Source organism: Leptosomus discolor, chromosome 1 (assembly GCF_034619465.1).
Source record: "Leptosomus discolor isolate bLepDis1 chromosome 1, bLepDis1.hap2, whole genome shotgun sequence".
NCBI classification, from domain to species: domain Eukaryota; kingdom Metazoa; phylum Chordata; class Aves; order Leptosomiformes; family Leptosomidae; genus Leptosomus; species Leptosomus discolor.
In genome coordinates this window covers 140,166,139-140,289,176 of record NC_141391.1, presented here as the reverse complement: position 1 = coordinate 140,289,176, position 123,038 = coordinate 140,166,139, and the positions used below count along the sequence as shown (strand labels likewise).

Genomic DNA, 123,038 nt, shown 5'->3' with positions numbered 1-123,038 from the left:
TGAGTTATTCTCATCTTTGTGAAAATAATTCATGGTTCTCAAGATAGGTATTATTGGGAGGATTTGGACATGTTTGAAGGAAGCATTCCTTGAAAGGGGACTGTTCAAATAGGTCTGTTTGTGTTCCTTGAAAGGGGACTCTTTTCAAACAGGTCTGTTTGCTCAGCTGAAATAGTGGCCCTGTGGAATCAGGCTGATACAACTAATTACTGTTTGAACCAGGTAGTAACACCAGGAGTTTGGAAAATCCTTCTAGATGGAGAGGAGGAAGAAAATCAAGTAAGGATAATATAAAAAAGGGGTGAAGAAGTGTCTTGGGACAGGATAACTCATTGCAAAAAGATATGTCCCAATTTTAGTATATTGATACAACCGGAACCAATTGCAGTATAAATAGGTGGAAAAGCAGTGTGGCTGAATACAGGAACTGAAGAAGGCTGCTCAGAAAAGTTGGAAGATAAAGCTGAGAGGGGATCACACTTGCACTGTTAATGACGAGCTGGACCACAAAGAAGTAAGAAGAGATGGTATTCAAGAGATTCTAATGTGATAGCATTTGGAGATCAATTTATTTGCCAGGCTGGGATTCACACATGGCTGGATGTCTTTGTCAATTTAATACAGTAATACTACAATCTCAGGAGTGCAGGTACTTGTCTTAGAATAGAAAGACTATCAAATGGGGTGGGAGGATGAAACAACAGGCTATCTGTAGTAGTTTTCATTTAACTAAAGTTGGTTTTGAACTGTGGTATCTCAGGCTCTGACTTTTTTTTTTACTATAGTTTCAGTTACCCAACAGAAAAATGAATAAAGAAAGTGTTGAAAAGTTCATAAAGTTGTCTTAATTTGTCCCACTTGTGTGAGTAGGTGTTTACAGATTTTACCACAGTGGTACAGTTTAACTAAAGTATGCTGGACCTAGTCAGATGACATCTGAGCTTCCTTAAGGAAGGACTGTATGATTAAAGCCTTTTAGTATTTACCTGCTCGCTTGCTTGAAAACATTTTATATGAAGTTACAAAATGGATCGATTTCCCAGTTACACTGTGAATAAGCCTTTAGATAGAAATTCAAATGAGAAGATTGACAATTCAGTAATTGCATAGGATCAGGCATCACTGAATTCCCTGGAAAACTATCAGCATCATCAATCATATTTGCAGGAGCAACCGTGCTACAGTCTACCTGGTGTTTCAGAATACAAAAACTGAAATTTATTTTAGACAGTAAAAAAGAAGCATTAACTGATTGTAGGTGCTGTTTGAAAATGTTTGCTAGTTTCCGTTACTTGAGGTAATCTTTGTGATATTTGTAGGTATTTCTAATAAACGCGCAGTGAAAAAGACAGTAGCTTCTGTGTGAGGATATGGACAGCTAATTGGAATGAGTACAAATCATAACTGTTGGAAGTAGAGGGCTAGCAACTATCTCTTTATAAAAAAATATATTTTCCATTTAAAAAAGCAAAAAACTTTTTAAAAAACTGAGTACTGTGTAAGACCTTCCAAACATGAATCAGTTCCTATTACTGTCCTTACAATTAGCCTAACTAACTAGATGCACGTAGTACAAAATTGTCCACATGGCAAATGGTCTTCACGGAGTGTCACTGAAGTAATTTGGGTAAGATGTACATGCTAGGATCTGATTTCAGGGAGGAAAATGATGATCAATACCAATCATGTTTAAACTGGTGTTTTAATTTCTTAAAATTTTCCTTGTATCACATTTTCTGCACTACTGATACTTACCTTGGATTAATAATCTGGGAAAAGGTATGTATTTAAAGTTTAATAAAGTTACAGTGGTTGAACTGAATCCAGTATTCTACTTTTTCTTGGAATTTTTTACACTCGTATTTTTAATTTCTTACAGTGTGTGTGCACAGAAGCTTCTCCCTTATTCCTAGAAGGACTATTGAAGAGTAAATAATTTCATATTAGAGGCATTTTCATATTAAGCTAGACTTCTTTGAATATTGTATATTAAGTTATAGATGAACTTTTATTTTCTTCTCTAAAGAGAGGCTAGCATGAGATTGATCTTTTTATAGAGACAATAAAAAAAAAAGTTCTGATACTATTAAACTCATGTGAATGGCAGCAAAATGGATGTCAATGGCAGTGAAATTTGCCTAGCTAATACTCCCAAGGCTAGTGACTATTCCCCACCTGGTCTCATTGTTTGCTCATCTGCTTTAATCTAATGTTGCTTTATACTTCCTGAGTTACATCTGGGACATACTTTTAACAATATCTACTTGCTTTTAATTTTCAAAGTTCATACTTATATGTCATCACATACTAAACATCACCAGTATTATTTACATACTGATAAGACAAGTATTAACTTCCACGAGCAGGTCATTGCCTATACCTCATAATATAATTTCACTCATAAAATTGTATTTGCTTTTAGTTTTGCTGTAAGCAAGATTCACGTAGCAAAAAAGAAGATTGGATCTACAGATGAACATAAACAGGCAGGTGAAAGAGTGAAGAGTGAAAGTGGTATTGATTGAATTTAGATGCATCTTAGAAAAATGCAAGTCCATGATGCTCTTGAGTGGAATAATGGTGATTACTTTCAGGGAAAGAAAACACAATTACTGTGGCTGTTGTAGAAGCCATCAGTGTGTGTTAAGTGACATTGCTCCCTGCTGTGGGGAATTCCTCCATCCTACATCTGGAGCAAAGGTCTGACCCGAGGAAATTCTTAGTTACTGTAAAAGATTCTCATGGCAATCAGTGCTTTTAGATATGTTTGTAGTTCTTTAATGTTTAAATTGGATTGGTATAAAGATTTTTGTGTTTCATTGGAGCATGAACTAGCTAATTATATATGTAAATGAGATTTTTCAATGTATCTCGCTATTTGTGAGATCGTGCGAAGTGCACAGTTAAGTCTTTGAAATGATAGTAATTGGTGTGAGCAAATGAGTTTGAAATTCTGTGCGTGGTTACCTTTCTTCTCTTCCTTTCCGTAAAGAGGGACTAAGAAATATGACCAAATAAGTATCCAACTAAGTCATTGTCTGTCTTTGATGGAGGAATGTTCATTTCCAGCAAACTGGCTCAGGGACTTCCAGAGCTATGGGTGGTTGTTATTACAATCATTAACTGTGATAGAAAAGTCTTAATGCTTTTTGAACCCACATACATTGCAACAATACATCCTCGATGCTGAGACTCCATAGCTTTTTTTTTTTTGAACCTGACATCTTCAAAGTTAGTTCTGTTAATCACTTTATGAAAATATTTTTAAAAGGTGAACAGCTGTTCCCTGTATTCTTTACAGTTTTTTAGACCTCTGTCACATCACCATTTCATCTTCCCTTTGTCTAGGCTGAAGAATCCTTTGCTGGTTCAGTTACTCCTCATTAAAAAGCTGTCATGTAGATTTCTTGGTCCTTGTTACAGATTTCTGTACTTTAAAAAATTTTACTATATAACCTCTTTGAGATGAGGGGGTCAGAAGATTGTGTAATAATGGTATTTTCTGTTTTATTCCATATTTTCCGTAGTGTGTATATATATATATGTATATTTCCATATAATCCAAACATTTGTTTTGTTTTCTTGGCCGTTGTTGAGCACCAAAATGCATTTTCATAGAACTCTATACTGTAACTCGGAGATCTTTTTCCTTGATGGTATCAGCTAGTTCAGGGCCACCGAAATACAGAGAAAATTAGGGTTGTGGGGGTTTTTTGTATCAAGCTTCACCTACCACTTTGTCTCCCCATCGCTCAGTATCGCTGTTCTTGTGCGGCTCTTCTCGCCATCTTTTTTACTACAGAGGTAGGTTAATATGATCAGTAAAATAAATAATGACAGTATTTACCTCCTTTTTCAGTACATTGAATAGCTTTTTATCTAGGACAGGGGCTTGTGGGACTTCGTTAGTTATTACCCTTCAAAGCAGATAATTCATTCTTGGCAATCTGTTACTGTCCCCTTTTGTTGCGCTGTTATGTCTGTAATTAATGTAACGGCTTGAGACATCTACCAATATGCTCCACATAATAAAGCATTCTGGTCTGGAAACATCCCTACTCTCCTTCTCTGTGAACGCACTGTAAGTCTTTTAAATCTGTTTGCAATGACCTTGTTTCTTCTGCCTGCTGCTCTTACAAATTTCATCTCCTACAGGCTTCTTTTTGAGATTACCTGCTACTAAGATACTCAGAAATGAATACAAATTTTATACCTTTACTTTAGAGATCCTTTACATTTGGGGGCGGGGGGGCTGTGTTATCAAGTTTTACACTTAACTTGCCAGAGTTTCGGGTTTTTTCCCCACTGCTTCTGACAGCAACCATTGGAGGTAAGACAGCATCCTGGAGAAAGTTTACTTCGTTGCCCAATGGTGCTTGGGGAAGTTTGTTCTCTATTAGGTCTTGATAATGTTTAATTTTGAGTACTTTTTTTTTAGTAGTTATTTACTTAACCAGGATTTTTTGTAATCTCTAGCGAACTAATTTAAAAGATCATGTTAAAATATTTCCACTGTTTTTATTTTACTATGTAGGTGAGGGAGACAAAATAAATGAAACAAACAAACAAAAACCCTCTTATCCTCATGGCAGTGGGCAGTTTGTTTTCTTCCAAGAATGTATGAATTTTACAATTTTATCAGTTAGTGTAAATTGTAAAGTCTAAAAGTGTAAAGAAAAGTCTGCTGGTTTATTTGCTATTTTACAAGAAGAGATGGCCGAGTTACTAAGTGGTGATAATCTAGTGCCATCTCTGTCTCCAACTTAGAAAACTCAGAAAAGCCTAGTAAGAGTCCTGCAGATATTAGTGAGCTGTGGATCAGAAGTGAATAGGCAAGGTTCAGCTCTGTTTTGTTCAAAAATCAGAAGTTACTGCAACTAAACATCACAGTAGCTAATGAAAGACAGCTTTGAAGTAAAATGTAATACTTCTATGTCTTGGTTTGAAAGGCAGGTGTCTGTGGAGGAAGGCAGGAGCCTCCCTTGAAATGGAAAGTGCAACCCCCTTCCCTCCAAATTATTATAATTTTGAAATTAACGGGCGTTCAGGCAAAGATATGGGGAATAGGAATAACAGTTCTTTACTAATATATATATATATATATAAATATATATATATAACACAAGGCAGGGAAAAACAAACAACCCACTGGTTTACACTGACAGAGTCAGGAATACAACCTGACACCCTGCTAGGGTGGCAGTAGCAGTCCGATAAGATGCTGGCTGCAGTCCTCCTGAAGTGATGGGTGTAGTTCTCTTAAAGCAGCGATCTTGTAAAAGGGTCTGGTCTTCCTCCGAAGGTCCAGTGGTAGGTAGGTAGCTCTTGTCCTCTGGAACTCCAGTGGGGGGAAAAGCTCTGGGAATCCAGTGGAAGAAGGCTGCTAGGGTGTTCGAGCTCTCAGTTTTTATTTGTCATGGACTGCTTGGCTCCTTCCCCCCCGGGCGGAGCATCTCACAATGGGATGGGGAGTCGTGAGGCAGTTCCTTGATGGGCCATTAACAGGAGATAGCCCAGGAGCGAGTTATCGATGGGTCAGGCGATAAGGCATTGTTGTGCCCAGTAACAGGAGATAGTCCAGAGGGGGGGAGGCAGGGAGCACCGGCCCACCTGGTCTCAACAGCTCCTGAAGATGGTAATAGAATATTTTTTTTCCTTTAGGCACATTTTACACTGTAACCCAGGACATTCTATTAAAGCTGGGTTGTTTGCACAGTACAAGAAAGATGTTTAAAGTGTGTCTCCAACTCAATCAAAACATGCTGAGAAACAAAGCAAATTTTCAGTTAAAAAAACCCACAACAGAACATCACAAATCCAAAAGGAGTAAACAGACCTTAGAAAAGAATTTTGTAGTGTTATTTTGGCTCAAGTTTAACCCTTCACTAAATTTTTTCATCTGTTGACTTGAGTAAAATTGATCTCTGAACTGAAATAATGAGAATTAAGCCTATTACTAAATTTTGTATTTGGTTGGGTAGATGACATCCTATTTATATCATCACAGATTGTTAAATTCTGTTCAAATAGAAGAAGTGTCTACTGGAAGTGTGTAAATCTTCATGTGTAAAGTTAGTATATGAATACAGTTTTAAAGGAGTCCACTTAGGAAATTGCTGCTGTTATTCTGGGAAGTTGCGTAAGCAAGTAGTGGAGACTCAAGTTCATAATATTAAAGAGACTTCTGCTCTTGTAAACATAGCCGTTTCAAATACTGAAATTTTATTATAGAATGAGAAAAAGTAATAATTCTCTTTCTATTCTGTTTTGTATTTCTGTGAAGATCTTTGTATTCCTCTTTTCAAATGCATTCTTCTGAGAACACTTTCTCAGAACCAGTTTTTAGTTGCTTGTGTTAAACTGAAGATAGTGTTTTGTATCGAATTCAATTCGGAGGAATTAACCTCAAAACTTAACATACCTGTCTACCTTGCCACATAATCACAAATTTGATTTGCGAATCAGCAAGGCAAAATATTCGTAGACAAAGGGGCGTATAGATTTTAAGTTTGGAAAAAAATAGTTTCTGAATGAGGGAAAAAAATCTATTTCTGAACAGATAAACTACATTTTACTAAGATTTCCTGGCTTTATTTGCAGCTATTAGTGAAATGTTACTAGTATTTTCTTCTTATATAGTGTTACTTTAGTAATATTTTTGCAATGCTAATAAACAAATAAAAGCACTTAATGAAGGAAACCAGGTCAGTTCAGTTTTCCTACTCTAATTGTACTGTTCTTTATTTGCTTCTCATACACCTCCACATTTATTTCCTGTGGATACTGTCTCTGTTCCCAGCCCCTGTAATACAACAAAACTGTACTTAAAATTCTTGAAGCAAGGAAATACTCTGTATGAATTAGAGAGGAACTTAACGTTAAGTCTGTTCCAGTAAACTGTATGTGGGATTTCTGTCATACTATGTTGAAATTATTAATGGAGTGAAATGCTTTTCAGATGACAGCACACAGAACCAGGAAAAATTGAATATCTAGCAGACATTTTACTCAATTAAAACTGATGATGTACTGGGAGTATGAGGAGTACTTCAGGTGATTACTTAATCAGGATAGATACTGTGTTTTGGAAGCAGAGTTTTATCTAACTATGAATTTATTTTAGGTTGGTTTGGTTTATTGGTTTTTAGTTAACTTTATTAAATAGATTATTGCTACTGCTCTGTAAGTTTCTGTTGCTACAATTATATATCTGTGCCTATTTTCCGTGAATCTTTGAATAGTTTTTTAGGACTTTAGCACACTTTTTTTGTTGGTTTAAATACTTTTTCAAATAAACTGTCCTTTTCTAGATTTATTACAAGAGTTATTAAATGGGACTGCATTGCACAGCCAGACAACTTACTGATTGTATGTGCTACCTGCATTTTATGCAGTCGGCTTCAGAAAGATAGTGCTTACTGCAGTTAAAAGCCATAGTTCTTCTTGACTAACTACCAGCCAGGAGAATTGATCAAAATATATACAGGAGACTAGTCACGAAAGGTGAGTGCCATATGAATATATATTTGTCCCAGGTCTAGAGAAATATGCACTAGTTGCTTCTCTGATGTGTAGAGAGTAAAGTATTTGCCAGTCAGGAGAGGAGGGCATCACTGTTAGAATTTTTCTTGCTATTGATGCTCTAACTCAGAAATGTTGCACTGCTTAGCAAAATTATAGTGAACTCTGACCCTGAGAACTCCAATTCCTGTGGCTTCTTATTAACAATCCTGATTCTTCACAGAAGAAACCACAAAAATCTTGTCTGTAGAAGAAACCACAGAAAATAAACAGCAGCCACTAGACATCACAGTAGAAATTGCACAATTGCAGTTAACACAGGAAAAAAATACCCATGCTAAGCTCAAAAAACTAATAGCCCCCTTCTTTCTATCCTTAGAAAAGATGTACAAGGGTAAGTAATTGTTTTGTAATAATACGTGATCTAATCTAATTACACTGTTTCGCAATAATACCAAAGAGTGGAAATATTTATGATCCAGATATGTCATAATCACACCAACTTGAAACAAAACAGTGCTCCAATATGTGCTCTGGCTTTCTTAACAGAATATTTGCTATTACAGTGGTGGTGTTTGAAATGTGTTAAAGAGTATTGTAAGTACTAGCTATATTTATGACACAGCATGTAAAGATGAAAATTATATAGCTTTGAGCTTTATTAAATTTTCTATGACCTTTTTCCATCAATACAGTTTAAGAGTTAATTCATACCACTTCCTGAAGGAAGGGAGGATTGGAAAATACTGCATATACAGGAAAAATGGACAAAAAGAAACAGCCAGCTACATAAAGACTTTACCTTTTTTTAAAAAAAAACCCAAAGATTTCATTGGTAATATTGAAATATTAGTTGCTGGTTTAATGCTGTCACTGGCAATTAAGTGATGACATCTTAAAACACAGATGTCATGAAAATTAGTTAAATACTTGAAACCAGTGACACTGCTCTGGAATCAAGATGAGTGAGGAAATTAGTGAAAAGATAGGTGAGAAAATGGTAAAACTGGTGAACAGTTTAACACTGTAGTATACGAGAACTCAGTTAAAAGAAACTGCGCAGACACATGATAACTGGAGTTTGAGTGGTTTACCTGTTTACTGCTCAGCAGTCTCCAGCAAACCATGTAGCTGGAAAATGCTGGCTGCCTTACCACATGCAGAAGGATCCACTGTCATTTCCCAGGTTCATGCTCCTGCTGCAGTAACAGTCTGAAGCAGTGAAAAGTTTGAGTTGTGAATTCTTGTGAGATCCAGGTTTCCGTGTATCTGTAGTTATTCAAGTCCAGCTTAGAGATCAGAGTACCAAGTCTTGACTTGGAATAACTGAAATTGCAGTGAATCAGTTTTTTTTTTAGCCTACCACTGTATGTAGGAGTGTGTAATGTAAGTGTAGATGCATATACACACATAAATGAAAGTGCAATTTTCAAAGCCATCTGTTTAGCTCTTGCTGGCTCTAAAAAAAAAAAAAAAGGCTGGGTTTCCAGAAGGATGGCCAGCAACAGAGTTCATTCCGACAGAGATCATAAGCTTTTTGTTTTTCTTTTTACAAAGAAAATGTTTTCCATTGAAAGTTTAAATGACTGAAGAATGAGAGATTTTGCCAAGGCTAGTCAAGTGCTATACAGCTGGTGTAGAGCTGGGAAATAGCTTATTTCTTCAATGAGCTGCATTAAGGCATGGTCTAAAGGCTCTTAGCTTTCCTATTTTTGAGATCTTTGTAGGATATATAACAGTTCCTACAAAACTGAGAGCATTAGTCTTGTGTGGCTCAAACAAGTGAGCTCTGGCGGTGTATACCTATGTATGTTTAAAAAGTATGTAATATGTGAAAACCTAACCCCTGAGTGGAACCAAAATTTCATCCAGTATCTCTCCCTATTGTTTTTTTTTGTTGTTTTGTTCTGCCCTGCTCCCCAATGAGCTCTACATAAGGCCTTCAGTAGTATATTTTATATAAACTGAAAGAAGATGACATTACTAGAACCTCACTTGTTAGATTGTCCATATCAAATGATGGAAGAAAACGTGAACAGAAGGAAAAGGTTGTAAACTTTTCTTTCTAGACCTACGTTACATTCTAAGATCTGGAAAGAACAGGAAACAGATCTAAACAATCAACAAATGGCAGTACTTTTTTAACAGATTTGAGATAAAAACTAAATGAAAAATCTGTAAAGCTTTCAAAAAGCCACCATGAGCACTAATATTGTTAGTAGGAAAGAGTTTCTGTTACATAATGTGTACTTTAAATTAAAAAGTGTTTCCTTACTGCACATTTTTAGTTAGAAAAATTGTGCACGGACACGAAAGAAATAATGGTATTTAAACTTATCCTGCAATGCTGCAATTTTGCAATAAAGTTCTCAGTCTCCCTCTTATGTCACCTAACTACAAACTGTGTGGTTTGTTCAGACCTACAAGTGTTCTGACTGACTAGCTTCAAAGCCACATTGACACAAGTGTTGAGCTTGTGCTGCATCCTTTCCCTAAATGGGATGATGAGCTTTGTTCTTTCTACCTTCTGCAAGCTCAGTTAGTGAAATTCAAAGAAATTTGTATTTGAAAACTTCACCTGCTTTTGGCTGAAGCTGTGTTGTGGTTTAACTCCAGCTGGCAACTAAGCACTGTGTAGCTACTCGCTCACTCCTCCTACCTCCCACTGGGATGGGGAGGAGAATTGGGAAAAAAAGTAAAACTTGTGGGTTGAGAAAAGAGCAGTTTAATACATAAAATATAATAATAACAATCATAATTAAAAATATAATAATTGTAAGGGAAAGGAAGATAACAAAAAGAGAGAAATAAACCCCGAGAAAGACAAGGGATGCACAGTGCAGTTGCTCATCACCTGCTGACTGATGCCCAAGCCAGCCCTGAGCAGCGATCCACCCCTCCCAGCCAAATCCCCCCAGTTTGCATACGGAGCATGACATCCTGTGGTGTGGAATATCCCTTCGGCTGGTTCAGGTCACTTGTCCTGGCCGTGCTCCCTCCCAGCTTCTTGTGCAGCTCCTCGCTGGCAGAGCATGGGAAACTGAAAAGTCCTGGGCTTAGGATAAGCACTACTTAGCAACAACTAAAACATCAGCGTGTTATCAACAGTATTCTCACGCTAAATCCAAGACACAGCACTGTACAGGCCACTAGAAAGAAAGTTAACTCCATCCCAGATGAAACCAGGACAAACTGGCAAGAGATGCAGTGCATTACTGTGGAGAGAAAGCAGGAATGCAAGATAGGCAATATGGGCACTGTGACTGTGCAAGTCTTATTTCCATAGGAAACAAGCAAGTCATGGTGATCTATGGACATAGCATAAATACCATACTTTCTCTAGCCCAGGTCTGTGAAGACATAAGACACATTAGAAGCATTTTTATGTAATAATAACTACATAGAACACTTACTGATAAGACAGTAAGCAGCATGATAATACGTTAAACCTGGTGAAAGACAATGCATTCTATAAATAAGGACACCTATCAAGCAGAAATTGTAGCCATTGAAGGAAAAGAGCTGAGACAAGTACAGACAGATAGGGAAAGCTTATAGCCAGTTTGACACTGCCCCCAAAACCAAGCGGATTAAGAAGTCATGTAACTCAGTAATATCCAATACCTTATGCCTGGCTCTGATTGTCCTCTGTCAAAAAATTCTTAAGTAGAGAGAGTGGCATTTTGGAGATGAGAAGGAAAAAAAGTTTGAATCTCAGAAAAAAATAGTTTGTGCAGTAGTTTAGAACAGTGGAGACCATGATTGCGTATCCTTGGTCAGCCACACATTTCATGTGTGACCACAAGAGCGTTCTTTAAACTTTCTCCACTTTAATTTCCAGTCTGCAAAATAAGAATAATTCTCCATCAAATAATATAAACAAATACTTAGATTAGATCTACTCCTCCTTTCTATGCTCACTTGAAATTTGAAGAGACTATTTCACAGCACTACTGTCAAATCATAAGATTAAATAATTGCATCATGTTATAAAGACAGGTAAAGCAGAGCTGGCTAGAACAAGATAAATATACTAAAGATTCAAGTTGTATTGAGCAACTGGTAGGCCTGAACATCTCAGCAAGTATACACATACATTGAGCCATTACAGGTCTCACATTAGTTGGACTTCCTAGTTCTGTAGTTCTCTGGGCATCCTCTCAGGTTTGCGGAGACTTACTTAACTGCCTTCTGTGCCATGTGAGAACACCAACTGCCTCTGAAATGCAGCCAGCCTTGAAAGTGGAGCAGTTGCTTTCATACTGAATTGCAATCTAACTCGGACCTCGTTTGGGCTAGCTCCGGTGTCTTCAGTCACTCAAGCTTTCTATAAATAGTACAGCTGAGAGCACAGACAAAGTGAATGGCCATCTTCTTTATTCTCTGATAACATCAGATAGAAGGCAATGAAAAAGGAAGGCAATATGGTTTAAATTGTAGAAAGAAATGTTTGAAAGCAACACATAATGTTAGCAAATAGAATCTTTGAGATGGTTTAATAAAATCTAAAAAAATTATTTTTATGGTTAATGACAATCTGTTGAACTCCTTTGGGCATGGTGTGAAAATTATTGTGTAAACAGTCATGATTCAGGGCTTAAGCCAATTATTAAGACTACCATCTGATAAATCACTAAAGCATGTTAAGAACACATATGGTTTCATTCAAGGTGATGAAACTATTCATGCTTAAAGATGGTATGCACTTAAGTGCTTTACTGATGCAGGAGCTCATAGTTCCATGGTAGAAAGATAATACAACTATGGGCAGGTTCTTTGGAAGGTGTCTATTATGTCTTTCTTTTACTTTCCGCTAAAGCAAATAGTATAAGTTACTGTCAAAGGCAGGATGTTATGATAGATGGACAATGGGTCTGGTCCAATTGGTAGTTCATGTTCTTATATTTTCTTGTAACTAGCAATTTTTCATTGCTAGTTTTGTTTTTCCTTTTTCTGTGATGCAGAGAGGAAAAAAGAATTATGAGTTCTATCTTCTGCATCATCTGTTTGACCTCTCTAAAAATAGAAGAGGTGTATCCACCAGGAAATGTAAATTATTAGAGATGTACATACTAGGAACGGACAATGGAGATTACCTTTTTTAAACATTATATAGCATCCAGGTTGTTTTAAGTAGATGGAAAAATCATTTCATTCTTCAGCAATGATGTCACTAAGCTTGTAGCCCAAATGGTGTTCTCATTCCTGGCAAGTAACATTAAACAAAGAATATATGGTTTTCAAATGCTGCTCAGATTCAGTAAAAAGCATTTATGCAAACAAAAGCTGTTATTGTGTCTAGAAGCTGTTGTTTATCTTTAGAATGGAGCCATGTTAATAGTTTTAATATGCTAAAAAGTGAGGTCCTAAATGCACAGAAAAATCAAATTCTGTTTTACCTTTTCTGGTTTTACCTAAACATTTATATTCTGTTATAAAACAGTGTATAGTACCATTTTTGCATGGGCCTGTCCTTTTGTACTTGGGATGGAAGTCATTCCCCTGAGGATGACAGAGCGCTGGAACAGGTTGCCCAGAGCAGTTGTTGAGTCTCCATCCTTGGAGATAATTCAAAAGCCATCTGGACATGGTTTTGGGCAACCAGCTCTAGGTGGCCTTGCTTTGATTAGGGAATCACCAGATGGTCTCCAGTGGTGCTTTCCATTCGTAACCGTTCTCTGATTCCGTGATTTCATTTCTTGCCTCTAAAAAAAGAAGGGAATATATGTGTTGGTGTTCAGATGAAGAATTCCATTTATAGTAAGTGTTCAGAATGATCTTTGTGAAGATACTCAGTATGTCACAGTGAAAAACTTTTAAAGTTTCCAGTTCAGAAAAGTTAATATGGTTCTCGATTGTCTTCACTGGCCTTTGATTTTTGTCTACCTATTAGTTGTCAGGGGAAGAAGAGACAAATGACTTTACTGTACTCAATGTGTCTCTAGTTGGGACCTGATAAGGACTGAGAAAAAGAACAGGGGGGGACAGCCGTATTCCTCCTAATTGGTGAGTGCAACCAAAGAGACAGTATGATACTGTAGTCCTTTAGTCATATACACTTCTTTCCATTCTGTTTTTCATTTTATCTGGATGGCTCCCCTAACAAGCTGGCACTCCTTAACCGATTTCAATCACATTTAACTGAATAGGAAAGGTCTCAGTGAGAAGTTCCCGTAGCTTGAATATAGGTAACGGAGAAGCTTTCATTAAAGGTCTAGTTGAAGAAAAGCCTGTAGCTATGTACATCACCAGAAAAACTACATGGGAGAAAAAAAAAAATTAATTTCTTCAGCCACAGGAAACACTTTGACTGGAGTTTGTACCTTTTTAAACATCAGCTTGAAGCAATGAGAGGAACAAAAAAATCAGGAACCAAGTATTAGTATTGATATTTTAGTGTGACTTGTCGTGATATTTACCTAGTGTCCAGGAAAAACAAAAAGAAAACAAGAAAGGAAGTGGAAGATTGGAGGAGAAGAGAAAAACATTTAAAAAAAAAAAAAAAGGAGGAAAAAAAAAGTAAAACAGGAAAAAAAAAAAACACAAAGGAAAAAAAAGATTAAATTAATGCTGTCATGAAAGTAACAGCTATCCATTGAGAACAAAAAACTGAAGTAAAATTCTGTGCAAAACCAGAAAGTTTTAATCCCTTCTGGAAAGAGTTTATGGTTCCAAAACTTACTCAGTAGTGTTTTCAAAATTTATTCAGCAGTGTTTTTGTGGACAGAGTTAATCATTCTACCTTCATAATAAATCCATCCATATACACATATGAAGTGTAGGTTTTCAAAGACTCAGAAATTATACATTCTTCGTAGTTGCAGGGAAGCAGAACCAATATTTTTCTATCATTTAAATAGGAAAAACCATTCCAAACTGCATAAATAATACCGATAGGCTGCAACTGAATCAGTCCTATGGGACGGAGAAGGAAAGGTACCTTTGTTTGGGAGACAGGGGAGGTGATTCTTTGTCCTGTGCTGCTGTGAGACACTGCTCTCTCCCAGCTCAGGCAGAATATTCCAGGTTATTTTGGAATATGAAGAGCAAATCTGCTACTCAGTGCTTTCCCACCTTCACAAGAGTGTAGAGACCCTGTCACTTACAATTTGAGGCAACCGTGGAGTTAAAATTGTGAAGGAAAAAAAAAAATTTCCATCTTTAAAAATGACATGGGTTTTTTTAATTAATGACAGAATCCAAGATCCAGTTGCTTACTTTTGGTTATACTAGGCCTATTACATACAAAAAAGTCTATTTGCCGATGTCACATTCCAGTTCATAGACTCACTCCCAGTGCTTAGAAATTAATAAACTTCCTTACAGCATGATACAAAATCTTTTTTATTGTCTGTAATGCAATCTTCCTCATATAAAACCGAAGTTAAGTAATCTGTAGATTTTATCTCGTGATTCTGAGAATCTCTGAGGCAACTGCATGTGATCATTTTGCAGTTTGCTATGCCAGTTACTAATTTATCACTAATATTTTTTGTAAAATTTGTGCAAAATAACAACTAATGACAATAATGGTGTCTCAAATTCGAAGTCTAAGAAACTCTAATTGCTAATTTAGCTTTGCCCAAGGTTGAGAAATTTGTATGTTTTTCTGTCACCTGCTACCTCTCATGGAATAATTCTCTGGCATCTAATTAAGTAGCAACCTGGGATCAGATAAGGTCATTCTTTATCCAAGTACCTGTTGTCACAAGCCTTAATGGAGGTTAATAATATTTTGCACCTTTATGTGTCTATTAAATTTGGCCCAGGTTGTGAAAATAATGTACAAGAGACAGAAGCGTGAATGCACTAGGAAAACAGAAGAGCAATTTAGTTTAGTTTTTAAAAAGTATTTTAGACAATCTAACCTCCCTTTTGCCTCTGTTTCTTTTTTTTTAGCCTTTAGTGTTTGCCCTAGAAGATTTTTTACCTATAAAGATATACCAGATCAACTAGAAATCATGTAGGAGAGTTAAATGTAAAAGGAAATTGCAGTAATGCAGTTGGAGTAACGCAGAGCAAGAATCAGCTGCAGGCAGGAAATTTTAATGTGCTGAGGTAAAAATTGTTTTACAAATTTGCCAGTGTCCTGAATAGACCTTACATTGTCCCCTTACATTAGCTCTGTAAGATGTAACACAACTAAGTGTACCCAGGGATGCAGCAGTTCACGGAAGTATTTGCCATTCATTGGTAAAGCAAGTCATGATCATTTACCTATGGGTTTTCTATTGTGAAGAGAGTACTCTTTAGCTGATGCCGAGGTGCAGTATTGGTACTTCAGGTTACAGTGTTTGGATACAAAAAGGAGAGATTTCTAATGGGATTATTCACTTTCAAGAAGTTTCTTCTTTAAGAAGATTCTTTTTTTGAAAATCCTTGAATCTCACATTATATGGTGCACTGAAGAGACAGGTAAATTGAATTTCAAACTTGCATTGGAGATAAGCCTCTCTTACGAGGGACAGCTAAGTGTTCCTAACAGATCATTTTATCTAGAAGCATAACTATAGGTGCAGAATTGTATTTTAGGCCTTGTGCTCACGGGAGTGGTAAAGGATTTCCTTTCCACCACCCAGTTCTTAAATCAAAGTATAAAAAGGTTATGGGGTACTGAATGTCTGCTTGTTCTACAGCAGATTGAGTGGGGAACAGACATTGTTCTGGCAATTCAAATTATTTGAATGAAGTTGAACAGATGTTGGGGTTTGCTGCTATTTTAGACAAAAAATATGCTGAAGATGTTTTTTTGTTTGAGATGCCCTGCAAACAAATCAAACCTACAACTCATTACAGTCTCAAATGATTACGGTACATTGTAAGCTTTACACAAAAAAACCCAACACACTTTTTCTCTATGCAATAGTTTTTAATTGTAACTATTATTATAACCACTAAAGGCCAAAATATTCTTCACTTAAGCGCACAGCTTCTATTGCCAAAGACCCAGCAATTGCCCCTAAAATATTCTAATTTTCATTTTGTTGCTGTAGCTGCTTCTTTAGTCCACGCTGACAAAGCTTACGGTAAGAATGCTGTAATTGTAACATGCTCCTTGCTGTCTTAAGTAGTTTTCACAGCAGTATTTTCAGAGTGTTTGTGAAGCTTACCATATGGTTTCCACACTTCAGTGCTGTCCAGACTCTGGCTATTACGAATGGATATGAACAACACATCTTCAGAAATTCACGTTCTTTACTCCTTGCCTCTTGCATCGTTTATTTTTGCAAAAGATCTGTAATAAACCTAGTCTTCATTAAAACAAGAGAAACTGAAATCAATTGTTCTATATATGTAAAGCTGCTGCCCCCACCCAGGACACTGCTCTGTGGCTGCTCTGCTAGTGCTGTTTGTCCTTGTACACCTCTTGAATTTACTTTATAGTTAACTGTGTTGAATGACTTACTATTTATAAAAGAAAAAAAGCTGAAAATATGCACTAAGAGGGTGGTAAGTTGTTCAACTATTATGACAAAGATGACAACTGATTTATGTGAACACTGCAATCTTTCTATTAGCCTGTTCTTCATTTGTGTTTTCATATCTCACTGTAGTTTTCTGTCTTAAATATTGATAAGGAATGTTTTGGCACGCATGTGTTTTGTTTGGCCTCTAACAAGAATTCTGTTTCCCATTTTGTCCTACATGGTGGAGTTTTAAATATATTTAGGTGCTATTTCATGTTCAATTCAGAGAGAATGAAATGCCTTAACAAATATCTTTAGAAATGTAGCCATCCTTAATATAAATACTAATTAGAAATGTAGCCACTACATTGGGAGTGCCATGATCCTGGCAATATTTTTTTACTCATCTTTGACTTTGCACTGTAGGGAGTTTTCATGGATGGGCCTAGGAAACTAGTCTTCCTCCAGACAGAAAAAGAAAATATTTCTGTTTAGATTGAGCTTTATAGGGATCATGAGCCAATGTGGTATATAGAGGCTAGAGTGTAGTACAGCTGGCCATGCAACACTGGCTGTGGGTATCACTTAAAAAAAGTAATTTAGTTAATGCAGTTATTTTAAAATCAAATTCCATCATTCCATCACCAAGATTTTCCTGAGTACCTTTAAGTAACCTTTCATCTGGCCAGAAAGGGTTCAAATAGTAACTATATAACTTTTCTTCCCAGACAACTTTAGCTTTCCAGGTTTCTAGGTTTTCACAATTAGATTTTTAGTTCTTTTCCTTCTCATGAAGTAAAGAAAAAGACTTCATGTTTTTGGTAAAACTTGTGATTTTGCCTACAGAATGGTACATTTCAATGAATGTAAAAGCCAAGCAATCCAGTTCACCATTTATGTAAATCAATACAGCTTCATCAGCTGCTGCTTTTGCATGCTGAGAAATCTAATATTTTAGCAGCTTAAAGACTAGAAATAGCATGGCTATGTCCACTGCTAAGGCTACAGTAATATTGACTGAAGATAGTAGAGCCATTTCTCCACCCTGAAAGATGTTAGAATCTTCTGTTTGAGCTAACTCTGCAGGTTTCAGAAGCATGGAATGGCAGATTCTGCTTTGTGAACCTCACTCACTGAGTAACAAGATCTCTTTCATGTGTTCTCAAACCTGAATGGAAGTTTAGAAGGTAGCAATTCAGCTGCACATCTATGCAAAGAAGAGAAGTTAAGAGCAGTAAGACCGTTCTACGTCTTTCTCAACTTTGGGATCTGACAAGAAAAAGTAAAACATGCAACATACCCATTTGCTCCCCTTCCAGACCAGGCAGCCTGAACATAGATGAGGAGGATTAAATGTAGCTTTGGTGAGCTACTTGCTGAGCTCGGCTACTATTAGCACATGGCAGTGCGGATTTACAGCTCCTGGAGCACTAAGGTCAGTTTGATTTCCTTGGAAGTGCCAAGATAGCAAGAAGGAATTTCTGGTTTTCTGAACCATAATTATTTCCCCAGCAATCTAGCAGGACAATAAGGTATTACACCATCCTTTATACTTGGGCCACTGGAACTACGGCAAGGAGGCAGTCCGACTCTCCTTAAGTCACTGTGTGCCTTTCTTTGCCTTATTGCCCCATATTTATAAAAACATTACCTGTTTGTGTTTGGAAATACCGGTTTGTTAATGTTTATAATATGCAGTCATCTGTTCCACGCAGAATTCTGTTATAAATTCATAGTAAAGATTAAAATGAGTGGAAACCTAACTAAATATGATCTCCATAAGAGACTCAATATGGCTTCTATAAAGGAAAATTCTGTCTTAGACCTCTAGGTGATCTTTGAGAAGATCAACACATTTGTGGGCGATGTTGTTCCAGGCAATATAGTCTGTGTAGATATGTAATGCATTTAATGAAGTCCCTCACTGAAAGCTTTTGAGAAAATTAATCAGCCATAGAATAAAAAGGAAGGTCCTTGCATAGCTAAACAGTTGATCAAAATACCGACTAAGGAAGATAAGTGTAAAACATCAGTTTTACAATGGACGGTGGTCATTTGCAAAATTCAGCAGTGGTCTGTGCTAGGATCTACTTTATTCAACATACTCTTTAATAACGTGGAAGCTGAGGTGAACACTGAGGTTAAAAGTTTGCGGAAGATACTAGGTTATTCAGGGTAGAAAGGACAAGAGAAGACTGTGAAGAATAATTTATAAAACTAGTGACTGGGCAATAAAATGGCAGTTGAAATTCAGTGTAGATAGATGTGAAGTGATACATGCTGTGAAATCAACTCGAGTCATATGTAAAATTGAACCAGCTGTTACCACTCAAGAACAAGATTCTGAGGTTATGATCTTTAGTTTCATAAAACATTGATTCACTGCTCAATGACCGTCAAAAAAAAAAAAAAAACCAACAACCCAACAAATAAACTGTTAGGCATTTTCAGGGTTGAAAATAAAACAGAGAACACCATTATGCCGCAACATTATGCCACCATGTACATTTATAGTTCAACCACACTTTGGATACTTGCAAGTTCTGGTCCCTTGATCTCAGAAGGGAGTATATTAGAACTGGAAAATGTTCAGAGAAGGCAAAAAAGGTGATGAAGATGCAGAGTTTCTAAAGAAGGGATGGATTAGCAGGCTAGCCATTTTTAACTCGGAAAAGGGTGATTTAGAGGGCTGATGACAGATCCACAGAATCCTGGCTTTCATGGGGACAGTTGATGCAGATCAGCTGCTCACTGTCTATTTTCATACAACAAATAAGGACCATCAAATGAAGCTGGCTAAGCCAACTTCAAAACAAATATAATATGGTAGTTCTTTATGCAAAGGGTAGTAGACCCATGGAACTGCTCACCAGAAGGCACTGTAGATGCTCAAATTTATATGTATTTTAGGGGAGTGGAGAAGTACTTGGAAAAGAAGTCCGCTGAAGATTACTAAACAGAAAAACTCCATTCAGCTCAGGAAATTGCATGACCTGAATATAATTGCAGAATGAGGGACTATTGAAGGGACAGTCAAGTCTGGTTTTTCTCTGTTGCTCTTCCCTGAGCATCCACTTATGGCTACTGTTAGAAAAAAGATACTAGGCTAAATGGACCCCCGGTTTGAATCGATAGACACATTTCTGTTCTTATATGAGTCTTATTTCCTCTGCTCAGGTCCAGATGCTGAGCACTCATGCTGGGTATATAAGAAGTGCAAATAATATGTTTCTTTTTTCAAAACCAATAAAGACCGAAGTCACCCAGTTAGAGATTGTTGGGCATGTGGTGTTCTGTGTTATTAGGCTATTTAGATATTGGCATGTGGTGATTTGTGTTAGTAGGCTATTTAGATATCTAGAATTTAGAGTTGATATTTTCATAAAAAATTAAGGGTGTCTGGCTTCCAAATCTGACTGAATTGCAGTCAGGTTTAAATAGTTCATTCTATTTGTTGTCCTTGAAAACTGGGGCATAAAATAACGTACAGACAATACTAGAGAGTTATGATTCCAGTTAAAATTATGTTGACTTTTGCACTTTAATTAGGTATTCATCTCTTCTTTTATTCTTTATGACTATTAAGCTGCCATACATACTTTCAATACAGGGTGAGTAGAAACTCATGTTTTTGTTTTAAATTTTCATCCCTGAAGCCTAAAAAGAGAAAAAAACAAAGAGTTCAAAACCAAGCTGATGTTAATCATGATTTTCCAGGACACATGACTGTTTCATAAATGTATTCTGTTGTTCATTCAAGCAGAATAGTGCTCTCTGCATTTGCTGATTCACTGAGGCTCCTGTAACACTCCAGAATGTGTAACCCTTTAGAATGTCTTTTTTTGAAGAATCAACTGGGGTTTTTTTGCTCAGCTAAGACTCAACAAAAATTTCTGTGGTTCCTTAATACATATATTTCTTAAAACCTCAAGCTAAGCAGTTTAAGAACTAGAAGAATATTGCTGTCCAAGATTATATTAATGCTTTCAAATATTTAATCTGAGAATTTATGTATGAATGGACATTCTCAAAGCATATGCGTCAGATTAACATTCAGTGCACCACAGTTACAATGCATAACAATTTCTTTAATGAATTCCAGGGATTTCAGAAGAGTGTATTTTATATTATTAACTTCAGCTTAATTCTATTACAGCAATTATTCCCCTTTTTTGTTCAACTTTATGAGATTTATGCAAGTTTAGGATTTTGAAAATAATCCTAGTGAAGGGATAAACAGTGAAATCACTATAAATTCGCTGTCTATCCAGATGCTACCATGCTGTCCATCATTAACATGCCTGCACACTAGTGCTCTGAATTCCTCCTACACTCCCGCTGACTGATCAGAAAATTAATAATTTTATATATATAGTATATCTAGCAATCTAGTACTAGACTTCTGATAAAATTAGGAATTTTCTTACTACATCAAGGCATTTACTTATATTATTTGTTGCTTGCAGTGTATATTAACCTTCAATAATAATCATCTTCTGTAAGGTTAGCACATCACTTTATTTCTTATGTCAGATTAATGTGCAATAAAACAATATCAGGTGGTAGACAACAGCCTTTTTCTTGGTCTGCACATCTAGTAAATAATGAAGTGCAAAAATTCAAAATTTTTGAGTTGGAATAAAAGTATTTTTGAAGTTTTGAATGAAAAAGGGAAAACTCACTAAGAACCAATGCATTCAAAAGTCAAGTCTAAAAATACATGCAGTGTAGATCATAATTTTTTTACTTTAACTTTTTTGTCTTCCTCTAGCTCTAATAAATAACGGTACTAGCCAGTTTGCTTGATAGCATTTAGAATTTATTTTAGCATATTACTTAAATCTAAGACAGAGGACATCAGTTCTTGTGTATTGGGCCTTCATTTGGGATGATGCGTGACATAGTTTGTCACTTTAAACAGGAGTGATCTTGTTCAAGTAAAAGCATTGTTCAGTGACTTGAAAGTTACACACATGTCTAAATTTCTTGCTGCATAGAAGCTTTGTTTCTTAAAGTAACGTCTGCCACTTTTGACATCACCAAACAATTTGTATTGTGCCAACAGATGATACGTGTTTGGATTCAGGCAAATTGCTCAAAAAGCTCCACTGTATTACGTTTCTTGTATCATTAAAAAATTGCCCTTAGTACATCAGAGGGCCTAGTATAGGCAACTCTGTTTGAAATTAAAATTCTAAAGCAGTTGCAAATGCCTCGTTTAGGAGCAATGAAAATTTTAGTCTACAGCAGAAGTTGCATTGCCTTGTTTTCTTTAGCCCTGTAGGACAGATTTGAGACCTGTGCCTGTGTGGATATCTTTCAATATGAACTGAATGTAGTCTGAAAATTATACTTCTGATCAGCGTAGTAGATTTACTTTTCCTGTTCCTCACTGGGAAGCAAAACTGGCTGTTTGAAAGGAGGCACAGCAGGTACAAACAAAATTATTTGCTTTGAAATTACTTCAGGATGTTAGGAGTTTCTTTCTTTCTCTCTTAGTACTTCTAGAAGAGTGAGAGAATTGTAAAAATGCTATAATGTTGATTTTCATTCTCATAGTAATCTCAGTGTTTGGATTTAATTTCTATAATCAATTTCATGTACAACTCATAGCTAACAGTAACTACTAGTAACGCTTTGAGCACACTATAGACATCATAAAACCAGAAATAGCGTTTGTACCTTTTGCCTCCAACTAACATTTTTCATTCTGATCCCCTGATCATGAAAAAATCAAGTTACATTTCTGCTAGCGCCTCAAGTGGGGACCTGATAGACCCTTACAGACTTGACACAAACAGTCACAGAGCCGAAAAGGAAGACCCCAAATTCCAGTGCAGCAGAGCAAGTACTTCAATGAGTTGCTGCTATCCCTTGGTATACCTGCATTACTAGTTACAAGACATCAGCCTCTGGTTATGCTGGATATGTCTGGCTATCCCTTCAAACAGCTATATTTCATGTGTTCCCAGTGTTTGGTCATGCAGCATGTATATATTTACAATCTGATGGGAGCTGAGTAGCATATGTTGGTATTTGTCTGCTCCAGTTCATGGGGAAAAAAATATTACTGCAATCTGTAGTGATGTTGCCACCTCAGTGTTTTGTGTCATGAGGATCTGCTTTAAGACTTCATGTGAGCTTGTTGCATGCACTGAAAATGCTATGACTGTGCCTGCTTCTGTCCCAGTCTGGTGTAGAGGTGTATGGCTACATAACGCAATATAAGGCAGATATGGCAATTCCTGTCATCTTTTTCTTCCGTCCACAAGCCAAAGTTGTCGCTCCTACCATTGTTCAGGGTGGATACCATTTTGTTTCCTCACTAGATGTTGAAGACGACATTCTGAGCTTGAAAGGGTACATTGGACATTTCCTTCACGATCTTGAAATACACTGTAAGTCAAATTGGTGAAAACTTACTTGTGGCCTTACTTGCCTGTTTTGCACAATGGTTATAAGATGACAGCAGTTTGCTTTTCTCCATTTCACCTACATTGTTAAGCCTCCTGACCTCTTCTATTTGGACAGTTTATAAGAACCCATTAAAGAAACCAGGGATTAAATTAACAGAAAAACTACAAAAATTTTTTAAATCTACAGGAAGATGACTCCATGTCAGAATTCGGGTGCAGGTGCCAGTTGCACTAAATGAAAAATTTACATTTATTTGCTTTTCAGTGAAAAACTCAATTTTTGCAGAAATTCAATTTTAAGTTCCATCTCCCCTTCTCCTGAGCTGAGACTTCCAAAGGGGATACACCTTCCTCAACGTCCAGTGTTTGTCTGTCTCCCACAATACATCACAGTATGTCAGCAAGAGCAAAGACTACTGTACAGGAAAGGGAGTCAGACTCTCCAGTTTTGTACATCAGAATAATTGTAATGAGCTATGGATCCAGCGATAAAAAGTGATTTTTAAAAAGAAAATGGAATCTCACTATTTAAAGCCTTTCTTTTCAGAACCAGCATATCTCAACTGCAGTATTCAAATGCAGATCTTAATATCCACAAGACCATGAAACTGAGTCAAAAGTAATAAATTACATCCTGGAATAATAAATATATGGTTAATTAGTGTATGTATACATACCAACTGCCTGCTGGTTTTCATTTTATTTGAAGGACAGAGTACATCTAAAGTCATCTCCACAACATAAAATGTTTCACATAACTTGGTTTGGATCCCATTTCTTATGAAGTAAGGAGGATTTTGCCATAGATTTCAATGGGCCTAACTCTTGCCCAGATGCTTACATAGTCATTTGAGACAAAGCAAAGAAAATGAAAGAAAAACCCCACTGTTACTCTGTTTTACTCACAATTAACACCACTGTTAATGACTAATATGAGACACAGGACAATGGATAATAAGGCTAACAAAATACTGTAATTTGGAGCATGCCAGAATTTATATGTTCAGTTACATGGTTACATTGTATTGTAAGAAAAAAGCCTTATAAATACTAATTCAACATTTTTAATTGAGCACAAGTGCTAGTATCTCACTCAGTTAAATAATTAATAGATAGTGGACTGTATCAGACAATTTCAACTAGTTGAAATGTATTAAGAATTGTTAGTTGACTTCAGTGATCTTTCAACCAAGCTTACATATAACTGTACAAAATTGTCTTGATTATTTGTAATTAGATGGTTTTAAAGACTAGATTTCAGATTAAGCATGGCCTATTTTAAGCCTGTGGGCATTAAGTATTTCTGTTGATTTGTTTAGTGCAACTGTGATGTAGTTAGCTTGATCCTTCTACCTTTGAAATTAATGGCAAAATTCCCAATTCCAGCAGCAAAACCAAGTCTACATCATAACTAACCACAATTCCCTCTACTCCTCCTTCCCTCTCTAAATATCTTGTTTATTACAGAAAATTAATTTTAAAATGTTCTTTAACTAATGATCTGCTGAAAGACATTTAACTCTTTCAATTTGAATTTGCTTTTTAAATGTCAGAAATTAAGAAACAGGTTGCTTGATATGAGAAAGAAAATACTTTGATTAATTGATTTCTTCTTCAATCTGTGCTTATGCCAAACCTATGGGTAGAAAGGAGGTGTTTACATGGTACATAGTATATTACAAATACTAATAGCATTTAGAAGGATCTGTATTAATGCATTTTTCCTTCTTAAATGTATCCTCTTGTGTTTTGCGTGATACTAGTTAAAGTTTATTATCATACAAACTAAATGAAAGAGCCTGGTGAAATAGGCTGTTGTCAGATCTCACATGATGAATTGTAACTTCAGGCTTCGCTGTTTAAATCTCTCTGCTAACCTGTTCCCAATTAGTGACATCTGGGACCAGATTTTCTTTCATTTGAAGCAGAGGCTTTAAGAAGTTTTGACTCTGGAAAAAAAAAGACATAAAAAAAGGAGACGGGAAATGTAATAACAGAAAGAACTTTAAATCCAAGTCCTATATATGATTTTACAAGCAGTGTCAGAATATTTTTAAGTATTACAGCTAAATGTAGTGCTTTATACCATGATGTGTTAAAGGTCTGATTTTACATGATTGGTATTTTTCCAAGTCTAAGTTTCAAAACTGTGGCTTTCTTAAAAGGCTTTTCTTTTTGTTTGGGTTTTTTTCAATACAGAGATGAACTAGAATATCTTTGAAGAAACACTAATAAACTTCCTATCCCACATATAGAAATACAGAAGTATGTAGGATACTACACCTCCTTTTTTTCTAAGAGTTGGAAATCGTCTTCTATTGTAAGTTGGCATAGATTTGTTGAAAGGAGTGGAGCCATGAGGATTTACACAGTTAAGAATCTTGACATACATATATTTATACTTCCTTTGCATTTTTGGTTATGATATCACTTCTGTTTTTCTTCATGACATGGGTGACTTTTTAGACTATGTATCTGTTCAGTCTTCCCCTGAAATTATGGCTGGAGTGCAGGAGTCCCGAGGCAAAAATATCTAACTTGCTGAAATGTACAAATGGTCTTTTAAACAAGAATTCTTCATTTTGAGAGACACTGAACATTAACCTCCCATGCATTTCAGCTGCAACTGGGGATATGTTGATCCAGAACCCAGGCCAGCATAAAAATGCATGCATATATACATAAATACACAAACAAGCAAAGAAATCCATGTTCAAACTTAGCATTTTTGTGGTGTTTCACAAATAATTATGGGTACTTTTCATAGAGTCATAGAATCATAGAATCATAGAATGGTGTGGGTTGGAAGGGACCTGAAAGATCATTTAGTTCCATCCTCCCTGCCATGGGCAAGGAGTATATGTTAGGGTCAAAAAAGAAGGTGATACTTTAAGTAAAGTTAAGTAATCTTTTGTGTATGTGTCCCAGAAAATATATATCCTGTTCTTGTGATAACTAAGAGTGCTTAAACAATTCATTGTATAAATGTAATTATACATCCTATAATGACAGCTCCAATCCCACATTGCAAAGGAAATGTCAGTCCGCTGTCCTATGTACAATGGAAAACAGCTATTCCTTTTACTTTTATTTGAGCCCTCTGAGAGGAGCACCATGAAAATGCCTCCAAATAAAATACAGCCTGGGTAGTAAATGGGAATGCCAAAGCCAAAAGTACTACAGAGTAAAATGTAAGCCAGACAAATTCACATTGGCTGAGCATTTTCTCATACTCTAAAAAAAAAGTATAAATTTTGAACATTGTCACATGGGACAGACAGACAGAAATCACTATGTGTGCATTCTAGTTCTCAAGTGGTATATGGCCTTTTCAGTCATAATGTGTAACTTAAAACTGCTGCAGGCTGCTGTATATGTTGCTCAACTGTGTCTGTTAATAAGAAAGAGATTGTAAACAAAACCCCTTTGCATTACTCCCAACAGAACAAAGGAACTTTAAAGAGACTTTTTTAAGCACTGTGTCACAAAAGCAGAGAGTAACCATGTAATACAACAGTTCTGTGATAGCAATCATCAAAATGACTGTAAAGAAAAAAAATAATAGGAAAAAACCAAAGAATACCAGGTGTGAAATAATTAAAACAACAGCCTGACATGGAGGAAAAGTACAAATGACTTGTCATTCTTGGGCTGCATTCTTAAAGCTTTATAGACGGTTTTTCATAGATATGACAGAAGCTTTCTCTAGCACCTATAATAGTTAAAACACCCTAAATTTTAGGAGGAGGTATTTTGAGCTTCCCCTATGTCTGAACATAAGTGTCATATAGGACATAAGACTATAGGAAAACATTTAGAAAATACTGTGAATACTCACAATAAGCTTGCAAGAGCCATGCTGAAAGCCATATACGGGCTGATAAAATCTTTCTGATAAGTACTTTTTTGACCTTGCTATCCTGCTAGCATAATAGTGAGGGCCGTATACAGTCACATACACAATTAAGTCCATCCTGCCTGTGCTCTTAAAAGCAGACTTCTCCTTCCAACAAGAAAGATCTCGTATTAATTTTCCACCTCAAAAGCCCTCAATCTGATGAGAAGCTGTTAGCAACTTTGATGGCTTAAAGCTCGAGTATTTTAACTGACATCTAAGGTGAATAGTAAGTATATTGTCACATGGTGATGTGACAGTATATTTGCCTGTAGTCTACTGAAAGTCCCTACTACCGTGTCTTCACTCCTGATTAAACTGAATATGGGATACACTTTCCTGAGAAACAAACACACTCTTGTGTCTGTTCTCCCAGAAAGTAATTTCTCAAGAAATGTTCAATGACAAGCAAGCTAGCTCTTTAAAAAGGAGAACAGTCATTGCTTCCTTCACAGAAGAAATAAACTCAGAATATCAGAGAAATAGACTGTTCCACCTTTTCAAAATCTAAGGTCAGTGGTAGACGTATACAAGCAATGCTGACATTATTATTCATGTCCTTTTCCCCAATATTGAGTTGAATAGAAATCTAGCAGTGAAAACTTTAGGGGCTCCCACATGGATTTTGTTACTAGAAACAGAACAGCAAAACAGGAGAGAACTTACAGACATTTCTAGTAAGGCTGGCTTCTCTAAAAAAGGGAATAGATCTCTGTAACAACAAATGAAGTCAAAAGGACCTCAAATTGTGTGAGCTGTCAGAAAATATAGGAGGCATGAGCAGCATGTACGTGAAAAAGATTCTTTTGACCCATGATGGAGTCTGGCAAATGCTAGCTTTTAAATAGCACTTGAGAAACAGTAGTGAAAGACTATGGTTCCCAACATATACTTTGGAAAATGAAAAGCATGAGTGAGCTTTTCTGTTTAGGACACTTTATATAACCCAGCTCAGTAAAGAATTTAAGGGCATATATAAATTAAGGTGTGTGAGTAATCCCACTGAAGTTAATAAGACTATTAAAAAATGATGAAGTGTTTTGCTATATTGAAATCAGACTGCTTACCATCTCATGGGAACAAGTCTTACAGCACTCCAATAGAAATATTACTTCAGTGGCCATTACTTGCAAAGTTAAAGCTATTCTTAGCTTTGCTGGTTCAGAGCGAATAGTCAAATTTCTTTCACCCAGGAACAAAACAACAGTGCTGTAACATCTATTGCAAAACTTCCCAGTGTTCAAAAGAAAAATGCATCTAAGCATCTAGAAAGAGTTATCACGGTGATGCAGAGATTTATCCAATGACCACTATCATATATCTGCATACAGTATGTTTAGCAAAGCACTTTAAATATGGAAGATCCTCTGTATATCATTACAGAGATTTTTAGGGGGGTTGTTGCACTATGACAACGGTGCTGAATTTTCTGTTACGTGTTGAATGCAGAGGTTCTTGTTACCTGGTGACAGTTCAGGACCTGGCTTTCAATCCTTCTGTAGTAGTCAGGGAACAGGCAGAATTAAGGTACACACAACGCATCATATAAAACATAATGCGACCAAACCAGTCATGATTGTAATGTATAAGTAGTAGAATATGCAGTACAAGCTCGAGTTAAGATTGCTACAAATGCCCTGGCTTCAGTAAATGAAGCAAATAAACAGTGTTGGCTTTTGGTATTGCTGCTGCTACATGGAACAGATCTGAGGAGCAAAGCACATTATAACTAAATGAGTGTAGAAACTTCAGTAGATTACTGAGGTAGATTGCTAAGTGTTTGACGGAAGGTGTGGAAGTGTTATCTGTGTGTCTCCGTACTTTGTGCATATATGTTCCTTAAGTTTAAGTGGGTTTTTTTCTATCCACAAAGTCAACTTTGTATTTTGATGGGAACAAGCAACCTGAAACATACCAAGCGTAGTAATGAATGGTCTGGTGTAAACACATATTTAAATCATCCTTAATTCTGATAGCTTCGGGAGATGCAAAACAATATACTAATATTTCACCAAATTTCCTATATTTTAGTGTATTTATAGTGAAATGCTGGACCTGAGGGGAAAACATTTCATCAGTGTTCATTTAAGAAACACGAGTTTCTTTCTGAAACTGAGAATGACCTTAATTTCTATAAAAGCAAAACTGTCAGTGAAACTATTGGAAGATGTAATTCCACGTAGGCGCTTTCACTCACAAAGTGAGGTTTGGTTTACTCCAGGGAAAAAGTTTGGAGATAATTTATGATGCTAGTTTTGTCTTAAGGATTTGGCAAACTCTCAAGAATAACAGCTTTAATAATTGTACAAGGTCAGTTCAACTTGTAAGCAGTCTGGATCGTGGTCTTAACAGAGGCAGGTCAGTTTCTTAGGCAATCTGGATTTTCCTTGTAGGGAAGAGTTAACAGCACTATTGGCCCCACTGAAGTCAGTGGGAATTTTGCCAATGATTTCCGTAGAGCCAAGATTTCACTCGTCTTTAGCAGAGCTATTAAATACAGTATATTGCATAAACTGAGGAAAAAAGTGAAAGTTACGAATAAAGAAACTTCTTTTTCTGGATTCATGTTAATGATTCTGCAAATGCTTTTCTTACTAGCTATCTGTTTTATGAGAGTTAAGACATGATTTATGTTACTTGCAAATACACCTATTTAATGGGAAATCTAAAATCTTGAAAGAATCCTGTTTTCTGACTTGCAGTGAAGCTATTACTTACATGCACAAGTTAGATCCTTATAATGACTGGCCTGTATGTTTGTGGAACATTTCAGAAGTGAAGTACAAATTATGGAGTAACTATCAAAGCAAATGTATGTATCTGCTATTCAGCTGGAAATTTGGCTGTCTGTACATTTCTAAGTTTAGAGAAAAGAATATGAGAGCCATTCTGAACACTAACCTTATTCTAATATAGACAACTATATAGGATGCTGCTTTTAAACAGGGGAAATAGAAGTTACACTAAAATTGGCCTAAATTACTTCATACCACATTCATGGGAAGTTAATAGCTCAAGTTTGCTAGTTTATAACAGCTAACTCTTATACAGCATGGTTAATTTTATGGAGCTCAAAACATTTCAGAAATCAAATTATTCTTATAGATAAAATGAGGCACAGGCAGGTAAATATCTTGCCAACAGACATCTCATAAGCCAGAGAGAGAGCTGGAAACAGAACCTCTGTTAATGTCTGCTCAAACTTGCTGTTCAGGAGGCCACATTTCTCCCAGGTAATTAATTCCTAAATAGTTACGACTTGCGGGGGGGGGGGGGGGGGGGGGATGTTAATTTTTGAGAGTAGACTAAGCATGGTTTTTTCTGCTTCCCTTTGGCGTAAGTTGCTGATGTCTGTCTGTGTGTCATATCCTCTTTGTTGTACATTGCACTGGGGACTGTTCTTTCCTCTTGTAGAAATATCTCATTGACCCAGTCCCAAACTCGATGGCTAGATCTAAAAACAGCTGTGAGATCACAGTTGAAAGAAATGAAAGTGTGAGGAAAGGGTTTTCTACAATAAAATGGGTAGTACAGGGCTGGTTGGTTTGAATTTTTTCAGATGGAACCTAAACTCTGTTGCTAGCTCTGCTTCCAGAGCTCAGCCAAGAGCTAAGAAAGGAGTGCCAGAGTAGCCCCTGACAGACAGAAAACTCAATTTTTATGCAAAACTTATGTTATACTACAGCTCTTCTCCAAAAACTCTGAGCTAGTCTCCTCATCTCCATGGCCTGTGGCTAATGATGTAGTATATGGAAATGAAAATGTCTGCCCTGAGACCTGGGAGCCACAGAGTACATGCAGTATGGAATAGCTTAACCCATTAGGTTCATTTAATAGAGCTAATCTAGTTGGTTTTTCTTTTGCAGCGGTCCAAAGGTATTCTGATCCACCCACCCTTCCAATTAAGAGCCAGTGTCCACAAACTTTGCATGTCCAAGATGTCAGCCAGTTTCTGTAGAATCATGCCAGAAAATATGGTAAGTTAACAATATTTTTCTTCCAAACACTTTGCTACACTACAATAACTTTAAAAGTAATTTGTATTAAGGTGCCCTCCCATAGCCACCCCTCAGAATTGTGTAAGCATTGTGTAAATGCAAGCCCTACTCCCTGTGTATATTATTAACATGTGTTTGTAGAATCAGGCCACCAAGGATGATCTTGGGTTCCTGGGACAAAGATTTTATAGCCCAAGGCTGTAAAGTCTGAAAGATGTGGCACATGAGTAAATAAAGTTTGGGAAACTCTGTTAAAGAAATTGAGACTGAGGAAAAGAAACGGAGGCTGTCTATGAAGCTGAGGGAAAAGGAATCTCAGTATACATGATTTTGTTGTAGAGCTTTATCAGTGTTCATACTCTTTCCACTGACTGACTGCTTACATTATACTGAATTTAAATCGCAGTACTGGTAAGATAAAAGTTTTCTGGCAGGCCAGGACTGTTCACAGATGGGTAGGATGGCTTCTTTCTTTATTAGGCTTATGCAAAAACATTTGTAAATGATACAGCAAATTCATAAACCGATAATGAAATAGCAGTGAATGAAGGAGATTTTAAGTGATCTTGAGGAAACACAGAAAACTCTGTGCTCCTGATTTTAAGCTATCAGAATCAACAAACTCTGGAATTTTATTTATGCAAACCTGAAACGTCTTATGTCCATTTGTATATTTTCTGTTTCTCAAAGATCATTTGGTCACATACTTGGATATTATTTTTGTTTGACAGGGATGGAGCTCAGATTTATCAGGGATGTCAGGAAGGAAAATGGCCTTTTGCCAGAATAGCCATTTACTTTATTGATGGCTTTTCCCCACCCTTTAGAATGAGTTTTTATTTTTGTTTGAACAGTGAAAATAACCATTGGTACAGATCCTGATTGACAAATTTAAGAGTCACTCTCTGAGAGATTGCAGCTAAAATAATGACTTATCCCTGCTGCTGTTAGATTTGTGCAGGCCCCAAGCAGAGTCTCAGGCAGATGCCATTGTCCCCTCCAACCCATGTGTGCATGACAGGCATTGCTCTCCAGCTGATCCAAATGGAGCTTAGCCTTCCTAGGCCTCGGGTCCTGGAAAACGCCTTGCCTATTCACACATAAGACTAGCTCTGTCTGCAGTGACATGAGAGAGTCTAGAAGGGGGAAGAAAATTTATGGGAAGGGGGAGATCTGAGAGACTGGGAGGATGCATCTCTAGAAGGAAAGGCAGGAAATGCCCCATGAATGTCAGATTGAGTTATTCCCGAATTCTACAAGTAATGCCACAAGGGAAATGACATGGATCATCAAAGCATTCCTTTATGCCCCAATAAACTCCTCCTTGTCTTAGAAGCAGATCCTATACATATTAATAGAAAACCAGCGTGTGTTTTGAGTGTCCAGAATAGCTATATAATTTGCTCTTAATCAGACAAGAAAGAAAAGAAAATGTAGGCAACACTTACAAACTGGATAAAAACTCCAAATGGGAGTTAAATGCTTAGAAGCAATGTTTTTGAAAAGGACTCGAGGTTATGAGTCCCTGTCTGGAATATTTAACTGATCCATGCAAAGAGGAAAAAAATGTTAATCTAGCAGTGAAAGGGTTTCTCTGTACAAGCAATGCTCTATAAAGTAACCCAAGCATCTTCTAACAGTCTTTAGGCATCTGAAACATACAGCCCAGGTAGATATCCTGGTTTGGATACAAGCATCTGTATTGCTATCCATATGGTATAAGCAGCTCGGGCTATTGACATCGGCATAATTATATATATGCATATATGTAATATTACTTATGTATATATGTAATATAATTTATATAAAGAGCAGTCCAAATTTAAGATAGTTATAAATTTCATCCGACATTGTAATTATTCTGCAAGGAGTCCTGAGCCAGCTTCTCTGCCTGACTTCAGCTACAAGATGCCATCATAAGCCAGATGGCGTAAAGGTGGTGGCTAGGTCAGCTTTCTTGACTAGACTTGGAGGCACAGTTTCGTGCATACTAGGGAACAGAAGAGGCTCTCAGTCCTCCCACCTTCCTTTGCTTATCCAGGGCCTAGCATGACTCAGGCTGGTATCCATTTGGTGTGGATAGTCAGTAGTTTGGGATTTGAGAATGAAGATGAACCTGTGGTGTGGGGAACAAACTGGCTAATCTAAGGGGAGGTTTTATTCCAAGCTAATCCCTAAGAAGGATATGGTAAGTGCGTATGAAATGTCCACGAGCTACACTAGCCTAAGGTGCTTTGATGGCCAGTGATGATGCACAAAGCACTGAATACATATTGACAGTAACTTCAACATGAATACAAGCCCAGAGTTCTATTAGAAATTAAACTAGATTGATTTAGACTCAAAATAAGCAACAAATTGCGATAATCTGTAATGTTATTAATGGTTTCAAAAAATAACCAAGGATTATGGTGCATCCGTCTCTGAAAACTCTGACAAGTTTTTTTTGTAAAAGGTGTGTTCTAGTTCCATTGGAAAACCTGTCGATACTGTTCAGAAGGACAGGCAAGATAGTCAGAGCAGGGCCCATAAACCTTAAAAATCCATTTCCAGTATTAAGATGCTAAAAGTGAAAAATTTCCAAAACTTCCAATATTAAAACGATTATGTGACACAGTTGTTGCCACATGTATTTTGAACAGAAGTCTTCCTTATTATTCAGAAAAGATTCAGGTAGTGTTTTCTTCAGGAAAGAAGCCAAATGCCAACTGGGCTTTGCACATACTGGTGTTTGGAGCTAAGCTGTGTGGGTCATTTGTACTCCAGTAGCCATTGATTTGCCTACTGTAGAGTTTGGGGTCTTATTTTTACGGTGGGAGATGATAAGATCCATATGACCTTTTCTTAATCCATGTTCATCTGTAGCAGTCAGTGATCAAGAAGGAAAAGATGCCTTTTTATGCATCTTAGTGTGGCACATTTCCATAACAAGAGCCACTATGCAGCTTCATTTTTTGCCATAAGGCCCAAGGAGTTACTCTTTAGTAACTACTGTTAGATTTCATTTCTAGGTGAATCTGTTTTATTCCTTGCAACATTCTCCCTGAAAACAGGGAAGATATAGCAATTTACTTTGCCTCTCTTTTGCTCAACTTCTGGGACAAATGGGTGGAGGAAAAAAAATGAGGATTTGGGAGTTGGTAAAACAGAGGAGCTGGGAGGCACAACAGCTGGAACTATGGGGCAGCTTTGTTCGCTAGGCAGAGGTTGATGTATTCATACATAGGCGTATTCAGGCCATCTCAAGAATTCCTGTTCCCATGAAATGAAGTAGCTGAATGACAACTGTGAACCTGCTGCCATAGATGGTAATGGATTTGTTAGAGTAATTCTAAATTCTTTGTCAGACTGCTTGCATGTATCTACTCTCCACAAGACCCTTGGAATTGACTTGCGCAATGATTTGTTACGCTGTCATTACTCATTAATCTGAGCTTCTGCAAATGATTTTTATTCTTCTGAAGTAAAAATAAAATCCTCATTAAAGAATTTGTTTGTTTTAAAAGCTACACAAAGGATTACAGGGTCTTTGCAAACAGATGTAAGAAAAAAATGTGGTTATGCAAAATGTTCCCTCTCATAAACCCTTACTTTCCATTGACTTCCAGGAGCTTTGAATTGAGCCCGAAGTGCATGGCTTAGCTCACTACAAAGCCTGGGGTCAGTAATTAGAATCACATGTACTCAAGGCCACTGAATCTGATTGTAGGTGAGAGTGCCAGTTTATACTGGAAATGTGTATTAATACACATTAATCTCCAACCAGGTGGAGGCCATTGACAACAAAGGTTGGTATTGTGACTGGTGCTGTTTAACATCTTTGTCAGTGACATGGACAGTCGGGTTGAATGCACCTTCAGCAAGTTTGCAAACACCAACCTGTGTGGTGCAGTCGACATGCTGGAAGCAAGGGAGACCATCCAGAGGGGCCTTGACAGGTTGGAGAGGTGGGCCTGTGCAAACCTCATGGAGTTCAACAAGGCCAAGGACAAGGTCCTGCACCTGGGTCAGGGCAATCCCAAGCACAGAGACAGGCTGGGCGATGAGCGGATCAAGAGCAGCCCTGCCGAGAAGGACTTGGGGGTGCTGGTGGGTGAAAGACTGAACATGAGCCAGCAACGTGCGCTCACGGCCCAGAAAGCCAACTGTGTCCTGGTCTGCATCAAGAGAAGCGTGGCCAGCAGGTCGAGGGAGGTGATTCTCCCACTCTGCTCTGCTCTGGTGAGACCCCACCTGCAGTGCTGCATCCAGCTCTGGGGCCCCCAGCACAAGACAGACAGGGACCTGCTCGAGTGGGTCCAGAGGAGGACCATGAAGATGCTCAGGGGGCTGGAGCACCTCCCCTGTGAGGACAGGCTGAGAGAGTTGGGGTTGTTCAGCCTGGAGAAGAGAAGGCTCCAGGGAGACCTTATAGCGGCCTTCCAGTACTTCAAGGGGGCCTGCAGGAAAGGTGGGGAGGGACTCTTGATCAGGGAGTGCGGTGATAGGATGAGGGGTAACGGTTTCAAACTGAAAGGGCCAAGATTTAGAAGTAAGGAATAAACTCTTTCCTGTGAGGGTGGTGAGGCACTGGCACAGGTTGCCCAGAGAAGCTGTGCCTGACCCCTCCCTGGCAGTGTTCAAGAACAGGTTGGATGGGGCTTGGAGCAAGCTGGTCTAGTGGAAGGTGTCCTTGCCCATGGCAGGGGGTTGGAACTAGATGATCTTTAAGGTCCCTTCCAACCAAAAACATTTGATGATAGTATTACGCAAAAAACCCCCACCCCAAACCAAAGAAAAACCTGTTATCAGATCTGCAGAAGACCATAGCCATGATGGTTTCTAGAAATATTTCTTAGACTGTTACTTAAATTTGCCTCATTTCTTGTAAACATTTTGTGGTGGCAAACTAAACAGGAATAAGCAACTCTTACTCTGGAGTAAGAATGTCCACACATGGTGTTAATCAGGGTAACTCCATGTGTGGACAGGCTATTATGTGTGACTTTGCACTGTTTTAGTCAAACTGGCGAACTTCTTTCTACCCACCTTTAATCAATTAGGAGAGGTTTTAAAGTAAAGTGAAATAAGCCAATATTGAACTGAATACAGAGTTTCTATGAGAGAGGATTCCACCAGCTCAGTTAAGCTGGTACAAACTTCAGACAAGACCTTTGTGAGTTGCCTCCTGCAGCTGTCTGATACGTGAAAAGCACTGGCTTGGGGATTGTGATGAAACACTGCCAAGGTCCCACTATAACTGAGGTAAGAACCCTGTAAACTGAGTTGGGGCATTTAAAGAAAAGACAGAAGTAGACATGCGTGTGTAGGAAAAGGAAGGAAAAAATATCGCCAAATAAAGTAAGTCAATTGTCCATGCTTCCTCCCTTTTGCAGCTGCCCCTTCCCCATAAAATAGAGGGGGAAAAAAACCCAGCCCCCTAAAAACCAAGAAACATCAGTTGAAAAAAGATGACCTGGGCATTAAGAGTGTGGGTAGGGGTCAGTCCTTTGATGTCTCTTCCTGCAGTAGAGTTAGGAGGCACCATGAGAAGGTTGGTGGAGCCAGGTTCAAAAGGAACAAAAGGAAATGGCCCTTCACAGAGTCGCTGGTAGAGCCATGAAACCTGTTGCCAAAGGATATTTTGGATGATAAAGGTTTACAAGAACTCGTGGGGAGACAGGATAAATGTCTGGAACAGACATTCACTGTGGGCTACTAAGTGCACAGAAACCACATTCCACTGAGGAAATGCTCCAAACTCAAAGCAGCTGGAGGCCAGCAGAGTAGTTGGGAGAATTAGCACGTGTGTTTCCCTGGCTCATCCTCTTCCTCTGGTGACCGCTTATGATCACTGCTGAAGACAGGCTGTTGGGCTAGTTGGACCCTTGGCCATACGGCTATTTTTGTGTTCTTGTGTAAGAAAACAAAAGAGCAAAGTAACCTGGTGCAGAACAAAACATGCACACTTTGAACTCTTATTGCCTTAAAGACTTTTTCCAGATGGACATTTTGAGGAGAGATACTCAAAAGTTGCATTATTGAGTAGTTAAAAGAGGAATAGTCCAATCAGAGTCCATGTGGCACAAATACCAAGTAAACACAAACTGACTTCCAGCTGTTTGAGTAAAACAGAGGGCAAAGTATAGTGGGGTGATGAACTCTCCATTTGTTTCCATGCGCATTTGCCTGCAAATATCTCTCACATTATCTTAAAAGATCTTGGCAACAGCATAGCCAACTGGGTGCTTTCAACTCCAGCTCTTCCTTTGACCACTATCAGTGTTTGTGTTCCTGTTTAAATAAGATAAGGAGGTTTAAAAAAAAAAAAAAAAAAAAAAAGAAAAAAGAGAAAAGAAGGGAGGGGAGAGAGCAGAGCTGCCTGCCTAATTTGGGTTGAAATTCTCATCCTGACTTTTTAAGAAGAGGGGGAGGCAAGGAGGGATTGGTGTTTTTTTTTGCAATGAATTTAATGGAAAGGTTCTAGAATATCTCTCCTTTTTATTGACAAAAGTTGTGTTGGAATAGAATCCACAGAAAGACAAGGAACGGGGGTTGAAAATCCCCCTTCCAGAGGTTAAATCTTTCCTTCTCTGCTAGGTGGTTTCTTTTGTTTTGGTTTGCTTTGCTTTTGTTTGTGGCTTTCTCCTGCTTGGCACCGAGAGAAGTCGCTGCATTTCTCCTTCACAGAATCAGTCACGCCGGCCCTAGGTTCACGCTGAGTATCTGTAAAGTTTTCCGAGCTAAAGGGAGTCACTTTTACAGCGTGTGTGGGGGTGGCGGGGAGAGAGGTAGGGGTATCGGCAGCAACAGGGGCTCTGCCTCCGAGCTGCGGTGGGGGCTCTGTTCTGCTAAGCACTTACGGGCTGTATAATTAACCGGGTAGGCAGTGAATTAAATCTTTGTAAAGCCCACTGAGTGGGGGGTTCCTGCAAGCTCTTTTCCAACCGGTCTCAGGCGGCTGGGATAACATCAGGAACAGCAGCAGCAGCAAGCAAAAAGGGGGGAGCCCACTGGACGCTGCAGGAGAGCCAAGCTCCCGCTCGGTGCGAGTGCTCCCGCCGGCGGGGAGCTGCGGGCGGCCGATGGACAAGCTCCGCGGGGCCCGGCCGCTGCGGCTGCTCTTCCTCCTGGCGCTGGTGCCTTCGCTCCGGGGCCAAGGTAAGTGCGGGGAGCGGCGCCGAGCCGAGCCCAGCCGCGCCGAGCTCTGCGCCCCCCCCTCCGCCGCCGCCGCCGGCGCCCCAGCGCCCGCGGGCCCGGCTCTGCCCCCCGGGACGGGACGCGCGGGGTCCTGGGCGTCCCGGCGGGCTGCGGGTCGCCGGTGCAACCCCGCCCGGCCGGCAGACTGCAGGCGGCGGGGCGCCTCGCCGCCCCCCCGGGCTGGCTGCCCCGGCCCTACCCGCTCCCTCGCTCCGGGGCCGGAGGGCGCGGGCGGCCGCGCTCCGGGCGAGCGGTGTCCCGCGGCTGCGGGCCCACGGGGGATGGGGCAGCGAGGCGGCCGGGCTCCCCCTGGTGCGTGTCCCCCCGCCTTCCCCGTACCCCTGGACGTCCCGGGCAGGCTTTAAAGCGCCGCTGCCACGTTCAAGTAAGCAGAAAGGCGTGGCGTGCACCGGCTCCGCCGCTGCCACCGCCGGCGGCTCCCGCTCGTCCCCGGGGCCGTCGCCACCCGAGCAGGTTAGCCCTGCTCCGGAGGGTCGATACCGGGCTCCGCCGGGATGGACTTTGCCGCTGGGAGTTGGTGAGTCGGGCCGTGGCGGGGCCGGGCTGCGCTGTCCGCCCGGCGGCACCCCCGAGGCTCTTGGCGGCGGGGCCGGCCGGGCCCCCGGGGGGCGGCGGCTCCGGGGCTTTTGCAGCCCGGTGTCCCGGGAATTGGGGCATGGCCGGGCGGTTGGCGCTGCCGCCCGCCGCACCGTGCCCCTGTGCAAGGAAAGGCGCCCTTGGTGGTGGGCGTCGGGGTGAATTGCGCACAGTGAAGGTGGTGCGTCCCGGAACCGGTGGTCAGGAGAAGGGTCGGGTCTGGTCTGCTGGGGACAGAGGTACACCCCGCAAACAATGTGAAATAGGAGCAACAGTTACTTGAAATCCCAGTAGAGCAGGAGGAATAGTGAAGCAAAGGATGCAGGTTTTTTTTTTGAAGATAAAATGCGAAACATCTGCACATGATGTTGTGTGATGGGGTTGCTTTTGAAAGCGGGGATCGGGATCTAGGCCATGGCCCCCCTTCCATACTGTGCACTTTTTTTCTGTTCTCTTAATACTGTACCAAACGGGGATATTCACTTGATTCAATTCAGCATAGCGATCCACTGCAAATGTAACTGATCAGATACGACAAAGAAACTACTTTTCAAATGGTGCTAATGAATTTGTCACAGCTAACAGGTAAGTGACTTTTTCTATTAGAGTAACCCCAAGGGGGCTGTTCAGAGTTGAGGCTTGATTATGCTGTACTCCAGGCAAACATTTAGAAACATATGGTCCTTGGCCTAGGCCTAACAATGGCAGACAAAAGCCAGTGAAGTAAATTATTTGTTACTATTGCAGTATTTTGCCTCTTAGATTTTCATATAGTAGAGTGCTTGTCACAGATATCCTTTAAAGTATTTGCTTTTGATAGAGATGTTAGCCACTCCTTTTAAAGGAGGAGGGACAGAATAAAGACGGTTAGAAAAGCAACATTTAGTGACAGAATTCCAAGATAGCTCCTGCTTTCTTTCAAACAACAGAATACATGAGCAAAACTGTGGCTCTGAGGTATCACAGTGGATGGACATAGTAATTTTAAGCATTCAATGTTACTGTAAACCACCAAAGAATTTCATTTTGAGGTCTCTGTACATTTAACTGTAATTACCGGACTGCTTTTTAGAAGATTGATAAGTAAATGAGATATGTAAATTCAGGTTTTCAGAGGGGTTTTTTAACACAAAGTACAGCCAGATTTGGAAGTAAATGGTATGTCAGATTTTTATTCTCAGCTAAAAATACATATTCTAATTTCATTGAGAATTTCTGCATCCTTAGAACTTTGAAAACAGTATGCTGGATAAAATTAAATGTCTAAAAGCAGATGAGGATCCTTGCTTAGGACACTATCTCTTGAAGAGTAGACTTTGCTCAGGTGAATTACTAGTAATTAATAATTTAATAATTAGTAGTATTTGTAATTGCCGTAAGATGGATTTTTTCCTGTATTATTTCACACAGCCATCTGTGTTTTACAGGCAAATGAAGTAATTATCTTGTAAGATCATGTTGTTTAAGTGCAGACTCTTTGGGGCAGAGCCTGTGTTCTTCTGTGTGACTAGAATAAGGGGGCAAAGACAAGCTCCTAAGTGCTTTAGTGATACAACTGCCAAGTGACTAGGAGAACATATTTCTGAAATACAGCTTCCTCCTAAGCTTGTTACCATCAGTTTTCTTAACTGGTTTTCCTTACTAATGAATCATCAAATCATCAAATCATCAGTGTCTGTTAATTACAGTTCTCATTCTGAAAAAACAAAAGGGACTGCCTTCAGTGGAACTGCCCAGTGCTTGTGAACATAGATACGCATGTCATTTTTTGCAAGTGTAGGGTTCTCAAAAACCTAATTTTTATAATGCAACTTCGTTTTATTGTAAACATTGCAATTTTTTAAAACACTTTTTTTCCTTACATAAACTACCATCTAGTGAAGAAGATGAATTACTGACATCGTTATGTCCAGCCAGTGTCTGAATAGTTCATCCTCTAGCTGTGTCTTTGGCATGTCTTGGTACTACAGGCACAGACAGTTTAACTCACTAGACATCTGGAAACATGTCTGTTCAGGGTGAGCTTATAGTTTGTAATAAAAAAAAATGTTCCACTGACTTTGTGGAATGAGTTTTATTTTAAGATTATGATTTTTACATGTGCTTTTATAGCAGTAAATTTATAAGTAGTATATGGGTAGAGGTAGGACTTATGAAAGGCTAAATCTGTGCTTTCTTGCCTGCTATCATAGGTAAAATCCCCCCCCCTCCAAATCACATAATACAAAAAAATACAGTTCTAAAATGAGTGCTATCTCTAAATCAGTTTTCAGTTGAGTTTCATTTTAATAGTCCATTTTCGGACATGACACTTTATTGCAATCAGGGGAAGAGCAAGATGTTAAACTCTTGTTTTTCATCTGTGTAATTGGAAGCAGACATGTTAGTGAAATCCAAGATGAAAACCCATGAACTAGCTTATCAAGTTACTGCAGTATATTTATACTGTTCTGTCAGATTTCAGCCATTATCTGATAGCAGGTCAATGCATTTTCAAAAGTTATTTATTTATTGCTGCACTTTAGCCCATTCTGCAAGGTTCATATCAACTTTACATGTGTTTTTAATAAATACTTAAGACCAACTTGTTCTACAATACTTCTATTAAAATTTTCTGAAATGAAAGATGGGTCTTAGCCTTCTGGGACTTGACAGAAACAGGGATACCTGGGACCATGAAAGAATTTAAGTTTGTTTTTATGACTTACGGATAGATCTAAAGAAGTAGGTGGCAAAATCAATTCAGTAAACAGAGAATATGGGTTTAGTAGATGTAGTCAAATACTAGTAGATAATAAAAGGGGGTGAGATGGAGGTCAAGAGAGAGCTGAAATCCAAGTAAAACATCAGGGCACGGGCAAAAATTTTGATGGTGGCATAGAGTGGGTTAGTATGAAAGAGATATGTGAACAAAAGCTTTTGTGAAAAAGGTAGCAAAAAGCAATGGCTGACGGTGACAGGGAGTGAGGAAAATCAGTAAAGTTAAGAAAGAAAATAAGCAGGTCATTTTAGCCAGAATAGGTAAAAGTTTTTGTAAAGCACTCAGGAAATGTCAGCCACATGTAGTTATGTGTAGATTCGATGGAAGGAAGTAGGCCAGGTGTTGAGATTTTAGTAGTTAATTCATCACATATAATTAAACTGGGAGAGCAGATAACATTGCTCCAAGGTAAGACATAGAAGTGGAGGCAGAAGATTGAGAAGACTGCAGAGTGAGAAACAATAGAAAAATTGTCCCCTGAGAAGTCCCTGAAGGAGTTGTCAGGAGCAAAAGGGAAAACGGAGGAAGAGGGCACAAGAAGCAAAAAGACAGAATATAAAGGAGAGAACAGGTCAGTACAGATCAGTGAAGAGCCTTAGAAGAATGTAAAGAATTACTGGTCATAATATTTTGTGACCAAAATTTAGTTTAGAAATGCTTAGAATAACGTCAAGTAAATAATGTCAAATAAGTGGAGAAGAAATAGTCAAAGTAATACCTACAGAGATGATGTACTGGATAATTTACAATGGCAGAGAGTGTGCATACAGTAAGGAAAAAAATGTGACACTAACCTGCCTGTTTATCAGACTTGTGAGGATGATTGTCCTGCTGAAATCATCTCTGGCAAGACACTGGGACAGTCCGGTAAAAGTTGTGTTAAAAGTCTTCTCTGATCAACAGGATGCAACAGTTCTAAAGAAGGATCTCCAGTGCTAATGGTGTTCTGAATACACTGGCACATCTTTGGCTAATGTGGTTAATGAAGCTTCTTGTCTTCACTTTTTTAAACAACACTTTTTTCTCCCAACATTAATGAGTACTTCGTCTCTGCTTTGAACTTAGTATAACCTACTTTAGACTTGAAAGTGTTGAGAAATTGCCCTTTGGATTGCAAGTATGTGCTGTTGGATATTAAGAAGAAACTGAATTTCTAGATTCTCAGGAAATCTCATTCAAATTCTTTTCAGTTTGCAGCCAAGTATCATTATCAATTATTAATTGGTTTGAAGGTAAGTATAATAAGTTCAAAAATGAGGAAAATCTCATGTAGGAGAGAGTTTTAGTAATGTTTTATCCAAAAGGACACCTTCCCTAAAACATTACTGTCTAATTATATGCAAAAACATTCTTTATTTTCTCCCTGCTCTGTAAAATCTGCAGTTCCTTCCATAATTGAACCTTGTCCCATTGTGCTGTAAATTTTATCCCATCTGCTTAGTGTTTCCAGACCATTTTTTAAATATGGCAGTAGTAGATATCAGAATCTTTCATCATTGTCCATCTTTTTTATATTCAGCAATCAACATGCCTACAGAGTAGATGTGTTTCACTTAAGCAGTATACAAAAGCATGGTTATTCTTGCTAATTTTCTAGTCAGATGAAAATAGAGAAATGCCAGTGTGAAAATGTTTTTCCTGTAACCATTTTACATGAGAAATTATAGGAATGCTTAAGCATATATATGTTTGATGCTCTGAGACATGCTGCTCTGTCACATTCTTATATCCTTCCTATGTCAGTTGCTTTAATATATACATATACTTGAACTTGATCCAAGGCTCTTTGAGATCTATCTAAAGACTGTAATTTACTGCAGTACATTTTGGATCACAGCCTTTATACAATTGAACAGGACTAACAATAGATTAGTTGTTACACCTTATATAAATCTTTCTAATCACCCATTTTTTTAAGATTGGAAATGAGAAATCAAGAGAAGATAAAAATTTGTTCTGAAATGAGAAAGAAAACGTGCCACTTCATGCTGTCAAAACCCTGTGAAGTAATTTCATTATTTGCATGATTTTTTCATGCAGGGAGGAGTGAAGGACAAAATTTAGCATGTGCTTGTCAGAAAGATCAGTTGCTGTTCCTCTTCCAATTATGAGTCTTTTTTTGGTTGGCCCACCCATGTCATCTTGGTGAGACTCGTTTTTTTTAGGCAACCGGTGTCCACCGGAGCTACAAATGCACCTTCTTTTTTCATGTTCTTGCGAGTATGTAAAGTCAAGAACGGCCATTACTTATATTAAGCTGTTTACATAATGCTGATTCAGTGGACTCCAGCATTAGGTTTCTGTCAATAGCTTCATGTCTTCTAGAACTCTTCAGAACAGCCTTCAGTATTCTCGTCTTAGTATCTCTCAGACTCCACAGAAGTCCAAAACATGACCTATCCAGAAAGATGGAAAAATTCAAGTTAACTTGTTCATGGAAAAGACGTCCACATGAAGTAGCAGTCTTCAGATACGTAGAAGGTTGTTGAAGTGTGTAAGAGCCTGTGTATAAAAGGTAGTAACGAAAGAATGGATTTAAATGGAGTTTTGGAATGAACAGTGAGGTAATGTATTAGTAAAAATTCTCTGTCATTGGTGACATTGAAGCACAAGAGCACATTGCCTAGAGAGGTTGTGGAATCAGCCTCACTTGTTATCGTTTCAAAACAACTAAACAGAAATCTGCCTAGAACTGACCAAATTTTATCAGTTCTGCCAGAGGATAGTGGGTAGGACAAGATAACCTCTTGAGGGCTCCGACATCCCTATCTTTTGTGGTATTATGATATGCATATAGGTTGCCTTATAGTCTTCCTGCAGTAGGTGGGGTCATCTTTTCTAATTTTTTAGTAGCCAGTTGCCTACTTTTTTGAAAGATTTTTTTATTAGACCTGAGACAAAATAAAAACCCTGTGGTAAAGAACTTACTTTCCCCACTAGAGAAAATAAGGCATGTTGCAACATAGCGTTGCCTCCCTTAGGCCTGTCCTTATTACCAAACACAGCAGCTACCTCATCACCAGCTATTGCCATGAACAATTTTAAGAGCTTCTTTTATAAACTGCAAACAGATGCCTCATAAAAGGAGGTTTGGCCATATCTGAAAAATCCCCCTAATTGTGTGATGGCCACTGCTGGTGCTACCAGAGCCACATTCCCAATAAATGAGTGTTCTCCAGACCTAAGAAAATTTCCAGTAAAATGTTGGCTGTTTTAAAACCAACCACAAAACACACTAGCATACCAGGCATTTCCTTTAGGGTGCTGCTGCTTTAGTTAGTGTGCTAACTCGGTTTCTTCAGTGATTTCAGCTATCTTGAAATAATCACACTCAGCTGAGAATTCATCTGAAGGTAAAGGTTCAAACCCTTTAAGCCTGTCTAGAGAGAATATCGTATTTCTTAGCAACACACGAACTGTGACTGATTGTCTGTCAGTCCATAAAGATTCAATATGACCTTCACACTTGGAAGAGAGAAGCACTATTGTCATAGGCCCTCTTTGAGGGCAAACAGTAGTCAAGAGCAGTACTGGAGAGGGACAGCTGGTGATGAACACAGCCTTGCAGGCTGCAACAGGTACCTTGGAGACTGCCTCCTGGCTTGTGCTGCTGTGGGTATTACAAGAGAGGGCGTCCTGGCTTCAGGTGTCATGCATTTATTACAGAGTTCAAGCTGGTGTATTCTTTAAGGGAACCCGTAAGAACAACCTAGTGGAAGGACTAAGTATAGCTTACTGTCCAAAGGTGACTAATGCCGCAGCTCAGCTGTGTCTCTTCATCTTGCGCCATCAGCGTATTGGCATATTTGATGTACGGTCTTGAGGTAAACAAGAACGTCTCTGCAGAAAAAGAAAAGCTCCTGTTCTCTTTACTTCTTACAAAACGGAGGAGGGGCATCTTCATTCGAACTCCAGTCTGAAAAGATCCAGCAAATACATCATCTCAGGTGGAGAATGGTAATGCTTTCCTGCATTGCTGTATTACTCCCAATTCAAAGCATTTTTTCCAGGGAATCATGAGGCCAGATTTTCTGTTGTATGTCTTTCATAGTTTCAGGTCTTCTTCACCCTTTCCTCTACTCTGTGTGCCTAATCCCTAGGCTTACACACAAGATCAAGATGCAAACAAGGCTGTACTTACCATGTTAGTCTATTACCAGTTGGACCTTTGAAGTCAGCTGGCTTCCCTCTTGTCTAAACACATCTTTGGGTCTATTTGGTGCCTTAAGTGGCCAGCCAGAGTGTATTTGCATTGCCAGAAACAGCATTTCCACAGTTTGTTGTAAGGACAGCCAAAAAATCAAAACTACAAATCCCAGCTGCCAGCACTTGACTGCAGTCCCTGCAACAAAGGCAGCTGACTTGCCACCTGATGTTGGCCAGGTGTCAGTGTTTCAAGAACAACTGGTTTGGTATAGCAGATCAGGCCAAGCCCACTTTGTCTGCCGTGAATGTATAGCACGGTGGAGCCTTGACCAAAGGGATATGCAGTTGCTCTGGTTTTGTGTCAGGAGACTACAGATGTAAAGGGAGGCTGGAAGAAAAGAAGGTGATTCTGAATAATACAGATGGCCAGTCTGTCACTTTGAGGATCAAATTCTGTATGTAGGCTTCGGATTTTTTTTTCAGCTGACAGTTAAATGGATGAGCATCACTAGTGAGAGTTTTCTTGATAGGACAAGAAAGGTTTCATCAGAAAGGTACGCTCTGAAAGTTGAAAGTGTTTTTCTTACTGGAAACCTAAACCAATGCGTGTCTGTTGTAATCATGAATTCCAAAAATTCTGGATGACAGACTGTTACTGAAACGTGTTGGACTAGTGCTGAGCTTTCACAGAGTCCATCTGCTGCCTGTATCTGCATATGCTGAGAAATGATAATCATGTTCTGTTTCTCACATTCCATAGTGCTGAGTTTCTTACAGAGTAAATTGAGTGAAGGGCAAGACCTGCACCACGTTTTACAAACTTAATTAATGTGCTTTCAAGATTGAAACCATCTTAATAAGGAGGTGTGACTTTGACCCCTTGACCTGAATGCACTTCGAAATACATACCCGTCTACAGCTGGCTGTGGGAGCTGGGAAGTTGATGAATTTGACGGTCACATCATTTACTGCACTGAAGAACTGGAAAGCTTTACTAGCACTAGCTTGATAGGCCCACCTAGGCTCAGGTGTAGCTTTGGTTTGATATTATCATCAGATTTATAACTGTTCCATGGATCAGCACTGAGTAATGAACAGCTATCCAATCCTGTATTGTAAATAGGCTTTTCCATCATCATCACCTCTACAGAATAGTTGCTATTCTAGATTGATATTTAAAAAGTCTGTCCCTTTTTGATCTAGCTGGAATGCTACTGCCATGGAAATTATCTGATCCTTTTTACTTCTGCTTATTTTTTTGCACAATTCCCAGAAATAATTCAGGGTTTCTCATTCCAGGAATCATGCTTTTGGGTAACATTCTTAAGCTTATCTTTCTTTTGCAGAAAATATTCACTGTAGCAGCTGAGTAAGCAATTATTACATCATAGAAGTCTAAAGTTATACCGATTTTAACCACATTTCTTGCTTTGAACTCCCACACAGTATGGCAATCCTGTTAAGATTAGCAAACTACCTTTTTTTAAAACAACCATATGGTTGTACACATTTTGTCTGTGTAAGCATAGTTCATAGCTAGCACATGAATGCATCATGTGCACAAAATGTTTGGATTTGCGTGACCTTTAATCACTTCTTATCTGATATGTCTTCTTCATAATAGCACTTGTAAAATTAGAGATTTGAGTTTGTCTCTGTGCTTGGGATTGCCCCTACCCAGGTGCAGGACCTTGTCCTTGGCCTTGTTGAACTCCATAAGGTTTGCATGGGGCCACCTCTCCAACCTGTCAAGGTCCCTCTGGATGGCCACCCATCCCTCCAGCATGTCAACCACACCACACAGGTTGGCGTTGTTGGCAGACTTGCTGAGGGTATACTCAATCCTACTGTCCATCTCACGAACAAAAATGTTAAACAGCGCCAGTCCCCATACTGACCCCTGAGGTACAACACTTGTTACTGGTCTCCGCTCGGACATGGAGCCGTTGACCGTGAGTCTTTGAGTGCAGCCATCCAGTCAATTCCTCATCTGCTGGGTGGTCTATCCATCAAATCCATGTCTCTCCAGTTTAGAGACAAGGATGTCATATGGGACAGTTGTCAGATGCTTTGCACAAGTCCAGGTAGATGATATCAGTTGCTCTTGACTTATCCACCATCACTGTAACCCCATCATAGAAGACCTCCAAATTTGTCAGGCAGGATTTGCCCTTCGTGAAGCCATGTTGGCTGTCACCAGCCACCTCCTTATGTTCCATGTGCCCTAGCATAATTTCCAGGAGGATCCACTCCATGATCTTGCCAGGCAGATAGATGAGACTGACTGGCTTGTAGTTCCCCAGGTCTTCCTTTTTTCCCTTTTTGAAAATGAAGGTTATGTTTCCCCTTTTCCATTCAGCAGGAACTTCACTGGACTGCCACAGCTTCTCATATTTGATGGATAGTGGCTTAGCAACTTCATCTGCCAGTTCCCTCAGGACCTGTGGATGCATCACATCAGGTCCCGTGGACTTGTGCACCTTCAGGTTCCTTAGATGTTCTCAAACTGATCTTCTCCTATAGTGGGTGGTTTCTTCATTCTTCCAGCCCCTGCCTTTGCCTTCTGTGACTTGGGCGGTGTGACTGGAGCAAAGACTGTGGCAAAGAAGTTGCTGAGCACCTCAACCTTCTTTATATCCTGGGTAGCATCAGGACAGGCATCCTCACTGTTACACTAACACAACTCAAATTCTTTTGGATGCCCTGCTGCACACATTTTTTATAGGCGCAAAGTAGTGATAACGCTCAGTTTGATTTTATCCAAAATAGACTTTATCAATTAGTCAATTAGCACGCAAAATTGTTATATGTGAGTTAAAAGGAAGTAAACGTGCTACCATCCTAACAGATCTCTTGTTTATCTTCATATTTTTCTGTCTCCTCATACCAAAAAGCTGAACAATTACTTCACAAACTTACAAAATGGACCAGACAGTGTAGTCCTGCATGTTATAACTTTCCTGTAGGGTTTCTTCCTCCAAATAAAAGGGCATATTTCAGCTGAACATAGACAGTATTATCAGCCTTTCCCAGAAGTGTTTTGACTCTGATGCCTGAGATTTCTCTGGCTGATTTGCATGAGACATGCAAACACTTGGCAAGACAGTTGAAGGGGCACCAGGTTCAGACGAGCAGTGCTGTAATTCCTATTTGATCATCTTTGGCACTCCAGCTCTGAGGGTTGCCGTGAGCCCATCAACTGCAGTAAAAGGCACATGGTCACATTCAGCGAAAACAGAACCATCGCTTTCTGTGCAGTAAGTGATATTCTTTGAGATGTTATAATTGAAAGTAGTTTTTACCATCTGGTTCCTACTAGCCCTTCCTTTCAGATGCCCTGCATTACGACCTTCTAGTTATGAGAAACTGAAGAAAGGCCATGGCCCCCCCATGCTGTTGGTCCCCTGAAGTGGGTGTACAGAGGCACAAATGGCCTCAGTATGAACTGCTTGCCCAAAGATGTCCATCTGGGAGCCACATGAATATGCACATGTACAGTTGAATCCACAGGACTGACAAAATACAGTTATGAGACGATTAGTCTGTCCTGTTTCTAAATACTCATTAACAACCCTTAATGCCAAAATAGAATCGATTCCAGTGCAATTGGGAGATGACACCCGAAGTGTGAGACACACACTTTCTGGGATTTTGAAAGAGTAGAGATTTGTCCACAAATGACCAATTTTAAAAGCAAACTGCAAAGCCAAGCTAGAGAAAATGTTTTTCACTATTTTATTGTTATGTTTTAGAAGAATGGCCTTTAGGGTGGAGTCCTTTTTTTACTGCTTGTTTTTGACTTCCCTCTATTCTCAAGAGATTTTTGGCAGGATCTTTGGAGGATGTGAATTGTGATGTCACCAAAACAATGAGCCTCAACCACAATTCTCCCTCAACAAACTATCTGAAATCCTTCTTTGTCTGGATGCACTCCTACAGATGAGCTTGCTTAGCTCGGCCTCATTTGAATTCTTGAGTTATTTGGTTGGAGTAGAGGTGTGTTGCCAGAGCTGGGAGGGAAGAACTGGTGTCCTGAGCCAGGGATTGTCCTTCTAGGGAGGAACTTGGCCAAAGACCCATTTGTACAAAGCCCTGCAAAAACCTGCAGCCAGCTCTGCACTTCAGTTAAATGTGTATCATTTTTCAACACAGTTAAGATTGATTGCAGACAACAGCACTAAAAATATGGTTATTTGTAACACATTGTATGAAATTTGATGCGTATAATGTTTGTTAGCAATACACTGGCAGACAGAGAGCACCAGACAGGGTCCCTATTCCCAAACAAGAGATCAGACACAAATTCATGTCTTTCACCACAGGCAGATATTTATTTACAAGACTGATTTTTTCTGTAGCATTATAAACTACAATTGGCTTTCAGACACTGGCATGAATTCTGAACACACTGAGGAATTCAAAAGAAATATTGCCTTGACTTCATAATGACAGAATTTTGACCATTATTTTGGGTATGTAAGACTAGAAGGGTGACCTGGGTTACAAAGTACACAGCTCTGTTATAAACTAACCTTTAATGTAATTCTGTTTATGAGTATAATGATTCTCTAGTTAAAAAATGTTTAGTTTACTTGATCCCATAATTCTGATTATTGTTTACTGCTGTAATATTTGTTGACAGGAACCACATCCTTTCACAGGCTTTGCTTATCTGGGCTTACAATGGTCTATTTCTTCCAGTTTCTCTTCATATAATGGGGCTTTGATTCCCTTGGCCATCCTCCTAGCCTTTCTTTACACATTTTCCATTTTGATGTAATCTTTCCTGAAGAGGGATAGCCAGAACTATGCTCAGTACTCCAGAGCTTTGCAGCGTAGAATTGATAACTGCCTTAAGAGTACCTACCTTAAGATGACTGATTCATCCTAAAATTTCATTTACTCTTTCCTTTTTTTTTTGCTTTGAATTGTCAGATTATAATCATTAGTGGGGAATAGAGGTTGTTCCATGCAAACAACTGAGTTACTGGAGGGCGTTATATCTTCTCTATTTGCTTTCAGCTGCTTTTTACTTTCCCACATATAAAGATCTGCCAGTTGAGTTACTTGTGTGAACTCTGTCTGGTGTGTGTCAAAGTAAGTGCGATCACGAACAGGTTAAATAATATTTCTGCCTATTTTGATAACTGCAGCACACTGGGAGGTGGATACATGGACAGATGGAAGGAGGCTGTAACCCCCCTACATCAGGAGTGCCTGGGGAATGATGGCTTTGTAACTGGTATTGGGAGAGCCAGAGGAGACAGGTGCTTGTCCTTACCAGACTGAAGGAAATAATTTGTGAAGATGGATAGCCTTGGACATAATACTGTTGCTTACTGAATTTTGCACCCTTTAGATGTGCTTGGAGCAAAACTAAGAATGAGACAATCATGTGAGGCATTGTATGATCCAGTGGAGAGAAATGATCTGGGAATGACCTGGTGTGCACTCCCTGTTCTGCCACCAGCTTGCTCTGTAATTGGAGCAAGTCATTTCATCCTTCTGTACTTCAGCTTCTCCATCAGAAAGAAGTAAATAAGATTTGCCTTCCTCTGTGCAGTACAGCAACCTACAGATGAAAGGGTCTTATTTATTTTTCGTTAAGTAATCAGTCACAGAATCACGTAGGTTGGAAGAGCCCTCTTGAGATCGTCCAGTGTTTGAACACTCTCACAGTAAAGTGTTTTCTTGTGTTCAGATGGAACTTCATGTGATATAATTTGTGTCAATTGCCTCTTGTGTTGACAGTGGACACTATTGAGAGGAGTCTACCCTTCCTCTTCTTCATCTCCTCCCATCAGATATTTATAAACATCAGTCAGTTCCCCCCTGAGCCTTTTTTTCTCAAGGCTGAACAGTCCCAGCTCTCTCAGTCTCGCCTCATGCAAAAGATACTTCAGCACATAAATCATCTTGGTGGCCCTACACTGCACTCAGTACAGTAAGTCCATATGTTTCTTGAACTGAGGAGCCCAGGACTGGACACAGCATGTCAGATGTGGCTTCCTTAGTGCTGAGCAGAGGGGAAGGATCACCTACCTCGACCTGCTGCCAATGCTTTGTCTAACACAGTCCAAGGTGGTGTTGGCCTTCTTTGCTGCAAAGCGTGTTGTTGGCTTATGAGTAGCTTGGTGTCCACCAGGACACCTAGGTCCTTCTTTGCAGAGCTGTTTTCCAGCTGGTAAGACCTCAGCGTGTACTGATGCATCGGGCTTGTTCCTCCCCAGATGCATGACTTTGCATTTCCTTTTACTGAACTTCATAAGGTTCCTGTCAGCCTGTTTCTCCAGCATGATGAGGTCCCTCTGGATGGCAGCACAACCATCTGGTGCATCAGCCAGTCCTCCCAGATTTGGGTCATCTGTGAACTTGTTGAGGGTGAACTGCATGCCGGTGCCCACCTCACTGCCCACTTACAATGTTATGGGAGGCAGTGTTAAAAGCCTTACTCCTGTCAAGGTAAACAACATCCACTGCTGGCTGCTCATCCACCAAGTTAGCCACCTCATTGTAGAAGGCTACGACGTTAGTTAAGCATGATATCCCCTTCATAAATCCAAGCTGATTTCTCCTGATGACCTTTTTGTCCTTCATGTATTTGGACATTGTTTCCAGGAGGATTTTTCTCTGTCACCTTCCCAGACAGTGAGAAGAGGTTGACCCGTCTGTAGTTTCCCAGATCTTCTCTCTTGTCCTTCTTGAAGACAAGTAGGCATTTGTTCTCTTCCATTCTTCAGGAACTTCTCTTGTTCATCATGACCTGTCAAAGACAAATTGTGAGTAGCCTGGCAATGGCATCAGCCAGCTCCCTCAGCACTCGTGGGTGCAGCCTGTCAGGGGCATTAGTCAAAAAACTTATGGAACAAAGAAAAAACATTAGAAAGCTGTCCCTCCTAATCAGATGGGTTTTTTACACAGATTACGTATTTGTACAAGGAGCTGTTCAGTGTCTGGACTACAAGATAATTAATAGGAAAATGTGACTCATGTTTTATTCCAAGTTCTGATACACCTGCTGTGCAGTGAACTTTTGCACTTGGAATATGAAACACACCTGTAGTGCTTGTCAGTTCAATAACAGTATTTAGTTTTATTAAATTAGAGACTTTTGCAGAAAATCATAGTCTGCACAAATAATTATCTTCAGTATGCTTTTCCCCTTAGTTTCAGGGTTAGTGTAAGTTGGTATCTGTATTAAATTTTCTTTCATGTGTTAAGTGATCAAAATACTGTATACCTTTCTGTCTCTCTGTACAATACTTTTGCATTTACAGACATACTTTTGAGTAAAACAGATTAATTGGATAATAACCTCAGGAAAAAACAGTTCTGCAAGTTAACTTGTAATGAAGTTTATCTGTCTTTCATATCAGACAGTTATTTGAGTTTCCTGTATTCTTCAGGATTTTAAAGGGGTGCTTATTGCTACTGTTTCTTTTGAGATAAAGGAGTGCAATCTGACAGATCCTTTTATTGTGCAAGACTGTCTGAACTGTTTTCTGCTGGAGTGTCAGTCCCTAGGCTGTGCCTTTATGAGGAAGATTAAGGGAAACTGCAGTTTGCTTCACTGAGGAAGGAATACCTCCAGCACTTGGGCTTATTGCAAGGTCCTAACGGGTGCTTCATTTGGTCATGGCTGCCTTTTGAATGGGTGCACTACTCTGTGTGTAGATTAGGAAGGGGAAACCTCTCTTTTGTTTTGTTTCATTTTTTTATCTGGCAGATGCAATACCGTTTACTAAAGTTGCATTAAATATATTGTTGTGTTTTTCTTTTCTTATTTCTGCAGATCTTTCAATGGAAGAATGCTGTGACAAGGGTATTGAATGGGCAAATAAAAACAGAATATGTGCTTCTCTACCATTGATATCCGAGTCCAAAGAATGCAGGTATATAGTTATGTATTATATACTAAACTATAGTTTGTATTTTCACGTAAAACAGTGGGAATGGCAGGTATGGAAGCTGATTTAGAAGATGAAGCACCCAGCTCTTAAATCCAAGTTTTTAAATCCACATCTAGCTTTGGGGAGTACCTAGTGAGCACCTACTTTTCTTCCATTAAGTCCTTTAAATTTTTGCTGTTGGTCTAGTGTAGTCACCCAGCTCTAATCTGTTTGACATGTGCTGTCTCTTAGTCATAAGTTTTTCCACTGTGCTCTACTCACAGGGCTTGGACTCTGCCTACAGTCAGTACATCTCAGTATGGCTCCACTAATGTCAGCAAAGGCTCTTCAGTTTATACTTATTGTGAATCTAGACCAGCAATGGTTCAAATTCTTGGGCAAAAGTTTATCAAGACACACAACAGATCCTGTACATGAATAATCTATGAACTGAATACGTACATATGTATGTATGTGAGACAGGCTTTTAAAACTGTTTCTCCTGCCAGAAAGATGATTGTCCTGCAGTTCTTAGTTGAATTGCTGTGTGTGGGAACTTAAAGATTAAGTCAAAGACATTCCTACTTATGTAAAGTGTCTGACTTCTGTCAAATGTACTTGACCATAGAAAATAGTAACCTTTAGTTAGATTTCTCAATTCTACTGACATTTAATGGGATACTAATTTCTATTATGTAATCTAGCAAATGAAATAATGAATGTAAATGGTAGTTATTTGCATAGTAATATTTTGGTTATACCAAATCTCTTATATGGTTGGGGCATTTTTGTTTTTTTTTCTCTCAGTGATAGTTTGCATTATTTTTGCTGTTAAATGCACTTGTTACATTTAAGTTATGGAGCTAATGGTTTGTGATTGATAGTTTGAGGGGCAGTTTCACAGAGGACACTGTATTTAAAGTGCATTACATTGCTCTCCTCTATCTTTTCAAATGGGTTGCAAAGTGATTTAACCTTGGTAATTGCAGAAGTGTTGGATTGATCTTTATTACGGAAAGAATGTGACTTGCAGGCAAGTCTGTCCATATTTTCTGACTTTTGCGTTTATATTGGCATTGAAAGCAGTCTCTTAGAAGAAGAATTGACAGATAGGACTTAAATCCCAATTTAGGAAATACTTGAAGAGTCAGAAGAGTTATAGACAAAACAGAGGCAGGAAAAACAGGAAACCAAGTTTATTGAACAATCTGAGAGTGAGAATCTTGATGATTTAATGATCATTTGATTAATGTCAGTTGCAATTCTGTTGTATATGTAATTTAGTCTTTTAAAGATGATTGTTTTAGAGAGTCTTTAGCACTTCATAGGAACTGAAAAAAACTTACTAATACTTCATCTAGCTTTTGTGCATAACTGATATATAATTAAGAAAATTATAATGATGTAATGGTTAAGGCAGAAATGGGTGAAGGCAGAAATGGGTAAAGACCTGTATTCTGTGAGAGGTGTGAGCACTTAATTGACAAAAAAAAGTGGATAAATGCAGTTCAGTGCAGTCATGACTGTACAATAATTAAACATAGCTGCCCCTGAAGCTTGGCTTCACTCTAAAAATGGCTAAGTAAAATCGGCACCTTTGCTTTTTTTAATGGCAATATTATTTTACTTCAGTTATGATTGCAAACTGACATATCTGTGAGAGGTACAGAAAAATCGCTTTTTGATGCCGTTTCAGACATAAAAGTAAGGACCAAATTGTACTCCTAATTGCTTGTGTAACTGGAGCCAGAATGAACAGTGAGGGAGCATGATTCCCTTGGCAAGCACGTGAGGGTAATGACACCGATTTTGTACATTTATTCATATTGCACAGAGATGTGAGCAAAACCAGATTTGTTGCGCTTGCTGAAGTCTAGGCAGGTGAGAATATGGCACAAGATGCCTTATTGGTTACAGGTTTTCAAAAGAACTTCTTCCTATTTAGACACCTACATGCAGTAGGAGCTGCTGGGGGACACACACCTATCATTTATGTGGTTGTTTAAATGCCAGCTGGGATCTTTTGACTGCCTACTGTAGCAAATTGTTGGACAGTGTAGATCATCTGACTTTGAGCAATCTCAAAAAACATGGCCTCTCAGGTGTACAAACCCATATTACTTCATGCCAGATGGAGCTGTTTGCCCTGCATATTTCAGCTTGAGTTTGCAAAGTTAGCAGTTGAATGCAAGGGAAAAATTGTGAAGTGAGGAGATTTGATGAAGTTACTGAAGTAAAGATGATCTCGTGCAGTTACTTTGCAAAGACCATGCAACACAGAACAGATTGGATGTGAGTACTTTCCCCAACATGCTTTACCAGAACTTACATGCTGTTTTTCAATCCTCTGCTTAGAATAGTAATAACATAACGGCATCCAGATTCAGTCCTTCCCTCAAAGCAAGCCCTCTGCTGGAGTCTCTTTTGCTTTTCTTTTGTTTGTGTGAGGACAAGCTGCTTTATTGAATTAGAATTGCATCCCCCTTGATCTTTTTCCAAGCATTTAAAGCACATTCATAGTAATCAAAAAGGGTTTCCACGCAAGCGCAGACATTCTCATATCTGCCGTGCATCCTAGAAACAAGCTGACAGTTCTGGGTTTCAGCATCTTTTTAGTTAGGATCCTTCCCCAAAGTCTCTTGTGGTTATTGGAGGACTTGCTATCTGTGTGAGTGTCACTTGCTGAATATGGCACAGTTCAAACTGCAGATGTACTCACTTTCTTGTCCTACACCACAGGTGAACCCCTGTCTGAAGTTCACGTGAATTCATAAGATCTGACTGGCTACTGTTACTCAGTTGCATTTAAGTTGAAACAAGGCTCAGGGCTCAATGTCTAGTCATATCTGCAATCTCTTACTGTAGTTGCTTATCCCACAAGTGAGTATACTTCATTGTATTATCACCTTGGACAATGACAGTACTTTTCTCTGTGTCTTCATGACTCAGTAAATATGAGTGTGGTGTTTTAATGAATAATATCTTTGGCTGTTACAACAGCAGCTTTTTGCCCGTTCATCCATTTTCTTGTGGTTAAACTCACAGGAGCTGGAAACAGCTGCCATTTATTTTTGGAACTTAACCTGCCCAATAAATCTTTTCCTTTCAAAATGAAGGGTTTCCCCTGCCCAGAGCTCTTAGCAAGTGAACTTAATTCCTGGGCCAGAAACAGCATATCTCCATATGAGAATTGCATGCCTTTAGCACTGTGTAACGTCTTTTTGGAGTTACATTGGGAATAACATTATTTATTATTACTGTTGCAAGAATGCATAAAAGAAGACACTGCAGAACACTCTGCTAGGAACTGTGCAAAAACAGAACAAAAAGATGATCAGTGTTCCCAAGCAGAGACAAGTGGCAGCACTTGGATACGTACTCAGATGGGAACACAAGGAAGTAATAAGACAAGAATGTTTGGAGTGATAGGCACCAGATGCTTAACTGCTGATAGATGTTTATTGATTTATGCCATTGTAAGTCTGGAAGAGCCTGAGATTTTGGACATCAAAGTTGTGACAGATTTACGTCTGAAAAAGCTGTTTAAAGTTATTTTTGGAGAAGTTGTCTTTATTAATTGTTATCTCTTCTCTGTAGCCTGCTAAGTGTGCCTCAAAATCACTATGATTTTTTGGCTTCACAGTCAGAGGGATAGAAGAACAGTCTGCTATGTTGTCAGAGTTTTATTGCCACTCATTTAGGATAACTTACTTCACTTTGTGAGTAATGTCAAACTCGGACCTTCTCTGACGCAACATTATAAGTATTGTTTCTCTACATAATATATCAATATAATTTTACCCTTTATCTTCAAGAAAACTTTTATTATGTAGTCTACAAAGTTGTTTACGGATTGCAGGTGATTAATTTTGAGGTTTGTTGAATCAATTATTTTTGTGAGTCCTTTGATAGTTTATAACACGTGATCAAATATATGTATTTTCATTGTTGAGGCACTCTATTATTATCATTTGTCATATTGTGTCACTCATAATACCAGATCTTGCTCTTGCTCTTAATCTTCCTAAGTTTGTTTCTGTTGCATGTTAAACTGCAAACTGAAAGGACTAAGGGTGGAAGATCCAGTTCGTTCTTGCAAAATAATTGTGGAGTGGAATCATTCGCTTTTTAATTTTAAAGTTATTTGTCCAAGACCTTCCACTGTGCATATGAATAGCACTGACATAGTTTGGAGATGGGCTAATAAGTAGAAGGAGAGAAGCAGAGGGCAATGAAATTAAGCTGACAACAAAGACATTGTTTTCAGAGCAAAGTTAAATTTTAATGCTTCTATGGAAAGAAATGAAAGGAAAAATAAGTGATTACAAAATCTATGCTGGTTTAGGAGTGCATCCTCTGGGAAGGAGAATGTGAAAAGATTGCAGAGGTAAATGGGCTTATAGATTTTCAGCTCAAAATTTGTTCCATGAAAATCAGTAACATTGGTTAAATTTTAACAGAAAGTAAAAGTGAGAATATAAAACAAGATTTCTTAACTTAATTTATAATCAAATTACCTGGTAATGAAATAACTTTAATTTTAGATCAGCATCTGCAACAAAGAAGGATTTTTTGTATGTCTGAGCGATTTCTGTTTACTAGTGAGCCATGAATAAAACTCACCTTTCAGAAATGCGTGATTTTACCTGAAATATCCTGAGTGAATGTCAGTTGTGAGGCCTCATGCTCCTAGAGATTTCATGGTTAGTGTTTTAATATTTCAGCCATGTTGTAAATACCTATTTGTTTCAATAAAGTTCTGATGCACTGTTTTAACTGAAAATCAGAATATGTCAGATAAGGAAGAAGTAGCCTTTGGCTTTTTTAATTGTTAAGAGTAATGAAAAAAAAAAAACTAAAGGAAAGTACTCCTCTACTTTCTCTTCTTTTAGACACTAATATTGTAAGCTGTTCGTGGACATGAAGTTAATAATAATGCTACAAAGGAAGAGTTGAAAGGTTTTACACAGAGAGACAAATCTAGATGTCCTGTTAGCCAGTAGAGATAGCTCCTTTACTCTGCTGTGAAGTAGAAAGTGGATATGTATTACATGAGGATCTAAGCCAGGGAGACACACATAACTTAGCAAAGATGGGGAGAGAAACTCTTAATCTTGGAAGTCTTGGAGTCTGAAGAGCTTGTGGTGGTGTGCTCTAGTGACCATCAGCAGGTGGGCTGGTGTGCAAAGGGAAAAGGATGGTCAGCTGGACAGGCTAAGTTTGCAGCTGGAAGACCAGATTTTTCTAGATTTTTTTCTCTGCCATCTTTCCAGGTTTTCTACCTCTGTTATAGCCACACAAGTGTTTACAGTCTCAAGCAATATTTGCTACCAGTGCAACTTCACTGTAGGATTTGGGCAATGAAGTGTGATTTTATTGTTGTTGTTCTGAGAATGAACAAATGGTATTTTAATCTAGTATTCAATTGATGTTTAATTCCTTATTACAGTTGGGGTGGGCCACATGACTTATGAATACAGCTGTGGGAAACATTTTAAGAAACTTTCTTGGTTTGGTTGAAATTGCCAATTTGTTAGAAATTTCAAAGAGACTACTTGTATTTGGAAAAAAAAAAAAAAAAAAAAAAAAAGCCACACTGGAAATCAAACAGATCTACTGAAAGACTGATGTTGTTTGTTTGTTTGTTTGTCTGTGGCTAGCATATCTAGTGCCTCAGCAGGACTTGAAGGGCTAAAGGAGCTGGAAAGTCTCAGCTCCCACACTCTTGGGCTTGAGGTTCAGGTTTTACAGGCTTCCAAAGTCCTGACAGTCAGACCACCCCAGAGCTGGGCAGGGAATGGAAATTCTGCTTCGGAGGGAATTTCAGCAACAAAAAAGCTACATATTCTTCCCAACTGGAACTAAATCAAATATCAAAAACTTCAAATATTCTGCCAAATAAAGTTACTGTCCGGGTCTTAACTTCTTGCTATGACTTTAGAGTCTATTTTAGCATAATTTGTTCATTAACTTATCCTGGCTTTTGTTCCTGTGCATTGAAATCTCATAGCTGTTTTTGTCCAAGTGAGAACTGCGCAGTCAGATCATTACAAAATCCAATAAATAAGAATCTGGAGTCTTCAGGAATGTAGCTTGACAGCCTCGCCTCACCAATATGCATGGAGATGCAGGTTCTGAGCCCAGTAGCCCACATGTCCCCTGCTTTTAGTGGGCTGGCCTGGATGTCCTGGCCTTAGAGCTGAGGGGGTCCCACACGCTGCTTGGGAGCTGAAAGCTCATCCTGTGATCTTCGAGAGCAGGGAAGCTACTCCAGAGGTGATTCATGGGAATCCACTTATCTCAGATGACAGTAGGAGAAGCCTGTAGCTCAGTGGTGCAACTAAATCACCCCTCTTCCTTATACTTTCCAAAATTCCCAACAGTCTAAGCGAAGGATTTTTAAGAATAAAGAATATTGGTTTGCTGAATGTATAGAAGTGTATTTATAGGGTTTTTCTGTGCATTTCTTAATAGAGCTCTAACATATCAGGGCATGCCTTTTAGGTGCCCCTATTGCACTATAAACAGAATTTAGCAGCTTGGATTGCCTTTGGGATAGTTTCCTTACCCTCTAGCAACTCAGTTAACATTATTCTTAGTGAAATTGGGTTATCACGAAACACATGGATATGTTTATATCCTTGTGTGTATAATCTGATTTGTTACTTTAACTTTTTTCTGTTTGACAGTGTCTGTTACAGGAGGTAGCAGTGTAAGAGCTTTAAACTGCAAGCTCCACCCGCAATGCTACCCAACAAAGCAGAGTTACACATAAAAACAGAGTGGAGAGAGGAGGGATATCTCCTTCAATGGGCTTTGCGTTCAAGTGGCAGTAGCAACAGGAGTGGAGGAGTTTAAAGCCTCCTCACACTGATTTTTTTTCTCCACAGGAAAGAGTTTTCAATTTATTCACTGAAACTGAAATAAATAGAATGAATGATTTTATGAGCAATGGGACTAACGAAGCTGAATTTCCTGCAGAATTTTTCCCTGTCTCCTCTCCACATCTTCCTGCCCTGTAATACTCTTCTCTCCCTTATCTTTCTTAGCCTCTTGCGTGCAATACACTCTATTTCTCATGATGACTTTCCTTAGTATCTTCACTTCTCCCCATATCTCCAGTTGTCTCACAGAGCAACAATCTGAGCCTCCCTCAACGTGCCATACCTGCTTGTTTGAGCAAGGGGCAGCAGGTGCGAGGGTAGACTGGCCATGGGATTGCAGACTCACAATGTCGAGGGCCTGACTTCTCCCTTCCATCAGTCAGAGCACCAATTTGGTGCTCGCCATCCTCTCTTCAGCCACCAGCTGTCACAAAACATGCAAGAGTGCAAGTCCTGGAGACCTTGAGCCCTGCAGCAAATGTTGTTGAAGTTATCAGTTTGCTTCAAAAAATTGTTAGGACAGACTGCAAGGTAGACAGGCAGTTAAACTGTGTTAAAATATCACCTAGACATTCTGCATACTCCTAGAGAATATTTTTACTTTGTAACTGAAATATGTGCCCACAGGAGCCTCTTTCCATGAGAGCAGTACAAGTGCTAATCGTCAAAACTTGCGCTATCTGTTTTTGACCTATATATGACATTCTTCTCCCGTTGCTTCCATCTTTTTGTCAGCATGACTCAGGTACAGTGCTGCCGCAGCGAGTTGGAGAAGCAATACTGTTCAGATGGGATTGAATTTGCCAATGTGCGTGAGGAGTGTGACTCGCATATTGGTGAAAATTCCACCTGTGAAGCCGGATACTTCAAGGTGAGACATCAGAGCTACTCTTGTTCATCTTTAAGAAATGGTATTGACTGTCTAGATTGGTATTAAGGGTTGACTGTGAAGGTCACCATACTCAGTTTGATGCACATAAACAGCTTTTTCCCACCTAATACCTTGTGTCTTCGTTAAGGCTGTCCACTTTGTGTGTCTTTGAGAGAAAGGGTTCCTCGTTGAGGGAGTGAAGCAGACTGTCTCGTTACATTTCAGCAGAGGCAGAGGATAGAATGCAAAAGGGTAGAAAGTCTTGAATGGGTAATTGGCTAGGAAACTACTTTTGCACAAAGAGAAGACATCAGTGCTGTAGGAGGGTATGGGTGAGAAACTCAGACATGTTTCAGACTTTAGTTTTTATTAGAGCTTCATGGCCTAAGGTCAAACTTAGTGGTTTTCAGTATTGGTGGTCCAAAGGAAGTTAATCCTTTCAGCAAACTTACAATTGCAGTTTGTGTATGTGTCCTTAGTTAACATGACTATGATTTACAATTGAATGGAGACATCTGTAAGCTTGTGGTAATAGCACTTGGTATTAGAATAAAAATGCCTGTTGTTGGCATCTTTAGTTAATCTGTGCCCTGCCCTTGCCTTTATTACTGTCTCTGTCTTTCATTTCTTGAAAGGGATCATAGTCATACATAGTCGTACCACTCTGCAGAGTGTTTTTGGAAGAATGTTCCACCAGTAAGATCATGACCTTGACCATGACCCAATCATGAAAAGCTCTGGTCTTGTTAAGGATTTCTTTCAGTGATGATGAAAATAGATGAGAGTGATTTTAATTCTTCCCCCTGCACAAAGAAGCTGAATGTTTTAGTTCATTCAGTTAAAAATCTACTATGTAGAAGATGGCAGATAATGTCTGACTCTCAAGTTTCATGTCTCTTCAAAATGCCATCTTGATCATACTCCTGGCAGTAGGATGCTGTTAATTCCAGGACTGTGAAGTAATCCACGTTCTCACTGTGAGCAGAAGAAAGGTAACACATGCTGATGGGCTGGCATTGCTGGGTTGTCACAAAATTGTCTGCATGTGCAGCATGATTTTGTCCCACAGCGGTGTGTCCCCCAGAGGGGCACCTATGTCACCTCTTGACCATGTCCAGGGTATGCCCTGCTCCTGGCATGGAGATTCCTCTGTGCAGCCTTTACTGTTAGGAAGCCTGCCCACCCCAATCTGAATGTGGCATGAAAAAATATTTAGCCCTCTGTGTCAGTACTTCGAAGGGCTATGAGCAGATGAACAAGGGCTGTGATGGTGAGTACTCTACAGATTCAAGTGCTTGCTACCAGAGACAGTTTTATAACAGCAGCACTATGTTAAACACATGCCATGGGACGACTCTAAACCAGAATGCAACTGTTCAAGGAAACCCACTTTCCGATCAATTGACTGATGTTTCCCTATGTGGGCTTGTCAGCATGAGGAAGAAGAGTAAATGTTGTTGTGTTTTTAAAATGGCCAGGTTTCTTTAAAGATGGCAGGTTTTCGTGGTGACAGCTGTATTATTAAACAAAATGGACTGGGCCTTAATCTCTGGCCTGAGAATAAATGGCTCAGCACAGCTTATGTCACGTAACTGATGTCTTTCTCGTGCAAAGCACAGTGTATGAGGGCTGTTGGGAATGCTCACTGGCCTGTGCTAACCCCAAAATATGCTTCAGCATTGTCTGAGAAGATGTTAGTTGCCATTAGAGCTTGCTAATATTTAAACATTACAGATTATTGTGGGACGATGTCTGAGCCCATATTCTATCCCTGTTTAATTTACTGATATAAACACAGTCAGTGTTACTTAACCTTTGTGAGCCGTGTTCTGAGCACCCCCCTCCCCAATAGGAATATCCTACACTTAATAAGTATAGTGAGGTAGCTGTAGGAGTATCTTTGTAGATAATCTCTTTGATCCATGATGGACATAGATAATTTATGATCTAATATCAGTGGAAAATTAATAATTTCTTTTGTTGAATATGTTTTAAATCTGATGACCTTGAGACATACAATGTATCTGTGCCCTGCTGTGGTAAACAAACTTTTACATTCACACTAAGCCCATCTCATGTGGGCTTGAATCTCATTTTCTTTGAGTCAGTCCGTTTTTATTTAGCTTAGGTCGCATAGGAAATCTTTTGGATCTTCATTGTCTCTTTCAAGGAAGCAGGCACAGTGATTTAGTAACTCAATTAGTAGGATTAATCACAGCACTTTGCAGCAAATGAGGCAGTGAGAGACCTCTTGTGGACAGATACACAAAAGCAATGTGAATACATTGCTCATCCTTCCAGAACTGGTAACTGAAGTGGTGACATAAAGAATAAAGAACCAGTACAAGATTTAACTAATTAAGGGAGCTTATTGATGAAAGCAATTTCAGGTGCTTCCTAGTCACACAGAAAATAAATCTTCAAGCTTCTCACATGTAACTCTTTATTCCTTTATTCCTTCCATCTTTATTACTTTCTGTGAGAAAGCAAGGTATAAAAGCAGTCAAGGGATCATAGGACTTCAAGTAGGACACAGCTTTCTATCCAAACACAAAGATCAAGGTATGGGCTTTTGCTAATAACAGGGGAGAGGCAAAGGAAAAAATGAGATTATTGTCGGGATCACTGAAGAAGCAAAGGCTTACAGGCAGTGAAAGTGTGTAATAACAACTCAATCGTTAGGTTGTACCATCCATGAATGCAGCGATGGTTCTAGCAAATGGGTGAATGGTCATTGCAACATGCCTCCGGGAAGCTGGCAACCTTTGGGAAATGGCTGCAAGCACATCAAGGACTGAACTAATATGGAGTCTAGACTGCACTCGAGACTAAAGGATTGAAGTCTTTCAGAATAGACTAACAACCCTGAAAAAGTAAGTGTGAAAATGGAAATTTTAAGGTTAATCTTACCAGAATAGTGATAGTTATAATGACATACTGCTTTGTGTCTCAGAATGCCAGAGCGCTCTGTGAACATGAGTTAAACTAGCCTTACTGCTGCTATATTATTACCATTCCACAGTGGGAGAACTGAAAGAAAAAGTGACTTTCTAAGTTCATGGGTGAGATACGTGGGGACATATGTGGGTCTACAGAGTCCTTGGTGTGCTCTGAGCACAAGACCATTCATCGGCTTCTCCATCTTTTTTCTTTAGTTGAACAGGAAACATTAGCCTTTAGGACTGCCAGTGCAGAATCTTCTAGGGTCAGTATTAAAAGCCAGTTACCATAAACATTATTAAGAAAATGTTTGACGCTTTCCATCTGTGGATCATTTTGGCTGTAGTATAGCAACATAAATTATTATCAAGATGTTAAACCAAGATGCATCATGCACAGTTAGAATAAATAAAGGCTGGAACAAATAGTTCAATGCATACAATTATGTTAAATGAAGGCACAGTTTCTTACAGACATTGCGAGACTTAGTAAGCTCTGTACTTGAAGATTCACATTAGGTCTTTCAAGTGGTGGCTCAAGCTGCGGGAAGAAATAAACATGAAGTTATTCAACACTCCAAGAATGGAAAGATTAATGATCACTCTTTTAAAAAAAAAAAAAAAATCCAAAGAAACTCTGTAACTCCCAGTTGAGCATTGTGTGACAAGACAAAGAAATATGAGTCAAATATGAGTCAATTCATAACAGTAGAAGCCAGTGAGGATATCCAGAAGTACATAGTGTCAAAATTTGGCATCAGCTGTATTCAGTAACTTAAATAAGGTTTGGTTATCAAAAATACACAAGCTTAAGTCAAACAATGAAACTTCAGCTCAGTTTGCATTTCTGTCTTCTAATTTATGGTTGTGAAAATTGGATTTCTAACAAAATTATAGACAGATGTTAAAAACTTCGAGAAGGATGCCTCAGGAAAATCTTAGATGTGTTAGACAGGGTAAATATTCAGAAAAGTTGCAATTCTTGGAAGAGATTATCAAGTATTGACTTCTAAAGTCATCCAGAAAAGCCCGAAAAGATGGAAATGTCCCAGACATATTAGTGATGAAACCAGAGCATCTGCCACTGGATGGAAGTAGTTGGAGAACGAAGTAAAAAAAGTGGGTTGTGAGGAACCATCCCACCAAACAGTAGTTAATAAGGGGAAACGTGCATCTTAACGTTATGGTAGGCATGAAAAAAACACCCTAGCACTGGCCAGGAGGGAAGAGTTCCTGCCATACAGCATTCTGCAGCTGGGAAAGGTTTCATTGTGTATTTAAAGACAAAGTACAAAATAGCATGCTTACATACTTCAAAATGCTTTAAAGTAGAAAAAAGATTGAGGAAAAAGGATTTTGTTATTTTACTTTCACACTACTTTAGGTTTTAAAAGAATCACTGCAGTACAGAGAGAGAAACATATATAATACCTTTTAAGGGAGAACTTAGAATGTAAGCAGGGGTATACATCTCAGAGTAATGAAGGAAATTTAATAGTTGCCTTCTTTTCAATAGGTGTAGTGCTTAAAGCAGCAAATTACAGAAATTTAGTTCAATGTTTAGTTATTTTATATTCCGTCTGCTCTGTTTAATGGTGCAGGCTATTTTCTTCAAGCAAAAAAGAGCCTGGAAGAATAATAAAATTAACAACAAAAAAAAAAGCTTAAATCTGCTTTTACATGACAGTAGCAATTGGCAGACAGCAATTTGGTTCCAGAGAACCAAAGATCTTTGCTGCTCTCTAACAGCAAAGAAGATGACTGAATACATCAGCAGTGTCCCTTCAATTTAAAATAAAAAGAAACTTCCAAAGGATTAACTTGTCCTGTGTTCACTTCTATGGTGTATTCTGGGGCTGTAGTTCAGCAGGTCTGGAAGAGGCGGATCATGTTTCATTGCTGGAAGCTGTGTCAGGACTGTGATGCTTTTAAATCATGTTTGACTATGTACTCTGTTTTTCAGAGCAGAATAGCTTCTCTTTATGACCTGTTAACACTAACCTGAATCATGTTTGTTCGCTTGTTTGTCTGTTAGTTCAGAGAGGGGTATTTTTTTCTGGGAAGTTAAGTAGGCAGTTTAATTATAAACTGAGTCACGCACTTCATTGATTGTTTCCCATTTTAATTGAACTGGACACAAAAGGGAAGCAGAGGTGTTAAAGAGTTCCCACTGTTTGCTGGCGTTTGAATCTGGGCTATGCCGGCAGGGAGCAATGAAATTCTGTATACATATGTGGACCATTCTGGTCCTCCACATCATCTTCCACGCACATTCACACGTACACAGTATTTGTGAGAACTGTATCCTGTTTTGTGCTTGGCTCTATGTAGGCCAGGTGCAGAGCTCACTGAACTCAACTACAGCTTAAAATGCCTGACCCTAAGTATACCAGGAGTTCTTAAAGAGTTTGCAGAAAATTTTCCATCAGATTGCCGAGGCGAGATAACACTATTCACACTACTGACAAAATTTGCATTGATTTGTTCAAGACTAGGATTTGACTTTCCCCCCCTCCCAGGTATGTTGTTACTGTTGTTTGCTGGGAAGGGCTGCCCAAGTTCAAGGACAGAGTTGTGAACCCAACCCGAAGATAGGATACCAGTGTGGAATTGTCTTCAGAGCTTGCTGTGTGAAGGATCAAGAAGGCATTGATGTGTCCATCAGCGATGATGTTCCTAAAAAGGAGCAAGGTATTTTATGTTGCAAATTGTAAAGGAGTGAGACACAAAGTGATATGGGGTACAAGGAGTGCTTGTATTTTAAATTATTTATGTTGTAATTCCTCTAACTTGAGATTTCCTTTGAGTAATTCAATTATGTATGTTTTGGAGCTCATTATTTTGGTTAGTGATAGCTGAGACTTATATCACAGGAGGCTAAAAGAGCTGGAAAGTGGTCACTCAGTTCCTAGTGTCAGAACTTAACTATAAGACATATTATTTTGATCACTAATGATCTTATCTTGGAAACTGCGTATAAGCTATTCATTTTTAGTAGCATTTTGCCCACTTTTAAATTCGTAATTAAAAAGAAAATCCACAATGGAATTTTTTAATTGGATTTAAAAGCCAGATGGCCTTTGCCAGCTTGGCAGAATTCAAATGTTGCCTTTTGTGTGAATGGCAAATGCCCACAAACTGTGGGCATTTCAAATGCCTGGACGAAGAACTGAACATTTCCGGGAAACTTGATACCTGCATTTCTGTCAACGTTATCAAAAGAGAGGGGCATCTGGGTGGCAGCAGCTGCTGACGCCCTTCTCCATACCTAGTCCACAGAGCTGAAGAGAATGAGTGTGGACATACTTACCTTTACAGACTTGAGTTTGGGGGTGTTATGCCTTTTTCACTTAGCAGACAGACCTGAAACTGCAGAAAAATCATGGTGTGTAGTGTTGCCTCCTTCATGGGTAGTTGAGCACTGAAAACATGCAGTCTGCCTTGCAGATCACCAGTGACAGATTTTGGGAGACATCATCCTAATCAATGACTTAAACTCAAACCCAAACCCCACAAAAGCTTGCATTGGTCGGCTTGAGCCAGTGTGTTATCAGACTTGTTTCAGGTCTTTCAGACCTGGTTTATGTCAGTGTACACCCTTATCAAGTAACATTTAGAAGTGCCCTGCCAGTTTCTTTCTGTATTGCTGTCTTAGCAGGGGAATTCCCCTTGTCCATTAGCACTGGCTGAAGTGCCTGGACTGGTAGATACCTTGCACTTAGATGACTCTGCTAATAACAAGAATTTGCAGACTCAGCATACCTGCATGACATGAAAAATATATCCACATCTGAAAATCCAGAATTATGAGCACAGCATGCAGTATTTCCCCACTTAACCTTGTGGGCAAGTGGCACACGCAATAACCGTTATGCATATGGTTAGTATGGTTATTATGGCACACGTAATAACCATTATGCATTGCAAAGATCAGTCTATGTCAACAAGCAGGGCAGGACAATGTTCTCATCATTATACTAAGAAACAAGCAGGTGGCTGAACATAAGTCAAATATGCCTATCGACAATAAAAGTTGTCTGTAGAAAGGCAGAGCAAGCATCTTGAGTATACACCTTTGTCAGTCATGAGGGGGAGATCAGTCTCCATTTTGTAAGGCAGCTTCTTGGACTAGTACCTTGTGTTTCTGTAACACAATAGCAAGGCATACAAGGCATTCTGCTGCAGAGGGTAAGGCAAGCTGACTACCTGTATGATGCTTTCTTCGTCATGTAAAGAGTAAACTGTGGTCACATGCCCAGAGACCTCTACAAAATCAAACCAGACTTGAGCAAACTGATTCCATTAGCTTCACTGGGACCAAAATGTACCCCTGTCACTTGAGGGCTCAATGTACCAACCCAGCCTTGTGCCATTGCACAAAAACTTGCTTTCACATCCATGATTTATTGTTTGCTTGTGACCTCTGGTTGAATAGGCTTATGGACAATCATGGAAATGAAACTAAGCTTCCTATTCAATAACCAGAGTGTTCTGAGATTGTGTTTTTACACATCTCACTACCAATCTACCATTGCCCCTGTGTTCAAAGTAGCAGGATTGGAGGAAGTCCACTAGCTAGTCCTTTAGGCAAGCAGTGGGTTCAGGCAGTCGATATATTCAGCCCTTTTATGTCCTCTGTGTGAAAAGAAACTCTCAGGATACAGGCATGTAGCAGAAGTACCGCTGATCAAAACTCTCTGAGTTAAGGTATATGAAGTACATTTGAAAGAATGCCATAAGTCGATGCCCAAAAGTTGGGTGTGGAGTTCTTTTTGGAATGAAGTCTAAATAAATAACTGAGGTTAATCTGATTTTCATTAAAACTGTGAGTACCCCAAGCTACTATAAAGTCAGTGGAAGCCAAGCATGCCTCAACAACGTCTTAGGAAAATGAGGTTAAGCTCTGGTTAAAAGCCTAACGTTAAGAACCTGCATTTGAAAATCTCAGCCCGTATGTAATCTATGATCACAGCATGACTTTCATATTGAATCAGTCAGATGGAAAATGCCCCATGGCCATGTGCATTTGAATGTCAAATTTAAGTATGAAATAGCTGTAAAATATGTAAATAATGCTCTTTAATTTTGTCCTGGTTTATCCAAAACCCTGGTCTGAGTCCCGTCACAGCTTTTTACTGTGAGAAGAAAAGTGCTTTCTCCTCTAATGCCTGTCTCTCCTCTTTTTAGTTGAAATTTCAAAGGAGGAACTAGACCAAGAAGATCCTTATCTGCATGATGGCTGTAGAGGTAAGTCAGGTGACTAGTCCTGGTAGCCAGCTCTTTTGTGATTGCCTCCAATAAAAATGAAGCAAACTTAGATCTAGAGATTAGCCAAAACCTTTTGCCTAGGCTAGTTACGGGTAAAAATAACAGAATGAAGATCCTTTCTAAGAAATGGTAGGCCATTATGTGGTGCCTCAATAGTTCTTAAATACACGGGAGGCATTGTCTCACTCAGTGGAGTTCATCTTGCCCAACTGAAGCTTAGACTACACATTTAACTTTTTAACTTCTAGTGTTTAATATCTCAGAGGTGTTACCCATTGAACCCATGGAGTACTCTGGATTCTTCAGAACATGAGGATCCTATATTAAATACATGCATTCTTTTGTTGTCCTCTTGGGATGATCAGGGTGATTAAATATGAAATTAAACTTGTTCCCTTTTGAGATGCATCACCTGAAAAAAAGGAAGAAAAGCAACTATTGTCCTCATTAGTCAGGCCGTTCTGCCTCCTGGGAAGAATGTGTTACCAGGATATTGTTCTGCTAAGTATTCTGATTTATTGCTTGTCACATGTGATTTACACGTCTATGATCTTAAAACAGCAGTGATTTATTATTTTCTACAAGCATTTCAGAACTAAGTAATGTATTTAGGATAAAATCAATTTAATAGACTTATATTCCAGTTGAGAGATGATTTACTGGGCTGCAGATTGTATAACTATTACACTTTAGAGAGGATGGAAATGTCTGCTAGGTCATTAGCTAGTCAAAGCCAACACTGGCTCTCCTCCTTGTCTCCAGCTGCTGATTACAAGAGATGACATAGAAAAATGTGTTACATATTTTCCTAGCATTATTTCTGTATGTAATCAGTTGTCGCATTAGTCAGTTAATCAGCTGCCTGCAAGAGCTTGGTATTGGTATGACTAATTACAAATTAGAGTTTCTGTCTACAGTTTATTTTCTGATAAACTTGGCATACCAAAATTACTTGTGATTTTTCCGAACTTCACCAGGGGAAACAAATTTCCTGAGCAGTGGAACTTCCAGCAGTTTGTTTTGGAGCACCTTCATGGTATATGAGGAAATTCACTTTGTTCTTCCAACGCCTCCACAATAGGTTTTACTGTGGCTGACAGGAGCTCACAGTATTAGCCAGAGGTTCAGAAAGCGGTAGCTATCCATATCTCAACCACAAGATTATGGTTCCTTTTAATGTCATTTCCTTTGCCGGTGCTGTGTACAGGCCTAATTGTTTGTGGTGTATTGATGGCCCTGTCCTTATTAGAAATTGTTGACTTTAAAAATTATTTTAATTCACTCAAAATTTTAAGTATTATAGCTGCATTTGCCCACATTGATTGTGCTTTTCTCAAACCTTTTGTTTAATGCCTATCCCGCCGGAAGAAGACAGATTGTATTTTTACTAAGAATATTAATACTCTTACAACAAATAGTTGGAAGCATATAACCTTTTGTCTATTGTGAGAATGTTAAATGTTTTTAATATTAGTTTATTTTTAATAAGATCAAAAAAAGTAAGTTTTCTTAATGATGAGCCAAATTTTGTGTAAATTTCCTATAGTGTCCTCTCTTTCTGTCTGCCAGAATAATCCCAGCTCTCTTTCACATTCGTTGCGACTCCTGCCCACACCTCGCTAGGTCCTTAGTACCTCCGTAGTAAGTCTTGTTCCTTTAGGTTCTCCGGAGCCTTTGTCAGCCGCAATGCCCTCTTCTCCCTTTCATATTTCCTGCCTGCTCAGTAGGAAAAGAAGACATGCTATAGCTAATTCAGGAGAATAAAGCCTAGTGCAGCTAACAGTGTAAATGTTTCGTTAACTTACGGTGACCCATCTTGTCTTCTTTATTTTACAGTAATCACCATACAAAGTTTTAACTTCCCAGCCAAAACCTGAGGAGGTGTCTCAGCTCATCAACATTTTCCCTTCAACTTCTAACAATGATAGGCTACGAGCAACTCCTTAATTTACTTCCTTCTTGTATTCATTTTTAAAGCTAAAAGAATCCAGTGATTACAAACACTTCTTTCAGTGTTGAGCCCTTTCCTTCTTTTGTATATGTGTGTGTTTCATTATCTGCTTTTCTAAATAAATCAGCAAGCATCCTGTAAATTAATGGTTTGTTTCAGTTCCTGTGAATAGGCTCTTAATTATGTAAGACTTCGTAATATATCCAATTAGGTGGTGGTCCCTGCTCTCAGCAGTGCAGAGACACAGGATCCAGTTATGTCTGCTCCTGCTTTGTTGGGTACCAGCTTCAACCAGATGGTGTCAACTGTGAAGGTAAAAGAAGTAAAACCATTGCTTTGATTATCAACATCCATGTTTTAAAAGAGCAAGAATAGTTAAAAAAAGATCCAGACAGAAGAGATCAGAATATGCTTATGCCAGCTGGGGAAAGAAGTGAGATCATAAAAAGTTGATTTAGATGGAGTATTGGAATGAGAGTTGTGGGAAGATCGAGTTAAGAAAGAATAAGTAGAAGAGATGGCAGATTTAGTGGAGAAAAGGCAGATCTTGAATTTATTGTTGTGAATAAAACCCAAATAAAATACCCATTCTCTTCTGTAGTAGTAGATAATTGGTAAGACAGATGAAATAGAGTAGGATTCTTCAGTTTATTAAGGATACAACTGACAGAAAGAATGGAAGTTTTGGAAATCATGAGTGGCATGAGAATAGTCAAGGGGGAAGAATTATTAACTTTCAACCAGAAGAACTAAAGGGACAGCAAATGAAATGGGCTGGGATAGAGTTCATCACACTTCACTTCAGACATGCGCAATGAAGACATTTGCTTCTGAGCTAGTCAGCCTGGGCTCCTTTTGTTACTAACTGAGAGAAACCAGCACTTCCAGGGCACAGTTCATCTTGCCTGTTCTAAATAGCTGTTCTAGGATGAAAAGCATTACTCATCAGGAGTGCCTTTTTCTGTCATTGACTGAAAAGGGGGTCTGGGTAAGTAGCTCAGATACAAACTTCAGAATGTAAAACAGATAATGATGATTGATCTGATTAACACTAGCCTAGTGTGATATATAAAAAAGAAGGACTTTTACATTTGATACATGTGGATGCCAAATTTTCTTATGCATTCAAAGAGAAAATGAAAAAATTCACGAAAGATATGTCTATCAGTAGCTATAAAGTAGAAAGTTGCAACTTGTGGCTCAGGGAGTCCCTAAGCCATGTGTTGGTGGGAGGCAAAGCAAGGGAGGGATTTCTGAAAGTTTGCCTCATTCATATAGTCACTATGATTATCTGCTGCTGGACTAAATCAGATCGTGTTGGCCCTTTGCTCTCAGTACAACTTCATCCTCTTTCTTAAGTACTGTGAATCAGCAGTCCTGTTGTCAACAGGGTCAAAATGTCTTTATTGGCTCATGCTCTGACTACAGGGATGAGTAGGCATGTTGTGGGTGTGTGAGTGTGAGGCCAAATCCACACCATTCTTTGTACCCTGATGCTCGAAGTAATGACTGATTGGAGGTGTGCTCACAGCTAGCCTTTGACCTCATCTGTTCTCAGTGATTTCATGTTTCTTATTTAGTCTCCCTTTTTTTTTTTTTTTTGGTTATTTTGCATATTCTAGATATTAATGAGTGTATCACTGGGACACACAGCTGTGGGATTGGACAAACCTGTGTCAATACATTAGGATCCTTTCGTTGTCAGCGGGACACGAGCTGTGGAACTGGTTATGAGCTAACGGATGACAGTCGTTGCAAAGGTATGTCCTGTGCAGAGAAACTGAAATCTTCCAGACTTCAGTAGTAAAAGAATCATAGAAGTACATCATCATGTCATGCGCTTTTACATTTGGTAAATATATGTGTAAGCTGTAGTTACACAGGGAGACACAGACAGTGCTAGTTCTTCTGGGACAGTAGTTTTCCACCTATCACCTTGCAGATACCACATCAGGCTGTCCGTGGAGTACTGGAAAAGACTTCCAGGAGAGATAACTACATTTCTTTTACACTGGCAATTTGTGTTGCATGATAGGAGCTGGTCTAGGGACTGAAACAGTTGATTTTGAAAGTCCAGCACTCTCACTATACACATTTTTCTGGTGTTTACTTCTGACTAGTTCTAGTCTGGTCCTGTGAATTGGTTGCTCATTAGTGAGTGCATAAGTCCTGCTCCCAGAGCATATCTAATGGTTTAGTTTCACCTGAAACAATCAAGTTTGCACACTTCGGAGTGTGAAATGAAGTGTGAAACAAAGAGTGGCAAGTGGAGTGACCAGGTGATTCACGTTAAAAACACTCAGGTAGTTAAGTGTTTTAAAAAAAGTAAGCCTTTATCCTCAGGAGGTTTAAATTTGTTACAAAGGGATTAGTTTCTTAATCATGACGTTCTTAACGACTTAAAAATGAAAAAGTGTTAAAAGCACTGTTCTTGGCTGGCTATGTTTGAACACAAGGGTAATAGTCTAGTTTTTTTACTGTCTAGTTTTTCATTAAGAAATGACTGATTTCAACTTGCATCTAACTCAAAATGTGCTGTTCTGTGCATCCATAACTTCACCTGACATGCTACCTTTGCAGAGATATAAATTAGCAGCAAACTCCATGTGATGTGGAATTGATTTCCGCTATAAGAAAGTCTGTTCCTCCAGAACTGAGAGTTGTTTATAAACAGTCTAATTTCATTCCACTGAGTAAATTAACTCTGCCAAATTCTGGGTAAGGTTTTATTGTAGGAACTGATCAGTGATGAATAATAGATTGAATAAAAAATCTGACTAACAAACTCCAACGCAAAACTTGCAGAGCATATAGACAATGTTTTTCAAAGTATCATGGTCTAACTTTGATCCCTTTGAAGTAAAATTTCTGCTAATTTGAATGGCATCAGATTTAGGCCAACAAATAGCTTACCAGCAAGTATTAACAATCTTTCTCTGGTGGAAAAAAAGGAATAGAGTCAGTAAATTTTGCATGCTGTTAATATTAGAAATTTCTTATCTGGATAAGATATGTTAATAATGTTAATTATCAATGTTGTGTTAATAGTGATGAAAATGGAAAATGAATAATCTTCAAGCATAATATTTAAATGACAAGTAAAATGACTGAGTTGTACAGCATGTAGAACTCTGTTGAACCCAGAACTCTGCATCAACCCATCCTAAACTTAAAACGGGCTCCACAATCATTGTTTAAGTCTCACAAAGCTCTAGGGATAAGTAATTGCATCTACTGTTCTGGCAACTGCATAAATGGGAAAGCTGAGGCATCATGTTACTAGAAAGTTTCTATATTTTAATAGCTTTAGGAGATTTCATCCCATTGCAAGGTGGCAAACATTAAACTTCGGTTGCTTTTATGTGGGTAGGCTACATTTGTGAATGAAGCCTCATTAGCCCTTGTCTGCTTTACCTGAACCATATTTTATTCACAAATATTTAGTGTCTATTTTGAGTTGGAATGGAATTGTAAAGTGAGCAGAAATCACATTGATGTGCATTTTAAAGCATAATAATGCAAAGATATTGCAAGCCTTAATATGGATGAGAATCAAGGCAAATTAATTCATTTATGAAAGAAATGAAGAATGTCTGCATTGGATCTAAGGTTAAATTTAAAATTGCACTTGGACATATAATTAAATCTTACTGACTTCAAAGCTGAGCCCATGTATAAGCACAGTGCTGAATCAAGGCTGAACACTGCTGAACGTGATGCTTCAGGCTCTCTATAATAATTTTGAATCATTTAGTTGTGAGAACTAAACTTGTAAAGCATAATAAACACCTCTCCCCCCATAATGTTAATAATGAAATGATATAAAAACCTTAACTTACTCTTCCTGGTTTTTACTGAGATTGTGTTTGACGTAGTAGGTCAGATTGATCCAGGGTTACTGCATTGAATTGCATGAAGGTACGCTGAGGATGAATCTGTCTGACGTTTTTAACTATGTCTTATGTTTTAAATGTGATGAAAAAGCTTCTGTCAAACTCCTGCTAACAATTTTTTTTTGTGATGTACCAGATATTGACGAATGTGAGACTGGTACTCATAACTGCCCCCCCGATTTTATCTGTCAGAATACTCCAGGATCTTTCCGTTGCCGACCCAAGCTACAGTGCATGAATGGGTTTATACAAGATGCGCTAGGCAACTGTATTGGTAAGACATATTCTTATCTCAGTGAACACTTAAGTGTTGCCTATGAAAGAAATTGTAGTTTCACTGGGTGAGGAGTTCATGCATGTATGCATTGTTCTGTTGTGTGCTTTTTCTACTTCTTTAAAGGCAGGCTTAGTCCGACAGGTAAGATTTACAGACAAAACCCATTTAAATAAAAGACTTAAATACTAGATCACTGTTTTTAAGATTTGGTTACCTAAGGCGCTTAGCTGTATTTGAACATTTTCCTTAAGTCTTTGGATATTTTATCTGAAACAAAATTTGTAAAAAAATTGTGATGTTTTATATCCTCTATCCAAAAGGTTTTAGCTAAAGCTTGTTATAAAAAGCTGTAATTTATGACATACTCTGTAACATGCTTCGTTGATATTAGTATGCATGGTTTTACAGGTATGTAGGTCTTTCCAGACCTGTCACCTGTTAGTTATAGCCTATTGAGAATCTTACTGTGTATGAGAATGATGGGCCAGTTCTAACACACTGTGGAGAGAAGTTTTATTTTAAAGACTGATTACAATCTGTTGGACTAATGCCTTGTTTCCAAGACTACTACAAAACAGAATTATAACCTTTATATAAATATGTTAGAATTACTGGTTTCCAGCAGACTCTAAATGGAATTGTCTAATGTGACCTACAAATCTATCAGTTATTCCCTTGAACAGTATTTTCAAGTCTCAACTTAACTTTGAATTCCCCCATCAGCATGTCTTGGACTTGTGGAACTGGCTGAGCAGCAGCAGCTGCCAAGTCTAGCTCATTGTCAACCCCTCGTTCTCCTGGCCATATCATACCCTGTAGTGCCGAAATCTGACACTGGAAACACCGAGACTGAAAACAAAATTGCAGCCTTTAAAATGAAGGGGGCCAGTGCTTGTGCACAACAAACCCTTTGAAGACGTTTGTCTGCCATAGCTAGCACCAGGTCCATGGCAATTAGTTAGTAGTTAGCTTGCCTTCACTGACGTTAGTAAAGCCACATCGATTTGCAGCAGCAGTAATGTCCCCTAAAATGCATTTGCTCAAAATGGTTACCGAAACAATTTCACAGGCTGATGTTACACACTGTGAATCAAATGCAGTGTGGAGGGGAAAAAGTATGAAAACTTTCCTGTCTTTCCAGTGTCTTTGTAAGTTGAAAATTTTACACTCTAGTGAGCTGGGATAGGCCTGGCTGAAATGTTTTACATTATATACATCTCCTTCCCCATCTTTAGGCAACCAACATTTTGCAAGCTGGATTCTGTACTTAATACCTTACCATACCGACTGGAAAGCAGTAGCTCTTCAATAGTTAACAGTACCACTGTGTGAAATGATGATAATATCCCAGTGAAACATTTGGGAAAATTTTAGGCAGGAAGGTACTCACACGAAGCTGGACTTTGCTGAAGGTTATGGGATGCAAGCCCATACACTCACAAGCAGTGCTGCTCCTACAAACTGTCAGGTCTCAGTTACATTAACATTTCCAGGTAGCAAAGGCTGCCTCAGTACCTCCTGTAGCCACTGATTCCCAACTCTGAAACTGCTTTCCTCCGAACTCATAGCACATGCTAACCTTGCGTAACAGTGAGTTCCTTACCTTTTTGGCTGGATACACCACACCAGATCATACTCTAATGAAGCTTAGTCTCATCTCATTACATTTGCTGAGATTTTTATAGCAGGCAAAGGTTAACTTTGGCACAAAGTGATATGATGTCCAGTTTGTGAAAGAACAGACCTATGTTTGATGGCCTGCATAGTCTTGTGAATACATAAATAAGCTACTCACATTCTTATGTGTTTACATGGACAACTTAATCATAAGACAAGGTGAGGTATTCATGGTGAATACCTGTGAGCAGTAGTTTATGTCTCTGTAGAAATGGAGTCAGCTACCACTTAGGTGATCACGTACTACCAATTAGCTAATTCACTGTGAGCCACAACCCACAGACTGCAGCGTAACTGGTTGAGCTAGTGAACTGAATTGTTGATCATCTTTTCATATGTTTAGGGGAGTCTTTCATAGACTTTTAAACAAAGACAGATTCTATACCAAATTTCCATTGCTTTTCGGTGGGATCTGGGCCTCTCATACCTCTCCTGATCTTCGCCATGGAAGCGTTATATAGGTGAAGCTAAATGGCATGAACATTTGTATTTTCCCATGGGCAGAACTTTTCAAACTCTGAAGGATTACATAAGGAAAGCATCTTACCTCAAGCAACTTCAGACAGCAGATAGTTACACTGACTTGCTGTGCTCTTGTAGATATCAACGAATGCCTGAGCACTAACATGCCATGCCCAGCTGGACAGATATGTATTAACACTGATGGCTCATATACCTGCCAGCGAATCTCACCCAGCTGTGGCCGAGGTTATCATCTCAATGAAGATGGAACAAGATGCGTAGGTAAGTAACAGTTTGGAAGAAAAAACAGTTTGAAGAAAATAAATCACATCTATTTATGTTTACCAGTTTCTTGCACTTTGCTCAAGATTTTCTGATTCCCACAGTCAATTCTTGATCCTGTTCTTTCCCTCACAGCAGTCCCAACGAGTGAAGAATGACAGGGATCCATACTCTGTCCTTCATAAAACTCATAAAATCCTATATTCTAAGAAGAGGAGAAATGATAATTACCTCCCAAAAATCATAGAATCATAGAATCATTTTGATTGGAAAAGATCTTCAAGATCATCAGGTCCAACCATTATCGTAACACTACCAAGCCCACCACTAAACCGTGTCCCAAAGCACCACAGCTATACATCTTTTGAACACTTCCAGGGATGGTGACTCCACCACTTCCTCGGGCAGCCTGTTCCAATGTCTACCACTCTTTCCGTAAAGGAATTTTTCCTAATAGTCAATCGAAATCTCCCCTGGCGCAGCGCGAGGCCATTCCCGCTTCTCCTGTCATTAGTTACTTGGGAGAAGAGACCAACACCGGCCTCACTACAACTTCCTTTTAGGGAGCTGTAGGGGGCAATCAGGTCTCCTCTCAGCCTCCTCTTCTCTAGGCTAAACAACCCCAGTTCGCCCAGGCGCTCCTCATAAGACCTGTTTTCCAGACCCCTCACCGGCTTTGTCGCCCTTCTCTGGACCCGCTCTGGGACCTCAACATCTTTCCTATACTGTGGCGCTCAGAACTGGACACAGTACTCGTGGTGGGGTCTCACCAGTGCTGAGTACAGGGGCACAACCACTTCCCTACTCCTGCTGGCCACGCTATTGCTGATACAGGCCAGGATGCTCTTGGCCTTCTTGGCCACCTGGGCACACTGCCCGCTCACGTTCAGCCCCCTGTTGACCAGCACCCCCAGGGCATTATTTGTGACTGTATGAGTGGAATAGTGCTGTGTGGTCTCAAATCTCCTCAATACGGAAGTATAACACAAGACCCACCTACTGTGCCACAGAAGCCATTCAAGTAATGTTGAAAGGCATATATGCCTTTGGCTGGCTTTTGACTAAGGTGGCTTTTACAAAGAAAGGTATTTTTGCATGTGTTTACAATTTTTGTAAATGGCTTATCAAAGCACTACTGACTGTTGGTCTCTGGCATCTTACACTAGCTGAAGAGCTGATCCATAAATATTGAGTGTGCATAATAAAACAATCTTGCACCTGATTTCCTCCAAAGATTGTCTGATTTCCTGATTTCTTTCCCCTCCTAAGTCCATCAGTGTTAAGAGGACACCTGAGAGATAACCTACTTCAGTAAGAATAGTGTGGATTTGTGACTCTGATCTTCTTGTAGAAGCTAAAAGCTAGATCAAAATCTTGCTTTCTGTTTCAAAACACTTTATAACTACTAGGGGACACAGAAATATGTTAATATGTTGCTCTTCTCGCAGCTTATGTGCTCAGGAGTGTGCTTTCAATCACTTCTTTTGTTCTTTTAGATGTGGATGAGTGCTCATCCTCTAACCAGCCTTGTGGAGAAGGACATGTTTGTATAAATGCCCCAGGCAATTACCGTTGTGAGTGCAAATCTGGCTATTCTTTTGATGTCATCAGCAGAACTTGTATTGGTAAGTTGTGCCTATCGACTTAAATACATGCAGCCATAGCATTTTAAAAAATGATCCTATGTAAAGAATGTTACTGCTCTCTGCATAACCTCTTTCATCTGAATGTAAAATTGACTACTATATTATTTGTATAAATCTAATATTAAAGAGCTGCTGATACTTCAAAGGAAGCTGTGTTAGTATTGTCAACATGTTACCTGTTATCCTGTTTAAAGGTAAGATTATGAGAGTGTGTGTAATTGTTTTTTGTGTTAATTTATATGCACCTACAGCAAAACATTCCTTTGGAAGATCAAAGCAACTTTCTTCTTTATAGATCTAATTCAATTATGCACTGGGGTGCTTCTAAATGAGTATTTTGAACAAGTCCTTCCCTCTCTAGTATGAAATTTAGATCTGGAAAATAAAAATCAAACTTTTATGACCACATTCTTGCCCAGACTACTACTGTAGTGAAGCCAGCCAATACATAGACCTCTCTATGTATTTATCGTTGCAGATATCAACGAATGTAGACGCTATCCAGGCCGCCTTTGCGCTCACAAGTGTGAGAATACTCCTGGTTCCTATTACTGCACTTGTACCATGGGATTCAAACTTTCAACTGATGGCAGGTCATGTGAAGGTACGGCTGTCATATACTTTGGCTATATAGTGTGAGATACAGCTCATTGCTGTTTAGCTAGTTCTGTTCGATTTTAGCACTGGAATGGCAGGAGAAATCAATCCAGTGTGGTTTCTTGACCACATGAATGATGTTCCGTGACATGAATGCTGTTATGATTAATGAAGGCCACTGTACCCCACAGTTCAGATATATTGCCCTTGGACTGGATCATGCAGAGGTGTATGGGTCTGCATTTACTGCATTTTGAAGGGTGGTTCAACTAGATCAGATTCAAGACCTTCAAAAACAGCCTTGCTGATATCCAGATATAAAAGTGCAAGTGTGGTCCTAAAGATTCCCTCCAAGTCACACACCTTGAAGGACAGTGGGAAATAGAATCATCGAACCAGTGGGAAATAACAGCACAGTGCAGATTGACCTATGCTGCCATACTTGGTTGAGAGTAATACAGCCAAAGCCCCCTATTTCCAGTGTACTCAGTGACATGTGTATCATCCTTTTCTAAATAAAAAAATTATCTTCCAAACTTTTGTCGCAGTCCTGTAATAGGAGTGACAGATATAGCAAGAAATTTTCGATTCAGATCTATAATTTTGCATTTCAGATTTAAATGAGTGTGAGAGCAGCCCCTGTAGTCAAGAGTGTGCCAATGTGTATGGCTCCTATCAGTGTTACTGTCGCCGTGGCTTTCAACTTAGTGACGTAGATGGGATTTCATGTGAAGGTAAGCATTATTGTTTTGTAGATAGAGGATGAGTGAGCATTTCTTATTCTCACCATAACATACATGAACAATTCCATGTACCTGTAATTGTTTCATTTTAACTTTTGATTCCCTTTGGTATTTTCCTGTGAAACTATGAAACTGTATTTAATGAAGGTCTCCTACACTTGTCCTGGTCTAGAAATATCTCTGCTTGTGTGGTGTCAGTTTTGCTGTTAACAGTGAATTGTAGTTTGGCGTACTTTTGTAACTTGCCAGAAATGTTTTTTTTTTCTGAGGAACTAACAGAATTTCTAGTCTTCAGCAAGTGAAGATACAAACACATTTATATGTTAGATATGCAATATATAATATTACTAGTTAATATTTTATATATCCTCTTCTTGTGTCTGGTTCTGAACTAATGTGTAAGTAGGTTCTCCTCAAATACAAGGAGGATGTGGGTGTGATGTTGTAGACAAGACCCTGAATTTGGAGTTAGGTCTCCAGGACTTCCTAGACATTAAGATCTTGGGCAGAACACCTCATCTCAATTTCCTTTTTGTAAGAACAAGAATAAAACTATTCCTCTCCCTCCCTTTTGTAAAGTACTACAATACACATCACTGTGAAGTGCTTGCTCTTACCCATTTACTTTGTCTCTTGGGCCCTTAATGTTGCTTTTAATTTCCTTCACACCTCCATTTATTCCTGACAGCCTTTATAGACTAGAGCCATATATCTCTGATCATCTTTTTCCTTGCCGAGGAATTAGAATCATGAAATTGTGTTTGAAGCTCGCAGCGGGAACACCGTATATGTGCACTTGGTTGAATATTATGAACACACAGTAAAATAGTGGTGTTTTCTTCTTGCAGATATTGATGAATGTGCTTTACCTACTGGAGGGCATATCTGTTCCTTTCGCTGTATTAATATTCCCGGAAGCTTTCAATGTACTTGTCCCTCCACTGGTTACAGGTTGGCACCCAATGCACGCAGCTGCCAAGGTGAGTTCAGGGAAACCTAACTGGATCGTGGACTTTTGAAAAATTCTAGCAAGTTTTTATGTTTAAAAAATTGCCTTTAAAGCAGTAAACATCAGTTTGAAATCTGAAGAAACCGGTATTTTATAATAGATAGACAGGAAATTTCTCTTAGAGAATGCAGTACGGAGTACTTCTTACAACATTATTAAAGAATTATAAAAAATTCTGAAGATTCCCACTGTGAAATGGTATGAGTTAGATTAGCCATTAAAAGGAAATAGCATGCTGTAAACATTTTAGCAAATATTTAGGTCTTGTCCACTTAGTGGCACTGCTGCTCTTTGTTTTCCTGTTCTGGGTTAGTTTTCTTCTTTTTTGTTCTCCTGCCATCCCTTTCCAATCCTGTAATAATGTTTAGTTGCACCCCATGTTCTGTAGTACCTAATACGATACTTTCATCATCTGGCACCTACAAGTAGAGGAAAGGCATGTGTTTAATCCACTCACCCTTTTCCATTTGACAGATATTGATGAGTGTGTTGCAGAAAGCCACAACTGCTCTTTCAATGAGACCTGCTTTAATATCCAGGGGGGCTTTCGCTGTCTGTCTTTGGAATGCCCAGAAAATTACCGCAAGTCAGGAGATACGTAAGTACTTTCTTTTTCAAGGTTGAACAGTTTTTTGGTTACATGATCTCCATTATGTCATGCCACTGCCAACTGAATGCATAATGGATTCTGGCAAATATGTATTTTGTTGGTAGGTCTACCCTATGTTTTGCACACGCAAGTCTGGTCCCTTTCTCATGCTCCTGTTTCAGTCTAAGAAAAAGGTATTCCCTTAAAAAGTGCCATGTGTCAGTGGTTAGCATCGTAATGATCTCTAGAGCTGTAAGGAGATGTTCTCGCTCTGGCTACCTTGCAGGCAACATGTTAAGGAGGGTTACATTCACCTTCAAAATTCTGACTTTATTTCCTTTCACATGTAGTCTTTTCTTACTATTACACTCCAGTGAAAGAGTTCTTTTTAGCTCCCTCTCTGAATTCTTACCAGTGCTGTTGCAAAGCATTGCAGGAATGTCTTATTTTTAGTACCATTTCACCTCTATTAAAAAAGCTGGGGATCCAGGGTGCTTTGTTAGCTGCTGCTCGTATTTGTGCCTCTTAACCTAGCTTAGAGAAAGCCTCTGCATTCTGGTGTTGAAAATGAGACAGCTTTGGGAGGAGGGGCAGCTGGCAGCTCAGTGATGCTGTTCAAATGGTGCTAGTAAAGTGGAGAAGTAGTTGCAAAATTTCACATAGCTAGAGTTTATGGCTGATGTAGATTACTGCTTTTCCTCCTGCCCTGTGGCTTTATGGCCACCCCCTACTCCAGCAATTCTTCCACAGGCTGCTCCATGGTCCTTCCATGTGCCCCATACCCAGGTAAGTGTATGCTCCATCAGCTAGGGATGAAAGCTGATAAATTGCATTTGTCATCAGCCTGCTATTGCTTTTCACCATCAGTGTTCATACGCCCACCGTCTTTTAGGTAAAGCTGAGTACTCTGTGCCTCCTCTGTAGAGTGAAGCTAATACTGATTTTCATTGGAGGGACTTTGTGGGGATTAGTTAGTTTCCATTTAAACCTTAATCTTTGAAATGCCATATACGTGGCACAGCATATATATTTGATCAGAGTGCTGTAGAGGGAGTTCATGGTATAAAACCAGATATTTATAAAATATGCTTGTATTCTGAGAAGTGCCAATAGTAATTAAATTTTAAATTTGTTTGTCACATCAATAAACAAGCAGTGCCTTGTGATGCAGATGTTCTCTTTATTTGTAATACTGTGGGTTTATTTGTATACTAATTCAAAAAAAGTCATTTACAAGGGGCCAGAAAGCAGAATTAGCAGATCTCTACTCTTATGGACATCTCTGAGTTGCAAAGTTGAGTTTTTGAGATGGCTATTTGAGATGTAAGGGATCTTTTGGGGAAGTAGAAGGTCTGAATTGGATTTCTGTTTCTGGGTTGTTGAGGCCTTGTAATGGCTTACTCTGCCTAACTCGAACAGGCTTATAGGGAGAGATTCTTCTGATGTGCTAGGGCTATAATTAGGCTATGAGTCAGACACAAATCCTGTGTGCTGTTCAGTGAAGTTCTAATTATTTTAATTCCTTGAGTTATTATCTTGTTGGATTTATTAGGTTTTTTCCTCTCAACAGCTACAGACACAATTACTAAATTTATTGTTGAAAATGTGTTTGCATAAACCAAAGAGAGTATGAGTTCATTATCTTTATTGCGAAAAGTCCAAGTTAGTTCAATGGGGAGACAGGTACTCTCATACTTCACCAGTATATGAGTATTGCACCAACATGCCAGAGTCGGGGTTTATGTATTGGGTTACCTTGTGCTCATTGGGAACAGTTTGGTAAGACAGCTCTTTAGCAGCCTTTTCACATCCAAACTAATTTACATATTCTTGAATCATTTATTTTTGGCATATATAACCCAACACAGCTGATAGCTAGCATATCTTCATTAGCTTTTGCATGATAATGACATTAAATCACTTTTTCACCCAGCCTTGTGCCAGGACTCTGAAATCAAAATAAGTGGCTTCTCGTATTATTACAGGTACCATTTTCCTCTCCTTTTTATTCAAAAGACATTCCAGTTTCACCAATGTGGTGCGTCATATAAAAGACAACACACTTTCCATTCCCATCAAGGTGGCACCTCATGGGATTTTTTTACCCTATTCTGCAGTATTTTCTTTGGAACAGCTATAATTTAATAGGCCTCAGTCCTGCAAATCCAAGTTTGTTCATTCTTATTTTTCCTTAAAATCCTTATGCATGGGCAAGAGCCCTTAGTGATCCAGAAGCTTCCTTAACCAATACCTTTAAAGCAGAAATCTTTGCATGGTGGCTGTTGCTGTGGTGATTGGCATCAGGTGAAGTAATTGGAGGATCATCCTGTGCTATGGGCTGAAAACTCAGGATGCTGTATAGGTACTCTGAGCTTCAGGAGGAAACAGCCTGTGTAACCTTCCCCAAAGACCAGCAAAGTGCCTGGCGTGGTCCAATCCTTAATGGTAAAAATCATATTGAAGGTTTTATCTCTTTTGCTTAAATTTTGCCTTTTTTTTTTTTTCCCCCTTGATCAGCCTATAGGCTTGGTATTTTTCCAAGGATAATTAAGATCTACTGCTATTTACAATAGGACTTAACTTGCTGTACTGCCTTGCCAAAACACTTTTTGTTTTCAAATTGCATAACAAATTCTCTTTATGCGACACTGAAGTCTAACATTTGTAATATTTAAGCCAAGAAAAACAGTAGGAAAGATAAAGAAGCGGTCATGGCGGAGTGTCAGAAATGTGTGATGCATTCAGCCAGATTGGGAAATATTTTTATATTCTAGACGTGTCTGCGTATTATTAAGTTTGCCTGTCGCTTGCCATTATTAGGACCTGTTTTTTAACTGCTTAGAATTTTGCCAAAACGTAACCAACGGCTGAAATTTTACATGCCAGGTGTCTGACTCAGGCTCAAGTTTTGGCAAATTTCAGCCAAAGTGTTCGCTCCTTTCCAAGAACAAGGGTGGGGAGGAACACACTGTTTTATATGTTTAAGACATTTTGGTGATTTTTTTTTTTTCTTTGAACAGTTTGCTGTCATGTTTTGGAGCAGAAATCTGAAATTTGTTAGGAGATGACTTTTTCACTGTTCGTCATCTTTACCATAAACCTCTGAAACTTCTGAAATTATGAAATGTGTAAAATTGCATTTAGCCTTTTTTCATAAAACTTGGGAAATTAGGACTTCGATGGGTAATCTTAATCCACACCTGTATGCCAAAACAGTCAGGTCTACCTGGAGTATTTCTGAGAGTTGTTTAACTTTTGCTTCAAGTCCTTGAATTTTAAGGATTTCATAGCTTCAGTGGTAATCTGTCTTTGTGTTTGACTATCTTCCTCACTGCAATTTAATTCTTCCTAGCAGTAGAGAGGTCTTTCTCTTTTAGCACCAAACAATTCTCTTCTGATTGAGCAGACCTGAGCTTCTTACAGCTCTTTAAAGAAGTCTAAAATGTGCAGGTACCAACTCCACAGACTGTCTGAGCCTGCTCGCACACATAGTCACAGGAAAAAAGCCCAATCTTCCCCACCATGTCAACTCCTGTCTGCCCTGACAACCCCAGAGCCCATTCCTTCTGTGCTAGCCAAAAGCCCCAGACTCCATGGATGAGCTGTTTCCAGCACGGGTGAGGGGAGAGATGGCTCTGTAAGAAGGAAGGGCTTACTTAGGGGTAAGGAGGCTGAATGGAGGGAGGGAGGGAGGGATCTGAAGGTATGACCAGGTGAGGAGAATGAATCTGGGAGACACTTGAGGGATAGAAGGTAAAACTGCGTAAAACAATTTAGAGATAAGGGGGAAACCAAGCACAGGAGTCAGGTGATTGATGCCAGATTTGGATGAAGACATCAGAGCAAGGAATAATTTTGGATAGCTGCCCAAAGATACTGAGGAAACGGGTGCATGCTTTGGGACTAGGGCTGTGAGGTAGAAACTGAGAGAACCAAGTGTCAGCTGGGAGAGGATGGAGCAAGAAGAGGAGGATTGGCACTGGCTGAGTAGACTGATGGCAAATCTTTGAGTGAGCAGGGAGGGCAGTAGGCAAGGAAAGGGGCTAGGAAGAAAGAGCCAGGTTGGGAAAGGCAGATGAAGGAGGCAAGGATAGGACATAAAGGCTCAGTGCTGAGGGCAAAATGAAGATGGGTCTGAATCTTCTATAGCTTGAAAGCTCCTTGAGACTTCCAGCTCCAGAGAGGAGGAACATGCAGAGTATTTGTCCATCCTGTCTGCTGTATGGCTGTATCACCATATTCCCATGGGAGCCTGAAGCAGGACTCCAGATTCTCCTCTGGTTAAGAAATATCTGTGAAAACCAACCATCAGTTGATTTCACTCCCTTTAAGTTGTGGTCTATTTAAGACAAAAACCACCTTCCCTACACAGCTGCTCTAATAACATAAACGTAGAGATCCACAATGTGGTGATACAGCCAGGCTGATGGCTTATCTGGGCCTCAAGACATGGGGCAACCTGCTGAAAAGAAATACACACCGATGATAGCATAAGCAAGTGCTTTTGTAGTAGGGTATATTCTAAGAGGTCCAGAAGATTGTTACAGCGTTGCAAATCTACAGGGTCGAATTTCAGAGATGTGTAGTATATAGTTTAGTAATAATACTTGCATTCAGCATGTTGAGATGTTTCCCCTGTATGAAGTAAATTGCAAAGCCATAAATCCTGCTAAAAAGTCATTTCCCTTCAGTGCATGAGGAATTCTTGTATACTACTCAACTCCTTTGGGCACAATGGAATAATTTGCCTCTGTAACACGTGAAAACCAGCCTCAGAAATTAACAGGAGGGAAGCTAGAAAATATTTTCTCCTCATTTCTCTGTTAGGAAATGTTGTATTTATTATCTAAAATGGAATCTCTCTAGTTTTGGTAGGTTTATTTTCCTTTATGAGTAGCCAGTGTTTGGTACATGAAATTCAAACTATGAGTAGTTCTTTGAAACCAGTATTTCAGCCACATAAATAAACCTAAGAGAACAGAATAGTAAGTGAGATAAAATAATCAGGAACAAATACAGGAATAAGCATTTAGCAGCATTATATGCTTATTTTTCTAGCCCATGTGCCTAATTGCAGAGATTTGCAAAGACACATGTAAAAAACTGCCTCACTGCAAAGCAGTGCATGTTTTACTTGTGCTCTGAGTTGTGTTTCTCTGGTAGCATCTTGATGCCTCCTCAGCACTCCCCTTCTCCCACCGTGTCCCCCCACCCCGTGCTTTCTCCCACAGCGACATGGCATGGTGGCCGGGCGTGGGAGCTGTACAGCCAGCTCATCTGTCCTGAGATGTCACAGAGCTGGAGCAGCACCCAGGGCTTTGGACTGCTCACTACCTAGCAGTAGGTTGTTGGATGCCCCCGCCGTACTATTTTCTTCTGCCCACTGAAGGGAAGCATTTAAATAAGGTCTAGAGAGTACACTGGGATGTAAATGCTCATTGCTTATTGCCTTTGTGGTGCGTGACCCCAGAATGAACTCTGGTTCTTGAAAGCAATAATATTTGCTATCTCTTCTTTGTGGTTATTTGATGGAACAATTAGTGCACATTAACTAAACCTATAGTGAAATGTGCAGCGCGTATTGTGCACCACCAAAGAATAAGATAAAAGGTGAGGAATTTTGAATAATGCTAGCTCCTAGCCACAGGCACATCTGTCTCCACAAATAACTTTCTGAATCAGCAGAATGTCCTTTTTCGAGCTTTGATTTTTTTGTTCCCTTAAAAAATTCTGGCTATTATTATAAAATGTATTTTATTTTATAAAAGAATAAATCAGGGCATCTTTATGAGCATGTAAGTGCTCATGAGCGTGTAGATGCTTCCAAAAAGATTTATATGAAGAAAACATTTCCAACTAAGAAATTAACTGTCTTGACTTGCTTCATGATTTCAACAAAACGAAGTAGCCTCATGATTTCAACAAAACCAAGTAATTCTCTTTAGTGGAGTTGATGACATTTCAGAAAAGGATGCAGGGCTCACAATACCTGAAAATATTCCAGGAGTATCCACACCTAATTAGCTGGCTATCCTGTGAAGACTTGTGTGTGCTGTTTGTACACATGAATAAAATTAAGAATGTATTTAAGTCTTCAAAGTATTGCTTTGTACTTTCATTTGCAAGTGGTATTTAAAAAAAAAACCCAACATAGAACACATTAACTGAAGAATTGAGGGTGCTTTTAACTACTATTTTTGAAAATGTTTATTTTTCATATAATGAAAAGTTCCTGGAATTCAAGTCACTATGCACTGGCAACACAGTGGACCTCGCTTATGAGCCACAGTTCTGTTGATATCACATAATCCTGATAGGAGCTCTATTTTATATGTCAAAATAAAATAAATTAAATGGGCACTCAAATTTCCTTGAGATAGTAAGAAGCAAACCATGCTTTCATACTGGAGCATTTGTTAGTTAAGAAACTAATAAATAGTTTAGGTTCCAAAACCTCAGCCTGTGTACTGAATATTGCTTTTGACTGGAGAGACTCTTGTACATAATTTTATCCGTTCATAGTTGTGCATGAGGCAAGTTTGGAGCTAAATGTACAACCTGATCATCCCCGAATTTTGCGAAGTCAACATCCGGCTGACATAGTCATGTCTACCTTTGCTTCCATGCACCTGTCTGAGAGGATATTTGGATACCACTTGAATGCAGTGATTTGGGCATGAAATTTGTATAAACTTTCCTTCTATGCAATTCTTTAAACACTTCTCAAACCCACCAGGTATCATGACATATCAAATCTTCATTAATGTACTGGTGGACATTCTCTAATAGCAATGGTTTTAATGCCCATATTTTGTGTCTGTGCCATATTTTATTGACAAACTTCACTTCTCTCAGTAAAAGAAAGGAAGAAGATTGTGCCCTCCATGCAGATCATGATTTCTAGTGTTGATGTTCATCGTTCACTTTCAGCCTGTATGGGTGATCTCTTCCCAGTTCTCTGTTTTTTTTTTCACTGTAATATAGTGCCTAGTGATAAGGAAGAAAACGGCAGAGGGCAAATTTCTTACTCACCAGCATCATTCCTTGACTCAAGGCTGCCTAAGAGTGGACTGAATGTGTAGGTCATGTGCTGGAGACAGTTGGATCTTGTTTCCAGTGCTTGCCTAGACGGGTGTTAACCTGACTCAGGCTGGTTCTCCTGGTAGCACGGAGAAATACTGTGCCACATCAGGAGGAAGAAAGTTTTGTCTTCAAATCAAATAAACCTTAGTATACAGGCAGTGTTGGAAGTAAGTTTTATATTCCTCTGTGTGCTGTCAGATGGTGAACATACATAGTGCAGTATCTAGAGTCCCTCTTCACTCTCAGAAGGACTAACTCCTTGTACATTTTTGGTTTTCAGCATACTTAGCTTGTCTTAAAATCCCAGGTAGGACACAGTCAACTCACTAACCGCTTAGGATCTCCTCCTTTGTTTAACATATGTCCAAGCAACAAAAGAATAAAACTTGAGGGGAAAAAAGCCAAACCGCCAGTGTTCTCACTAGGAAGAGCTTAGCTGATCTAAATGCAAATGAACTCTCACCCATGCTGAGGTGCCAGACTCAATCTGTCTGTGCATTGCAAAGGAAGGGCAACACTTTTGAAAATGGCAACCTTTTCCAAAAGCACCAAATACAGACAAGTTCATCCTTATTTAATAAACGTCCATTTGCAATATGACTGAGGTGCCAGGCTGAAGAATGGATATAGTATGCAAGTCAACTTACCTTTTCCCACCCCCACTGCCCTTGCACTCCTATCACGCTTGCTAAATGTACGCTAATCTTCCTCTTGTCTTGTGTTCTCACTTTTCTTGCAGTCGCTGTGAGCGCTTGCCTTGTAATGAAAATAAGGAGTGCCAGAGCCTGCCTCTGAGAATAACCTACTATCACCTCTCTTTTCCTACCAACATTCAAGTACCCACCGACATTTTCCGCATGGGCCCTTCCAATGCTGTCCCTGGGGATAAAATTCTGCTGTCCATCATCAGCGGGAACCAGGAGGGTTTTTTCACCACAAAAAAAGTGAACAACCACAGTGGCATTGTGGTCATGCAGCGGCAAATCACAGAGCCCAGAGACCTTCTTCTGACAATTCAAATGCAACTTTCCCGCCATGGAACTGTCAACACATTTATTGCCAAACTTTTTATCTTTGTCTCTGCACAGCTTTGATCCCTAACTTACAGGCATCATTGGCTACTTTTTCTCTTCTAAGAGTAGCTTTTTTTTTTTTTTTGCCAATTTTAATAAAGTTTTAGTTCATCTGTTGCATGCTGCACTTGCATTTTATTTGCCATCATCATTACAGTTCTCCACTTTCCCCTATCACTGGATGTCTCAATTTGGGGAGATTTCTTATGTGTACTCTGCATCATTATAAAAAGCAGGAATTGGTGTCCAAGAGCTTATTACCTGAATATACTGAGGACTGAAAACTATTAATTTACTTCACAGAGTAGTAGAGTTGTTCTCATTTGATGACACACAGCTGCATATGTTTAGGTCTAAATTTTCAAAACAGAATAGGTACATAATTAGAGCTGTCTCAACTGAGACATCTTTAGAGATTTTCAGCACTTACAGGGCAAATAGTGTGCATTTTCTGAAAATCTCGTGAAAGGTCATAACTTAGGCCCTTAGGACCTCAGGGGTGCTCTAGCACACAAGTCACTTTGAAAGTGTGGAGCCAGATTCTCCAGCTGCACTAGTTACCATTGCTCTGTTGTAGCCAGTGAGCTTGTGCTGATTTCCACTAGGTACAGATCCCAGTTCTAACTTTTATGGCTGAAACATAAGACAATCTCCTCTAAAGAGGAACATTTATTTTAGAGATTTTTCATCCTCCTTTCTGTGGAATTTTCACTGAATTGAAAAACTAATCATGGAACACAGCAATGAACTTCCTAACAGCATTCAGCTAGTAGCACAGAGGTCCTTTCTGTTTCACAGGCTATATCCTGAGTGGTGTCTGCAGGAACATTTGAGAAAGATATTTAATTGGTCTCATAACATTTTTGTCTCTCCAACTTCCATATCAAAGCTGATAAATTTTTAACTGTAGAGGCTTTACCCACAACCAAAAAAAAAACCCCAACCAAACACTAGCAGCCCTCAAATGTCGTCCAGAATTCCAATATCCAAATCTTTCTTCCTTTACTTCCACGACTTTCTTCCTTTGTTTCTATGCAGTCAAGAACAATCTAGACAATACAGTTGGAATTTCTTTGGAGTTCTTTTGTTTTGTGAGCTGGAACAGAATTTGTTTTTCTCTTCGGTCCTTCTGTTGATAAATATTAAAAGCTCAGTCCCAAAGGTATGATCTAAAAATTAAAGTTCTTTTACACCATCCTGGGCTCAGATATCTGTGCTGCCCAGTACATAGGCATAACAGTCAGTCCATAGATTAATGAGGAATAATCCATGTGAATACATATATTAAAAGAATGCTTTGCTATATAAATACAGACAGCACAGGCAAAGTACAAGGTTAGCAACTGGGAACCTTCTAAACCGAGATCACAAGTCTTAATCACTTGAACACAAGGAATTACTCTATTAGCTGTAAGCTGCAGGCTCTCAGGCTCATCATCAGCCAAGGACTAGATTGGGGCATGATTGCAGCACTCTGCCAGAGTATTACATGTTCCCCACGGCAAAGTTTATCCCAGCTGGCTGACAGGAGTTCAAGTCTCATGAGGAAAGCCAATGTTTAATAAGTCTGTTGACACATACTTATAAAGCTGCCAGAAGTTGCCAGTGGGGATAGAGTCCCAGCTTTAAATATTGAAAGCATGAGCCCATGCTACTTGAGCTAATGGGGTTTCTTACCGCCACAGAAGATGCTTTTATATAAATGCCCGCTGGCTACCATTTCATTATGAGGCCGTAATTAAGTAGGATAAAGATTCAAAAATAAACTTCATTTTTGCAAGCATTAATATATATTTGTTTGGCAGGAAAAGAAGGGAGTGTAAGAAATTGGTCCTCAGTATTGTAAAATGCTACCATATTAATTGCATTCGGCAAGTAATTCAAGAACATGGAGCTCAGATTGTCCTGTATTAGATGCTTTAACGCTGCAGTGTAGCTGGAACTTCAAGAACATACATGTAATTATGTAGCGCCATTTGTGTGCATGGTCCTTTCCAAGCGAAAATGAATTCATGGCTCCTGGTGCAAAGAGTATACTGATTGAATCCAACAGAGAACATGAAAAGGAATGACACCAGAACCCAAGAAAAAAGAAAAAAAATATATTCAGGAAAGGATTATTTGCAAAATAATCAGAGCAACAGAGCTATTTCTTAACTTTTTTTTTCTTTTAAAGGAAAAAGGACTGGAGGAGGTACCAGCTCCACAGCTGCAATTTTTGTTGGAGGGGGAAAACTTGAAGGACATTTTTGAATAAAGAAAGTTTGCAGCACTTTTAGGAAGAAACTTTTATCAGTCACAGTCACACTATAGGAGGACATGAGCAAAAAGGAAAATGTCAGTTAATCAGAAGATCAAATGCAAAGATGATGTGTAAGGATAAAATAAAAAAGTGTTTTGAGATTAGAGCATATCATTAATAGCAAATATCAGGATTTGAAATAGATGCTGGTTGTCAAAGAAGTTGCTTCAGAAGATGTCTAAAGATGTGCTGTCAAAGCAATGAGAGAACAAAATGTTAACACTGCACTTTGAATATGTTGAAGCAATTAGCAGGGATATCAAAAGCAAGGAGATCAGAGAATGAGTATTTAGGCAGGGGAAAATGAAAACACAAACTCAAGTTTAGCGGTGTGGACAGAACATGTGAAATAAAAAGTTGTGGGATTTCTAAGAGGAGAGAGAAATGGTGCAGAGAAATAGAGCTGACACAAACGTTTGTCTGTCAAATGTATGGTTACAAGCCGGCTGGATCTGGAAACTAGTTTTACTTAGGAAATAACACAAATCACTTGTGATCATTGTGATTATTGTGGTCCTCTGTTTCTGTATGGAGGGTACCTAATTCATGTCTGAATGCTTTACTCCAGTGAATCGGAAGTGAGAATTATGAATCTAAGTCTTATGACTTTATCTTAAACAAATCCATGGCTATATTGGATGAGAATTTCAGAAATGTTTTTATTTGCCAAATTTTGTTCTAGCTGAAGTTGAGAGTAAAACTCCCTTTCCATCCCAGGAAGGAGCAAAGACAGACCAATACTGAAGGCTTCAGACACTCCTACCACAACGTTTTTGCATACAAATTATATTATCTAAATACAGCTGTTAAAATGTAGGATGCTGTATGTGTTGTATCAGTACTTCGTTAGTAATAATGTCCCAAAGTGTTATGCACGCTACCGTTCATTGGTGTACCTAAAACCTTTAGATGATGCTATAGTTATTATCTATGTGTTATATAACACAAAGAGAAAAACTTTTAAAGAACTTTGTCAGAATTCATAAACATGTTATTGGAAGTAAAACTAGTCTGCCTTGGCCACTGCGACCCCAGGTCAGCAGGATCCTGAGGAAAGATGCAGTATTTGTATGGCTATATAGATGTAAATATCTACTGAAGTCCTTTATACACAGTGAAGGGGAAAAAAAAGGGGGAGAGGGAAACAGACACAAATTTTGTACGTTTTGCCTCAATTCTATTTGTTAGGTATTTTGAAATAGACTATTTTACACTGGAACTAGACTATGTAATTTAGCTGATCCTTATTTCACAAGACGTGAGGGTCAGCTAGCTGAAAGTCCTTTCTTAATTTGGCAGCTGAGGTTAAAAATAAGAGGACGGAATCTGTTATTGTAGGTCAGACTGTTATGTCCATATATCCAAATTACTTTGTTCTAAAATGACCAGTGCATGTCATTTCCACAGAAAGCCCTATGCTGTTCCCTGTGAGATGTCTAGGAAATGACGAAATTTTGTACCCAGATAACGGTAGGAGGTAAAGGGTCTCTCCTGGCCTGTATCTCCTGGCCAGTCTCAAAACATCAACTACAGAGTGAGGACAACAAGCCAGGTTCAGCTGGTGTAAATTAACCCAGCTTCATTGCCTTCCCGTGGACTATGCCAGTTCACATCTGTTGAAGCATGATTTCCTTAATGTTGATTCATGTTTTCTCTTTTATCTTTATTTTAGCTTCATACGGTATCAGCGTGTTTGGCTTTGTTTTCTTTGATGAGCAAATGTGGGTAGCATATAATAAGAAGTTACTGATGTATTTATTATTAATAGAGCCATAAAGTCCCTTTGAACATCTGAAAAAAGATGGCTTGTAGGTGTGGACTTGAGTAATACATTTTCAAAAGAGCAAGAACCATTTGTTTCTAGAGGTATCTGACAAACTAAAGCTTCCATTTTTGTTTCCCTTTTACTCAGTGAATTTTTCTTCTTTTTAATCTTTTAATTCCCCCCTCTGACATTGCAGTCTTTTCTTTTTTCCACTTAGAAATATGAAGAAATGGGCAGGTCAAAGTTGAGATCATTTGTGGGGCTTAGTCACATTGTAAGTCCCAGCATAGCCCTTTCATCTCTCATGAACACAGACTGGGTATTGTGTGAAGTTCTTGAACTGTAAGTGACTTTAAATTCACTCTAGTGGACAAGGGTGAGAAGAAGTCATTTAACTTTTAATAGACTTTCAAGGACGAATGAGCAGCTGGTTGAGATGGAATATGAAATGACCCTTACCATTTCCCCAAACTCAGAATTCAGTCTTTGAGGTTTTAAATAATGTGGTTAACTTTTTTCCTCCCCCAGTTCCCATTCCTCTCTGTTTTCTCAGTTTAGATGGAAAGGGGGTGTATGAAAAAAAGACTTGAGAGGCTTTTTTGGCTCTTGCTGCACTCAAAATCGTGAAAGAAAGTTGGCCCTTCAGATATTTCCTGCCATATTTCCTGAATGGAAACAATTGTTTCTGCTTTATATGATTGATATCACATGGAATACAAAAACACTTGTGCAAATAAGTGTAGCTCCACTGCAACTGGCGAGGTCACATCACTGTACTGCAGCTGAGGATCTGGGCCTAGTTGTTTGGTCCTGTTTGTGCTTGGAAAGAGACCTTTACATGGTATCTTACACACTACAGTTCTCCCTGTTTTTGTATGCCTCACTTGAAGAACTGGGTTTGATTGCACCTCTTAGCCAAACCAAATTTTTCAGTGGTCCAGCAGTTAGGATATTCTGCATTTGTCTAAGTTTTTGAGGTGAAGAATGAACACTTATATCAATTATAGTTTATAGCTCCTCAGATTGCAAAAGAGAAAGTAATTAATTTTCAGGATATATCTCCATCTCTCTCTCTCGTTTCTTGTAGTGTCAGACTTGAAAAGACAGATACTATCCGTTGCATTAAGTCTTGTCGACCAAATGATGTCAACTGCGTGTTGGATCCAGTCCACACCATTTCCCACACTGTCATTTCACTGCCCACGTTCAGAGAATTTACAAGACCTGAAGGTAAGTGGTTTCTTCCTTGTTCCATTTAATAGACTACAACATATAAAACCTCCACCGGAAATCCTTGCCTAAAGCCAGACTAGCTACCGGTGCAGTAAAATGTTTGCACAGTTCCAAATTATAGTGTACTAGTCATTTAATTAAAACCTTCGATATCCAGGAGTTTTAATTTTATGGGGCAAAGAAAGTCATTCTGAGCTCTAACTCATAAAGCTTCCCAGTCTAAGGAAATGTTGAGTCTGAATTCCCATTTACCACATTTACTCACATAATAGCTGGGTGCCCCATGACTTTTTTCTTCCCTTGTTTGCAGATTTTACCATAGGAAGTAGGTGCTTATTGTATTTCACTCATCTGTTTATGGTCTGTTGTTCACTATTGACAGGTGGCTTGTTCCAAGAATGTAGCCTTTATCTACATGCAAATGTTAATCACAAAATACATTATATTGAATATAATATCTAGTACTGTGATTTGCCTATTTTGGACCCATTAAAAAATAAGTGTAGTTTTTAAAAACATAGAATAAAGGAAGGGAAATTCCAAAGACTGGACAGAAAGTTTTTAAGCTAAGATTTTGAAAAAGCATCCAAGTGAGTGGCTGGCCAGTCATCCAGAGTGAGTTTTCCAGCCCCAGATGCTGCACTCTGTTGGGCACTCCTCTATTTCTTTAGTTCCTTCGGCCTCTGCAGTACCTGCGGGTTTTTTAAGTCCTTCAGTTTCATAAGGATCGCACTCACTTTGCTCAGTTCACATATAAACATACAGATCAAGAGCCAATTTTTGCTCTTTGGCATTTGTATTCGTTTTCTGGCAGCTTCACTGGGGATTGCCTACGCATCCATAGGTGGGATGACTGCCTTCAGCCCCGCTTCTGTGTAGAATGAGCCACTCAGCCACTTACTCTGTGGCACAGACATAGAGAGAGGAGAAGGGGACAGAGGAAAGGAAGATTATTGTGGAGAAGTATTTAAAGATCTTAAATCCCTATTTCTGATGCACCCAGAGTCTCAGCCTTGCTATCTCAGAAAGTTGTCCTAAATGAAAGCCAAAGCTGATTCTTCGCTTCTGTACCAGGCAGAAGGAGTAGGGCAAGAGACATCCCAATCCTTGTTCGTATAGGAACAATTTGGCCACCAATAGCTTAGCTGCGTAGAGCTGCTGTAGATTGCGTCAGGCCTGTTTCAGGCCTTGGCTGGCCCTACTTCACAGGGAACGGAGGAATGCCCCATAGCCACTTCTACTCCCGTACACACCCCTTCAGCTTCACCAGGTGTACTGGCAGCAGAGCTAAGGATTTGACCCAGGACGCTCCCCAAACTGTTCCCTCATTAGTCCATCCTCATGATTTAATAAAAAGAGATGAGACCTAGTGATCTGAGAGTACTACCAAAGCCCAGAAGACATTCCTAAACTGTAATTCAGTGCATGGCCTTGGGTGAATTCTTACAGCTCCATGGTTTAGTTTCATCTGTAGAGTGAGGATAATAATGAGAATAATAATACCTCCCTCACAAGGGGCTAGAAAAATAGTCTCACTTTTTTTTTTTCCTTTTTTTATTTTTTTAACCTAAACCGCTCATCCAATACACAAAAGGACTGTGTAGTTTGTAGTGGTAATACTTTGTGTAACTGCCTAAGGGAATCAGAGTTCAGGGGTTTATCTTTTTGGTCCCCCTCCACTGCCCACCCTGTGGATCCTCAGTGTTGTCCTCTTTGGGTACATGCTGGAAGTCTAACTGATTTCTAAGAGTGGTCTCTTTTGGACTCTAAAAGTAATAGTATTTTTGCTAGAGGGCTTCTTGGATCGTGCAGGAGAGGAACATAAATCTATCTGAACCTTCCCTTCCCCCAGATCTTCTTTCTTTCAATTTTAAAGGACAAACTGGGAGTGGTGGGGGAGGGGGGTGTCCTCCACCAGCTTTGAGGACAAGTCATTTTGGATCAAATTCTGTCAGGTTCCTCAGTGATGTTTTCACATACTTCTTAGTACATTCTGTGATACTCTTTATTTGCAGAGATTATTTTCCTCCGTGCCATCACACCTACATATCCAGCCAACCAGGCAGATATCATATTTGACATAACAGAAGGAAATTTAAGAGATTCCTTTGATATCATCAAGCGTTACATGGACGGTATGACAGTGGGTGAGTAGAGTGTTTTCTGTTTCTTTCTTCTTTCAGTAATATTGTAGAACAAGGTCGAAGAAGTTAACTCAAGTAATTAATTCCCACCTTCATTTTTAAGCCTGTGTTGATTTAATATTCTCCAGTCCAGTGTGTGTAATTTAACTAATGTCACAGATAATTTTTTATTCAAACTACCAGAGGCCTAAACATTAATTTGAGAAGTATTTTAACTTTTTTCAGAACTGGCTCTAATTACAAATCGAAATGGCTTAGTTTTAAAATTATGAGATTTGCCCGTTAGAATCAAACCAAGTATAAAATATGTAGTATGTCAGCAAAGAGACCATAAATTTAATTAGCAACTGTTCTTTCTTGTTTAAACAGCATTGCACCAATTTTTGGATAATAATCAAATTTTTAAAGCAGGACTGAATTTACTGAAACTTTTGCCTGTTTTAATATTTAATTAAAGGCTCGTTCAGTTTTAAATAAACACCTCTGTTGAGGGTAAAAGGGATCTGTCAGGTGCTGTGGTTTAGAAAAAACTTCAGAATGGAACATATACATTTGATTTACAGTCTCAACTTGGCAGGGAGGAGACATGGCGGCAGATATACCTGTGTGTATGGGTCATACACTAGGCCTACATCTCCTCATATAGCAGGGAGGGGCTGCAACACAAGCTGGGGTCATACTTTCTGGTAGGTTTCTTTCAGAGCAGGACCCTTTTGGGGGATATAATGCATACTGTATCCCGTACGTAATGTGTATAGTGTGTCTAGTATATATACATATGTGCATACAGATATATATTTCTAGTGTACACTGTAGCTTGGCTCTCACTCTGGGACCCAACATATCCAGGAGTAGTTGGAAAATTATGTAAAGGCTGCAGAGTAGGAGCAGGTCCCAGCTGATGTGCTCCTCTGCCCCATGTGAGCTGCTAGTACAGTGGCAAGGGAATGTGCTGTGATTCTCATGCTTAGAGAATGAATATGCCAGGTATTAAAACATAGTATTTGATTGCTCTCTATTAATCTTTGTTTTTGAAAGTAAAGGACCACTGTTCCCAGTGAACATTCGTGTTTCAGTATGTGAATGTGCAGATTCTGCTCAGGTTTATACATGTGCTTCTGGACTTTCTAGCAGGACTTGTCCGGATGGAAAGAAAAATCACTGCTGTGCTTCTTCCGTACTGATAGTTTGTGAAAAAGTCATATTTAGCATAATCTGAAGGTGGCACTGTTGCATTTTAGAAGCATGATAGTACAGCGTCAGCTGTGCAAAGGTTTTATGAACTGTAGATAAAAATCATAAGTCATTAGGTTTGTATTTCTTTCTTTATCAAACAGAAGTATACATGTGAATGCTGAGAAAGAGGGAGAGTCTGTTAAAGCAGGGTGATAAGATTACAGATTTCAGGTATTGGGTTGATTCTTTATAAGAGTATAAATGTTATCAGATCCCACAGTAGTTACAGTAGTTTGCTTTTCGTGCTGTGTGCTTCTTTCTGTCTGAAATAAGAAAGAAGGATGTGTTTAGAAATTCAGCTGGCCAAGGTATTTGCCTGAGGGAAGTGTTTCCACTTTGAATAATAGGACTGCATGTCAATGGTATTTTACTTGGTAAACTGGATATCTGCCTCACAAAGTTTGGAGAGAAAGGACATTCTTATACACCAGGTTGAGAGGATATGATATATGCCTAAGTACATTCCCAGCTCTGCAAAAGAACTGGGCAACAGCTTCTTCACCTCAGTTCCCCCATGTGCACCATGGAGATGATAAAACATGCCTTCTACTGGCTTAATTAATTCTTGTCTGTAAGAGTCTTAATTAATTCCTCTATGTAAAAGTAGTTCGAGATTAATGGATGGAAGCTGCAAAGTAAACTGCCTGCAGCAGAATTGGAAAAGGAAAAACAAAAGCAAACCCCAGCTGATATTACCTGGAGGGGCAGAGGTTCAGGACAGCATATTGCATGCATGAAATTAGGATTGCAAATAGTTCTGCCAGCAGTGGTTCTGCTGCTCTAATAAAAGTACAGTTTTTCTTGTTATTAATAATCAGAATATTAGGTGTTCCCATAAAAGTGCTGTGAAGTTTTCAAGACAAATAAATAAGGTGGGATCCTAGTCCACAGGAGTTCACATTGTGAGTCCCTCTTGTAAAGAAGGGGAAAAGGTTTGTACAAGGCTGGAAAAAGACAAAAAGCATAGACAGTATCAGAAAGGTTTATTGGTTATCAGAAAGCTTTATTGGTTATCCCATTAAGTTACAGGAACATAAGAACTGTGGGGATGTAACATAGGGACCCTAGCAGAGCAAATGCCCAACTAGCCCAGTAACCAGTGTCCAACATATGAGCCAGTAACATACAGGTATACAGGAATCTTTCTCCAAATACGATGTTCCACCTTGCTACCATCATCAGTTTATATGCTTCTGGGAAAGCACACCTGGACCATCGTGTTTGATGACCACTGATGGACATATGCCTCTTGAATCTGTGTAGCCTATTTTTTAAGCTTTTTTTTTGTTGCCTATATTGTAGAGGAAAAAATACATTTACTCTGATAATAAATTGATGCATGGGTACAAGGAATAATAAGCATGTTTATTCTGCTGTAGTATTTCAGGAGAAACGACCAGAGTATCAAACCTATTTTATCTGCTAATGGAAATTAGATCACCAAATGTCTTTTCTCTGCAAGACAAATTTTCTCTACAAGAGAAGAGATAGAAAACCTCTACAGGAGTTTGTTTTGGTTTGTTTTTTAAAGAAAAGACATGGACTAGCTCAGAAAGACGAAATGCGTGAGTATATGGAAAAAAAGCTGGAAAATACTAGTGTTACTGAAAGAGCTGGGTGTAATAAACCTTGATTTGATGTCAGAGCAGAGGAAACCAATGAAGGGATTCAAAGAAAGGAGGAAGCGCTGGGAAAAGAGGGGGAGAAAGGACAGACCAATGAAGATGCTTCTGCCAGAAGTCCTTCATTAGTAAAACAATTTTTTGCTAGGTTGTCACAAACAAGATGATGCCTTAAGAAAGACCTGCGTCTAAACTGTGTTTGTGTGAATGGAAAGGAACAAGATGCTCTCGAAAGTGTAACACTAAAAAAAAAGTGAAAAGGTACAGGTTTCTTTTGGTAAGGGGGAGGAGCTGTTAGAGATGGAGTTACAGAAGAAAAGTGAGGACTCAACACGGACAGAAGAGAGTCAGGTCATCAGTTTTAGCCATTACCCCTTTAAGCTGACACTGAGACGGCAAGGAGAAGATGTTAATGAAGCTGAGAAATGTGTAGGATTGGATGGAGAGTGGCTGATCAGTGTTTTGTGATTTGTTGATGGAGAGATAGCAGCTGAGGTCATAGGAGGAGATGAGAGTGTGTAGGAGCACGTTGTGAGGAAGGAAAAAGAAGAAACTAGAAAGAGAGGAAACTGCTTCCGCAGGGAATGTTAGAAAAACAAAGAACACTGTCTCCCAAAGGAGACGTAGGAGGAGCAGGCACAAAGGTAGGAGAAGGAAGATGCAAGGACAGTACTACAAAATCAAGGAAAGAAAATACATTAAATGGGAATCAATGATCAACAATATCAGACATGGAGGAGCCAAAAGAAGTAAGAACAGACTTCAAAACTAGCTATGCTGACCTACAGGAAGTATCTTCCAGTGGAAAAGAGGGAACAAAAGCCATCCCGCTGGAGTAGCAGTGCATAGACTTCATGCGAGCTGAAGAAAAAGAATTGTGTAAAAAGTAGCCTCCAATATTTCTACCCTATTGTATTAAAAAGAGATGTGAAACCCCCTTCCTTCCTGGTTGAAGAAGCACTCTAGACTCTCTGTTGCCCGGTGTGGTTAGGGGCCAAGGTGGCACTGAATCTAACAGATATAGTGAACAACTGCACATCACTTATTAGCAAGGGCAGGAAAAAACCAGAAGTGCAGACCTATCCACGTGTTAGTGGGTTTTTTTTTAAAGCTTTTATAGACTTTTCACTGCATTCCTGCTTTAACCAGCTGTCAGTGAAAAATGAAGAATGCATTTTCAACCTGTACAAAAATGTCCTATCAATGCCTAAGGTATTATCAGAAACTCTAAAACATTTCCCCCTCAGCTATGCATTCATTTCCTTAGGTGACTATAATACCACCTTGTAGTCTGGAAAACTTCAGGAAGATTTAAAAATTTTATAATACAGCTAAAAGTAGTTTTGATAGGCTGAAATCTTCCGCGTTGCATTTGATACTATCCTAAGCATATATTCTTGCCTATTAAGCAGAATGGTACTATTCTTGTCAAAAACATCCAGCCAATACAATTGTAAAGTTTCACTTGTACCTAGAGCTTCTCAGGGGTGTTGTGCTGGTGCTTGAATACACTGATGTCAGTGGTTGATTATAATTTTACAGATATGTACTACTGCTCTCCATTGTTTTTTGCAAGGATTTCACTGCTATCCCTGTACTGACTTTCCAGCCTCTTTTACACGTGTGATAGTTCATGTTACCTTTGAACCATTACAGAAAGTATCTCAACTACTGATAGCACAGCAATGGATTTATTAGTAGTCTAATTTCTACCATGGTATCATGAGCAGCCCTGCCGAGAAGGGCTTGGGGGTGCTGGTGGATGAAAAACAATATGAGCGAGCAATATCGCTCACAGCCCAGAAAGCCAATCGCATCCTGGGCTGCATCAAAAGAAGCGTGGCCACCAAGTTGAGGGAGGTGATTCTCCCCCTCTACTCTGCTCTGGTGAGACCCCACCTGCAGTGCTGCGTCCAGCTCTGGGGCCCCCAGCACAAGACAGACAGGGACCTGCTCGAGCTGGTCCAGAGGAGGACCATGAAGTTGCTCAGGGGGCTGGAGCACCTCCCCTGTGAGGACAGGCTGAGAGAGTTGGGGTTGTTCAGCCTGGAGAAGAGAAGGCTCCGGGAAGAGGCCTTATAGCGGCCTTCCGCTACTTCAAGGGGGCCTGCAGGAAAGGTGGGAAGGAACTTGATCAGGGAGTGTAGTGATAGGACGAGGGGTAACAGTTTCAAACTGAAAGGCAGTAGATTTAGATTAGATATTAGGAAGAAATTCTTCACTGTGAGGGTGATGAGGCACTGGCACAGGTTGCCCAGAGAAGCTGTGGCTGCCCCCTCCCTGGCAGTGTTCAAGGCCAGGCTGGGTGCGGCTTGGAGCAACCTGGTCTGGTGGAAGGTGTCCTTGCCCATGGCAGGGGATTGGAACTGGATGGTCTTTAAGGTCCCTTCCAGCCCAACCCATTCTGTGATTCTGTGGTTGTTTGGTATGTTTCAGAGGCTGCGAAGAGACTTTTAAAAAATGATCAGAAAGTAAACAAAAACAGATACCATAAGAAAGTGTGCTTGTGGGATTCCGTATTGGTTAGGGGCAGGAGAAGGAGACTGGAGGTTTATTTGTCTTTTTCAGGAAACCTGTCCTTAGCACAGGGGTAGTAGTTCTGTATCTCTTAAGTAGTGTGGCCATTCCCAGTGTGACAAAGTCTTTTAACAGTCTGCCACGCAAATGTTTGTATGATCTGACATTAAATTCAGAGTCACTGGATTGGAAAAGATTTCGTTCTGAACTCTGGACCCACTCTACAGCACCGGGCAAGTACCTTCATATTCCTCTCTGCTTCTCCCTTATTCTCTGTTGCTCTAGTCTTTATCTTTGGCCCAGAGTCTGGCTGGCTTTTACCGTGTATTTGTTACAGTGTTTAGAATAATGAGAGCCTTGGACTGATTTGGGCTTCCTGGCACGGCTATGATGCTGAACGTAGCAGTTCAGCTACAATTGCTTTTCTGTGGAGAAATGGAGGGTAGGTGTAGGCAGAGCCAGGGGGTCCAGGAGAGCTCCGCTGTTCGCAGGGGCGAGGATTTCAGAACATACGTTATCTCCCCTTGTGGATACTCTTATTAGAAAGTAAGCAACAATAGCCACCTTTTGTCATGACTATAATGTCATTAGCATGAAACGACAATGGAGTCTGGCAATACAAAACCGATGCTGTCCAGTCATTCACAGTGAGCACACAGAGCAGGGACGTAATTCAGCAGGTTTTTCAACAGGCTCTTGCAGCCTTACATTAAAAAAGACACAGTCCCTTTCAGTATCTTTGTTCTGGTTTCATCTAGGCTTGCCCCTTTCACAAGAGGAGCCCCTCAGCAAAGAATATTTTGTGAGTTTTTCTCTATGCCAGGTTGCCCTGTCGAAATTAGTAGCTATGCATTTGAGACAAGGGTGCCCAGAAGCCATTTGGTAAACGGGATCCTAGATTTATTGCCTGAACCTGCCCTTTCGGGATGCTGATGACTGCGCTGTTCGGTAGTCAAATCTCTCAACACCCTCCCTCCCCTCCAGAAAAAATGTCAGGCTGGAGAGCTCTTCTGGAGGCAAACAAGCAACTTGAGCAGGAGGTGAATTTTCATTTTGTATCTGAGAAATGCTGAAGGTGCTTTTCTGGTGAGAATGAGTCTCATGCTTGAGTGGAACAGCCTTTCTAATGCCAAATTTCACTCTAGCACGCTGCAAGTATCTGGTTAATCAAATGCTCCTTCTTGATCAATGTTCATCTCACCCCCTCAGGTAGGAAGGTGTAATGTGTTACAAAAACATTCATACAGACCACCTTCAATTACAGTTTCTATAAAGCCAGCAGACAAATAAATCACACTGCAACTCTGACAAAGTTTTGTGAACTGTGGCGTGAAGTATCAAACCTGCCAATTTGGGAAAGAAGTGGACTGAGTCAGGGAACAGTTAAGGGGAGCGCCGAAGGTCCTTGGTTCAGGTTACACAGCATGCATTTTTTGGTATTAATTTTAAACAGTGGGCTGAGATATTACACAAATGAGCAAATAAAGCCAGATTTGGAATCTGGTGCACCCAGAAACATACTATAGCAATTTTCCTCTGAGAGATGTCTGTGTGAATTCAGCCTTCTGAGGTGCTTTGCCCAGGTTTAGAGTAGTCAGAGACCTGCTTTTCTGAGGATCTCCAAGTATGAAATATTTGTGTGACTGATTCATCTGCTTCTGCTGCTGCTCCCAAGTTTGTGTGTTGATAGCAAGCATCTCATTCCTGCAGTAGCGCCTGCATACCCTATAAAAATGGAGACGAAAGATAAGAGACTCAAGGCGTATTGTAAATCTTTCCCTGTATGGTGCACAGATGCATGGCTTGCTTAAAAAAATCCCACTCTAACTTTTATTTTTAAAGGGGTCAAATGTGGTGCAGTGACCCCCTTATTTCAGCCTTATTTTGAGAATTTGGTCAGGGATTAACACAGATTAAGATTCAGAAAGGTTCCCTCATCATAAGTTCTGATAACAATACCAGCAGAGCTGTCGCCTCTAGGTGATGACTGAGCAGTTATATGAGGGCTTTCATGTCAAATCCTCAGGATTAGGTACTTTTTCTTCCATGGTAAATTGAATCACAGAGCCATATCATGCTGTGTGCCATAATGTGGCTCTTTGCCAAGAAATGCTTAGGGTTACAATAATAAATTGCCCAGGTGTCATGGATATGCTACTGTATCAAAGCTTGGCTGAAACAGAATAATGTGGTTGTGGGACAGGTAGGGTAAACTAAGCCACTCCCACTGAATGGAGAGATTGCATGTACATGATGGTGTACCATGATGAACACTAAACCCCCTGTAAATGAGAGAGTGGGAATAAAGTATCAGGAGGCTGATATACGTGATTCTGCACATTTTGGACATTCAAGCTTGAAGTTTTTCCACCTGTTTTTGTAATATGTAGGATTCTTATACTACATAAAGCGTGTCACGTTCTCAAAGGTGGAACAGGAAAGATTAAAAAATATATGGTGGAAACTATTTTTTAATGAGGCTACTTCAAGTACAGTTATTGCATTTTAGGCATGAGTGATTTCACAGCATTGTCAACATTAAAACCCATTGCGAGGTTTGGCTGGAAGGCAAACCAGAGATCTAAAAGCACTTCAAGTTTGCCAAACCAAGATAAGAGCACATCTCCTTGAAGTTATTTGGTATCCTTAATAAAGATCATAGTATTTGTAAACTAGCCAAACCTCAGTAAAATCAAAGGTTGTTTTTAATTCTTTCATAATACCAAGGCTCCATATGATCCAACATGACAGATAATAGCTTTGAAAATATTTGCCATTTGTTTCTGGCCAAAAAATGTATTAATACCATGAGGCCTCTTTATTGCCTCTTTATTTGATGCATTTCAGCAATCAAAGCTTTCTAGAGAAGCCCAGGTGTTAATGAAATTAAACTTCATTGAGTAGTTGAAGGACAGCATTTATAATAAATTGAACCCTGAATCTCTGAACGATTGAATAAGGCAGAAAGATCCTTTTTTGTGCTGAAATGTAATTCCTGTACTGTAATTTCCTTTTTTCTTTAGAAGTGAAACAAAAGGCAAAAAGAGAAGCAGATTCAGTTTTAGCTAAACTTAAACTAAGACTTGTACCCTAGGCAGAAGCTTCAAAGGCTATGAGTACCTGGAGAGCTTTAGACACAACGTTTGGACATTCTTTAAAGGAGAGTTTTGTCTTTACGAGGCTTATAAATGATTTCTGTGGTCAATAGGTACACTGAGCATGGGAGAGATCTGGGCAATAGGTGTTGCTTATGGTCGCAGGCACAGGCCCACCCTGTTACTCGTCTTTTTTTTTTTTCCTCAGGGGTGGCTTGCCCTACCCCTGATCCTCTTTTACACCTCTCAGAGAAGGGTACGGTACAGTTTTGAGCTGCACTGTTGGGTAGCGGTTATTGAATTGCTCTAGGGACACTGTTCCTGAGATTAACATGCCACTGCGGTCAGCACTGGACTAGCTGGCCCAAGTCATTAGGACTCCTGTTTATGCCACTGATGCAATACTGACTGTAGAGTACCTAAATCACCGTTGCCTTTCTGTTCCCTAGTAGGGAACATTGGGGTTGTATTAAGTGATCTGGAGCTTTGTTGGTGCTCAAAAGGGAAATCCCCCTCTCCTGTCTACCTCTGAACAAACACTCTAGCCCTTTCCGTGTTGTCGGCACTAGTGCTTGTGCAGCAAGCTACATTTTGTTTCTTTTCTTTTGGGTGTTAATCCAAGGGAATGGGTGGAGGATATAGCAGGACCAATATTTTTATTCAGCTTAAACCAACAGTGAAATTGCCCTGAGTGTCACTTAGCTTATGAAAGTGCAATTTTGTATGTCCAACCTGACTTCTGAAGCATTTTATAAGCACTTGGTTGCTCAACAGTTGAAAATTAGGCTATTTTCTTAGGAATTTGATTATAGATCTGGGAGGTCCATGTTTGAAAAGTAGATGGTTTTGAAAATCTTGTCCCCAGATACTGCAGCAAAGATGCGCGTAGCCAGCCACACTCCTGTGAAGCAGTTCTCCATCAGCGTGGAAACCTTGTTAACATCCAACTCTAACCTGATTCTCCAGATCTATTATTTTGTGAAGTGTTCATCATCAAACCTGAATGAAGGTCTAATTCACAATGTTACAAGGCCAATGTACTTCAAAGCAAGAGGAAATCTATTTCAGTACTTGTATTTTGATTAATGAGTTTTCTGAATCCTTTAACCATATTTATGTTTGTCAGGTGTGGCAGCTCAAGGATTAATGATATCTTCAGAGCTATTTTTCTGTATATGATTTGATGCCTGCAGTGATGATTACCAAGAAATATTTCATTTTCCAAAGAGCAGCCACTTATTAATAAAACAGATTATATCAGAAACTATAGAGCACCACATAGCAGGAGCCTATATTGTGATTGTCACAAATAACTGAGAGAAATACAGATTGCTTTCACAAAAAAAATAAAAAAAAATAAAAAAGAGAGAGAAAATGAAAAGGACTATTTAGCTTTTGAGAGGTGGAGGAATCTAAGATGTACATTAACTTTCTGAAGTCAGCAGACATCTGGTGGTCTGGGAAATGCCTGCAGTTTGACAGCTAGATTGTGCCTTCAGGCACAGTCATGAACTAGAGAGGACTGGAGGAACATAATGCCTGTGCGACTGCCTATAGAGGCACAGCCCACTGCTGTGAAGGGTAACAAGGGCTTCTACAAGTACATTAACAGCAAAAGGAAGACTAGGAAAAATGTGGACCTGCTCCTTCATGGAGCAGGAGACCTGCTGACAAAAGACATGGAGAAAGCTGAAGTACTCAATGCCTTCTTTGCCTCATTCTTTATTGATAAGACCAGCCTTCAGGAGTCCTGGGGCCCTCAGAGCAATAGGAAGGTCTGGAGAAAGAAATACTCACCCTCGGCAGAGGAGGATAAGGTTAGGGAACATTTAAACAAGCTGGACGTACTCAAGTCCATGGGAGCTGATGGGGTGCCCCTAGAAGTGCTGAGGGAACAGGCCGAAGTCATTGTGAGGCCACTCTCAATTATCTTTGAAAGACTGTGGTGATCAGAAGTTCCCATGGAGTGGAAGAAGGCAAATGTCACTGCAATCTTCAAGGCCAAGAAGGAGGATCTAGGGAACTACAGGCTGGTCAGCCTCACCTCAGTCCCTGGGATGGTGATGGAGCAAATTCAGCTGGAAACCGTTTCCAAACAGATTAACGACAAGAACGTAACTGGGAGTAGTCAGCAAGGATTTATGAAGGGGAAATCATGCCTGACCCACCTGACAGCCTTTTACAAAGAAATGACCGGATTAGTGGATGAGAGAAGAGTGGCTGTTGCTTATCTTGACTTTAGTAAGGCTTTCAACATTGTCCCTTAATATCCTCATAGGCAACCTGAGGAAAGGTAGACTTAGGTAAGTGGACAGAGAGGTAGATTGAAAAACAGCTGAACAGCTGGTCTCAAAGGGTTGTGATTAGCAGCACAGCTAGCAGCCAGTCACCAGTGGTGTAGCCGATGGATCAATACTGGGGCCAGTTTCTTCATTAAAGGCCTGGATAATGGGACAGAGAGCACCTTAACGGGTTTGAAGAGGAAACAAAGCCGTGATGAGTGGCTGCTACACCAGGTAGTTGTGCTGCCGTTCAAAGGGACCTCAACAGGCTGAAGTAATGGGCTGACAGGAATCTCGTGAAGTTCAGCAAAGGGAAATGCAAAGTCCTGCCCCAAGGGAGCAATAACCCTGTGTACCAGTACCCACTCGGGGCTTACCAGCTGGAAAGCAGCTCTGCAGAGAAAGACCTAAGGGTCCTGGACGACACCAAGTTGATCGTGAGCTAGTGACGTGCCCTTGTGCCAAAAGCAGCCAATTACCCAACAGTTGATTCACTTCCCTTCTCCCCAGAATGGTATAGGTCAGTAAGTACTCTAGTAACAATGTTGGCAGAGCAATTTAAGCACCAAAAATCATTACTTTGGCATAATCTTTTGGAATAAAGAGCAGCCTTTAGGAAAGGAATTTAATTAAACTTTAATGTATGCAGAGCCCCAGAGCTCTTTACAGGAAAAAAAAAATAGATTAAATATTTATTTTCTGGTTTTGACCAGGATTTGAATTATTTTTCAACCTTATTGATAAACTTTGTGTATTTGTAATGAATACTGAATAAGAAATTACTTTTTTCTTACAAATCTTAATATGACTTCTTTGAGTTGAGATCTACAGAGCCAAAAAATGATTTGGCTATATAGTTCTGGCTTCACACTATAGATATGTATTTACATGTTGTAGACTTAGATAGTCTGGTATTCAAGCCTAACGTGCAACTCATTGTCTATGGTTTGATCCAAGGAAGCATTTATTCATGGCTGGATTTTTTTTCTCTTGCTCATTTCCGGAATGATCGTATCAACTTTGCCTTTTAAAATAGTCACTGCAATGACCATTTTCCTAGTCCTAAAGTTCCTAATTGCCTGAACATCTCTTTTGAAACTATGACTAGGCTCTTAAGTAACACTGATGCATCTGAGGTGTTTACTCTTCATTTTGAAAATCTTGGCCAGCAGTGTAAAGCAAGAGGCCTTGAGGAGAAAAGCAAACTTGAAATTATAATCCAGGATCTTGTATTAACATGAGGAGATCAGTCGTCTTGTTTTGCTTCAGGGAAACTCGTAAACACGCTTTTCCCTTACAAAAAAGTTGTTCACCACACAGTACCGCTAGCATGCTGGTGTTTTGGGCTATTTTTCCTTAATAGACACGCAACGGCTTTGGGTTCCAGGAGGCTGAGATGATAACCTCTTGGCTTTGTTACTGCAACATCCACATGGGATTAAAGAAGTTCGCTAACATTAGGGGACAGCCCATGTCCATCCTTTGTACATTATACATACCTGTGGCCTGACACAGACTAGCAGACTATTTAAAGGCTACTTTTGCGATTATCAAAGTTCTATTGCTTAAAAAAGGGTAGTTACTGTTATGTTGTGGCAGCTAGTGCTATTCATCTCTGACAAGGCCGTAAAAAGGACCAGAGTGGTTTTTTGTGGGAAAACAGAGATCCGGGAACGGCCAAATGCGGGACTTCAGAACATAGGCTGAGATTATTTGGAAGTTAATATAAAGCCCAATAAATTACCTGGGTTTCAGTTGAGTTTAGTCTCCAGCTCCACATCTCTCACTGCATTCTCTGGTACTTGAATTTTTCCAAACTAATCATTTCATGTTCCAAGTATTTAAAGCACAAGGAAGGTGGCTAGAGGAAAAATTATAAGGTGGTTTTCTGTCATTGAAATCTCTCTCTTGCAGATATCACTAGCAAATCATCCCAAAAGTTCTATCTGAAAACAGGACTATCTCTCACCATGAAATAGCACATTCTTTTGACAAGCCTTCCTGTGTTTTTTTCCAAAGGGGGCACATTTTCTGATGGACTTTAGCTTTCACTTGCGATCAGACCTGTAGACTCATAGCCTGAGGATTAGGAAATTTAGGGGGAAACCTGATTTTGAGTTGGTTTGGGCTTTTATGCATGTCACATGGGATTTTATGTATCTCATGAAGAACAGAAATGAGTGCATTGCTACCAAAATGTCATACATCCTGCATGAACGAGCTACGCATTTTTCAGCCCTAGTATGTATTCCTGCCTCTCACCTGTTAAGCCTCATACCCTGCTCAGCTTTTTGACCCTGCTGTCCTACCTGCCTTGCTGGCATGTACTTGATTAGAAATTGCCTGGGGACGTCAGAGCTACGCAGCCAGTGAAAAAGGCTGTGTATTAGGGGCAAAGAAACATCGTCGTCGTCGTCGTCGCAGGTAAGAATGACCAAAAAGATCCTAGGAGATTCTTTAGCTTCCCTCAGCCCTTAGACCCTTTGCTGTCTGTTACTGTTTTACAGTGGAGCTGGTATTAACATTCTTATGGAGCTGTATTGCACACAGTAATTCGTATCATATTTCATATACCAAGTTGCTGTTAATTCTAACTAATGCAAAATACTCTGGTTTTATATATACGGTCAGTAGTTCCACTTGCAGTAGAGTGCATGAAGACTAATTCTGTTGTCCTGTTAGTTTCTGATTTGTGAAAGTTAATTTTAATAATGCATGGCCAGGATGCAAACACACACAAAAAATTTTAATAGCAGTGTGTGCTTACTTTGAAGGAAAAGCTAACAATGAGCTATGCTCAGACTTGTTTGTCTGCCTTTGGTATTTCAAATACATATCCCATTCTTATTATTTTAGATACTTTTTAGAGTGTTTAATTTAAAATAGATCTCAGAATGAATAAAAAGATGTGTTTTGTTCTGTTTAGGACCAGATTAATATGTTAACTATAGATAAATGATTCAGAAAAGTGCATTGTTCTTCTTTTCACCACTTCATGCAGTCTCAATAACTCCTCACCATCAATCCCAAGTTTAGTCAGTTTGTGATCAGTTTTCAGCTGACCACAGATCATACAATTAAACAATGTAAAAAAACAAAAACAAAACCTTAGCAAATTTGCACGTTTTCCTAAATAAACTGTTTGTTCCCAGAAAATCTGTCTAAATTAGTACCTGCCTATTATGTGTGTGGTGTGTGCTTATACAGTGTGAAGTCTTGCACTAATGAAAAACAGCCAATACTGTGGATTCAACTGGTAGTAAAAAGCCACGTGCCTCTCTGTTAACTTGCCGCCTGAGAAGAGCCACAGAAGGGAGACTGTGTGCTTGCTGTGAGCACAAAGGCTAAAAAAAAAAGTAGTTTTCTTACTGTTCTTTGGCATGTGATGACCAGAACAAAACAGCATAGCTGTAGCCCTGTGTATGGGAGAAAAGATGGGAAGGTGGTAAGAGGAAAAGAGCTCTTGTGCTTGTTACTTAACACAAAGCTTGAGCTGTGGTTGAGGGAATTAATCCCATTTTTGATAACTGTGTTTATTGTGTTTTCCTGAGCATAGCCCACAGGTTATTTGGAAGAATAACTTTTGATTTGGCAGTAGTTTGGATTGTTTATATGTACACAAGTGCAGGTAAGGCAAGGAGAGGTTTCCTTCAGCACATCCCCTTTTCCATCAGTCATCAGATACAGCTCCCCAGTAACCAGCAGTCCCTGTTGCCTCTCCCTTCAACCTCTGATTCCTTGCCTGCTCCACTAACAATTCTCAGCTTGATTTTGTGGGGGTCCTTAAAAGTTCAGGTTATTTGAGGGATGGGTGCAACTTATGTCCATACTGTGCTCTTATGATGATACAGGTTTAAGTATTTGACTAGACTCCAGAATCAATCCCTGTGGAAAATCCTGTGACCTTCACCTCTGGAACAGAAAACAATCTAATGCATACTCTCTATCAATCCAAAACAGCCTTTTCTAGTGGCAGTGTGAAAATAAGCTGCTTTGGATCTGCTTTGCTTTCTAGCAAACCGTGGAGATCCCTGTTAGAGGAGCTTTCTCTAGAGAAAATGCAAATGCAGTGTTCAGCCAGATGTGTAAGGAACACAATGACCCAGATTTGTTGCAAGTGTAATTGCTGCAGATTTTGTGGTTAGCAGTGGAAAATGAAAAAAAGAAGAAAAGGGTTTTTTTACAAAGGGTTTTAAAGAGTTTTGCAAGTGCTTCTTTGGCATGCTAGGCAGTGAGCTTCGTGCAGAAGTCAGAATCAAGAGTCTGGATTTCTGGAGACGAAATGTTAATGCATGATAACGCGAGGACTTGTCATCCAGAATGGGTTAATGTGGTAACAAAACAGCAGTGTTTCTCCTAAGTTCAAAACGGAGCTTCTTAGCAAATCAGCTGCCTAATGCAAAAATACAAGCAGAAACCAGACACGGAGGTGAATTGCCTGAGGGTCTCACATATTTCAAAGCAGAGAAATGTAATGATATCTTAAAGAGTTATAGACAAGCCAAGGAATACCTGTGGCATCTGATTACAATAATAGAAATTCTGCTGAAAGGCTTAGGAAGATTAACAATATTAACCTTGCTGTCTTATTTATCCCATCTTCTTTGATAAGCAAAGCTTCAGTAATCCAATGTCAGTGGCTCTAAGGTGTTGGTTGTTGCCATTATTCTCACTTGAAAATAAGTATTATATATTATTTAGGTTAATGTCTTCACTACACATGATGACATACTTTTACCTTAGACAAAATTGAAATCATGAAAGAAGAAGAAACAGGGCATTAATTACAGAGCTTTAAAAGTTCTGGGCCCTGATCAGACTAGCACTGCAGAAATAACTGTGACATCCAAAAACTTACTGCCTCTCAAGCCAAGGCTGTTTGCTTACATGGATCAGCAGATGGAAAGGATTGGCTTAGATCCTGTTTACAATAAGGGCAAAGTGTGCAAGAAAAAGAAGTCCTATCATTGTTTTCTAAAAGGAGGTCAGCAAACCATGAAGATACCCGAGCAGATTTGGGACATGTAATAACATCTCTGCTTGGTTAACAAAAAAGCAAAACCAAACAAAGGTGAGCTGATGGAAAGTAGTCTGCCTGGCCTGTGACACACAGGGTTTTCTGTAGGTTGAGTCTCTGTTTGGGTCACAGATTATGAACCAAAGAGTATAAACAGCAACAGCAGCACATCAGACTGGAGGGTAACAGCTCTTGCTTGCATAGATGTGCCTGTAGGCAAGACAACACAGATGTTTGATATTGCCTGGCACATGGGATTCAGCAGCAGCACAAATCTCCTTGTTCATTTATTATCAGTGATTCACCCTGTTTAAATATAGACAGATACTGTCGTGGTGTTTGGGTTTTTGTTGTTTTGGGGTTTTTTCTTTCAAAATGCTAACCTAGCTGAAATCCAGTTTTGTTGGAAAAGGATTTGGGTGAACTTGCTCAGATAAACTCACCCCATTTACCAACTGTAGAGTCTGCAGCTTTGGTCCCAGAGAAGACCAGCTCATGGTGGTATTTGAGAGCCCTCTGTTTTTAGGTCATTTAATGAGCAACACCATTGTTCTCCTGGCATCCTATAGAGAGTGACTCACAGGACAGTGTGTACTGCTACAGTGATCCAGGACCAGGTCCCAGTCTGCAGTTATCCCCATGTCAAATCTGAGTGGCTCCATCCAGCTACTTTGGATTTAGACTGGTAAAAAAGAGATCAAAAAGCAGCTGCTTTATTTCTACGTCTCCTGACTTTTCAGTACATTTAAAAATTGTAACCTTCCTATTACTATAACGTATGGTTTTATACTTAATATTCAGCTATAAATGCTGAAGGATGCCAGACCACAAATCTGGACCCATCATTAGTCTGCCAAAAGGCATAGTGGAACAGCATGTTTATGAAAATGTTGCTGTAACTGATAAATCGACATTGCTTAAAAACATCCAGAACTATTACACATGGCATCTTTAAATTTGTCCTGCGCTAACTGCTTGTGAGATATTGACTGAGTCATTGAGCCATGTACGTGAATTACATGTAGCAGGCCTGATTCTCAAGCTTTTTCTTTAGACATCTGTTTGTGAGAGTAGGCACAAGGCACTACTGGCCTTGTTTGGGTCTGGAATAGCTGTGCCTCCCTTGTACCTAACATGAAAGGCACAAGACATCAGAGAATCAGACACAGGTAGCATCAAAAGGCAGTGACACATTATAGCAGGTAGCCTTTAACAGCATTTCTGAGACCAAGTCCTAGGACCACTGGACAGGATCACTGGGAGCTGGATAAGCATGTAGACAGGTTTCAGGCTCTGAGCAGCTTTGCTATTGTGTGGTTTCCACTTGCTTTTGTCCTTGAGTTTGGTGGAGAAAAATACTCAGGTTTTCCATTTTAGCACTTTTCACCAAAAAAATGGAAATCTCTCAATAAGTAAGTTTACCAGGAGCTGAAAACCTGTCGTATGCTTTCGTCCAGTAGAACATTTCAAGGTTTTTTTCTTACTCTTTTTTTTTCTTCTTCTGACCATTTAGAATGACTGCATCCTTAAACACATGCTGTAGCGCAAACCTATCTGACTCCCTATTTATTTAATAGGAGAGGAAGGGAAGTAGTTCTTTTGCACTGGGGGTCGTTTCAGGACCATCTAGGACATTAGCACAACACACTGGATAAATAAGTATTATGAGAGTATTGTGTTTCTTTGTACATTCCTTCAATTTCATGCTTAATATAGCTGTCCTAACATGTGCAGCATTCACTTCTCAGACCATTATTAGGCTTGGTTTTAAAACTGTAGCAGGAGAACTGTGTGGAAAAGTACTGTCACATGGATCACAGTGCCCATTCCACCTTGAAAATAAATGTTCTGGGTTTTTCCTGCCTATTAGCAGAATGCATCCAAACAATGAGAAGGTTAGTGATTGCTTTGAATGCTACATCAATAATGGGTGGATGGATGCCATACTGTGATGTAAATCATCTTGAGTGGAATTGCATCACGTCAGAAAAAAACACAATTTGCAATCCCACTTCTAGACTACAGCAGACTCTACTAGAGTAAAGTAAGAAAGTGCAGAACACTATAAAAAGATTGCTAAATGGAAACAGCAACCTTTGCCATCTGAGGCTTGGTGATCACTGCATGAGCCGCTAACAGGGTGGGTTAAACAGCTTGCCAGTATTGAGTGATTCCAATGCTGTGTGTTTCTGTGGTCAGTTAAAGCAGTGCCTGCAATAACGTGATGTGTTGTTAGCAAAATGTTTTAAATGCTACCCTAAAGGGAGGGAAATTTTAGCAAGGCTTTTCTTTTTCAATATATCATCTGCCAAGCCCAGTCATTTTTATAAGGTGCAGGAGAGTAGCCAAGAAAATGAAAAAAATAAATAATATAAGTATATATATATGTATGTATGTATGTACATATAAATTGTAGGGGGAAGGATGCTTAAAAAGTGTATTCATCAAATATGGCAAGGAAAGTGAATGTGGTGAAAAGTTTGCAATTTTACTGCATGCTGAAGATATTAGTTAGTATTTAAACAGGACAAAACTGTAATGTCATCACTGCCTTAGAAAAAGGTGCTGACAGCCTGCATAAGCAAACGTTTATCTCTCCCATCAGATCTCAAGCCAATGTGTTTGTAGGGGACTGCTGTAGGAGCTCGGCTGGGACTCCGAGAAGGCTCTGGTGTGCTGCCTGCTTGTGAAACATAACCCCCAGCATGCAGAAGGAATACATCTTAAATAATCCTTTCTTAAATTGTGTATTTACTTCTGAACAAAACACCCTGTCAGATAAGTCAGTTGTCAGAAGGAGATGTCTGAGAAGGGCAGTCTCCACAGAATCCCTGTGCCTGCCTGCTGGCTGACCTCAGGTTCACGTGGTTCTGACCTTTTGGATACATCCTTTCAGATGTGAGCCCTTTGGTAGCTCCCTGCTCTGTAACACTGCATCAAGAGAGTAACCATGAAGTGAGAACATGTTTATGATCTGATCTGGAGCCTTTGGAGTCAATGGCAAAGCTCCTGTTGACTTTCTTTTGTGTAGGTCTGAAGCTGTAACGCTATTCTGTTGAGCCACATCCGTGCCAAGGCACTGATAAGACTCATGGCCCAGATGGGCCTCCCCCAGGGTCCTCTCCCACACCTTGCCTAGAGGCCAGGAGCCCCATTTCAGCTTCAGTCCCTGCCAGAGCACTCCTGGAAGAGGGTTGGTCTCCAGCTCCATCAGAACTGTAGGTCCTCTTGTTCTGGACTCTGACCCATGCATTCCCTTCACAGTTTGACTTTGGCTCAGCGCCATCACCATGAACTTGCCCAGTGATCTGGGCCCTTGGCTGAACCTGGCTGCCCCGTGGCCTGCCCTGCCACCTGGCTGGAGTGGTGGGACAAGCCCTGTCTGGAGGAGAAGCCCTGCCCTGCCCACCTCCCTGAGGACCTCGCCATTCTCAGCCCCCAGCAGTCCTCATCCTGCTGCGCCCTGGCACTGGGGCTTCTCCGTGTAAAACAAATCTAAAAGAAGCAGCTCACTTCTCCCTTGCCACTTCCTTCCTCATTATCAAGCCCTAATGCTGGTGAGGGAATGGCCACCATCCATGTGAGGAATGACGCATGGCTTCCAGTGGGGTTGTTCATCCGTGTTACAGCACACTAACAGTTCACAGATTAGTGTCATCTGATGTTTATGGGGAAAGTGTTGAATTTACTGCTCCATTACAAATAATTTCTACTGTTCCAAATTAAATGCGGTTTTCAACACAGTACCAGAAATGTCCTGGCATTCCCAGACGTGCGTGCTCATGTACTCCTCAGGGCAGTGTGGGTGCTGGCTTATCTAGGAAGGTGTCCTTATGTTCTGCTCAAAAAGCAGTGTCACAGACTGCTTACAGAATTTATCTCTCTGAATAGAAGGTTAAAAAAACTATTTCTAATTTCAGAATATATAGTTTTTCTGCCATTAGCAGCATTTTAGTACTCTTTCTAGATCTTCTTCAAGGTTTCAACGTTAAAATAGATCAAAAGATCTATTTTATTCTTACTTTGCAAAATTTCTTGCAAGCTATTTACAGATCCAATAGATAAAATAACTTCCCATCAGCTATACTGAAAATGAAGGGGAGTGTAGCTCATCCAAACCTGTCTGATTCTCCTGTTAATCTCAGCAACCTATTTCTATCCCAACAGGTGTAGTTCGCCAGGTGAGGCCCATTGTTGGACCTTTCCATGCCATCCTGAAACTGGAGATGAACTACGTCATGGGTGGAGTGGTATCTCATCGTAACATCGTCAATGTCCACATCTTTGTCTCTGAGTACTGGTTCTGAGAGGGTGTTTAAAATCCCAGACAAACAAGCCGCTCCAACCTAAATCATTACCACAAACTATTATGTTATATACTTGTTTGTAAAACCCAATAGTGGGTTTTTTTTGTTTTATTTTTAAATATTTGGTTTATAGTTTAAGACAAATAACAAATTATTATGTTGATTAGACATAGAGTGGAGCAAATTAAGTGAGCCTGATGTAGTGGTCTGTATAAATAAGTAGTGTGTAAAAGTGCTCAGCTGCCTAGTGAAATTTAAAACTTTTTTAAATGTTTAGGCAGATCTTAACTACTGCTCCTTGGCCAGATAACCAGAGTGACTGAGGATGTGGAACAAAATAGATGTCAGACTTCATTGGGATGAATGTATAGTATCTTTGGATGGCAGAAGTTTGGTAAGGATTAGTAATTTCACCTCAATATTAACTACATTGAAGGAGTCAGATTGTCAGAAAGTGCTAAATACTCACTTTTGGGCCCCAGTGGGATAACTCTGAACAGGCACCCAGAATTGCTAATCATTTCTGAAAAGTTTAGCCTAGATATTTAAAAAGCACCATTCAGCTATAGCTACAAGAGGATGTGCAAAAGGAATTAGAAATAGTAAGAGACTAACAAGCTATTGCACATAGTAAAAAAATGCTCCTTTTTTGTACTTATTATTTGATTGTAAGATTATGTTTGATTCTAATTAAACAATTACCTCTTATTGAACTTAACCTGTTACAAGGATAAGGCATATTGCTTAAATTCCAATCTCATCTGTACCCATCAACACATGGGAAACTCAGACCTGTATCTCCTGTCTATTATAGAGTAAAGCTCCATACCTTCATAAAATTGGTAATAAAATTAGCATGTTGAACTGTACACTTCATATGCACCAAACCAAGGCATATGTAATAATATGAAACTCTCACAAATAAATGAATGTTTAATGTATTTTCTGGGCATCAAAGTAACATATCTTTTTTTATTATACAACAGAAAATAAATAGCTCCGTGTTTCAGTTTGTTATGTTTGTTAAGATATGAGGAAATAAAGTCAGATGAGAAATACTCAGAAGTATGCTATGGTTTCTGCTTACCAGAAAAATTGTATGATATATCTCCTGTAACCAAATTAACTATATGTATATATACATTCCCCACTCGAAACAGTGCACTGTTTCATTTGTCATTATTGGCACTAGGCATTTGTCTCCCTTTTATACAAAAGCCCCTGAAGCTTAAGGGAATCTTTCCATTGACCTGAATGATCTTTGAATAAGAATAATTAGGATCATCCTTTCTGATCCATTGCAAATAAAAGACCATAGCAACTTTACTGTGTACGTACAGATGTCTTCGTTCCATTCTCTATGGCAGAGAAGCTTCTCTGCCTGCAGCGTTTTCACTCCTTAAATTAAGATTTTATGATAACCCATTCTTGCAAATAAAATTTGACTAAAGGGTACCCTCTTGATGGTCTTTGTTCCCCACACACACTTACAGAGCATCCCAACCTCATACATAGCCTGGTTTTTAGGATGCCATCAGCTTAAAATGTGTTCGGTGTTGTCAGTGGCTACCTCTACAGTACTTATGATTTCAATAAATAGTTACCGTATTTCTGTAGAAAAATTATGTGAAGCAGATATGTTCGTAGCAGGTAACCTTCATCATTCAACTAACTGATGGAGATTTTGGAAAACTCCAGATTACAAGAGATACTGTTGACTTCAGGGATTACCAGCCTACATAGTTCTGATTTAGACTGGAAAGCAAAATGTTTTATTATGCTAATAGAGTCCAAGAAAAGGAGGATGACTCTCCTGAGTTCTTTTTCTTGCCAGTGTAAGAAAAGTAAGGAGTCTTAGTACCAAAAATACAAAAACTGTTTCCATCTGATTTTCTAGACTGTAATTTTTGATCCTTTATTTCCTTTGTAAGTGGTATTTAGTTGCAGTGGAAAGAACTTTAGGACAGCAGAAATCTAATTTTAGGATCAAACTGATGAACAAACTAATTTAGAAACTTCTCCTTTCTGTAAAGGAGAAACCACACACCATGACAGACACACACCTCTCCCCTTCTTCTGTCCACATTTTTGAGTAAAAATAAGATAGAAGAAGGATTACCACTACTTCCTGGAAAACTGTTTTCCTACATTGTCCCAAATAATCTTTGAAAATTGCAAGCAGCTTTTTAAATAGTCCTGATGTCATATGAGAACACTGATCCTGTAGATGATTTTATGTTTTGTGTATAATAAAATTAAAGAGTGCTTAGTGCTGTGGTCACTGTGACACGTCTTAACTTTTAATAGATCAACATAGAAAAACTAGATAATTCAGTAATGATAGGGAGGATTAAATATTTCTCTCATCCAAACCTGTGACAATAAAGTTTCATTTGTTGCAAATGGGACAAGGTAAAAACTATTTGTAATTTTTATTGGCAAATCATCAAAGCGATTCAAGTTGAAGAACGTGCTTATGAAATTGTCACTGAGATCCACTCACCTTGAGGGCTTTTCTTTTGCTATGCTCTCTGTTGATCAGATCTAAGTTCAAGTCATGTTAATTGTGGGGAAACAGAATCACAAGTAAAGGAGCATTTAGAAGAAAATGAGAACAAGTATAGACTGCTGAGTGTTCATTAGTCTGCTTTTTAAGAGTCATCCACTCCGTCATACACAGAATGATATCATGTGCCTTGGAAAAACAATCACACACCGTTAAAAGAATGAGCAATAATAACATACAATTACAGATACTACATAGGATCAAATTACCTGATAAACTACCTTATTTGACACTAGGTGAGTATGGAGAGACAAAAATCACTCGAATGAGCAAAGGTTCACAGGTGCTAGCCAGATTCCCAGTGGGAGGAGCAGCAGGTCTGAGGTTGGTTTACCAAAAGTCAGGCATCCTGCATAGATGGGAAGACTTCTTGTGTGCTACAGGGACTGCTTCTAGGGCAAGTCTTATGGCAGGAAAAATTGCCTCTGTTATTTCTAGTGGGATTAGGACAGTTTGCCTGAGTAAGCGTTTAGTTTATGTAGATGGTTCTGAATAATTTGGGCCATAGCCTTGGCCAAATAATAACAAACCAGGAATATTTCTGATCAATTTGCTGATAGACTGATCTACTTTCTACTTCTTCAGTTTAAAAATTACTTCTTGATGGACCTGTCACTTATTAGCAGATAGAGAAGGCAAAATAGCATAGCATATGCAATTCTAGCACAGTTACTCCTTTTACAGAGGAAGGACACGACAGCCAAGGACAGTAACAATGAAGAACAAACAAGTTTTGTAACAGTGTTCAAATCAGTAGTCCATGTATGATAGCTGGATAAGCTTGCGCAGTGATGACAAAAGTGATTTCATGATTTGGAAAAAAACACTGTGTGCCTTTCCCAGGTGGCTGCCCTAACTACAGTGTACAGTAACTCTTGGAAGCTGCTGATGACTGACCATAACACTCCAACATGGCAAATTGCTTGTCAGCACTGTGAATACATCCATTATTTGGAGCTCAAGCAGCATTAATCTGTTCCTGTCTCAGCCACAAAATCACACTACGCCTGAGTTTGGTCCATGAAAAATATTATAGCATCCACTTCACCCATCCAATCTGTGACTGCTTCTGTGCCTGAGCACATGCAATCAATCACTGCTGCGAACACGGCCCAGGCGCGATCTCCTGCCTCATGCAGTGCAGGGTGGAGTGAAAAGCATGGCCCAAGCTGACTTCTGGAGCAGAGTGAGTTACTCCAGTGTCACCAACACGTGACAGACTGCACTTTTTACGGAAGCAGGCTCAATGCAGTTGTGTGCTTACATCCATGCCTCCATAAAGGAATTAAAATGGAGCGTTTCCAGATCAAATTCAGTAACTCTTTGTAATGATCAGTAGTTGAATTAGCAAGTGGATGTGGATGACAGCCCATATTTCAAGCCAGTTAAAAACATGCGCACAGGTAAATGAACTGAATGCAATTATTATTTAATATCTAATTCTGAAGAGTGGCCCAAAGCCACCAATTCAACACTTGCTGCCTTATATCAGTTGGTATGTTACCACTGTGAAGACAACTCCTTCCAGGAGCGAGCATCAGTAGATGTTTATATAAGCTGTTAGTTCCACTGAACACAGAGAATATGCTCTACTCACCAGTGAATATGATCTTGCAACCTTTATTTTTTAAATGAGTATTTGTATTGTTTGTGAAAATGATGTTGAAGCAGAAAACAGTAGGTGCCAGCTGTTGCAGAAAAAAAAAAGAGCATGGGCTCTTAGAAACATTTTCCTTGAATGATAGCCTCTAGCGATCATCTTGCAATGTTTCAGTGGCTTGGATTTAGTATTCAACAAAAAGCTTTTAGAAGGATGCTGACACATGATTTTTCTGTATTCTGTGGTGATATTAATCTATATTGCATATGAAAATGGTGTATATGTATGTATTAGGTGTA

At 39.4% G+C, this 123,038-nt stretch overlaps 1 protein-coding gene across 1 annotated transcript; it reads left to right on the top strand.

Moving 5' to 3' along the window:
- The first annotated feature begins 52,310 nt into the window (after nt 1–52,310).
- On the top strand, nt 52,311–118,573 carry FBLN1 (fibulin 1). The gene is made up of 18 exons (XM_086461097.1): nt 52,311–52,382; nt 53,088–53,094; nt 53,713–53,812; nt 61,429–61,564; nt 67,023–67,194; nt 69,691–69,750; nt 71,934–72,035; nt 73,345–73,482; nt 75,752–75,889; nt 78,170–78,313; nt 79,810–79,938; nt 80,438–80,563; nt 81,171–81,290; nt 82,148–82,279; nt 82,783–82,906; nt 96,208–96,350; nt 98,369–98,500; nt 118,434–118,573. Exons 1-18 carry the CDS (start codon nt 52,311–52,313, stop codon nt 118,571–118,573), a joined length of 2,115 nt encoding a protein of 704 aa, XP_086317223.1.
- Nucleotides 118,574–123,038: the final 4,465 nt, after the last annotated feature.

Coding starts and splice junctions, on each gene's coding strand:
- FBLN1 (XM_086461097.1), top strand. CDS start 52,311: ATGCCGGTGCCCACCTCACTGCCCACTTACAATGTTATGGGAGGCAGT. Junction 61,565..67,022: donor GTGAAGCCGGATACTTCAAG/GTGAGACATCAG, acceptor CCCCCCTCCCAG/GTATGTTGTTACTGTTGTTT. Junction 82,280..82,782: donor CAATGCACGCAGCTGCCAAG/GTGAGTTCAGGG, acceptor TCCATTTGACAG/ATATTGATGAGTGTGTTGCA.